The sequence below is a fragment of the Tauraco erythrolophus genome, chromosome 23 (assembly GCF_009769465.1).
Source record: "Tauraco erythrolophus isolate bTauEry1 chromosome 23, bTauEry1.pri, whole genome shotgun sequence".
NCBI lineage: Eukaryota > Metazoa > Chordata > Aves > Musophagiformes > Musophagidae > Tauraco > Tauraco erythrolophus.
The window spans coordinates 3,563,400-3,702,485 of NC_141487.1; the positions used below are offsets into that span (position 1 = coordinate 3,563,400).

At 47.3% G+C, this 139,086-nt stretch overlaps 8 protein-coding genes across 15 annotated transcripts; 3 read left to right on the forward strand and 5 right to left on the reverse strand.

Annotated features, from left to right (window-relative positions):
• Nucleotides 1-1,929: 1,929 nt before the first annotated feature.
• Nucleotides 1,930-18,816, reverse strand: CLCN6 (Cl-/H+ antiporter 6). Of its 2 annotated transcripts, XM_086625485.1 has the most exons (23): nt 18,727-18,816; nt 18,009-18,068; nt 16,871-16,936; nt 16,261-16,326; nt 15,503-15,569; nt 14,983-15,089; nt 14,617-14,743; nt 13,943-14,010; nt 13,776-13,834; nt 12,991-13,123; nt 11,960-12,073; nt 11,521-11,687; nt 10,458-10,584; nt 9,956-10,082; nt 9,464-9,617; nt 9,205-9,364; nt 8,953-9,059; nt 8,151-8,337; nt 7,365-7,522; nt 6,363-6,519; nt 6,037-6,144; nt 5,314-5,439; nt 1,930-4,013 (listed from the first exon to the last, which is right to left on the reverse strand). In XM_086625485.1, the coding sequence occupies exons 1-23, from the start codon at nt 18,814-18,816 to the stop codon at nt 3,933-3,935; spliced, it is 2,616 nt and encodes an 871-aa protein (XP_086481611.1). In that variant the 3' UTR covers nt 1,930-3,932. The 2 variants fall into 2 exon arrangements, with proteins under 2 accessions (XP_086481611.1, XP_086481612.1); XM_086625486.1 differs by lacking the exon at nt 16,871-16,936.
• A 141-nt stretch (nt 18,817-18,957) lies between these two features.
• MTHFR (methylenetetrahydrofolate reductase) lies at nt 18,958-29,930 on the forward strand. 3 transcript variants are annotated; one of them, XM_086625487.1, is made up of 12 exons: nt 18,958-19,009; nt 21,589-21,840; nt 22,923-23,161; nt 23,468-23,578; nt 23,754-23,947; nt 24,433-24,683; nt 25,424-25,558; nt 25,866-26,046; nt 26,440-26,622; nt 28,071-28,172; nt 28,417-28,536; nt 29,073-29,930. In XM_086625487.1, the coding sequence occupies exons 2-12, from the start codon at nt 21,599-21,601 to the stop codon at nt 29,268-29,270; spliced, it is 1,956 nt and encodes a 651-aa protein (XP_086481613.1). In that variant the 5' UTR covers nt 18,958-19,009; nt 21,589-21,598; the 3' UTR covers nt 29,271-29,930. The 3 variants fall into 3 exon arrangements, with proteins under 3 accessions (XP_086481613.1, XP_086481614.1, XP_086481615.1); XM_086625489.1 differs by lacking the exon at nt 18,958-19,009 and adding an exon at nt 21,947-22,003 and having other exon boundaries at nt 21,811-21,840; XM_086625488.1 differs by lacking the exon at nt 28,071-28,172.
• Nucleotides 29,931-31,252: 1,322 nt separating this feature from the next.
• Nucleotides 31,253-45,146, reverse strand: C23H1orf167 (chromosome 23 C1orf167 homolog). 2 transcript variants are annotated; one of them, XM_086625730.1, is made up of 20 exons: nt 43,854-45,146; nt 43,285-43,328; nt 42,494-42,713; nt 42,136-42,311; nt 41,554-41,651; nt 41,014-41,200; nt 40,370-40,551; nt 39,857-40,043; nt 39,460-39,682; nt 39,085-39,266; nt 38,822-38,918; nt 38,278-38,420; nt 37,589-37,797; nt 37,345-37,489; nt 34,319-34,589; nt 33,639-33,747; nt 33,153-33,384; nt 32,908-33,043; nt 32,034-32,144; nt 31,253-31,312 (listed from the first exon to the last, which is right to left on the reverse strand). In XM_086625730.1, the coding sequence occupies exons 1-20, from the start codon at nt 45,144-45,146 to the stop codon at nt 31,253-31,255; spliced, it is 4,305 nt and encodes a 1,434-aa protein (XP_086481856.1). The 2 variants fall into 2 exon arrangements, with proteins under 2 accessions (XP_086481856.1, XP_086481857.1); XM_086625731.1 differs by having other exon boundaries at nt 38,795-38,918; nt 43,854-44,888.
• A 5,484-nt stretch (nt 45,147-50,630) lies between these two features.
• On the reverse strand, nt 50,631-60,074 carry AGTRAP (angiotensin II receptor associated protein). 3 transcript variants are annotated; one of them, XM_086625670.1, is made up of 6 exons: nt 60,048-60,074; nt 54,844-54,878; nt 54,519-54,630; nt 53,713-53,911; nt 53,448-53,486; nt 50,631-51,437 (listed from the first exon to the last, which is right to left on the reverse strand). In XM_086625670.1, the coding sequence occupies exons 1-6, from the start codon at nt 60,072-60,074 to the stop codon at nt 51,331-51,333; spliced, it is 519 nt and encodes a 172-aa protein (XP_086481796.1). In that variant the 3' UTR covers nt 50,631-51,330. The 3 variants fall into 3 exon arrangements, with proteins under 3 accessions (XP_086481796.1, XP_086481795.1, XP_086481794.1); XM_086625669.1 differs by lacking the exon at nt 53,448-53,486; XM_086625668.1 differs by lacking the exons at nt 53,448-53,486; nt 60,048-60,074 and adding an exon at nt 55,051-55,109 and having other exon boundaries at nt 54,844-54,879.
• A 6,828-nt stretch (nt 60,075-66,902) lies between these two features.
• DRAXIN (dorsal inhibitory axon guidance protein) lies at nt 66,903-72,495 on the reverse strand. The gene is made up of 6 exons (XM_009983972.1): nt 72,036-72,495; nt 70,490-70,677; nt 69,830-69,941; nt 69,384-69,473; nt 69,049-69,138; nt 66,903-67,015 (listed from the first exon to the last, which is right to left on the reverse strand). The coding sequence occupies exons 1-6, from the start codon at nt 72,493-72,495 to the stop codon at nt 66,903-66,905; spliced, it is 1,053 nt and encodes a 350-aa protein (XP_009982274.1).
• Nucleotides 72,496-80,245: 7,750 nt separating this feature from the next.
• MAD2L2 (mitotic arrest deficient 2 like 2) lies at nt 80,246-87,820 on the forward strand. 2 transcript variants are annotated; one of them, XM_009989390.2, is made up of 9 exons: nt 80,246-80,268; nt 81,714-81,765; nt 81,996-82,114; nt 82,664-82,735; nt 83,622-83,722; nt 83,846-83,940; nt 84,054-84,127; nt 85,157-85,249; nt 85,541-87,820. In XM_009989390.2, exons 2-9 carry the CDS (start codon nt 81,726-81,728, stop codon nt 85,580-85,582), a joined length of 636 nt encoding a protein of 211 aa, XP_009987692.1. In that variant the 5' UTR covers nt 80,246-80,268; nt 81,714-81,725; the 3' UTR covers nt 85,583-87,820. The 2 variants fall into 2 exon arrangements, with proteins under 2 accessions (XP_009987692.1, XP_086481606.1); XM_086625480.1 differs by lacking the exon at nt 80,246-80,268 and adding an exon at nt 81,466-81,492.
• Nucleotides 87,304-90,540, reverse strand: FBXO44 (F-box protein 44). Its single transcript, XM_009989391.2, has 5 exons — nt 90,267-90,540; nt 89,511-89,637; nt 88,677-88,772; nt 88,204-88,339; nt 87,304-87,490 (listed from the first exon to the last, which is right to left on the reverse strand). The coding sequence occupies exons 1-5, from the start codon at nt 90,523-90,525 to the stop codon at nt 87,344-87,346; spliced, it is 765 nt and encodes a 254-aa protein (XP_009987693.2). The 5' UTR covers nt 90,526-90,540; the 3' UTR covers nt 87,304-87,343.
• A 1,934-nt stretch (nt 90,541-92,474) lies between these two features.
• Nucleotides 92,475-95,236, forward strand: FBXO2 (F-box protein 2). The gene is made up of 5 exons (XM_009977332.2): nt 92,475-92,724; nt 93,842-93,968; nt 94,066-94,161; nt 94,536-94,671; nt 95,102-95,236. Exons 1-5 carry the CDS (start codon nt 92,475-92,477, stop codon nt 95,234-95,236), a joined length of 744 nt encoding a protein of 247 aa, XP_009975634.1.
• Nucleotides 95,237-139,086: the final 43,850 nt, after the last annotated feature.

The window sequence follows — 139,086 nt, forward strand, 5'->3', positions numbered from 1 at the left end:
GGAGACACACAAACATTTTACTCTCAGACATGTTATGGTTACATGAATACTTCCCAAGTGCCATAGTTCAAATAAAAATATATTCATACAAATTTAAAAAAAATACAATTTATATACATTGTGGAATTAGCTTACATCATCTTGTAACAAAAAACAGTGCAAAAAAAACAAATGGAAAGGTAAGTTGCTACCATTGGAATGGCTCACAGTAAGTTAACAATTTAAAAACACATAATTGACACTGCACAGGAAACCATGAGGCAGGGTGAATGCCCCATACTACTCCCTAACTTTTGCCATCAATACTAATCCAGGTTACTATTCCTTTAGTGTTGCTCTGAGTAAAAGGTTACAGGCACCTATGTTAGAAAGAAGTTTCTTGGTAAGTCACTAAGCAACCAGAGCCAGAGCAGAAGCAGTTAGTGTGTTGTAAGAAAGGGATTAAGTCACCAAAGTGTTAGAAGACAACTGATTCAACACAAGCCCCTTTGCATCAGTCCTTCACAGAAAGTGCTGCATCACCAAACGTCACATGAGCTTGTAATTCCCTTTCTGCAAGATACGTAACAGTGATTGCACACCGAGATTTCCCTTTAGAGCAGCTGACAGGGTCACCCCCATCCTTATTTAAAACCCCTTTACTGAAAGAGTAAAAGGGCTGAAACGTTCGAATCAGACAGATACACAGGCAGAGGAGGCAATGCTGACAGCAGGCTGAAAACAAGTGGCTTCTCAGGGGGAAGTGCAGCTGCTGCTCAGACAAAGCTTGACAAGATTTTTCAGCCTGTCTTGTCTGGATTGCCTGACTCCAGGCCTCAGTAGCGATGACAAGACATCCTGCAGCAAAATGTACTACTGCAGTTTGTGCACAGAAATAAAACAGGACGCGACCAGCTCAGGGCAAACAATCTAAGGAGCCCTATTCTGTGCAGGAAGAGAAGGAATCTTTCACACACAATCACTCAACAGGAGCAAGAGGAAAAAGATTTGTCACAGAGATACAGGGCATTCTTGACAGGTGCTCTAACAGTACAGAATTGCTAATTCCACATTAGAGAGATCTGAAATCCCATTAAACCAGGATTCCTGTGATCTGCAACTGCCCACGAGCACAAATCCTTTGAATGAAAGGTAGGTTAACAGAAGCATATTTCAGACCTACAGTCGAGCTTCAGGGAGTGCAAAAGGGTGCTGGAAGTTTCTTGGGATAGCTCAGTGCAAGACCAGAGCTCAGGGAACACAGGCATTTTAGAAATCATCTGCAGAGACTATCCACAGAGGACAAACATCCTTACTCTACCTACAGGGAAACAGCTGGCAAGTAAAGAGCGGTAGCTGATGCCAACTTATATGGTCTACAGAACTTGCCACACCTGTCCCAGCTAAGGAGTCCAGGCTGAAGGCATAAGATGGATACTGGCTGTAGGAAAACCTTTTTGCTTTACTCTTGGAAGTTTAAGATCTTGCAAGCCTCATTTGAAACTGAGCTAGGATATTTAGAAGCCAGCAAAACTATTTTAGTGGAGGAGACGAGCTGTTGCAGCAAGCTCCACAGTACGAAAGGGAAAAGAACCAACATATTCCCTGCTCTTTAGATAGGTCACTTCCCAAGCATGCCCTAGAGAGTGGACACAGTTAACAAAGCGTGCTGCGACACACACAGCTTCCTTTGCAACAACTGCCACTGCATGTTCCACAGCCCACTCCTTCCTTTGTGGAAATGGTATAAACCCATTCTTGAAAACAAAGGTCTGCCCTTGCTCTCTTAATAAGGCAGCAGGTGGGAAAGAAAGCTAAGAGAAAAAAAGGCCTTCATGTCAATGGAGAGGAATAAAAATTTCAAAAAAAAATAATCTAAGTGCGTACAAATGGCTTTGCTAAAACCAAACTTCCCAGCTGAGTCCTGCCATGCACTGTATGACAAGGACCAATTCTACCCTAAAACTTGGCCTTAGGAACCACTTGTAAGACCAAGCTTTCTCTCATCTGCTGCACAAAATTCAAGAGCTTCCTATGACTCAGCTGTCCTTATTGCAAGCACAGCCAGAGAACACATCCATCCACCAATTATCTGGACTGCAAAGACTCCATGAACACTTAGGAGTTCCAGTGACAGAGAGCCCTACATCGAGACCATGGCTGGTGCCCTGGGCCCAAACCCTCCTCCTAATCCTAACTGTACCAGGGCTCAGCAACCAGCAGTTTGCAGAGCAGTGCCCTGGAACAATCAGCTTCCACAAAGTCAGTTAAAGAGGCTGCTTTAACAGATTTAGTGTTTTGACACATGTAAGAAAAGGGCAGAATTTCTTCAGACTTAGTCAGGAAAATCTTCAGCACAGATGAGTTCCTGAATTCTGAAAATACAGTAATGCCTGAGTTCCTTCTGCTACAACTGCCATCTAGCTAGCTCCTTATGGCAGACAACAGGTTAATCGGAGTGCTCAGAGGCTGTGTAGAAGCTTTTCTGGGATACATTCCCCAGGTTACTTGGCCCAGTCTCTGGGCTGAGAGAATGCTCTGTGCTTTATCAAGCCAATCGGCTCTGCAGCCCCTGGAGGCACAACCTGCCTTCCCACTGAGGGTTATCTGTATGCAAAATTCAGGAGGGCAGGTGCCTGCTGGAACAATACAGGTGCTGGCCAGGATGGTACCTGCTAAAGCAGTGAACTGGCTGCAACTGGCTTCTAAGCGCTGATTTTACCCTTACAGCTACTCGGCTGTTGCAGTTGCAAACATTATCCCAAGCATTTTTAAAGCACAGACAGCCCCACTTATCACCCTGCAACAGATCACAGATCCTGCCTGGTAGTCACCAGCACCAAGTATCCCTCCTGTACGGCAGCAGGAAGTTACACTGGCTCCTCTCAGGACACAGAGATAATTCAGCCAGGCCCAGAGACAGAGCATTGGTTTTATTTACCTCCCGAAAGCAGCACTTCACCATGCTCTGAGGATGTGGGGTTCACTGGTCTCTGACCCTAGCTGGAAAGGTGTCCTAGGCTATCACTGTTGGATCAGGACAAGGACACAGTAACTACAAATGCCAAGAAATGCAGGAGTAGTGACAAAGTGGAGTGTCACAAAGTGCCTTAGAAGAGTCTCTCACAGGGAGATGATAGCAACAGCTAACGGAAAAGAGATCTCCCTTCTCTGAGGTGCTCTGCAAGGTATTAAATATTTATAATCCCAAACAGCAACTGCAATTAGGAACTGTTTTGAACTCCTGATTTGCTGAGCTGCTCTCAAAAGTCAGTTGCTGTCAAAAACATCACTGCAGGGATGCTTCCCCACAAAAGAAAGAGAGAAATTAGGAACAAATGAAGCCAGAGTGGAAAAACATGGGCAACTGGGAACACCTGCAAAGAGAGAGAGGTGCGTTTCCAAAGAGCTGGGTTTTTTAATACTGCTTTTGAGAAAAGCCATCTTCCAGAGCAGCTATTTGGTCAGCATCTCCTCTCAGCCTTAGCAGCGACCCCTTTCTCACACAAATAAGGCAACAGTTGCAAGAACAACGGAGGAAGAGGAAAAGAGAGACATACAGGAGGACAGGGAAAAGATGCTGCAGTTCTCTGCACAGGACACAGTGGAGCTAGATGGTTCTTTTTTCCAACCCTTAAAAACCAAAATAGCAGAACATACAGTGTCAGGACAACATCTGATGAAAGGAGATAACTGGGGCACAGGAAAAGAAAAAACCTGGATCACAAGTGGTCAAACCAAGTGCCTGAAACCAATCAACAGCTCTGGGCTCAGGCAGCTCCTCTAATTCTCTGGCTAGCAAGATGTTTTCCAGCTCCTCAGGCTTGATATGCATGTGAGAAGCCAAATGGCAAGTCTTGGGCCTTGTGGGGTCCAAGCAGAATGCGAGCGCGTGTGCAGGCTTGGAAGAGGGAGGTAGCCACACCGACAGTGGGGCAGGGTGGGCAGGGGCATCAAATGGTCTGATAGTGTTGTCTCAGTCTTGCCTGCAGAAATTCGTGGGTCAGGTTGTGCCGAGTGATTATCCCAACAATCTTAAAGAGGAAGAAAAGAGGAAAAAAGACACAAGTCAGTATCACAGATGTGCCACTAAGAGACGTGCATGGTAGAGCTGTTCTTTCCAACCCCCAAAAAAGAGGGAACCTGCAAGCAGCTCTTGACCAATACTGAGTTAGAGGGGGTTCGAGTTCAAATCTCGCCAGAACAACCCCCCTCCCTCTCCCAACTGCTGCTATCGTGTCTGTCCACTATAACAGTAGTTACCCCTGCCTAGGGAGGGAAACGCTGTCCATGTTAGACAGCATAGGGATGTAACTAAATCTTACAGAACACGAAAACTGTAATTGCAAATAACAAGGCTGAGACATTTCTCATATGCCAATGACACGACTGCAGATAGCTTGTATCAGATACACTCTAGGAAGCTCTAAAGACCGAAACAGAGAAATGGTAAAGATTAGCTCAGTGGTGCCTGCACACTGGCCCATCACTAGCTGGCAGGTCACAAAAGGGACCCTCTCCCAGCCTGCTGGGGAAACAGTCAAACACCATGATTCAGCTGATGAAACAACTCAGCGATTTTACACATTAAAAGAGCGTAGAACTAGGCTGCTCTCTAGTACTGCAAGAGCATCTTGTACTAAACACAGAATGAGTCAGTTGAATCTCTTGTTTTCAGCCAACAGGCTCTGCAAAGCAGCTATTAGGAACCCCAAGAGGCAGAAAAAGCACTGGTGTCTCCTAGGGACAGACCAGTTTAGTTTAGGCTTAGGGAAACTGTTTCTCATGACATTTATAGGAAGTTACTGACACCTACTGACTATTCCTGAGCATTGTAGCTGGCAAAGAGACGAGTACAGTGGATCGAGAACAAACCACTCAGACTCCATTTTGCTGCTCCTGTGAGCAGGAACAGAATGCAAGTTCCCTTGCAGCTGAAGAACCTCCTGCCTCAACAAACAGGAAATTCTGCTCTTGGCCTTGAATAAAGCTGTCAAGAGGAAGCCAAATTAGTGGCCTCTGATGAGCTCAAGGCCTCTCAACAGGTACAAGACAGTAAGAGCTTCCACATGCTGCCAACCTGAGACAGGACAGAGATTGCATATTCTGCCCTTTGCAGGGAAAGCAGGAAGCAGCAGGCTTGGACATAAAAGATGGTAACAAAGTCATGGTAATCAACAATGCTTCAGGGCCTTAAGAAGATCACATGCTGATCTCTTTAAGCATTTCTGTTTGATGTTAAAAGAGATCTTAATTTTCCCAAAGGTGGAAAGCATGGCAAAAAATACAGTGGCTTCCTTGCTAAGCCAAGACAAAACGGACTTAAGGACTCACCTCTCCAACTGCGTTCACAACCGGTAAATGTCTGAGTCCCATTGTCCTGAATAGGTTGAAGACTTGTGACACGTGAGTATTTGGAGAGACAGCAAAGGGCGATGGGTTCATGTATGGGGTGACATCCTGAGAAAGAAAAACAACTGTATTATTTACAAGAGGCATTTTCACTAGCTCTGGGAATCACTAACAAGCAATTCCCACAACTCCTCCAGTGCACTGATCTCTGGGCAGGGTATCGGATTGCGGGCATCTTCTATTTCTCCACAAATACTAAATTACTTCAGGAACCTGAATTTGTCACAGTTTGCTGGAACGCTGTAACCCATGATCTTAAGGGTCCAAAGCTGCAGAAAAGCTCTAAGCAGTATAAACGTGGGTCCATGAAAATAAGAATGCATATTAAAAAAGCACTTGGGCCTACAGAGCAACCTTCCTGCCACAAAGACAAGGCAGGAGTCTAATCTGGAAGGAAGTCAAACTAGACAGGCAACATCTCATTCTGACAGTAAAGCACTCGTGTGCGATGTTACCTCACAGCAGTGGATTGATCAGGATTGAATTCCACATGCAAGACAGGGCTGATTGAATGCATGAGGAGTACAGAGTGTTGGTCACTACACCCAAGGGTGGACTTAAACATGCTCTCAGCTTTTTTTAAAGGCTTGGGATAGTTCTAAACACATATCAGGAAACACTGTCACACTGCAGTACATCTCTTACCACTATCATGCGAGGGTTCAGCAAAGTGAGGTCCAGGTCATGGATATCTGGATAGCGGGGGTAATCCTCTGACATCTCTGCATGGGACAGACGAGGCTGACTTGCACTCTGCAATTAGGACAAACCCCACTGAACCCATATGTCATCATCTCAGATAGTCCACGGGTTGCAGGCAGCGCAGCAAATGATGCCTCCCACTCACTCACCCAGATCTTAAAGTGTAAAAATAGGTAAATATTTTTTGGCAGCCCATAAATACTGTTCCCAGCCTCTCAGCTGAGAGGATATGAATGTCTCTGCTACTATTCCTCGTTAAGAAGACTCACCGACTGGCTCTCAGAGTAACAAACACCTCTGACAAGGAGGGTGACCAGCTGAGAGCGCAAGATCAAGCCATGGAAGGTCAGAGGTCTGAAGCGTTCCTCCATGGTCCACTCTTCACTGGGAGACTGGTCAGGGTACAGGTTAGGGTAGGGAGTGTATCTGTGACAGATTTAACAGTACATGTTATAAGTTGTATGAATTTAATTCCCCCACCTCTGAAACAACAACAGGTATTTCAGCTTCCTGCAACCCCCTCCTGAACATTTCAGGAACTCTTGCTAGAGAAAAACAAGTCTTTTCTCCACCAAACAAAATAGCAGAGGGGCCAAAAGCCATTACTATGGCCAGAGTATGACAACAGCACCAAATGGAGACAGTCTCCTACCCCTCAATTTCAAATCATTTGCTACTAAAGCAATTTTCAGTGCCAAATTATTCAGATTCTAATAAAAGCTGAAGCATCTGGCAAAATGTCAGGGTCAGGCATCCACTCCTAACGGCCACAAACACCAGGTTAGAAACTGATTCACTAGACTGAGCTTCTGCTTGGAAGCAACTGCAATACAAGCCTGGTGACTCAGCCCAGTTACCAGAAAGGTCGTACCAGTACTATGGTACCAGGACATCAGCTGCTCTCTTGGGAGAAGTGAGCTTTGCAGAGCCCTCATGTTTTTGCATACAAGAGGGTATCGATTTCTACAGACAAGGTATTTCCCTAGGTACTCCACTCTCTCCAGGAAATGTTTCTGGATAGGTGTTTGAAGGAAATTTAAATTGCTAAAATTAATTTTGGACACCATCAAGCCACTAGCCTAGGAGCTTGGTGACGGGTGTGAGCCCCAGCACTGCCTGATGAGATCTGACAAGTCACTTCTCCCAAAATGTGGATACTAGCACTGTTTCCTCTGACATACGGAACGACCGGGACTGTATGAAGCATCACAACACATCTCAACATACGGAAACACCCTGTTTAAATACATTTGTGCCTATCAGGATCTCACCTTCTCTCTAGCATCTGTTGCAGCAGATCCTCCTTTTCTGGTGGCTCCTCTGTTGCTATGTGCTCATCACACATGTTACGCAATTCACTTGAAGGGTAGGACTTCATGGACTGACTGCGCTTGCGCTGCTCTCCGGCTCGAGTGAGGATGCTAGATTTCTGGATACAACAAACAAACAATTTTCACATACCCACTAAGCAGGTCAACAGTTATCCAAGAGTGACTATGAACTATTTGATCAAAGCATTATGTCACCAGATCAGGTGTTCCTTAGGAAGTGCTGCTGCACTACTTATAACAATAGCCAACAGGACCATACTCTCCTCGGACTGTGAACCTGGAGTTTAGGAACTCAGGCATTCTTTTTTTAGAGCACAACTATGCCACAAGTACATTCATTATTCATTCTGACCTTAAATTTTAAGTTTCCCACGAGACTAAAGCATCTGCCCATCCAAAGGAGAGAAGCATTTAGGCATCCACTACTGGTCTCAATGGTGGGTTCAGTAATTCAGTGCTTAATCCAAACTTTCTCCATGTCTATCCTAAACAGGTTACTTAGTCCTCTTAGCTTTTGCCTCTAGGAACGCAGCCCACTCTTCTGCCTTTACTGTGACCCGGAGAACGGAATGAAATTGAGTCCTTGAAAATTTTTTATTGCAGTAGGTGCTTATCTCTGACCTGAATTCTTGTACTGACCAAAGCCTAGATAAGAAACCGAAAGAGCCTTCCACCTGCAAAACAAAGCTCTTTACCCTTCGACTTACCAAACAAGCAACTGCTTACCTTGAATTTGATGTTGTTACTTATCAGCTGATTTCCCTTCATGAACTCCCTCTCGTTGCCTCGGTTCTCAGTCACTACAGGGAAGGCGTGATGGACAGTTGTGCGCAGTATGCTAACAAGGGACTGGATCCTGGTGTGTGGGTACACGTATGTCAAGTTGGGTTCCATGATGTCACTGGCTCGTAGCCTGAGGAAACAGAAATCCAAGATTGCTGCATGCATCACCTCACTGACAGAAGGCTGGTGATGGACAAACAAGGAAACAAACCAGCCCTAAAATGAGATCCTGAAGGAGTCTGCTACAGTTTAGTCCTGCCAGCTCCTTGTACCTGTGTGCTCACCTTCACTGCATTATTAAGCCATGCCGGCACAACTGATTTTATTTTTTAACATAACATTGCATCAGTTATGCACTACAGGCAAGGAAAAATGTTTCAACTTGCAAAACAGAATGTGTTTAAACACTAGTGTGAAAAGAAAACAGGTAGCAAGATGAAATTCTGCAAGAAGTCCAGTGGAACATTTTCACAGAGTTCTTACTCTGTGAAGCTCACAAATCTGTTCCTCAGACCTCCACCTGTCCACTCCTCCTCATAAAGGGCTCCAGCACCTCTTTCCTGCTGCAGGCCTGACACATAACTCCCAATTCCTCCCAGAGCAGTCCTTCTCACAGCTGCTCCTCTCACAGTAGCCAGGTTCATTGGAGATGAAGCATCATCCCCCTGTATTACAGCATTTGTTTCTGAGCACAAACCCTACCACAAACCCTAACCTACAGCCTTGCCAAGACAAGCAGCCTTACTTATCCATTTCCACCTCTGTTTCCCACTCCAGAAGGGGCACTCCTCGCAAGTTCACATGGATGTCATAGATGCCTTTGTTGAAAAAGTCTCCTGTCCATTTGGCTACCTGCAGAGCAAACAGAAGGTCTACTGAGTTGTTGCTCCAAGTACAAAACTCCTTGGCTTATCATAGCCATGGAAGGAACAGAGATTCAGGGCCAGCACATGTTCAAGCACTCTGCAAGAAGCCAGAGCTAAGACCCTGCACTCACCATGAGGGTGATCATTATTGGGAGCCCATAGGTGATCTCGTTGGTGGACTCAATTAGGATGACGGTCAGGCTAATTGTCATGCGGACCACTCCTCCCAGGAATGCTGCTGCCCCAATCAGTGCAAAGGTTCCAGAGTAGATGTGATCCAGGCCAATGTAGCTAGGACAAAACACAGAGCCTGGAGATTAGAACAACCTGACTGAGGGTTCAGCACACATCTGCTTGCACACCTTGCACACACACGCACACTCAATGCACCTTTTGAGGAGGTTGGCGACCAGGCGTCCGAAGGCAGCCCCACAAAGCAGTGATGGCACAAAAAGACCACTGGGCACAGAGATCCCGTATGTCCAGCAGGAGAGTAAGAAATAGAGAAGGAAGAACAAGGACAGTGTGACTGGGCTGAAAGTACCTGCAACACAAGAACAATCATGACTAAAGGGGCACAGGTCTGTCAGACATAGACAATCTTGCACCATTCACCCCTCAGCTCACAGCAGGCTCATCTCACAACAGCTACTTAGCCTCTCACTCCAATGCACACAAAGACAATGAATAAGTGAAAAGGAGAGGAAAAGCAGGCCTTTCTTGCCATGTAGGAGGCTTTCACCTGTTATACTAGCAGTCCCCCAGAGCCACGAAGGCCTGAAGATGCTTTTAGCCTTATGGGTCTTATGACAAGGCTGTTTCAAGCAAGATGAAGCTCTGAAGGCTAAGCATGGGATGGGGCACCATCTCCTTGCTACTCACCATCCTGGTGGAAGAGCTGCAAGATAGCTGATTCCTGAGGGTTGAAGAAGAGTGTGGCCATGTCATTGTAGGTTTCGTTCGGGCAGAAAAAAGTTTTGATGCTTGAATTCACATCCTCTGACATATCCTAACACAGGACACAAAAGACATGAACAGTTAAAATCCACTCTCTGTCCTACATTAGCCTTTGTGCAGGATGGGAGTAACCCTTCTGTATAGGGCTGTCAGCCCACACTTTGGGAAGTTCAGACCAAACACCAATAGCAGAGATGAGGCCTGCAACATCAATGGGCCCCCTGAGTCACAGCCTAAGCTGCTCCGCCAAAGTATGAAAGCACAAAGGGCAGCTTTCATTATTACCCTAAGCTCCTGCAACTGTCCACAGGCTTTCACTGAAGTTCTGTTACATACTCATGCTGTCAAAAGCTCATTATGTGCCTGTGCTTCTCTGCAGGAGGAACAATACGATGGGGACATACAATCTTCACATAAGATCCCTCACCTGCAGGCTCAGAGTGCCATTGCCACTGTGACTGCTGGAAGACATCTGCCGGCATTCCCCCAGAACCATGGAGGCTACAAAGACCACGACCGTGGTAGTCAACGACACCAACAGGCTCTCCAAGACTCTGCAAGAACACAACAGAAACCATATAATGAAGCCACACTCAGCCCTGTAAATCAGTCGCAGCACTGCACATGACTTTGATAAAGTTGCAAGAACAAGCAGTTCCAACAGCTTAATATCAGAAGCAGGGGACTCTGCAAGCCAAGCTGAATTATGACCTGGTTGCCAGAGACTGCATTAACTCTCCTTTTTAATTGCCTGCCCCAAAAAGGAGCTATTTCTGCCCAGAGAACACATAGCAGCGACCTATAAAAAGCCACAGGGAAAGGTCCAGTGATGAGGCTGTTCACATGTTTCATAGATTCTTACAGGGTAAAAGTCTAGACAGGACTGCACAGGTTGATAACATAGTCTCTCATATCTATTTTCTAACTGCTGAAATAAGAGTGTGAGTTTTTTAAAACCTGGGCTTCTTATTTAGGAATTGTCTAGAGCAAACAAACAGCTATTTTCCAGAATTACATGACAATTTCCTCTCTAAATAGCACAGATATTAGCTCAGTCGTGGATTTAACTAATCAAGATGATGATGATGATGATAATAATAATAATAACAACAACAATAATAATAAAGAGTAGGATCAGCTATTCTTTCCACGTCTGTTTGGACAAGACAAAAAAATACTGCATGGAGACAAAGCTCTGATTTGTTCTGTTATAGCCTTTATTATACAGAGCTCCCTTCATAGCCCTTGTAAGGGGGGCTGTAGTTCTCTCTGTACCACCAGAGGAATTACAAAAATGCAGAGGGACTGTAACATCTGGTTTCTGGTGATCACTTTTAGGTTCTATGGAGGTTTCATTTTGTGATTTCCAAAAGAATAGGTCTCAGATTTTCTGCAATCTCACTCACTGGGTCTCCTACATTGATGCTTTTTCTTTAGGACACCGAACCCAGATCAGAGATCCCTGCATGAACTCAAGAAAGCACAAATACCTGACCAACTTTGGCTTGGGATGCACGTTCCGCATGCGGTACTTCGCAAGTCTCTTGTTGAGGCAGTTGAAGGTGGCTCCGAGAAGGCCTCCGACAATCCCCATTAGAATGAAGAAGCCCAAGTCCACAGCTGTCCAGAGGTGGCATTTCTTATCAGACTCAGAGCACTACATGCAGAAAAGTACAAAAGTAAGCATTACAGTAGTTGCTGTCATTTCCTACCAACGCTTCTGTCTCTACAGCAGGAGACTTTCAGCAGCTGTGACCAAAGGGGAACAATTCTGTCTTAGGCTGTCAATGTATTGCAGCTAAACAGCAACTGCCCTTCACTGAAATACAAGCATGTATCAGGAAAAAAAAAAAAACAAACAACACAGAAAGAAACACTGAACTGACAAGAGACTGGAGCCAGGGGAAAAATAGCAGCACTAAATCTTACCTTAAACTCCCCAAAGTTCAGCAGCCCAGGGAGCTGGAAAGATCCCCAACTTCCAAACTGAATGCCAGAGCGGAAAAAATTCAAGGTGAAGGTGGCAGCCATGGAACAGAAAAGCTTAGGAAGTGAAAAAAGAAAGGAAGAATTAAACACTCCCAAAATTAAGATTGGCACAGACAGCTCTTCCTTGAGACTTATGCCTGAGGAAAGGAACCTCAGAGCCTTCTCAAGCTTTAGGAAAATAGTCCTACTGAGGTTTAAGACCCATTCCCTGCTGCAAGAGAGATCAGGGCTAGAACAGACTACTGGAATCACCTGACCTGGTTTCCCACACAAGAAGTCAGGAATTTTATCTAGTAATTCTTGCAGCAAAAGCTCTTCCTTTTTTTTTTTTTTCCCAAAGATGCTAATTTGCAGTTGTAAATCAAGTACAAGACATTAACACAGCTTGTTTAGAGCTGGAACTGAGGACATCATTGGCTCTGAGAGCTGCTATCTTGGCAAATTCCCTGGCCTCTTTTATCCCCACTTAGAAAGAGCAGACTAATTGAATCCCATCAACAGGACACTTGGCATAAGAAATGCAAAAACCATCATGAAATCCAATACATTTTTAAAATACCGTTAACTTCAAGAAAGTAGGTACTACAGGCAGAGAAACTGGCAACCTGATGGCACAGGGGATTGCTGCAACACAGCTCCTCAAGGAAGAGAAAAGCAGAAAGAAATCCAGCACCTGCCTACTCTGTCTGCTCCCAAAGGCTCAGGATGCAAAGAGCCCAGGCACAAAAGCCCTTTCTCTCCGGTGCACTAAATCTGCGGCCTACAGAGTTGTTCCATAGTTCCAGATGGCACCAGACTCATATCTGCTCTTGATCTGTAGTAATTCTGGAGCACTGGTAGAGCAGACGATCTCTCTTCTGCCAGGAGAGCTCAGAAGGAGACAGGATAATCCGAATGCCCTCACGGACAAGTGCTCGCAAAGATACAGCTCAAGGAAGAGACACATAGAAAGAGCCAGAGTCATTACTCACCACTTTCCAAGTAAGTCCCTGGTTCCAGAAGGAGGAACCTTCTTCCAAGCTGAAAAGAGTGCCTCCAATTGGGGCCCCAAAAGCAGCTGCAACCCCTGCAGCAGCTCCAGCAGATACAAAATCCCTTTTATCCCTGAAAAGGAAAAGAATCTCAGTTTAGCAAAGCAGAGCTCTGGAAATGCTTAGGTTCTGTGAAGTCAGAGACCATTCTCATTTACAGATATACCCCAGGGACACAGGAGTGACAGCTGGGAGAAGTGCTGGCCATGGCAGGCAATACATTTATTCAGTAAATTGTTGCAGCATCATGCTCTTTCTCTAGAGCAGCAATACAGAGAAAAACTCTGGCACTATACAACTACCCAGTATATGAGGAACTATCCCACACCATGAGGCTCCAGCATCTCCTGAGAGAATCAGAGAGGGAAGGGCAAGATTTTGTTCACATTCAGGTGGACCAGTCTTCTCTGTAGTATATCTTGGTCATAAGGGGTGAGTAACTCAGCTTGTTTCCAACAATGAAGCCATTTAACCATTCAGATTAAAGGTTTTAAATGGGTAGAGATTTGCTTAGTGGTACAAGAGAACATCAATGAACATGGAGACCAGAGGGAGAAGCATGGAAGAGTCAAGTCCTGGTGGGGTCTTGCTGCAGAATGAAACTGCAGGACACTAGAGAGAAACTGGAAAAACAAGTGACTGATTTATCCCAGCCCGCCACCCTTCTCCCTAGGAAGTCTGCTCACTCATCCTCCTCCCCTGCCTCCACATCCTGGGTACAGTACCTGTCACTGCGGAAATAGGGAAAGTTAAACTGGATCTTCCTCAGAGAGATGCTCTGGAACTATAAACAGAGTAAAGATTTAGAAACACAGGAGACGAAAACTTACTCCTCACAGTACTCTTTCAAAGCAGTGGTGTGACCAGGCCAACGACCCAGGCCAGCACTAACCTGTGGCAAACCTGCACCCACGACAGCACCACTGTGAATCATTGGACCCTCCTTCCCGACAAAAAGACCTGGAAAAACAGGACCGATGAGGCAACACACTTCCCCCACACTCTCCCTTGCTGACGATGCCAGCAGAGATCAGCTCTCCACTCCCCTGCCATGACACAGTTCCTTGTGCCAAGCCTGCAGCTGTTCCCTCTCCCCTCAAGGTGAAGAAGGTGCTAACCCCTGCCCCCTCAACACCCACAATGTTTGTGAAGACTTTCACAGACTTGGCACTCCAAGTGGGTGAAACCATTCAAAGACAGCTGTTACAAGGACTCAGAACTCTCCAAGTCACTCTGCCCTGCTGCCTAGAACACAGTCTGCTTCAAGCTGCTCTAGACAACGTGTTCTGGAGAATTCTCACGTCTCCCTCTTGGACTGAGCCACAAAGAGCCACTTTTGACCAGCCCACTCAGAAAAGTATCTGTTCCCCCAACAGTCCTGATTCTTCTATCTATCTACTCTACATATGCATTCAGGGTTCATGACTCTGCTCCAGCCCATCAACATCGTTTTACTTGCAAGGCAGGAGAGGCCTTTTGTGCCCTATGTGCAGCAGGGACAGCATTTTTTTCCCCCTTCAGTGATTCCTTACCCCAATAAGACCAAGACACCACAGCCCTTCTTACCTCCTGCCACACTGAAGAGCACTCCCATAGCTTTGCACACCACTGTCCGGAGACGCACGACCCCTGGAACCTTTACCCCGTTGAGGTAGCACTTGATTTCAGGAATTCCTGATCCAGCTGCTACAGGCTGCAGAAAAGAAACAATGACACTGTGCTGCATTGATTTCATGGCTGACCAATGACATCTCATCAGAGAGTACAGCAAGGGACCAAGAGACCCTGCTTAGCTAAATCAATTTGCACTGAGAAGCTAGTTGGATATTTTGGGGCAGAAAGTGCTTCTGTCAAGAAAGATACTTCATACCCAGAACCTATGTGAGAGGAAAGGGAGGCTGTGTAAGGAGCAGCAGCGGACCTAAGTCTTACTTGGATCAGGACCAGAAGACTGGCAAGAAAAACAAAGGTCAGGTTGAACCCCAGCAGCTCCAGCAAGGACAAGGCAAGACAGCCTTTCTCAGTGCATTCTTCCACCGCTGCAGGGATGGTCAAGGAAAACAACAACGTTCCCCCCACCAACACACAATCATTTAGTTCTGTCTGAGGGTCCAACAGGCATCAGGAGCTAAGCCTCCACTTCCTAATCCAGCCAGGGCAGCTGACACAAGCCATCAGGAAGCCAGGTTTCCTATTCAGAGCTCAGGACAGCTACAAGGAAGAGAAACCTCTCCCTCTTTCTGAGATTAGCCTTTGCCTACGTACACAATACTGGAACCACTTCTTGGTTTCAAGGGCTGAGTTACATAGGCAAGTTGAAAATGTGATTAATCATCAACAATATGACTGATGGCAGAAGTCTGAGAGTCAGCTTATTCTCAGCAAAATATGGCAACAGAAGGGAAAAGGTCACTTCGGCCTAACAGGAACCCACACACTAGGTAAAAGATACAGCTTTGTACCACCCGGAACTTGAGCTGGGTAAAGAGTCGAACAAAGAAATCCACAAAGAGGCCCACCTATGAAAAAGAAGACAGATCTGCCATCAGAAATTACTACATACAAGTAACAAAGACCACCCTCTGGTAAGTTCTACCAAAAGTATGCATGCATGGGAGGACTGACAATGAAGAAGGCAAAAGAAGCGTTGCTCAGAGTAACTTCAGAAGCTCTGATTTGCTGCCTACCCTTGTTCTCACTGGGACAGATCCATCCTAGAATTACTCCTGAAGAGATGCATGATCTGGCAGCATTTTCAACTCTCACAACATACTTCATGGTACAGAAGAAAGCTAGTGTTTAACTCAGACATACAGTCAGCAAAGCTAATTTTCAAACACTCTATGAAGCACATGCACATGCAGTGAAGCTAGTAAAGCCAAACATAAAATACAGTTCAATTGTAAATTGGCGTCCTGTTTTATTAAGTGTTCACTTTGGACAAGTTTTCCTGTATACAGAATTGAAGGATTTGCCAGAGTACTTTGCAAAGAAAGCACAGTAAGATCTGAAAGAAAAAAAAAAAAACGCTTCCTGGAAAATAATCTAGCAACGACATGCTATAATTCCCAAAAGATGACTTCAGCTACTAAGCCCTCCACTTCACGAAGGAGAATGTTTCCTCCTCTTTCCTCCTCGGCCATTGACTTCTAAATTATTCCTGCTTAGTCTCCTGAATTTTCCTCATTCCCCAAACAGCATGACCCTTACCAGTCCTGTGCAGATTCCAATAGCAAAAACCATCACCCACTTCACTGCTTCATATCTCTGGGCTTTCTGTTTAGGAAAAGGATTAAAAAAGAAAAAAAAGTCAAGTCAAAGCAACATAGAAATGGCGTTAAGAAAACAGCTGGTTTGGGCTGCATAGTTCAATTACAGCTAGAGTGATAAATCAACAGAAGATAGTGACAACAGCAAACTAAAATAGGGAACTGAAAGTGCTGAACACTTTGCTCACTTTAAATCTGAGGATCAGAACAGATGCTGGGAGCTATAACCTCCACGCACATTTTTATTTTTTTCATAAAGAAACCAAGAGAGCACATAGAATTTCTTTCGTAAGAAGAAAAAAACCTCATGCAACTTCCCACGGCGGAGCGTATTTAGAATCACAGAACGCTTTGGCTTGGAAGGGACCTTTAAAGATCATCTAGTCCAACCGTCCTGCCATGGGCAGCAACATCTTTCAATAATCAGGTTGCTCAAAGCCCTATTCAACCTGACCGTTAATGCTTCCAGTGATGGGGCATCCACAACTTCTCTGAGCAATTGCCACAGTTTTAGCTCTGAAGATAATGAAAAAGAAAGAACAAGGTCATACCTTGTTGTCCATGCTCTCCAAAACTTCCAAGTATGGGTCATTGATACAGCGATCATAATCCAAGCTCTGAAAGAATGTCAAAAGGTCAATTTAAGAGAACCAGCTGCAACAGATTGTGCAAAAAACTACAGATAAATGACCTTGTTAAAGATTACAGAAGTCATTACTACCCCCACAGTAGGTTTTGCAAACAACAGTAGGAGAAAAAACTCCTGGAAACAACTTCACTTAAATATTTCCAGCAGAGCCAGACCCTGAGAATCAGGAAGTGAAAGAAGAGACCAATTTCACTGCCCAAGCTGAGTGAGAAAGGGAACCAAACAGAAACATCACTGATTAATACACCTTTAAATCACAGAAGTCGCATTGTACAGATTTAGACTTTACTTCTTTAAGTGTCTCCAGTCTGACAATGCAGAGCATAACGTTAAATCTCTATATTTAATTTCTCACTACAACAACAACACTAGATAGGAATTCCTCTTCAGATGAACAGCATCAATTCTTGAGCTCATCCCAGCAGGGAGTTAAAAGCAATACAGAGTTGGCCAGTCATATTCGGAAAGTACCACTAGCTTCTATCTACATCAACATCACCTTTTCAAGCCAAGCAGTAACAGGCTGAGCTGGCGACACCCATGCTGACAGCGACTCCCCTAACAGCTCAGGGCTGCCATACAGACATGCAAAAAGCAAAAATCTCCTGTAAGAAACAGGATCCGATAGATGGGCAGATCTGCTGTGAGCCAGCATGGCATGCTGTGAGACAGCAGCAAGGCAACAGTGACCAAGTAGCTACAGATGCTTTCTACAGTCATGAGGATACGAGACCTCTAGAGCCTGTAAATCTCACAATAAAAAGTGGAACAAAGCAGTAGACTCTGAAAATGAATTTTATCAACAAGACTTAAGCAGTGGATGCTCAAGTTCTACTCACAGGGATTTAACCCAAAAACATATAACGATGAGCAGTGGTTCTTTACAAGCACAGTAACTCCAGGTGTTTCTGCTGGTGCCAACGCAATCTAACTAGCGACACATTTTGAATACCTGCCCCATTACAAACTCCAACAGACCGAAACCTAGCTGCGGTTATTTTCACATTAATTTCACAAGCTGCTATCAGTTAATTTCCCACCTCGTAGTCTTTGCGTGGAAGGATCTCATCCTCCTCTTCATGAGTTTCTCCTAGGATTGTCTGCAAAACAAACAAATGTGGGAAAGGAAACTCATCAGGGGAATGACTGCATGTATAGGTGCTCATGAACAGGGGTAGCAAAGCCAAAATTAGAGAAGGCCTGTGCCACTACTGCTTATGACGTCAGAGCATGGATTACCAGACTACTACTTACGTTGGGGTAACTGTAGGGGCTCTTACCTTGAAGCGTGCCCCTCAGCAACAACACACCAGAACACACACTCCTGCGTGGCAGCTCCCCACAGCACAGTACTAAAACCACAGCCCAGCTTCCTCCACAGCAACGGGGGAGCCCAGGACAAGAAACTCGCACAAACAGCGCTCCCCTGTGCCGGGCAGCTGCAGAGAGCCGCCGCCAGAGCCGCCGCTCCCTAACGGCTGCGAGGGTGCCGCACCCGGGGGAGCGGGGGATGCCAGGCCCAGGGTATCCCAGCTGGGGGGCTGAGGGATCGGGCACGACACGAGGCGAAAGAGCGGGAACGGGCCGAGGCACCGGTCGCAGCGCCATGGCAACACTCAACGCCCCCAACACCGCCCGCCCTCAGGCGCTCCCCGGAGCCGGCGAGGCCGGGCCTCGGCGCGGCCCCATCGGGGCGCCGCCGGCGGGGACGGGGAGGCGGCCGGGCAGGGCCGCGGGCGCGCAGGACAGCGGCCGTACCAGCTCCTCGGGGGTGCGGCTCTCCCGCTCGCCGCAGCAGCGCGGGCAGCAGCAGCAGCAGCAGCACCGCGCGGCCCCGCACGCCGCCATCTTCCCGCTGCGCCGCCGCCGCCCCTTCGCGGCCCCGCCCACCGCGCCGCGCGCGTGACCCCGCCGCGGTCACCGCCTGGCCCCGCCCCCGCCCCGCGACGTCAGAGGCGGGTCACGTGGCGCCCCGCGCGTCCCCTTAAAGCGCCGCGGGATGAGGCCGCGCGCGATGCGCAGCGCCCGGTGCCGCTGACAGGTGAGCGGCGCCCCGGAACGGGGCACGGGGGGCCCCATCCCTGACCCGATCCCTGTCCCCATCCCTGTCCCCGGCGCGACCCGACCCGATCTGCCCGGCCGCTGCTTCGGGTCGAGCTGCGCTCCCGGCGGGTTCAGCTGAGGTGAAGGAACGATCGGGCTGCAACTTGATCCCTGCCCGGCCCTGAGCCCGACAGCGGGGTCCCCCGGCCGCTTCTGGCAGCCCTTCTTCCCCGGCAGCCCGCGGGGGTGCCGGGCTCCCCCCGCCGATTCCTCCCCCGGCAGCCCGCGGGGGTGCCGGGCTCCTTTCCGGCCCTTCCCCCGCGGCCGTGCCTCGGCCCCATCAGCCATCCCGCTCCGAGGCGGTAGGTCCAGCCGCGGGCCCGTTGTCTGCCCCGCCGGGCTGCCAGCCCGGTGCCGTGGCCCGGGGCACCAAGGCCCTGGCAGATGTGCGTGTGAAGTGCACATCTGTGCAGCCGAGTTTAGTCTGGCTGGTAAAACTAAGCTTGAGAGCACGCAGGGTTCCTCTGCGCTGTGTGGGGGTGTCAGCTCAGGGCTGGAAGCAGTAAAAATACCCTCCAGCGAAGCAAATGGGCACCACCAGCATCGCATAAACCCACCGGGCACATCCGTGCTGATCAGCATCAACGTGCGAGGCTGCACATGGTAGCTCTGAGCTCTGCAGTGTGGTAGAGACAGAGAAGCAGGAGTGCCGACCCAATGGAGCTGACAGGTGTTTAAGATTGTCTTTTGCAACTGTTTTTTGTTCTTTAGAAAATCTTTTTTCACTTTGCAATAACTGTAAGCTTCTGCCAGCAGATCTGTGATGTGACTGATAGTAAGGAAACTGCTCCAAATGCTGCTTGTGTACAAAACTTAAGTGGGGCCTTTCTCCTGTCTTTGTGGTTCTAGACTGCCAGTAAGATGAGGACCTTTCCTCAACAGCAAGTCTTATCCTATAGAGACATTAATATGTGAACCTTTCCCTTGTGATGGGTGTTACATGATTTAAGTGGGAGAACAGAGGTCCTTCGATTTGCCTACGGTGCTGTGGCATGCTTGCTAGAAGTGAGGTATTGCAAGTTGACCGCATGTAATTCTGCGCTGCTAGCTTGATCACCAACGTGTGCTTTGGGATAACTCTTCCAGATCAGTGCCACGTGGATGGCAGGCAAAGTCCTTTGAGAGAGCTTGGTTAGGGCTGTTACTGTGCACCCAGTTGCTGTTGCTTCACTTGTCGTAGGTCTTCGCTGCTGATTTTTACCATGGCCCGTTATGTTGGTACACAAGAGGTTTAAGAATCCCAGTTCCTCTTGGCATATCTTCTCTTATCTCCTGCCAGCTGGAGAGGTCTCCAGGTGGTAAAAGTAGACTTTCTCCCAAAGGGTTTTGCTTGATTGGCAACTCAGTGTAAACAGTAGAAAATGAGTTCAAAGTCTTCTTGGATGACCTAAAGCCACAGAGCTTACGATAAGGAAAAAGCGCACGACCATTTCCTCCAAAACAGGCTCCAATGTTATGTAATGCTCAGACAACTTACTGCTTCCCAGTGACCGTTTTAAGTTTTGGCAGGTGTATAAACAAACAACACAGATCCTAATTTTGTGGCAGCTCTTCTCTAATTACCTGTAATCACTACTTAATTTTAAAGGCATAGGGTGAGACACTTTTGGGAGCTAAGTGGAGTTGGGCATCCTAGACCCACTTGTACCACTGACTTCCAGTGCTGTCTTCCTTTGTGTGAAGCCAAACAAGCACAGCTGATATGTTACATGGCAGGGAGAAGGGGATGGTCTCTGCTGACCTTGTTTCCAAGCAGCCACAATTGGGGAGGAAAGGAACATGAACAGGGTACCTGGTAAAGGAAAGAGCTGAGTGTCTGCAGTGGTCTTGGCGCAGGGGACCGTTGTCTCTGGAGATGGTGTCTTGTGGAAGAAGGCTAACTTAGAAATGCAGCTGTCTGATGCCAGCAAAACAAAGGATGGTATTTGAAGGGATGGCCTGATCAGAGCGGATTCTTCACTTTTTTTTTTCTGACATAGGAATAGTTTGTGCATTCTTGTGTACCTGCCCTGTTAGCACTTGCTCTCCTACCTACACTGTAAAGAAGCACTGCCTTTTGGGAACAAACAGAATGGAAACTCTGAAGATGGATGCAGTCCAAAAAAAACTCTGGCATGTCCAGCCCAAGGCCACAAGATCAAAGAGGCCCTTACCTGAGCCACATGGATATCATGACTTGCCAAGTTGTAGTCAGGGCAAAAAGGATATTGACCTGACTCTCTTGAGAGACAAATTTGACCCAGCAGGCACAGAAGGGCTCCATCAAAGTGGCATGAAGCCATCTGCTGTGTTATTTCTCTCAGCACTATCTAAATGTGCTTTTTGTTGTGTTTTCACCAGATCCCTTGCTACAGCTTATAGTGAGGGTTGGCAAAAGGGACTCCTTGATGATGGTTAATGTTGAGTCTTGGCATAGGCTTCCTTTTCATCACGTGCTGCCCACCCCAGCAGCAACTGCTGCTTGCTGAGATCTGTGTCCTGTCTTGTACCCACTGTGCTCCTTCTATTCTCCTCCAGAGAGCTCACCATGGTCAATGAGACCCAGCATACCTGCAGTGCCAGTTCCAGCTCCAAGTCTGATGGTGGGAGCAGTAGCGGGAGCGAGAGCTCCAAGGACAGCTCACGGTGCTCCACCCCTGTCCTCGATGCCGACCGTCATGAGCGACTGCGGGAGAAGATGCGCCGACGACAGGACTCTGGAGAGAAGTGGTTCTCCTTGGAGTTCTTCCCTCCACGCACAGCCAATGCTGCTGTCAATCTCATCTCCAGGTGAGGGCTGCAGGGTGGAAAAGGGGAGAGATGAAGAGTCTTTGGTGGAGGGCTGGGAAATAGCTGATGAGGCAGGCTCTGCCCCATGCTCTGTCTCCCCTTCCAGGTGACGAAGCAGGTAATGGGGCTGTGCTTTCCTGCTGAGGAGGGTAATGGACACCAGGTAACTTGTCTTCCTTGGAGGCCCTGAAGAGTTAAGTGTCATGGTGGGGTTACTGAGGGGGCCAGACTGTTTCCCCTCTCCCATGCTCTGTGAAGATGGGGCAACCCCACTGTCATGCTCTGGGGCTGAAGCAGAGTGCTGGGAGACAATAAAGCAGAAAAATACCTACTAAAAGCAGAAAATATTCCTCGATGGGCAGTGTGCCAAAGTCTCTGGAACAGAGACTCCCACTCACTTTCAGAATCATCCAACCACTATAATTTGTGGCCCTGTATTACTAAGGACCACAGTTTTAGCCTCTGAGATAGGTGTCTTCATCTCCCTGCTAAATTAAAGGTGATGGCCCTTAGCAGAGCTAAAGGTTATCCTAGAGCCCAGTGGGGAGCCCCAGGAGCCACCGTGTACTCACCTGGAGGAGAAGAGGGAGTTTCGTAACTCTTTTTGTAACTGCTGTATGCCAGTGCAAGGTTTACTTTAAACAGAAGGGCCTGTTCCAACCCAGAGCAGGAGAGAGACAGAGATCTAGTCCATCTTTTCATGTTTGTGGCCTCCACAAAAGGGAGCAGGGGATTGCAGCATAGCCTCCCATCTCAAAAGGAATGGGACTTGCATTGCTATCAGAAGATGTATCAGTCTAATAGAGCATGCTGGGAGGAAGTTTATTGTGCAGAGAACGCTTAAGTTGCCTCTTCTTCAGAGAGAGTGTAAGCTCCTCCTCATGCAGCCTTAAAAGATTACTTTCCTTATTTCCATTGGCCACTTGCTAAACTCCTAGTTCAACACTTTTCTTGGTCTCTCCTGCTGCTGTCATCCAAGCTCTGCCTGTTTCTGGCATTCCAGCAGTAAGCAAGATATCCCAGGCATAGAGAGGGGAATTGGCTACCTGGTTGGCTAACAGAACTCTCAAATCCATCCACAGGTTTGACCGCATGGGAGCAGGTGGTCCACTCTTCATTGATGTGACATGGCACCCCGCAGGGGACCCAGGATCTGACAAGGAAACCTCTTCCATGATTATTGCCAACACTGCAGTCAACTACTGTGGCCTGGAGACCGTCTTGCACATGACATGCTGCAATCAGACCAAGGATGACATCACAGGCCATCTGCAGAAGGCCAAGCGGCTCGGGTTGAAGAACATCATGGCATTGCGTGGAGGTGAATCTTTTTGTCCTATGATGCGTAGGGCTGAGGTTGTATTGCTATTGTGTTCAATTCCAGGGTAGAAATGGAGAAATAAGATTTAGAGGCTCCTTCTGCTGGGAAAATTGAGACTGCATTTCACCTGGTTCCTTTGTTAGCAGTCCCTCCAGCTCAAGGGTAGACAAAAGTAGTCGATGGGTAAAGCTGCAGATTTGGAGGTTTCATCTTGTCTTCCTTGTGATAGCAGGAGGTTTTTACAGCACTAGCAGATCTGAATCCAGCAAACAATTGTAGAGAGCTGTGGATTTGTTCTCTTTTCAGATCCTGTTGGTGAGGAATGGGAGGAAGAAGTAGATGGCTTCAACTATGCAGCTGACCTGGTTAAGCACATTCGCAATGAATTCGATGATTATTTTGACATCTGTGTGGCAGGTAAATGTCTTTCATTGCAGTGTGGGGTAAGGTCTGAAATAGGGAAGTCAGCTCAGCAGTCCCTTTCTGGACCTGGGCTGAAAGTGACAGTACAGTCATATCAGCTACTTTCTAATTTCTGTTGTGTTGTCCTGACCACCAGGGATTCACTTTCCCCCCCTCCTTCTCCTCAAAGGCTACCCTACAGGTCACCCTGAAGCAGAGAGCTATGAGGCAGACCTGAGGCACCTGAAGGAGAAAGTCTTTGCTGGGGCAGACTTCATCATTACACAGCTTTTCTTCCGATCAGAAGCCTTTCTCAAGTTCATGAAGGACTGTCAAGCCATTGGCATCACCTGCCCCATTATTCCTGGCATCTTCCCCATACAGGTGAAATCCAGTAATTCTGGTTCGGGGAGGGAATAAGGATCCAGGATGTTAGGTGTTTGTGGGTCAGGGCTTGAGAGAGGTCTGTAAATATCCTCCACAAAAATTCTGGGGAGTGAGAGTGCTAAACATGATAAATCCATAGGTGGTTTGCCAAATTAAACTCTTAGGCGTGTAATAATAAGCTTAAAAGGTTTTCTGTGGCCATATGGCAAAAAGGGCTATAAAGGACAATGGTTTACGAGTCCTAAGGTGTTAGTCATCACTGTCAGCATGCTGGGCTCAGGCAACAAGTAGAGAAATGGGAAGAAGCTACCTAAAGTGACATGACCAGGACTGCGTTACCATGCAAGGGATGGGTGCTAGGAGTAGAATCCAGGAGCCCCAGTTCTGAATCTCCTGCCACAAAATTGAGATCAAGTACCTGTGTTACTGGGATGTCAGAAAAGGGCCTTGGAAAAATGAAAATCCCCTGCATCCTCATCCAGGGTTACCACTCCCTACGCCAGCTGGTGAAGCTCTCCAAGCTGGAAGTACCTCAAGAAATCAAAGACGTGATTGAACCCATCAAGGACAATGACGCAGCTATCCGGAACTATGGGGTGGAGCTGGCAGTGTCCATGTGCCGGGAGCTGTTGGATAGTGGAATGGTGCATGGGCTCCATTTTTACACCCTCAATCGGGAAGTAGCTACTACCGAAGTCCTTAAGCGCCTGGGCATGTGGAAGGAGGACCCCAGGTGAGCAGAACATGCTGGCTTCTGTTAGTTCCTCTCTCATACACCCATCTCATCTCAAGCAATGGATGGGTTGGCACTTCTCCTCTGCTGCTTTTTTTTCTTTTTTAGCACCTTTCCTTTTAGAAGTTCACCCCTCCTGCAGGTCTCTAACAAAAGCTGGGAGGAATGATGGGGACAGCTGAAGGAGGAATTTGTTTTAGTCAAGTGGCTTTAAAGTAGCCTGTTCTGGAACTTTAAACACCTAAACTCTTAGAGCTGCCACTTGGGAGAAATTAGGTTTTTGAGGTCTGTCACAAACCCTCTTACAGGCTAGGTGCTATGTAAGCTCCCACTGGGGGGTTCTAGGGTTCTCTGCAGCTGATAAAGGGACTGTGGACCTCTCTCTGAGTCCACAAGCTTCAGCATAGACAAGAGGAAGCAAAGGAAAAGGGAAAGCTGTTTTTTTTCTCCTTGTTAAAAATAGCTTCACACAGTACTTTCTCCTTACCTTATCCAATTTCAGGTGTCAGGCCTGTACTTAACCATTTAATAGACACCTACTGAGCATCTTGAGGGAACTCAGTGGGAAAAGATTTTGTTATAGCAAGAAGAGTTTTCTGTCCTACTTCTTGACAAATAGAACTCTTCTCAGTCTCTGTTACTTGCTCTCACCAGAGGCAGAGGTCTCCAGGGGAAGAGTTTCCAGCCTCTAGTGGAAAGTCAGCAGAGGAACTGTGTTAACATCTGCTCCTCCCATGCAGGCGGCCTCTGCCCTGGGCAGTCAGCGCTCACCCCAAGAGAAGAGTTGAAGATGTTCGGCCAATCTTCTGGGCCTCTAGGCCAAAGAGTTACATCTATCGAACCCAAGAATGGGATGATTTCCCCAATGGTCGATGGTAAGCTGTCACCCTGCAATGGCAGTGAGGTAGAGGTGTGCTGTGAAAGCCTGCTCCACAGCTGGTCTCTGTCATTACTGGGTGTCCTGGGCATGCTTTGGGCTTGACAGAACAGGTGGCTTCTTAACAAAGTGGTCCCCAGTGGCTTGGATTTGAATGAGGTGAGGAGAATGGCACCAAGATGTTGAGGCTTTTGGTCTCTAGGTGGATTTTGATACTTGTCTTCCTGGGTGGCTGTCTTCCTGCATCACCAGATCAGCTCATCTTCCTCAGTGGCATGTTAATCCTGTGTCTGCTCCCTTTACAGGGGTAACTCCTCCTCTCCAGCCTTTGGGGAACTGAAGGACTATTACCTCTTCTACCTGAAGAGCAAGTCTCCCCGGGAGGAGCTCCTGAAGATGTGGGGAGAAGAGCTGACTGGTGAGGAAAGCGTCTTTGAGGTGTTCACGTGTTACATCACTGGAGAACCCAACAAGAATGGGCATAAGGTGAGTGATGGCTCAGGAAGGGATGGTCAGTGTGGTACAGACAACAGCACGTATTTCTTCTTGCTTCTGGTACCACGTTGTTCTTCTAAACAGGAATTGGCACTTCCCTATCCAAAAGGACTTGCTGAGATAGTAGATGAAGGGACTCCAACAGTCAGAGCTAGGGCTCAACATAAAAGGAAAGCTGCTACAGTATGACAGGACCAGTACCAATAGACTTCAGCAGTGGTTCTTAGAGTTGAGGATATCCTGCCCCTTGAACCAAACCTGGGAATTCTCTCCTGAAGCGGGTGTGTTTGAGACCATTAGGGCACTTCCGAGTTCCTTCAACATCCATATGGTAACCAAAGGGTTGTTACATCCATTGTGAGCCATCCTTTCTCCTCATGGCAGGTTACATGTATGCCTTGGAATGATGACCCTCTTGCTACTGAAACCAACCTTCTGAAGGAGCAGCTGGAGAAGGTTAACAGACGAGGAATCCTGACCATCAACTCCCAGCCAAACATCAATGGCAAACCATCCACAGACCCCATTGTAGGCTGGGGGCCCAGTGGGGGTTATGTCTTCCAAAAGGTACTGCACTACTCTGGGCTAGGCAGCAAAGAGTTATGACCCAGTTTGGTCTCTGTTAAGTAAGGAGGTCCTAGGCTTTCACCCAGGTAATCCTTCTGCCCGCTGCTTATCTTAATGCCTTCTTGCTGAGATGACCCAAAGCTCCTTTAGTATCTTAAGAGACAGACTATGTCATCTCTATGGCTTACTTCATAGCTGTTTTCCCCACCTCAGAACATCTGTTGAACATCTATAGAGTTTCTTGTTTTTACTCTCAGCAAGTAATTATTGGTAACTTTTTTCTGGAGCAGGGCTATGAAGGTTTAGATATAAACACATGCCTGCCCACTGCATCTGATCCCATTCAGTGATGCAGGAAGCACCCAGTTTTTTCATAAAAGGGGAATCAGTGAGGTAGTATCTCTACCACCCAGCTTCTCATGGTAATAACTAGGCATTGAAAAAGTCTCCTATCTGTCCTCTTCTAAGGCAGTTCTCCACCAATTGTCCCCACCTCACAGCGCTACTGCTGTGCTGTTCAGACAGCTGCCAGGCTCTTCTGGCCTGTGAGCAGTCTTATCTGCCATGCCTGCCTCCTACTGTCATGCATTTTCAGGCCCTAGAGCCTTGCCACTAATGGCTGCGATAGGAATCTCAAGGTAAATGCCAGGCAAGTGCCTCAGAGTAGGAAACAAAGCAGCCTTGTTCAAAAGGGATCCAAACCGCTAAAGCCATGAAACCAGCAGATGGCAAATGCAGTTATGTTTTCAAAGGAAAAAATTCCCCCGAGGTGAGGGGAAATCCATCATCTTGCACAATAGCCAGGAAATGGGGGGGGAGGGGAAGCAGTTGTTGGGAGCAGCCAAGCACAGAGCAGCAGTAGATGGAGCAAGTACAGAATTAGGTTGCATAAACACAGGGAGAATTGTGAACAAAAGATGAGGACAGGCAATGGTAGGGTGCTTGGGAGAGCCCAGCTGAGACCCCGACTTCTGCTCCCACCAGACTGGGCTGCCTTGGCAGGACGCTGCTGTTCACAGGGTGCCATGTAGAACAGAGGTCAAGCTCAGGATTCTTCCAAGCACTCTACTCTGGCACAGACTGCTTCCCAGGCACGGCAGTTGTGGTTACGCTCTCCGCAGCTTATTCCAGCCTGTCTGCTTATGTGGGTGCAAAACAGGAAGGTTGTAGCTTTCCTGAGCTGGCTGCTCCTGGGCTCTTACCTCTGCTCTCCCTAATTTGTTTTGGTTTATTGCCTGCACCCCCAGCTCGCTTACTAATTTGCTCTGCCCTTTGCTCAAGCCTTCTCTGTAGCACGTGTTTCTGGGAACAGGCATAAAAGTCTTAAGCTGCCTGGTTTCCAAGCAGCCCAAACTCTACAACTGTTCTCTTGCTTGCCTGTATATGTCCCAGTCTTGCCACGAGTTAAGGCTCCTATTCTCTTTCCCCTTTCCCTTCCCTCCCTGTAGGCATACCTAGAGTTCTTCACCTCCAGTGAGATCGTCACGGCACTGCTCAAAGTGCTGAAGAAGTATGAGTTGCGAGTGAACTACCACATTGTCAATGTCAAGGTAGGCTGTTGTTTACAGGATACTTTCCTTTTGCCACCTTGAGAGAGAGGCAAATACCAAAGATTCAGATATCACTATGAATGAAGAGGGACATGAAGGCTGATGAAGGGAAAGTGAAGCAAGTCAGCTGTGATGTGCAGCAGCTGTCTGATCTCTTAACGAGGAGAGGGTAAACATACTTGTTCCAACTCACTCAATCCCTCCTCCAGCAGTTGCTTCAGAAAGGCTTTCCTTCCTTTGGCAGGGCCAGAATATCACCAATGCTCCAGATCTGCAACCCAATGCTGTCACCTGGGGCATCTTCCCAGGCAGAGAGATCATCCAGCCCACTGTAGTGGATCCTGTAAGCTTCCTCTTCTGGAAGGTGAGTCCTCCCTCCTGCTGGATACTTTGCCGCAAGGCCCTGGAAGTTCAGAGTGTCCGGTTTGTTTTTAGCCTGTGATGCTTTTTTTGCAATTAAGTACTGTTGTGATATTTAGTTTGAAGAGGTCCAGACATTGCTCCTCCTGCTGTCTCAGTGTAAAGAGAGCTTAGACCAGCAAGATCTCTTCACGCACACCAAGTGCCCAGTAACAGGAGGCTTGGGAGCTACAGCTGTCACCGTACTGGGCCCCAGAGCTGTGGGCAGCAGCTCTCCCTCCTCTCCTACACACACAGAGGCAGTATTGAGCCATTTCACTGCAAACGTGTCTCCTTTCAGCTCCCAACAGTTGTGTTCAAGGCACTTCCCTCTGACTGGAAAGCACGAGGCTTCTTGCTCAGCTTTTGCAATTTTTACTAAAAAACAGGCCAGGCCACAGGCTGCCTAGGCATGTGTGTGACACTGGTTGTCCTAAATAAGGTAGTGTGAAAATGCAGTGCATTACACCACCACGAGTTTATTTATTTTTTCCTTGGCAGGATGAGGCCTTTGCACTGTGGATCGAGCAATGGGCCAAGCTCTATGAAGAGGAGTCACCCTCTCGCATGATCATCCAGTACATCCATGACAACTACTACTTGGTCAACCTGGTGGACAATGACTTCCCACTGGAAAACTGCCTCTGGCAGGTTGTGGATGATACTTTTGAGCTGTTGAACTCTCCGACTCAGCAGTGAAAATTCCTCTTCTAATCTCTTACTTCCTCCTTCCGTCCACTGACTGCAGGGAGAGAAAAAGCAGCTCCTGTGCTGATGGTGGACCACACACTCCTAAACCCAGTGACCAGGCTAGCTCTTTGATCTCCTCACACTACATGCTCTTCTATCCACAACACAAAAGCTCCCTGACCTCACTGAACAAGAGCCAGGACTACCTGAACCTCTGAGCTGAGGCTCTAGCCTGAGCCTGAAGGCCAGCTCAGCAGGATGAAGAGGTGCTAATCATGGCTATGTTGATTACAGTCATAGGAGAACTCTTGTGCATCAATGTGATGAAGCTCAGTGGGATTCTGGTAACTTTCTTATGCCAGAAATGCTGCCTTGGGGCCAGAAACACTCCTGTCAGCAGTGCCTATGCAAGCAGACTATTTCAGCAGTTACCAACCCTGAAAAGAAGCTCAAGTTGCTTTTATATTGCACTCCTAAGATGTACTTCTTCATAACTGATTATATTTGGGCTCTTTTGCATTCACTCCAGAAGGAGGTTCAAATTTTCTCCCTAAGTTTTCTCCTTTTATTATATTTCCTGTTTTCTTTTTAATAGGAATACATGCATTTCACTTCTGGATGAGAAGACACTTCACTTCTGCATTTCAAACTTTCTTAAATTAAGTACAATAAAAATATGCAAATACAACTGTCTCTTGTACTAGACCATATTCTTTTAAGTAGTAAAGACTCCTGTTGTTTGCAAACTAATCAGCCTGGCACAGGAAAAGTTTTAAGAAAACCAGTTGTTTATGGGGCAGTTCTGCCTCCACTTTCAACACAGGCCCTAAGCAGAGCTCTGTGGTAGAGCAAAGAAAGCTTAAACCCTGTAATTTACCAAAAGCAACCAGCTACTGTTCTGGAAGGTCACAGGAGTTGGGGTGGTCCTCTTCCAGTGCCAGATAGGTACCTTTACTGACCTAATGACTTAACAGCCTTAGGCCCCACAGCATTGAAATATGGGGTTGGAGGAGCTATGGAGGCTTCTTTGTGTACTTAACAACCCTGCAAAGCCACCACAGGCCTGGAAAACAAGACCTTGAGGCAGTTCCCAGTGGGATTTCAAGATCCCTGCCATGCTGCAAGCATCTCTTTCAAACAAGCAAGGAAGAAAAGCCTTTTCCTGATCCTTCAGACTCTCTCATTACAGCTGTCTGAGACTGGGCTCATATATCCAGGGTAATTACAGGGCATCAATCACAGAAGCAAGTAATGGGAAGGTTGGGGGTCAGACACGCCTGTCTTGCCTCTGCAAAGCTTTTGGTGCTCAGCTGTTCCCAGCAGGTTTCTTCGTCCCTAGCCCATTCAGCACAGAAAGGAACCAGCAGGAAGCAGTCAAGAGGGTGGCCACCCACTGAAAGACTTAATGAAGAGCTGATGGACCTAGACAGGGGGAGGAGGTGGAAGCCTTGTGGGAATCCCCCCCAGGGGAAAAGCCAAATCTAAAAATAAAGAGCTGTGTTCACACCTACAGAGGACAGTCCATACTTCGAAATCAACAAGATAGTGTGTCTGTGCAGGCAGGCTCCTGCTCATCTCCTTAAGACTGATGTATTTGCTTACTCCCCTGCGTGACACTAAACTCCTGACCAGGAAAAAGCACTGAGTAAAGGGAGAGCCTATAAGGTGGTTTTCTGACCTTTAATCATCACTCCAGCAAAATCAGGGTCCAGAGGAGAAAGGAATGTAACCTCTCAACAAAAGGGAATAACTTCTCTACTTGTGCCTCTAGGGAGGTAGAATATCAGTCCATTAAAGAGGACCTTTCACTAGGTACCATCTCTTCCTCTTTGTCCTTTGCCTGTCCTGCTTCTGATCTGCAGCACTGCTTTTATCACGTGAGCAGAGCATTCACTTTCTTGATTGTGCAGGACCAGCTCTTTGTTGTGACAGCCAGCTGTATCCTCCACGTGTCCCGATCTGAGCAGCAGCTGCAGGCAGGCCCCCACCATTCAGCAGCGTCCTTTGTCCTTGAGCTGGAATGCTGTTAGCTGTCGCCACCTTCCAAAGGCCTTAAATAGTAAAGTGGACAAATCAAATACTCAGGTTACCCTTGAGGGATTGCAGCCGCTCTCACCGTACCTGTAAACAAAGCTTTTCCTCTAGCAATGGCTATGCCAACTGCCTCACCACTCACTCGGAGCCCTTCCCTGTCTCCCCTATGTTCCTGTAGCCAATAAGTGAAGTGCAGAGTACAAATCCATGTGAGGAAAGGAAGACCAATGCCCCTTCTGCCCTCTAATTTCAGTACTTGCTCTCATCTCGTTAAAGGAGAACCTAATCCTGCATGGATCTTTGGGAGGCAGGCAGAGGAGCAAAGTGGCTATTTGAGCTCTAAGGCTTTGCACGCTCACTCAAATTTACAGCGATTTGCCCACCCCGGGTGCCAGTCAGCACGGTCCTCCTGCACCGATGCGGAGCCTGTTCCTTCCTCGAGTGGGCTCTTGAGAGACAGGCGATTACTGGATTAACATCTGTGGTAACAGTGAGGAAGGGGGCACACATCAGGGAAACTGCTGGCACAAAGCTTTGAAAAACACCCAAAGATGAACCTATATAAAGCTGGAAGCTATTTCCCTTTGTTATGGGCAAGTCCCGTGCCTTGATGTATGTAACTTCTCCCTAGGCAAGTGCTTTGTGCAGGGAGAGAGATACGGGGAACAGCAATTGTCCCTGTGGGGTGCATTTTGGTCCACTGAGGTCCACAGAATTAAAATATTCCTAAATGCTTACCTGAAATAGTAGGCTCCTGGCTTCCTCATCCAAAATATTCTGCACCACATGACTTTGCAAATGTCGTCGTCTCCAGACCCTCCAGGCCTTTTCCATCAGCCGCTGCTGGTCCTGCCAGGGAAAGCAGCAGTACACAGATTAGTTGGGCTCTGGCAGGTAAACTGCCTCACTTCCCTCCAGTCCCATCTGGCTTCCAGTTGCTTTCCCAGGTCCCTCTCGAATGACTTTGGTAACAAACAAAGCTGACTAACGAAGCTGCTGCTGAACTACTGTTTCCTGGAAATATTGTGGCTAATTAAGTCACAGTACCTTGAGGAAAGGACAGTGCCCCAGTGCTCCAGCACAGCTCCTCAGTGACTATGGATGTGCTTGCTATTACATGTGTCATCTTGCCCCACGGGCAGGTCAGAGCACATCTCACGCAGCTAATGCCCAGGAAGCCAGATAGAACATGGGTCTGTTCCATAGATGGCTAGGGCCTGAGCAGAAGGCGAAGCCAAATGACAGCCCTTGGTAGGCTGTGGACACCAGAGCAAGGTGTCAGGAACACCCATGAGGACACAGATTACAATACATGCTGTGAACTTTTTACACAAGCTACAGATAACCTATACAAATCACCCTGTCTCAGCTTCCCACCTGTAAGATTGGGCAAAGCACACTAAATATGTGGATAATCCAGTCTGCCATGCTGGCATTTCAAAGAGAAAGATGGAAAATGTAGCCACAGCAGCAAGCCAGGATTTCTGGTGCACACTGATACTTGTTAAATCCCTAGGTCTCATCTCCCAGGATGTATGTGAGGCTGCCCACAGAGAAGGCTTGCCCAGTAACACTGATCACTACCACCCTGTTGGCAGTACCAGACACTCACCAACACCTGAGCCAGTATCACCACTCTGCTGGCTTCTTTCCACTGATGCCATGCCCTTGCCAGACAGCACAGCCTCCTGTCACGTTTGCACCGGCAAAGTATTGCCGTGTGATGCCACCACCTCAGATACTTCCTCCTATAGGCAAGAGGGAAAAATATGCTTTATTGGCCCAACAGCCCTGTAAGGGAGTCCTTCCCTGATGGCAGCAACAAGAGGAAGCCCAGAGCCCTCCAACTCCACTTACCCAAGCCACTTCTCATCCCACTCCTCCAAGTCCACCTCTGCGTTGTTCTTCTGAATTCTTGCATGTGCAGGAGAGGGTTCTACCACACCAGGTCTCTCGACCAGGTGAGAGAGCAGCAGCCTTTCAGCCCTCTTTTGGTTTCTGTAGATCATGAGCCAGTGGTGAAAAGCACTGGGAAAAAGCCCAAGAAGGGCAGCTGGTGCTGAATCCTTTTCTCTGTCTCTTCTGCTTTCTAGGAAAGAAAAGAGGAAACACACAGGAGCTAACCTCAGAGCTAAAGGGGGAGAGTTCAGAGCTGCCATGAGCCCTTAGTTCTTTGACTCCTGAACACAGAAGCAACCCACAGTCAGAGTTCGACTGCCATGAGCACCTACTCCACAGAGCCATCCCAGCCATCTGGCTGGCAAACGCTACTGCCCTTCCCTCCTCACTCACTCTCCCCACATGGCCCCAGGAAAAGAAGAGAGAAGAGGGCATCTTTCTTACTCATGGACCAAGACAGAGACATCTTCCTGCTCTTCCTAGCACCTATCAGGGTACTGCACTGCCGTGAGCACTGGGAAAAGGCAGCTGCTTTTGTCCAGTAGTTGCAGGCCTGCAAACAGAAACAGCACAGCTGCAGCCGAGGCTAAACGCAACGCGCACAGGCAGCACACACACAAACTGCCCTTAAAAACACATTTCTGTTCGTATCCCTGCAGGCAGTTTAATGCACTACACCCCAGGCTGGAAACTGCACAGATGAGATCCCAGCAGGACTGACTCAGCCCTTCCAAATCAATCGACCTCTTTGTGGTCTGCTAGCTGTGAGCCTTTTGAAAAAAGCTGCAACTCTGACAGCTTGCTCCGCTCTGCAGGGACAGTGATTATCCCATCTCATCTTTGAGCAGAGAGGAAGGAGTGCTCTTGTCTCTCTGGTCAAAATGTCCCCATTCCTTACTGCTGTGCTCCAGATGGTTGCTGCAGTCAGTGGCAGATTATGGTGACGACGTCGCATGCACAGTCTGTAAGGAATTTCAAGGCAAGGACTAAGCAGTCACCATGAGTCAAACCATTTTTTTTATACAAGCCTTGTCGCTGTATCGCAGTGCCTAGTGACTCAACTGAGGTCTTCATGACAGGCAGTTAAGAATAACTGTCTCATAGGGACCTTCATCTTTTCTCACCTGTTTTACAGTAGCCACAGATCCTAGGCGCAGGGCTTGCCGTCCTCTCGAGGCCAATCGCCAGCGGTGATGGGCTTTACCCTGAGAGGGTCCCTGCGCCTTATTATGGCTTCTCTCCCCTGGCACTCGCTGTTCAGCTCGCAAGAATTTCATCCTCCACTCCGTAAAGCTCACAACCAGGAGACGGTGCTCTCTGACCCTTTTAAAATAAGAGAGGGCTTCGTGCTGCCTCAGTCTATGAGCAGTGACCTGAGCCCAGGTCACCAGGCACCTGAAAAAAAATACAAGCACAGAAAAAGGGCAGATGCTTTTTCCATGTCAGCACCAGTCACATTTCCATGTCAGCACCGAACAGGCTAGAGACCAAATTCCACCTTCTCCCCCCACCCTGCAGTGTCACACGTAAGTGGTCAAAGCAAGCAAAAGAGCACTCAACAAGAAAAAAGGCTGTTCCTATTATTCCTTCTGCAATCAACATTTATGTATCTTTCCCTGTGTTACTTATTTTTCCAGCACCTTGTCCTTGGGAGGTGTAAGTTCAGACTCCTCGCTACGGTTTCTTTCTATGAAAAACTTGCCCTCATTTTTCTTCAGATTCCCAGCACTGTTACCTCTCAACTCCTTAAAGCCCAGGACTATGTCTGCTTCCTTCTGGCCATTTTAGCATTTCCTCCTTGTCAAAGGCCTCTGCAAACTGAATGCAGTGTTACACTATGTTTTTCCTTTGCAAAGGAAAGACAAATGCTCTTCCTGTACAAAACAAATGCTTTTCCTAGTGGATCCCTCATAAAAAAAAGAAAGGAATTTAATTAGTCAGCCTTTGATCTTTCTCTGTGCCAGCAACTGACCTTCAGAATGATGCCTGAGGAAGGCTATTCCTTATGGGATGAGAATAAAACTACTAAAATCTCTTTCAGCGTGGAACCTAGCAGACTCCTTAAGTATGATTGCTGCAGAACCAAGCTGGATTTAAGACAGCACCTTGTCGTCAAACTTCAGATGATTTTAACTGTTTCCTTGGCTGTCACAAACTAAGGGCCTGAGTATATGTGATGTACAACTAGAATAATACAGCATCTTTATGGAGACAGCTTTATCCCCAAAAAATCAATGTTTTCAAGAGTCACTATTAACAGCACTGTAAATTTGCACCCACAATAATCTCTCTGTATCTTGCAGGCTGATGCACAGGGGGCCAGGCTTCCTCTGCCACCCCAGAAGCCAATCTGTTTTTAACTCCTGACTTGTCCTTTTGGTTCCTTGTTCCACTTGGACTTTCATTATGCAAATCACTCCACTGCACCATAGGCCAGAGGTGTAAATATCCTCTGCCTAGCAGGCTTCTCTGAAGATCAAGAGAATCTATTGCAGGTTATCCTAGCATGAAAAATGCCCCCCTCAGAAGAGACAGGGCTCAGCCTGTACCATACCTGGGTGAGAAATTAGAAGTGCTCTCTCATCAAAGGAGAACTCCGAAGGAAGATTAATGGTGAAGACACACTCTACAGGAAGGAGCAACATTAAGGACTTCTCTCAAACACACTTCCCACTAGGGTGCCACCACACAGATTGATTTGCAGAAGAAAACACAATTGGGTAGGGTGAGTGCAGAGCCTAAGCATCACAGCCACTAAGGTCTTACTGGGTTTTTAGTTGCTTTTTCCTCTGCAGATCTTTGCCTCCTCTCAGCCTGAATGTGCAATTCAAAAGGAAATCTGCTAGGGCCAAACCTGCACTTCTTGGGCCTTAAATGAATCCTTGGCATAAATAATCTTAATCATTTTTATCCTCCTGAGTTCTCTCAAAGAGAACCACCTGAACAATTCCAGGTTCACTGCAGCTGGACACTTTGCTGTGGTTCAGGCAGGCAGTGGCCTCACACAACATCAACGACAAACAAAAGAGATTTCCATGAGAAAGCGACTGAACAACAGCTAAGAGAGAAAAGAAGTTGTTAATGATTGGCAGGAGACACCTTGCTCTTCAGATTAAATTCTTGTATTTTCAGGATCTGCACCATACGTAAGACTCCAAAACATACTACAGCTTCACCTATATTGTAACTAACACTGAGATGAACTGAATATCATAGTTCTCCCTCCACAGGCTTTACTGAATATTGCTCTTCTGCAGGAATATATTGAACTCAAGTTTTCACATTAGTTTAAATTAAAATCAACACACTGTGTCCAAAACATAAAAGATGAAAGTTTGTAAACATCAGATCTCAGTAAGACCTATGGCCAGTATTCTTTTTGGCAAATACTGAATAATTCTAGTGAAAAAGAGGCTTTCACCTTTTAAAACTACATAAATTTGTTTGCAACTCTCTTGCTTAATTTACAAATACCACACTGCATAACTAAGACTGAACAGAAGTTCTGGAAAGAAAAAAAAGTTTTGAATGAGAAGAACAAGGTGGGGAGTGTGAGGCTATGGGTAACAGACCCCTTAATGTAGGAGCAGCTCCAGGGAAGCATTCCTACAGAAGATCCATTTACACACAAGTCAGCTGTACTTTCAAACCCAAACTCTGGTCTGAATACACTGGATTCTCTGCCACATAGAATCATAGAATCATAGAATGGTTAGGGCTGGAAGGGACCTTCAAAGGTCATCTAGTCCAACCCCCCTGCAAGGAACAGGGATATCTCCAACTAGATCAGGTTGCTCAGGGCCTCATCCAACCGGGCCTTGAACGTCTCCAGGGATGGAGCATCCACCACCTCTCTGGGCAACCTGTTCCAGTGTTCTACAACTCTCATGGTAAAAAATTTTTTCCTAATATCCAACCTGAATCTACCTCCCTCTATTTTAAAACCATTACCCCTTGTCCTATCACAACTGGCCCTCCTGAATAGCCTCTCCCCATCTTTCCTGTAGGCCCCCTTGAGGTATTGGAAGACCGCTATAAGGTCACCCCGGAGCCTCCTCTTCTCCAGGCTGAACAGCCCCAACTTCATAATAAATAAATTGCTCTTCACTCAAAGCTTCCCTTGGAAACGCTTTGAGGGCAGGAAACAAACCTGTGCAGGAGAAGACGTTCCCAGAATAAAGCAGCATATTTCTGTTTCCTTGTTTGGCAATACCATGTCTGCAAGACCAACCTCTTCTTCTCCTGGCAGCTGTGCTGAGCCCATCGCTGCTGCAGCTCTCTGACAGCACGCTTCCCTGTGAGAGAACACAAGAGCTTGCTGAGCCAAATGATTTTTTTTTTTTACACAAACACACACACACACACACACACTGCAGTAGGATGGTGTAACTCACTTTGCCAGCAGGAATGCCAACGCCACAGAGCCTCAGCAGTCATCTGGTGAACGTGACACCTAAATCTCTGGTCAGCTTTTGCTTTCTGGGACAGTCTCCTTTTCCACAGGCTGAAAGCCACCTGGCAGCAGTTAACTTGATGTTTTAGAGTTGCTGCTGCTTTTTGGTTCTCATATTCCACAACCCAGTGGTGCCAGCTGAGAAAGGCTCTGAGAAACACAAAGGTCATTGGACCAACAGTAGGAACAACTCACACAGACTGAAACTTTAACAATACACATACACATGGGGGAGTTTAGGAAGCACACCCCATTAAATATCAGGGGAAATGATGAACAAGGCAAGTTGTTATGAGTAAGGTCTTCTGTTCTGGCTGCGCTAAGCCTGTTGTTCTCTTTAACTTCTGACTGAGTAGAGAGCAAGGCCAGTTCAATGAATAAGAAGTTATCAGGACTTACTATCAGCAGTGCTGGGCTTGCTCTAATTCGTGAGGCATCTCATCAAACCAGAAATTATTGTGTTCAGATATAATTTTGAAGCAGGAAAAAAAAGACAAACCAAAATAATGGGCTGCAAAACTCCCACTGAAGACGGAAAAAGATAGCTAAAGAAATATTTTTTTAAAAAAAGCAAGTGTAGAGCTTCAAAACAGACAGCTTTAGCAAACTTCTGGAAAGCACAGCATGTACCGAGAAAGCTGAACGAGCCTGCAGTACTGCTGGGCCTTTACAAGTTGCTGAGTCCGAGCTGACCAGACAATGAAGCACCTCTGCAGGCAGCGTTTCTCCACTTGGTGCCAGAAACTCTTCACCTCCTTGTCAGAACTGCAGTCCTGTGATCCGGAAAAGCAAAAAAGGGCCTTGAAATGCTGCTGTAACACAGTCACTCCGTGCAGCTCAGCCCTTTCTCCTGGCCGCTGTCACTTCTAGGATTGCCTAATTCCCCGTTGCTAACCGACACACACCACGTGAACCCCCAGACATGAGTGTCTAACACATCGCTTTTAAATCCTTGACACATGGCCAATTTCCAGCTCAGCTGGCAAACAGTAGGGAATAGTTACCCTGAGAAATGCCTCAATCTCCCAAACCTTCTGTCTGAGAGAAGGACAAAGAGTGAACAGCAGTGAGACCTTCCATATGCTGACATTGAAAGCCAAAGGCTTTTTGCTAAATTGGGCTATGCAGAAAACACTTGTACGTTTACATGGATTGCACCACTTTTCAGCCTTACCTCTTCCCATGTAGAGTAACTGGTGAGAGGCTGGACATTATAGTCCAGTCTCTGTAGTGCCAAAGACTGGAATTCATCTCCCACAAACCAATTTCTTCTGCAAGACAAAAAGTGTCAGGGGAAAAGGGAAAGAAAGAAGAGGATAAAGTACCCAGAAGGATGGTGTGAGGTGACAGGAGGGACTATCCGGAAGGAAGGAATTCAGCCAGATCGAACAAGGGGCCACTACTACCAGCATCCCAAGGAACCAGTGTGTAACTCACCCAGATCCAGTACTCCGTGGAGGAAAGGAGTCCTGCAAGCACAGCTCCCCATCCACACCAGTTGGCAGCTCTGCACATTGGTGTAGTTGCAGGAAGGAGCTGTAACATGGCGCGTGCGCGACATCCTCAGCAGTCACAACAGAGGAGAAGCTCTTCTGGCTGCTGTCACTAAAACTGTATTCCTGTAGGCATGGAGGGAAGAAAATCCTGTGAGGTGAGTGTCCTTGCAAGGGAATCACTTCGTTAACAGTTCCGACTATGCCATTTACTCCTCTTTTGCTAATGACAACATCATGTCAAAGCAGAAATTTCCCCCTGAAAAATCCCAGCAATTTAATACCTCAGAGCAGTCTGGATGTATCAAGACCTCCTCACCTTTTCCAATGAGCTTTGAGAGGCCAGAGTAGCTGGAACACTGCTGTCAAAACCAGAAGATGTTGAGAGGTCCTCGGGAAACGGCATGGCAAGAGGTTCTTCATAGGCAGTCCCGTGCAAGTGCTTAGGACTTTTCTCAATTGCCTTCAGCATGAGACACTTTTGGTGCCAGAATTTCAGAGCTTTTCTGAGTCTACACTGCTCTACAGCCTGAGAGAAAGAACTGAGACAGAAGATATTGAGATGGTAAAGTGACTGAAAAGGGATACCAGAGGGGGACACTAGTACAGACATGACGGATGATAGATGGTAAAAGGGTTCTTCCAAAAGGACCAGAAAGTCAAGTGGACACTACTAAAAAGGGCAGAACTCCAGGAACTGACTCTTCTTCACTCACTTAGCTCTGTGATGCTCACACAGCCTTGCTTTCCACAGCAGATATACTCTCTGGAGCTTCACCTTTTGGTAGAAGTCATCAAGAGAGTGGCCTGTTTGCTCAGGAAACCGTCTCTCTGCAGTCCACAACCACTGATCTTCATGCCTCTTTGTCCCAGTCTTGTCAGCTACTGAGCTTATAACTGGTCCTTAACCAGTTACATAGAGTGACAAGAGAAAACATTTGTCAGAAGGCATTCCTAAGAAACTCAACCCAGCCCTCAAACTGCTTCTTCTCAGCAAGGTTTAAGACTTTCTGCTACGTTTAAGAAGCAGAGCAACAAATCTTCCTGTAGCTTCACTGACACGTCCAGAACAACTAGCCCTCTGCCCACTCTGGTTTGTTAATATCCTGTATCATCTGAGCCTCTCTGTTATCACACTAGTTTCAGCTGGTTTTCACCATACAAGGAGAGGAGGAAGGAGCCTAAGCATCTCCAAATCTTAGATTCTGCACGGGCCCCAAGCTGCTCACCATAATGCTGCCTCCATCGTAGAAGGAAGAAGTTCACCACTGCCTGCTTATCACCTTCTCTGACCTGCAGCATCTGAACCCACAGCTGGAAGTACTTCCTCAGTGATACTGTTTTGAGATGGGCCAGATTGCACCTGTAAAGTGCCTTCTGCTCAACAGTCTCCTTCCAAGCACTGAAGCATCTGAGAAGACCAAAGAAAAATAAAACCACATGGAAACCTACATGAAGAGTGCACAAGCTTGTGTTTCCTCCTGAGACTGGGTTTAGTTCAGGAAAGACAGACAGAAGCTGTCACCTTTTGAGCTTTTATTAGTTTATTTCTTTAAAAAGCTACTGTCCTGCTTACAGCACAGCAGCACAGTGGGTGCTCTTGGGTTTGGTCATTCAGGACATCAAAGGTCAGGACCAAAAGGCTTTGGCTTTGCACTTTTGGCAGTGCACAGGAGGCAAGTCATCACATCTCTGGCCACAATAATTCCTTTTCATGTTTCTGTCCCTACTTTCATCTTTATTAACATCTAAAACAAAAGAATAGATGGCTTTAAGATGGAACAACACATCGCTGTCTGGGTTGGTTCTGTCATTCCTTGGACTTTCACAGTTAACAGACTTTTCACATGAAAAATAGACCTCACCGACTTACCGGAAGACCAAGTTTCTCTGGATCTGAGTTGTCAGTGCTAAAATCTGTTCCATTTCCAAGCATCGGGAACGCCACAACCAGAAAACATTTCGTAGCTGCTTCTTTTCCAGCAGAGCACGGGCTTCCACAAGCCTGGCTTCCTCTTTGCTCAGCAGCTCCTTCTGCAGGCGCCACAGTCTGAAAGCTGCTACGTTGCAGGGCAGGAAGAGATTGACAAGAAAAAAAAATAACTTAGAAGAACTTCAAACAACTTAGTGTCACACAGCAAACAACCCCTGGCTGAACTCCAGCTGCCTGAGGAAGGACACTTAAAGGAGACAGCTCACATTGCTGGAGCAACAGCATCTGCTGCAGCTGAATTAACACAAGGAATAAGGCAAAAGGTGTATGACACGGTGAGTGGGCCGCCCTCCACCATCACAGATATTGGCCCAGCTATTTGCAGGATCAGATCAAAGCAACAGCTAGAAACAAACTAAGAAACGTGGTGAAACAGTGAGTACCTCCAAGCTGTCCCAAGGCTATGGAACGTGTGCTTACCAGCTAGCCGTCTCATATCTCTGATTGCTTGAGCTTTCCAACAGAACTCGTCTCCTCTCTGCTTACGATGAAGCTGTGTCCACAGTTCTCCCTCCACCCTGAAAGAGTCACAAGCACGCTTTAACATCCATTTGTCCAAAGAGGCACTCACAGAACAGAATCCAGAGCCTTCCTTCTCCCTAGGTAGCTCTGTTTTTGTCTGGACTTATTTTTCTGCCTTCAGAATCAGAAGGCACAACAAAAGGATTTTATTTTGACACCTCTACTGTCCTGCTAGAGACTGTAGTATTGCCTCACTCAATCTCATTTACACCTGTATCACATATGCAGGTGATAGCTGAACTCAAGAAATAGTACAGGAATATTTGTCAGACACTCAAATCAGACTGAAAACACTAAAGCAGAGAAGCTCTGAAATAAGATTGTTTAGTTCTTGAAACCAAGTTACTAATTCTTGCAGTGCTTATCTGCAGCAATACATCCAAGGACCCGGAAACAAGTTTCCCATTATTTGAGAAAAATTTCTCCCTTTGTAAGCCTCCACTTGTCCAAGATAACAGAAGGAGAATGTTCTCAGCTTACCTACAAGCCTGCTCAGCTTCCTTCGAGTATCCTTCTGTAAGCTTATGCTGAGCTGAGGTTGTCATAGCTGCTAATCTTCCTACTCCAAAAAACCCCACTGATGAACTTCGGGTATAAGAATATGGCTCAGGCTGCGGAGCTTGCTTCTTGCTCCATTTTGCCACAGCTTTCTTCCACTGAAGGAGAAACCACATGATTAGAACAAACTACAGGCAGAGTATCAGTATCAGGGTCCACATCACTGAATTTCAGACAGGGTACCCCTTCCTCCTCCCTATCCAAATAGAATTTCCACCTTCTCTGACTGCACAATAGAAAACTCATGCCATTACTTCTACTGTCCGCAGCTCATCCTCACCCTGCGGAAGCTGACAGCTAGCAGAGCTGAGGCATGTCTCTGCTGGGCTACCTCCAGCTGCATCCTCCTCTGGTGCACAGCCCACTGCCAAGCACCAAGGCCCTTCCGAAGCAGTTGCTGTCTGTAAAGCTGCCTGGCTGCAGTCCTTTTCCAAAGGATCTGTCCCCTCCATGCTTGGAAACACCTAGTCAGCACTCGTCTGTCACACAAGTGCTGGAAACTTAAAGAGAGAAAAAACAAGTGAGCTCCAGTTAACAGAAAGAAAAGTTAAACACAGCCAGGAGGTGGCAATCAGAGTTCAGCCATCCAGCTGAAATGAGGCATTTCAAATCACTCACTCTAGAGAGTGAAAAATCTGCAGCCTCACACCAAACTAAGGTATCAGTTGCTAAATTGGTGGCAAACTCACACACATCTTATCCACAGGTCTCATATTTGAATCCCATTTCATGGATAAGCCCAGTTTTTGATTTTTGCCAACTATGCAGTGAGCATGCTGGAATCTGCTGCGCTGAAAAGTAGTGTATGTGGTACCAATGCTTTTTCATTGCTAGCAACAACCAAGGTTGAATTTAGAAGCTAGAATTTAAAAGATACAGAAATCCTTTTTAGAGCATGCTCCATTCTAGATGGCAACCTTTTGAAAAGAAATGGATGCAGCCACTGAGCCAATCATGTCGGTTAAGTCCTAAAACCAGACATTCCAAGGATGTGGCTCCTTAGCCACTTTCTAGCAGTTTTCCTCCCCTGTTAACTACCCGCACACTCACACATAAACATGATCTTTTTACCTTTGCTCACTTGCCTTCAATGACCAGAAGCTGTTCTCTGAGACCTGCAAACAGACAAAAGACAGTACCTCACTCACACTACTCTGTTGAAGAATTTGCCTGTGCCCAGCATGGCAACTCATTCTGCATGGAGACCAGAAGAGTGCTGCCTCAAGGCAGTGTATCATCTCAGATGCCTTTGACATTGCCCCCACCATTGCTCTGTCTTACATACTTCAGATATGGAAAAGCACAACAAAACTGAAATCTCAGGGTCCTGCAACTATGCAGAGAGTAAAAACCAGTTTAATGCTTTCCCTCTGCGTGTAGATCCAGAGAGTATACAATCCCAAGAACAACCAAGTTAATAAGCTGGTCTTTAGGAAGAAGCATACAAGACAGAAAGATGCCTATGTTGGGATGGAGCAGGACCATAAGAGAAGAGAACACGGCCATTTGGTGTCAGAAAAAAATACGGGACAAGCATTCCCATCACGGTTGGACCTCAACTCTGCACCTCTAGCAAGAAGTGGAAACAAGCACAAGTACTATCTGTGAACAGGGATGCCACACAGTGAGCACACTCTCACCTCTCTGGACAGAGTTTCCTGCGTCTGGCTTCCTTCTTCACAGCAGCATGGCTCTTTGGCACTCCTCTCCACAGAAGGTTCTTCAGACTGGTTGAGAGTGGTGTCAACGTCCCGTTTCCTCCAGCTGCTTTGGTGGGAGTATTTGTTTCTCCTTCCTTCTCTGCTCACATTCATACAATCTATGTCAGAATATTCATCAAAGCCTTCTTCAACCTGAATACTGAAAGGGCTGGACTGGCTGTTGCTCACCACAGCCACTCTTCTGGCTGCTCGTGATCTAGAGTCACCTGCCTCTTCTGACTTTTTGCTAGACTTAACACGAGGTTTGGAGTTGTTGACTTCTACAGACTTAATACTAAGCTGCTGGACTGCTCTAAACTCTTTATCTCCAGGAGGAGAAGTGACTCTCACACACACTTCCCTTGAAGTGCCATACATGGCTACACCAACATTCATCTGAACCCCCTCCAAATCTGCCTCTAGAGACACCTGCAGACGCTCTGGATACAGACTGGCTGGAAGGTCTTTCTTCCGAGATACAGCACATGGGGATGCTCCATCAGATGTCTCTTCTCCTTTAAGAACCTTTTCAGAGGAATGACTTTTTGTATGGACATAAAGACTACCAGTTTCCAGAGCTGGCTTTGTTTGGGACTGGCATCTGAAACAAGGGGAGCAATTGTAGGAGGAATCTGTATCCACTAGCCTGACAGAGCCCACCCCAGAAGAGAGGGTTTCTGGCTGGATATCACCTGAAATTTTGGTTCTCCGCGAGTTCAAGTCAGTGTATCCATATCTGTGAGAGACAGAGAGAAGTTCTGCATGACTGAAGTCTCTTGTCACTGCACCGAGGCTCCAGTCTTTAGCAAATGGAACACCCCATTTCAATCTTGCCTGAGCAGCACTGGTCTTTACTCCAGCTAGCTGTTCTCCTGTGCCCAGGATACTAGGAGCTGAATCATAAGGAGCAAAGCATAAATTGCCACTGACCGGAGAAGACTTGGGCTCCAGAGGGAGGGAGCCCCATATCCCCATCAAAGCAGTTTCTTGCTTAAGCCTCTGGATTGAACAGTACAAGCTAGCAGAAATCTGTGAGGATTGCAAGAGAGACTGAAGGGACTCCAAACTAGATGGATCGAGATCCTCCAAGGTCAAGGCTGAACTACAACAAGCATTCACACTTGCACTTGAGCTCCTTGAAGAGGGACACACCGCTAATTCGTGCCTAAGGTGGGAATCTACAGTACAAGATGAAAAACGTGCGTTGACCAGTGAAGGGTTCACAGGATCCATACAAGAAGCAGCAGGAGGCTGATGCTGTTGTTTTTCCACTGGATAGTCACTATTCTCGTTCCTACTTTCTAAACAGCGATGGCGAGCAGTGTGTATGGAGCAGCTACCAGTCACCTGTGCTTTCTGATGGCGGTGTGGAGGAAAGTCAATACTCTGACTCCTCCCTTCTAAACTACAAGCCTCAAGGCGTGAGTATTTCTAAGGGAGATTCACAGCAGGGAGCACTGACAAAGCAAGATGGGCTACCACACACTTAGAGCTGTGCTGCTGCAGCCTAGAGCAGAGATTATTCTGCTGCAGGAAGCAGGAACTGGAGAACTGACTGGTGTTGTCCTGGAAAGGCTGAGAAGGGCTGGAGAGATTAGTCTGTCTCAGACTGGGATCTCTCTTCCCAGCTGACAGAGGTGAGGTACACAGCCGGCCTCGTGCTGCTGGCTGGCTGGGAGTTGCAGCGATGAGAAATGTCTACGTGACTTCTAGTGCCCAAATACAGATCGACATTCACGTTCTTCTGAATGTTTCTTTTCTCTGAAGAAAAATAAGAAGAAATATAAACAAAGGAGCATGTGTATTTCTCATCATATCTTTCCCAGTTTGCTAAAGGGTTTGAGTACTTTCCTTACAAATTTCTTTCTCCAATCCACCAGCCTCAGTCCTGAAAGTATTACGGACGCTACTCTCTACCCATTTCTCAGCAGACAATCATGTCTGGGAGAGCAGGAATGACTGAAGGCGACAGACTCAGTTCTCAACAGAAAACCTGGAAAACAAGGACTTCCAGCATTATGCATGCACCTGCAGCCTCAAAAATAACTTGTTGCTAGCAAGGCTGAATTATCCTCCTGCCAAGACAAGGTAGTCTGTAGCTGCTTTTCCAGAATGCTTTACATCTAACCAGATCTACGTGACACCAAACAAGAACAGGTCTAAAAGAAAATATTTTCACAGAAGTCAGAACAACATGGCTCCAGCTAGAGTACAGCACTTACCTCTCTTCATTGATTGGAAATCCAGCTCACATCTCCTCCACACTTGTATTTTCTCCAGGACTGGTAGAAAAAGTAGTGTCTTGACTTAAGGTACTGTTTAACTGCTTAACAAATAAAAATTTGTTCACGTCGTGCTACAGCCCTGCGAAGGTTCAAGGCTCTGCAGGCCAATTTCTTCTTGTCCACACTAAAGGATGGAACCATCTTTACACATCCAAAGAATCTACATTGTCTCCTAATTTGGAAGAGTTACAGCACAGATGGGAGACCTAATTTGCAGTCTAGTCATTAGGTCAGATGGCTTTACATATAACACTCATGCTGAGCACAGATCCATCAGTTACTGCTAACAGGGAAGTGCAATGTGAGGGGACTGTACTTTCATTCCCTCAAATTTTAAAAGCAAGTTGTCAATCACTCTGTCCTTCTACCCACCTCCCTTTTAAAAAATGAAAATGGTATTGTGAAAAGACACACACCCCTATATCATCTTAAAAAAACTCTAGTCAATCTGAAAAGAGCCAGCATGGCCAATGAAATCAATGCCCATTGTCTTTTTCAAACACACTCGAACACCAGAGAGCCTCTTGTTAAACTGCACAGTTTCCAAACTATGTTTACCTCTAAGAAAGCATCTGAGCTTCAGTCATCCCTGTTTGCAAACACTCCACTTGTCCTTCTCACATGCAAACTTCTTCAGTAATCACCACAAACTGGGGAGTAAACTCAATTACTCAACAGGAGATAGTCACGCAGTGTTGCAATTATCCTTGGGAACTGCTGTTACTGCCTTTCATACACCACCAACGGAAAGATCCCGCTATTTTTTCCAGACAAGTAGAACTTGGCAGCTACAGAGTAAACAGACAAAGCATGGCTGCCTTCTTTAGGGTGCCTATCCCTGCATGAAGTGTAACCATAAAATGCAGCGGACTGGTGTTCCATAGAAGCACTCCTTGCATTCCAGGAATACCCAGCCAACTAGCAATGTATCACAAAAGGGTGTTATAAAGGATTTGAATTGTGAAGGACATAAAACCATCACGTTTAGCACTACTGTTTTGCTCCATGAACATCTGGAACTCAGCACTGGACTACTTTTATGGTCAAGAACCTAGACATAATCTATTTTCTTGACAATTCATGCGATTTTTTTAGTTCTCCATTTCAATTCTTTCTGCCAGGTACCAGGTTCTCAGCACATTGCCATGGTTATTTTAGGTGGTGTTCTTCACCTCACTCATTCCTAATTTCAGTCTCATTGCGATCAGGAAGAGACAGCGCCCTTAAAAATCGCGTTTGTATGCCTTCCCAAAATTGCCCTTCAGGACTTTGATGTAACCACTTTTAAGCAGTAGTTAATCTTACTCAAAAGGCAACAAGGTTTTACAAAGTGCTTTTTGAAAACTTCTTTTAAGGCCAAAACAGATACTCAAGGCAAGCCACAGATTTTGCAAACTGCAAAGCCCATGACCAATGGATTTCGTATGAGCTTTGATGTTAAAACATTTAATGCACGCTTACTATATACACTTTGCAGCAACACATGAATGCATTAAAACCTGAAACAAATCCAATTAAGTGAACAAAAATTAAGCTCATCACTGTACTTCTCTCACTATAAGCAAAAGGAAGGGAATAGCACAGTTCACGAAAAGTATGTCAAGCATTATGATGACAACGACAGACCCGTAATAAACACATAAGCACCCAACAATGCTAATTTTCCCATCCCTGCAGACCAAGGCTGATCCATTTCACGTTGCAAGATGGGACCAGCGATCGGCCCAAGATCGCACTTCACATGCCTTAGAAACAAGGCTTTTCCCTTCTTACAGACCGAACCACCGCTGCCATAGCGTGAGCCTCTCGTCACTTTGAAATCAACAGGCACACGCGAGTGCTCTTCCATAACCAGCGAGAGGGCAGCTACTGCTCCGGCAGCTGAAAACAGCTGCACAGCAGCGCCCGTCGCGTGCTGCCAGCCAGGAGCCCGCCGGCGTCCCAGGACGTGGTGGTGGGAGTGGGAGACCCACCACGCACTGCACCAGTCCCAGGCGGTCTCCGCTGGCACAGCCGTGGCACACGCCCCAGGCCCCGGCTCGGCATCCCCAACGGCTCCCGGCGCTCTCCGCGGCGGCGGACGCACCTCTCCTCGTAGGCACTCACCCACTCCGACAGCCGCCTCCAGACACGCCGCTGGCCTCGCCGGAACCGCGGGCACGGGACAGACGCCTCCGAGCGCCGGGGCGAACCCGCAGCTTCGTCCCTCCGTAATGCCCAAACCTCGGCAGCGAGCGCGTCCCGCTGGGCCGCTGTAAGCGGCTTATCCCCGCGATTAGCACCGCCGCCTGCCAGCGGGGCTGCAGATGGCCGCGGCAAAGCCGCTCTCGCCCCCAGCTAATTAAAGCTCCGTCCCAAAGGCGGCCCAGACGCGGCGGCTCGCCCGGGGGAGGCGAAGGGGCACGTTTGCTCCTCGTCGCCATGAACCCACCACGTCCCAGCTCCTGTGCCGGCAGCTCTGGGCGGCACCACCAGGCCCCATGGCCACCCTCAGCAGAGCGCGGGCGAAGGCAGCCCGTGCTGGCGGCAGTGCCGAGGCGCGAAGCCCGCCCGCCCCGTCCATCGGCCGCGTGCGCCGCCTGAGAGACGCCGCCGCTGAGGGAGGTACCTGCAGTGGGCGAGTTGTGGTTAGTCCTGCAGAGCTGCCGCCAAAACGCACCCCGGCACGTCGGCACCCAAGGATTTAAAAACACAAAAACAAAGCAAAAAAACCAACCTGAGTGGGGTATCACAGCTGTGGCACATCTGGCTGAGGAGAGTCCGCTGAAACGGGCTGCCGTGATCAGCAACAGGCTCCATGATCAGCAAGGCTGTGCTCCAGCACAACGGGCTCCGTGGTCAGCAAGGCTGTGCTCCAGCACAACGGGCTCCATGATTGGCAAGGCTGTGCTCCAGCACAACGGGCTCCATGATTGGCAAGGCTGTGCTCCAGCACAACGGGCTCTGGGATCCGCAAGGCTGTGCTCCAGCACAACGGGCTCCATGGCTCTCCACACACCCTTCTAAACCAGGTATTGATCCAAGAACATGTTGGTGCTCACTGTAAGCACTGCCGAAACACACACCCTCCTCCTCCTCCTCCTCAGAAGCCAGGAGAGGGGCCTCATTTTTATCATCACCTCTCTGATTTACTGCCCAAAATAGGTATCTTTGAGGCACAGTAAGCCTAATTCCTGCCTTCCTCTGCTCCCCTGAGCTTCCAGGTGTGCTGAATTCTCCACCGAAAAGCGCTCCGCAGGTCAGACAGATGGGTGTCAATAGATTGTGGTGTCTTTCACAATGGAGAATGGCTGGGAAGGCCTCGCCAGATTTAAACTCTACATTTGTGCAAATATACAAAAGGCACTGCATTTAAAATAACTGGTTTCAGTCCGTGCTTCACAGGTCTAGGGAAGAAAAAAACCCGAGTGTTTAAATGCGTTATTCAGGGATCCATGCTGTAGCTGTACAGCTCTCAAGAGCTGAAAAAAAAAAAATTAACTGAACATAAAGGCCTGCTCTGCAACTTCATAAGCCTCAGAAATTTCTGCTTCCCCATCTGATCACAAAAGCAGACTGATTCCTATTCCTATGCTCTGTTGCATGGCAGCCTGCAAAATGAATCCCTAACACTCATCTCAGGAGAGTAAACCAGACTACTGCACTTTTATGGCATTTACCATGTGCATGGTCCAAGCATCAATGATGATGGTCCAGGTATGGCAGCAGGTCACTGTAATGCTTGTGCAGCATAGTTGAGGAAGCATCTGCCTATGTTTAAAGTGATCAAACTTGGGAGAAAACTGCTTGGTTTTTAAAATACAAATGGCATGGTTCCCAAGGTTAGAGCACAGTTAACTCTTGGTCACTGAAGAATCAATGCAGCAGCAGGTCTTGTCAAGAGAAATGCAATTGTAGAATAACAGATGTAAACTTTGAAAATTAACCTGCTTTAAAAAAACATAAATCTTCCTAGCGCTAGTATTTCCATTCTGCCAAAGCTGACATACTGTTTTTGTTCTGAAAAAGAACCCTGTTGAACAATATTTATTATTTTTTTTAGGATTTTACCTGAAAGCCACAGCAGGGCAGATTTACTGTGCATAAGATAAGAGTTTATAGTTTGTCACACCTCACAGAGCTCACCACTGCAGTGTAAATAAACCCATCTATTCCTTTCCACAATCCTCATTTTACTAGCCCACCTTCCCACCCACACATTTACAAGCAGTACCCTCTACTCATCTGAGTAAAGCTTAGACTAAAAGCCATCAGAGCCCTGTAGACCTTCACCTATAATGACTCTTCCAGACTGCCTGGCTGCAGTCCCAAATTCTGAGGAATACCTACATTTTCAAATGAGACATAGGTGACCAGCGTAACTTTTTCTAACACAGAAAAACTGTGTTTGTTTTATAGTTTTCTTAGAAAAAGGAAACATTTCAAGTTCTGTTAAGATAGGCAGCTGAAGGCAAAAGGACATTTCAAGGCACAGAGTATCTTATAACCTACATTCACCAGCCATTTTAAGGATCTTGAAGAACATTCAACTTGTATAAAAGCATCAGTGAATAAAACCCAAGATTGGGAGCACAAGCAGCTGCCTGGCCCAGTAAGAGCATTTTGTACCAACTCCAGCTTTATGCAAACCACCACAGCTAACAGTTATGGTCATAAATCTTAGTTAACCACCACCATCAAAACCAGCCCTCAGGAACTCCCAGATGTTTCCTGGAAACGTATCTGCATAAAAGCAGGCTAAAACATATTGTTTAAGGGCAGTCCATAAGCCATAAAGTCTTAAAGATTGCTTGTCCCCGAACATTTTGAGTGGTTCCCTCACTTATCATAGAAAGGATGCACAATACAAGACTTGGAAGACTGTAGAAGGTGCATCCACTCACACACACAGAAGTGGGATTTAGGAGGAGGAAGGAAAGGAGAGTACTGGGATTACAAAGAGTCACAGTGCTTAACATGACATCTCCGAGATCTTCTGGACTTACTGCAGGAACCCATCTGCATAACCTCCAGGGAGGCAAAAAACCTCTCCTGTTTGCTCAGTAGCAGGTCTTGCTCCATCAGAAAAGACGAGGGAAGAACGGAAGGCTAGACTGGGCGAGGGAAGTGTCTGTTCTTTTTTGCAGAGGGCCTCAGTATGGCTGCTGGGCTGTCTTGTTTGAGTCAGGCCACTGTGAAGGGGCATCCTGCTGATCAATTGGCTCATAGGTGCTGCGATCCCGGCCTGCACGGGCGACACCTGAATGGAGAGGGAAGAGAACAAGCTTAGGTAAAAACCAAAAGCACAAAAACTAACACAGTTATAAGAAACCAACAGCTCAGGAGCACACGACATTAGCTGCTCTCCAGCTCCCCAGCACCTGTGTTCTGTGATCCTCACAGGAGGTAAGGAAACTCAACCTTCCAACACAGGCAAAATAACCCAGATGCATTTGAACATGCCTCTTCATTCCCTAAGAACAGCTGTCTTAGTAGACACAGGGCTGTGTGGAAAGCAAGACCTGCAATACTACACAGCAGCACAACAGGCTCCTCTAATAGCATATTTCAGCAAGATCAAGTTTACGAGATCTAGTGGGAAAACGAACAGACAAAACCAGAAGCAGCAGGAACCATGGCTAGCTGACAGCATAGATTTAAGAACGTGGTTCATCCATGAACCACTCTTCCCAGCAACGCAGCTATGCCTCAAGTGTGCCACACCAATGGCACTCAATTTGAATCCAGCAGTGCTCCCAATTGCACTATGAACAATTTGCCTGTGGGACAAGACTGGTACAAAAACATGTTACTGTCCAGTGGATGAGCAGGGAAAGAAGAGAGACAAATAGAGAACATGAATAGACAGCTCTTTATATAGAGGCCAGGCATCTGCCATGGCTAGAAAGCAATCTGAATCAAAGGTGGGCACTAAACCATACAAGAGGCTTGTTCTAAGCAGCAAAGATGCTGCTAAGCAACAAAAAACGATTTTGTATGGAAAGAAAATGAGACAGAGAAGACCAGGAAAAATGAAACACTGTTAGGTTTGAAAGGAACATGCCAGATAGCAGGAAAATGAGAGAGGAAATTGGTCAACCACATTCAACACAAAAGAACACCACGCAGTTTGTGTTTGTGAGAAAGACAGTTCAGGAGAGGACATGAAACTACAAAGTATCTGAATTCCAATCTGTGCCTGAGAGGAGACTCTCAGACAGCAGCATGCCTGTATTGGGATAGTGTGGTTGAAAAGGAGTGCTCCCAAATTCCAAACAAAGGGATGAACTCCTCAACGATACCTACACTTCCCATGGGATACGAATGTCAAATCCCAGTTACAGGCACAGTGAGGAGCTAATAAAAGCTGGCACAAACATGACCCACAGTACGGCACTGCAGTTGACTCACAGGCCTTCTGACCCGGTTAAGACAGATCTGTCTGGCATTTTCACAAGTAGCTGATGGAGAAGGCATCCACGTTCCCATAGCAGAGAGATGCAAATAGCACATATCGCCCCAAGCCATGGTTTCTTTCCGTGGCCTCTCCTCCTCTGCAGGCATCCACCTCTTTTCATAGGAAGCGTCATCTTCTTTACTAGCATCAAAGCAGCACAAGTGACAGCTTTCAAACTCTGTAAAGCAGTTATACCATCTTTTGTCCTGCACAGCCTTCTTAGAAAGGCAAAAAGAAAACTGTGCCAGGCTGCTGGTTTTGCCAGGGTGAGCTCCCACACAGCAAACAATTCCTAGCAGCTGCCCTGGCATGATCTAGCACCAGGCATGCTTGGCAAAGTTGACTGAGACCCAGAACATAGAATCACAGAATGGTTTGGGTTGGAAGGGACCTCAAAGATCATCTAGTTCCAATCCCCTGTCCAGCCGCAGCCCCTTCTCTCCGGCAAGGCTGCCACACTACCATTAACCAGTACACCCAGGAGAAAAATGAGTGCCTCCAGGCAAAGTCACACAAGGTAAACATCAGTCCCGTTTTCCAGATGAGGAAATGGAAGACCAAAGCAATCAAGGTAGCTAGAACATGGGAGGCCCAGAGGAAGCATGGAGTTAGAAATCCAGCTTCTTTCCCTCTCATGCATAATCCAGCTAGAGGGGATGCTGCCTCTACTTTCTCCCAGAAGGAGAAGAAAGGGTTGGCAAAGAGAGAGGGACACCCAAATGCTTCCAACAAGCACACATAAATGCAGGAGGAGAACAAGAGGAAAAGCCACTCAGTTATACTGACTAAGAGAGACAGCAGTGGTATCAATACCATTGTGGGCAAAATGTCTGTCAGATGAGGACTCTAGGTCTGCAAGGGAAGAGAGGAAGAATAGAGATTTAAGGCATCAGACACACCAGAACCACAAAATGAGACAACAGACATAAGAAAAAGAGAGAGAGCACTCCCCCTCCCTGGAACAGGGAACAGAATCCAGCTGCACAGAGCTCAGGATGAAGGGTCCAAAGTGCAAGCAGCCTCCCTAACACCCGAGGAGGTGGCCCACACCGACATGGAGGCAGAGGAAGCATCCTACCTATGTTAAAGGTGTACTCTCCTCCACGCTCTCGATACATTCGATACACCAAATAGCAGGACACGGGTTTGAGGAGGAGGCTGAAGATGGCCATGCCCATACTGAAACGCTTCACATCAGTGAGATGGTTGTTTGGAGGGTAGAAGACAGAGATGTGAATGATGTCTGTGAGGACTGTGAGCAGCAGGCCAGTCAGGAACTGGAAACAAAGAGAGAATGGGACATGAACTGAATAGGAGATTAATCACTAGGAGTAACAGTCAGTTACAGTGTCTATTTTCTGCAAGATCTGTGTTCACACAACCATGTCTTCACCCCAGCATCACATATTGCTAATCCTTGACACTGCCCCAGGTAGAGAGAGATTCCTGAATGAATGATCTTGTATTTCGTGCGTTTTCTTCACATCTCTCAGACATCTTCTTATGATATGCCTCAGGACTGTTTATTTTTGCTTGCCAATCTCTTTAATGTTCAGAGAAGGGTTTTATAAAGCCCCTCCAACTCGAGCATATTAAATGCTTTGAGTCCTCCCCTGGCATAACAAGTCACAACAGCAGGTAAAAAAAGAAAGAATCAAGTGTGCCTCACTTCTGAGAAGCAAAATGGATAGTGAAGATAGTAAAAAAGTGACAGTGAAGGCTTCTCACCATAGTTTACAGTGCTTATAGAGTTATATATTCTCTTAAAAAACCCAAACAGGGAATTTGACTTGTTCACTGCTGTATTGGGAACAGCTGAAAATCTTTGCTGACTCAAAGCAGCTGTCTGCCCTCCACCCTCTCCCTGAATACCCTCACACTCACCATCATGATGGCATCAAGGGAATCTCGCTGCACAATGGCCCAGATCCCCACTGCAAGGACAGTGAAATTTCCCCAGGCATAGGAGGCTGGAAACGTGTAATTCATGCAGCCCCTGCCAAACAAGACAAAAAACCCACCCACATTCACAATAAGCCTGCAACAGTTTGTTTGCATTCATCCCTGTTCCCATACAAACATCTCACTCTTGGATTTAGGATCTTCTTGCACACAGGCACAAACAGGGAGTGCTGATTCCCTGATAACATCCCATTCCTACTTTGAAGGAATAACCTCTTCTCACCCAGGCCAGGCACCAATCACTCACCACATTGTGAGCAGCCAGTGTACCAGAATGATGGCCTATGAAAAAAAAAAAAACAGAGAGGAAGATTGGTCAGTAAGCTGGGAGAACTGTGGGAGGATCAACATGATATGACACCTTCTTGTTTCCGAGGGATGAGTGGAAGAGTGCCCTGGATCCACGAGCCAGTGCAGAAAGCTGGTGTAGCAACTGGGACAGTGAAGACACAACCATTTTTCTCTGCTTCTCTTGCTGAGAATTTCCTGTGGTGCTACACTGTAGTCATTCATTATTGTTGTCATCTCTGTCCACAGTTGATTCAGGGCTCACTTAGTCCTTTCTAAATGGGTTATTGATTTTGGAACTCCAGAGGAGTTTGTACAGAACGCTGGGCAATCTGATTCACACTATGCTAGCACGGTTTATACATGACCAATCTGGCATCCCATCACCAAGAAGCCCAGGGATGACAGTCATGCTTGCAGCTCCCAGCAATTTCACTCCAGTCCTCAGTAAATCCTCTGTTTACCTCCTTCCAGTCTGTTCAGAGCTGTGGTTCAACCTCACTGCAGTATTAACAGACCTGAAGGCATCTTTTGGAAAGCTGAGAACCCAAACCTGCCGTATGACACAGCTCCTTTCGCTCTCGGCAAAGCCACCAGGGCCCAAATGCCAGCAGTGCCCTAAGCAGCAGTAAGATAATGCTGTCACAGGTTCTGTACTTTGCAAATGTCCTTAATGATCCTGCTCCTTGTGCTCAAGGGGACAGATCCAAGAAGAAAGCATCCTACTGTAACAAGGGACACAAGGATTCTCTTCACCAGCACTTGACATTTCTGTAACCAAGGAGACATACTCGACATGTTCATTAAGGCAGCAAACAGGAACAATATACCGCTTCAGCCTTTTTCTGTACCTATATCCAGGTGCTCCCTCACTTTTGAGCCTGCTGGCCAATCTCAACAAATGGATATCACTCTTATTCACTCTCTAAACATTTGTGAAAATAAGATTATGGAAGACAGACTCTATTAGCAGCCTCGTAAAAGAAAGGCTGAAGCCTGGACATATCAGAGGATCCAGGGGAAAGAGGCACTCTTCCATTTTTTCTAGCTGTGAGAAAGGCTCCAATTGGCATTTAAACTGACCTCGGTATAAAAAAAAACGCCCCTCCCCCCCCCCCCCCCCCCCCAAACCCCTCTGAAGCACACCCCCTCCACATACACCTGCCAAAAAAAAAAAATTAAAAAAATTGGGAAATGACTAAGCAGTAAAAGGCTAAATTACTCAGTTGACACAGGAAAGCTGTATGCAGATAGGAGCGAGAAGACACTAAAAAAAATATAAAAAAATCTACTGACATCCTGCTATGTTCATTGACTTAAAATGACTATCCATGTTTTAACTTAACACAAAACTAGTTGCTTGAGAAGAGAGTTAATATCCAACAAAGCTGTGAGTGAAGTGTGGCCAGGAAACCAGCAGGAGCGATGCATCTGCTGCGGCTCGTACCGCTCAGCCAAGCCACCACGATGGAGATGTCTTATGACAGAGCTCTTGCCTCACTGCAGTGCCCTAGCACATCTGAGAGCACTCACCCTGAGTAGCCTGGATGTCGTAATAACTTCAAACACTGCTCAAACAGATTTTTATTAATGAATTTTTTTAATTGTTTATGAAAGACTACAAAATGCTTTAGCACACCCCCCCCCACTTTCCCTTCTCCCAAATTGTACCATGGAGACCAGGCAGAAGCTGCTAATCAGTAAAATACAAGATGTTCTTGGATAAGAATGTAGACATGCAAATAGCATTTACTCAAGAGACTATCACAACATCAGGGAAATTCTTAATTAGGTAGTATTTAATTGCATGTTACATACCCGCAAGACCCCTCAAGGCTCACCAGTTAACATAATTAGGCAAGGTGGCTTTTTTTTAAAAAAAGCTGTCTAGATCAATATTGCAGTTATTAAATTATGAAGCAAGCTTAGCCATCAGCATAAAGTCAGGTAAACTAGTGATGACAGTATGAGGGACTGCTGAAATAAAAACAAGGCATTCCCTTCCTAGTTATTAGTCCAATTTACCTGACAGTTCTTCAGGGCACTATGGAATTAGCTGGTGGTCTCGGTATGCTTTAACATAGCAAATGTAGTGTTAATGAAAACCATTCTTTAAAGCTACAGTCACTATGTGAGATTAGATAATTTTCAGGCAGTCTCTTGATGAGACAGCAGAAGAATTCAAATTTTTTCCATCTGTTCGAGGGCTTAAGTCTGTATTTAAGGAAGGCATACATTTCTTCTTTTGAGAAAATAACTGTTGTAGTTCTGAGAGCAGAAAATAAGAAGGGTGGGACCTTTGTCCCCATCCCTCTGGGCAGAAGGATGACCATCTGATTAAAAGCATCTCACTGGAAACTGGGGAGAGCTAAGGGGAATTCCTAGCTCCTCTGCAAATCTCAGCACGCGATGGGACTAATTGCCAAGCATAAAAAGGGCCTGAGTCTGCCTCAGTGTTGTTAGATGGGAAAATCTTTGGAACAGGAACTCACTCCTTTAAACATGCTTCAGCACAGAACCTAGCACAAGGTTGAATTTTGACTAAGTTAAAAATTGGTTCCAAATTACAATTATTTTCTTGTAGTATCTAACTTTTTAAATTTTACTTTACTTTTTTTTTGAGAGTGAGCTCATCTACTCTGAGTGACATATTCACCTGAGGATATACTAACCAAAATATAGATCTGAGTGGCCACCTGCGAGTGAGCCACCCGTGAGGATGCTCCTCATTATTATAACAGAGGGATAATAATGAGAATGGTTAGGCAGTGGAACAGGCTATCCAGCAGGGTTGTTATGGCTCTATCCTTAGAGATTTTCAAAAGTCAGCTGAATTTTGAGTTGAGCTATTTGATCTAACTTTGAAGGCAGCTTTGCTTTGAGCAAGAGGCTGGACTAGATAACACAGAGAGGTGTCTTTTTATCTAACTTATTCTATGATTCTGTGACCTAGCATTTAAAAATGCCCAAGCACAAAATGTATGTTTCCAGGCACATGGATTGTAGGGCATTGTCTGGGCTTGATCAAACTCAAACTTTGTATTTCGAGAGGCTCTGCATAGTTTTTGGAATAATCCTAGGTGTCAAGCATTCACTGCAAAAATATGGCTGTGCTACTGCCCACAGGCTTTGCTGAGCATTACTATTAGAGATGAAGCTAGCAGATGCTGTTTCATGAACATGTTCCTTATCCACTCCAGGGCAAAACCTCCTACATTAATTTTATAGCTCTGCAAGTGGCTTAAAGAGAGACCTCAAAGCTAAGACACTGCTACGTTCTGGCACAAACACAACTCAGTCATGCAGTTTTCTTGGAGCCACTTCTATCACGAGGCTCATCTTTTTGAATCTCACTGTAGGCAGATCATGCCAATGAATAGCAGTAGCGTGTGTTATTTCCATTCCCTTTCTGCATAAGAATCTTTCCCACCTTTGTGATATGTTTCAGGGAAGCAGGCCCTAACTCAGGAACAGTACAAAGATACAGGTACCATTATTAACTCCCTACTCCCCAGCTTTTCAGCCCCAGAGCATCACCAAGAGACTTGACAACAAGGAATTTCTTAATGCTGAAAACAGTTTGCCCAGGACAAGCTCACTCTTACCTAGGAAGAGATTTGGGAACAGGCTGTCTGAAATCAGAGAAGAAAGGCAACATTTTATTTGTGTTGTCATGGTGACTCATTCATTCAAGAAGTCTGTGTTTTTCAGCTCTCTTATCTCCACCTCCCATGGTAGAACATGTATCTCATGTTGGCAAACTTTTAATTAAATGTCCTGATTTTTCACTGTCATTTTAGCATGGGAAAAAAAGTCAAACCAAGTTAAAAAACAAAGCAGCAGGCAAGATCTTTTAATATTCCTAGTGCCCTGGGAATCGCACAATAGTCCAAACTTGTCTTAGCAAAGTATCAACTATTTTCCAGAGCATAATACAATCCACATGCCAGGCCTTTGAAAAATCTATTTGCTTACTTGCCTCTAACAAGGGAAGTTGCTTTTCTTGGTGAACTAAGAGGGGGAAGCATCATTATATGAATGCCAAGCTTTTATTTAGTACACTCACATGAAAGCCTGCCCATACAGAGCTGAATTCATAACCGTGGCTGAGATAATACTATCCTCCCACCCTACCTGTAGGCAGCCTGCTCCAAGGCCACTGCTCACAGCTTTATGAATAGCAGGAAAAAAAAGGATGTGATCAGTGATGCTTTCATTGTCTGGGCAAAGTTTTAACCAAAGAAAGCACCTGAAACTTGCTGTACCAAATAAGATATACAAAGTAGTGAAGCTGGAAAAAAGCACACACATGCACCTGGAAATCTCAGGGCTCTGAAAATACAAAAGACAAAAATAAAAATATAGGGAAATTTCATCTGTCTGGTATCAGGAAAGGCTTCAAACTCAAACACTTAAAAGCAAAAAAGTGATTTTAGCATTCTACAGCTTCTCCGCAAGGATGTACTTCCCCAAGTGAAAAGCATAACAAAACTGTGATAAGTCTCTTATTTCCCATTTCTCTGGTGACCAGATGTCCACTGAAATTTTCAAATTGCCCCTAATTGAAGCCAGCCCGGCTCCCCCCCCAACAGAGAGGCAATTTCAATTATCTACCAGAGGATAACCTCAAAGTATGCGGGATCATCTTTCTAAGATATTTTGCCTGACAAGCAAAAAACTTTGCCTCCTCGGGATCTTGTGCAGTGTTTATCCTGGATTAGCTCTGGTCAGCTGAGCTGGAAACCTCCATGGACACAAGGTAATAACCAGCTGTTGTCCCAGCCCAGTCCTGGGCCACTTTAGCAACTTGCCCTGAAGGAGAAGAGAACCTGGGAGTCACTGCTTGCCGGTCTCCATGACCGAGAGCTTGTGCAACGTTTGGAAAAGCTTCAGAAACACCAGTCTTTCCTTCCCCACATCTCCCGATGTGCCCGGCCCTGGACCAGGCACACAGCGTGGGAGAGAAGGGGGCGGGCCGGGCAAAGCGCCCGCTGCCCGGGACTCCGTCCCGCTGCCCCCCCGAGGCAGAGCTGCCCCTCCGGCAGAAACCCCTCGCAGCCGCCCCGCCGCGGGCAGCCGGCTCTCCCCGAGCCCGCGGAGACCGAGCGAGCGCCCGGAGAGGCCCTTCCCCACCGAGGAGCGGCTCGGCCCCGCGGCCCCTACCTTGAGGTTGACGGCGGGCAGCTCCATGGCAGCGCCCCGGGACTCCCGGCGGCGGGGCCGCCTCCCGTGGGGCTGGGTTGGGCCCCGGGGCCGCCCAGGGGAGGGCGGCGGGGCGGGAGGAGTCGGGACACCGCCCCGCCGGTGGGTGCTGGCGGCACCCCGAGCCGTGCCCGCTGCTGCGCGGTGGTTCCGCAGCGCGGTGGCGTGGACCGGGTGGCTCGTGGTCAGTTCTTGTCGGACGGTCCCACTCCAGGCGAGGAAATAGCTCCCAGATGTGACTGCACAGCACCTGTTTCCAAACCAGGAAGCCAGCACTGGGATAAAAGTGTGCCTGGGTGAGGTTGTTGGCTCCAAACACGCAGCCCAACAGTTCTTCCTGCTACTTACGCACGGAATGCCGCTGCGGGAAGGTTTGACCCTGTCTTGGACTGAAGTCCAAGTCCGGGAAGGCTAATGCATGTGTAGGACTTGGCAGCTTTCTGGAGGAAGGGAAGGCTTTTGTGCACACATCAGTACTGTGGCAAAAAGGTGAGGCGTGACAAAGAGACTCGGGATAAACACCAATAAAAAAGCAATTGCAAGGTGCGAGCTGTGCTCAGCTGTATCACACAATAACCAAGTTAAGTTCGGGTCAGTGGTTGTGGTTGAGCACTGGAGTCTCACCGTGTAGCAAGAAAGGCTGGCCAATACTTAGTTTCCTTTAGCCCTAGATTTTTCCCTAGAACTGGATGACTGCACTCTTTGCCTAAAAGCTTGGTACAAATCACAACTTCTTCATCTCTCATTCTGAAAGAAAGCTCCTCCCATTTTAGAGCTAGGGAAGTTGCTAAGGGATAAACCCAACCCCACTATAACTTACCATTTCCTGTCCAGTTCCTAATAGCAGTCTTCTCCCCAAATGCATCAACAGAACCAAGAATCGGGATGACCCCTCTCACACCCTCCCTCCCTTGCCCAATGTATGCTTTACCTGTCTGCAGTGTAAGACTACAAGGTTTTACTGGGTCAGTTGCTTTCTTGCCATCATCTATTCTTACAGAAAAGATGGGGCCTCTAGGGAATGAACAAGGAGTCAGAAGTTCATTGCAGAAGCTGAATGTGGAAATGCATGAGTCATCCTTCAATCTCATTTCCAGTTCAGGCAGTGCAGTGCAAGGTTATGCATCAGAATTGTGCAGTGAACCTACACTCAGATATTCTCAAACAAGCCACAAATGTAGCCCTGTCTAGCCTGACCTTCACTGCCCCCTGAGCGCTACTGACTGCTAATATGCAGCATGCTTGAAGGTCTCCCAAGGCAAAGCATTAAATGCCAAAATGAAACAACCTAGAAAATGCTAACCAGAGAATGCAACAGAACCAAAGACTGGTTGCACAGCTCAGAACAGCAATGAAAACATAAGGCTGTGAAAGCCCCTCCAGGAATCTCTGAATGTGCCACTTTACCAGATGAAAGATTGAAATATAACTCATTTATTGCTACATGCCACATCAGCTGTGACTTAATTTCCATTTCTACGTCTTGCAGGGAAGCTCTGCCTCTACTCACAGAAGTAGTGCCATCAAATGGGATCAATGCTAGTGGTCCAGTAGCGTCAAGGACTGGATTTTACCCTAAATGACAAAAAGATGTGACATCTGCGGTGGGAGGGAAGCTAAAGAATGGCCATATTGCTGGCTCAGCACTTGGATGCAAAGTGCAGTAGGGATGCCCTTCCGCCAGGATAGGTATCTACCAAGGAGAACTGTTTGTTAAAAAGACAAATTCCACTGTCCCAGTTCAAGTATAAGCACTGCTTAGATGCAGCAGTATGTAGGCGTCTTTGCTCCTTTCAGCATTCTCACTCAGTCCAAGTGAGACAGAGTCTCATTATCATTTATGCAGCATGAGCCATAATTTGGATCGATGTGACTGCTGTTTAATGCAAAGCATTCATTTCCCCTTGTACAATAAAAGCGCTTTACTTCATTTTGTTCATCAGTGTATCATGCAATTAATTCAGCCCTGCTTATTATATCCTGGGCTTGCATGTCGTGGACTCCAGGGACTTAGAAATGTCTTAATGATCTCATGGATATGAAAACAATGAGAGCTATGATAGACATTATGCATTTGCACGTCTCTCACACCCATCTGATCTGGGGGGTTGGTTGTTTTTTATCTCTCCTTTGCTTTGCTTGTACCTTGTAAATTGCCTGTCTGTGTAACCTGCTGTCTCTGTTCCCTTCCCCAGGCTTGATAACGCAAAGCAACGTAAACATGGTGAGAAAGATAAGCAGCAAGTTAAAGACGACCTGCAGGGAGAAGCCAATGACCCAGGAGACTAGAAACAGGATATGGAGATTTTCCTGACTAGAAGACTGGTCCAGGTGAGTTCAGCTCACTGCAACTAATACCCAGTAATTAGCTGCTTTATGTCAAATGTATTGGTGGTATGTCTTATGCAGACTGAGTAAAAACCTAACAACACAGCTGGCTCCCTTCCTGACAGCACAAAAGTGAGGCTGATAAGGCAGAAATGCTTTCCTTGGTGTTTTCAGGATGCTGTACCCTTGGTGGGTAAAGCAATAGCAATTCTGTGGGGAAGGAGAAGAGCAAATACGATTGCTCCTGCTGTCCTTGTCTGGCCAAATGGTGATGGAGACAGGCACACCCCTCGTAGTTCTGCCCTTCGCGTCCCTCACTTGGGGTCTAGTCTAAAGGCAACTAAGACTGTGGCTGACACTGGTGTTTTCGAGTTGTGCCCCTGGCTGAGGAGCTGAGAGCAATGAAGGCATCGGCTCGGCACAGATGCATCTGTTATCAGTAGAGTCTTTCTGAATAATCTGTGAGGAAGGGCATACAGAAGTTGTCCTGGCTCTACAAACTCTCTTTTAAATCCCAATGGGAAATCAGCAAGCCGAAAGAAACATTATTTGGATTGGAGGGGAAACGGAGGGCAGTTTGTCATGCTGGTGAGGAGCTTCCTCCTGCAACTTTGCTGCAAAACAGTCTATGGCAAGATGATTTGGGGAGTGGAGAGGCTTACACCAATGTGTTATCTTGACAAGCATACTTGAAAGTCCTTTCTAATCTCAGCAAGGAAGAGCTGCTCCTCTGCTTTTCTAAAATCTAACTAGAGCTTTGAGATACAATTGAGGGACTACTCTTAAAGATTCGCTGGCACTCTAGAAAAATGAAGTGACATACCAGAAATGTGTTTATGGGATACATACGATCACTCAGAACATACCAAGAAACCAACAGCCCTCATTTTTCCTGATTAAAAAATGTGAAAGCAATGCTTTTTCCAGGCTTTATGTAGCAGAGAGTGACTGGCGTGGACTCAAACAATTTCGTATAGCATGGGTTTGAAATTGAAGCACTTTCACACACTGTGGATTGACAACAGGATAATTACAGGGGGGGTGTTTGAGAGGCTTTCAATAAAACACCCCCAAGCTAAAATGAATGCAGACTATTACAGACCTGAGACAGGATGATTCCCAAGTGTTTTAATTTGTGCTTCCACTTCTTGTCTCCCTTGCAGTCATAATTTTGGCAACTACCAGCAATATCCCTGAGATTCAACAGCATTTGCAGAGCAGGCAGCTGCTGAGATGATTATGTCAAATCAGCACGCTGTCCTCTCTTTTCCATGTCTAATGATTCTCACCCTTGGAGAAGTGGTTTAAAATGATGCACATCCCTCGCACTCATTGTGAGGCTGCTAACAGCAGTAGCTGTAGAGCAGGAGTTTGGGTGGGACTCTGTCACTCACCTTTCTTGCATGTGTGCCCTGCAATTAACTTTAAAAATTATCCCACGGAGCCCTGCTATGGCTGGTTTGGGCCTGATCCAAAGTCCTTTCAAGACAATAGAAAAATCTTGCAAGAGCTCTGGTTTAAGCTCTCTGGGGCAGTAGAGAAGCTGAGCTTGTGTGAATTCTGAGCTTGTGTGAATTTGAGTTTCTCAATCAATCAGTTGAGAAGAACACGTAAATCAAGGCTTGCTTGACATTTATCTCCCTCTCTCTTGCTCAGACCTAATGCCCCCAAAGGCAGAACTGCCACTGACTGCACTGTGACTGGGAGATACTGGGAAGGAAGGGGAAAGCTGCTAAACGTAACGCAGTGATACTACTGCTCTGCAGCTGCTGTCATGCTCTTGAAACGGCACAGAGCGGCACTAAAAAGCTTTGCTACACTCAGAAGTGGGTTGGACTTGTACAAATGTTGCCCTGGGGTTTTATACCACAGGCTGGTCTTACATTCCACACCTTGGCATTTTATTTACTCAACAGCTTTCCTTTGCACTGCAATTGCGAAGTCAGGAGTTGATCTGGCTGATGCATAAATTGGGTTATCTGATTCTTTTCACACTGCTGCGGCTGTGCAGCATGTGCCTGTGCCGCTGCTCACCCTCTCTGCTTCACCTCTGTAGCATCACAGTTTAATTCAGAAAGGATGAGTCTCAGTCATGGGCTCTCTTTCTGAAAATGCGATCAATCAATCCAATAATCTTGTGACTTGATTTGTAATAATTAACTCAATTTTCACTGACCTTAGACGTTTAACTAATCCCACCAATTAAGAACCATCTGTTCTTTATATTCAGAGTTAACTGCAGACTGAAAGCTGAAAAACCAAGAGCTGAAGAAACAAGTCTCCTTTTGGAGTCTAAAGCTCTGGCTTAAAATTGAGACTTGCTGTTTAAGCTTGCTTGTATTTCAAATGATTTGCGACATAGTCTCGCCCAAAACACTGCCCAGGATCCTACAAAGATTCTGTATGTAGCATATGTGGCAATGAACACCTGCATCACCAAGGATAAAGACCCCTGCAAAACATCCTGCTTTCTTTCCTTTGCACTGTTCCAACCAGATCTCGGCTCCTATATTTGAAAGCAATGTGGCATCAAAACCTGCCTTTGACAATGGCTGTGCATGTGGTTCTCATCCATGCCACACAGACCAGGGTTTGAGAGCTCTGCAATTGACTGTGATCAATTAAGGCCTTTTTCCCTTTATGCTTCCACTGACAATAGCACTGGCAGCACCACCCACTATTCTGCATCTGGGCTGAGGGAGGGGCTCTAGTTCTCTGGGTTAACAAATTGCATCCTTGCTGTGGTGGCACAGAGCTGGAGCCAAACCACCTTTCTTTACTCCTGCTTTTTTGGCTAAGACTGTAATGCCGTAAGCAAAAATCTACATAGCTACATCCAACCGAGTGGTAGGTTTTGCCTAAATGCTCCTTCACAAATTCCTCCTTTAGTGTACTTCCTAGCAGTGCAGGTGTATGTGGGTCAGAACTAATATTGCATTCATAGCATATCTCTGTAGTCATGACTGGGCATGCATCACACTAGAGGTGTAAACTATTATGCCAGCAGCATTTAAGTGAATACCCAATGCAGAGTAACACCACAACAGAAACAGGAGTGCAAAACGGACGTTTGCCTACCTAAATGGAACACAAGGGGAACAGGATAAAGAAGATTCTGACAACCACACCAGGATTAATATTTCTGTTCCTGCAAAAAGTGGTCTGCATCTCCAGGTTCTTGAATATAAAAGGCTTCAGAGCTGTCTCCCAACAGAAGGCAGGGTATTGGGGTGTTAGCAGCAAAGAACATCTTTACAACTAACACTACTCCTGTTTAACACAGGTAGCTTCTGTTGCTCCAATATATCACTGAAGTCAGTAATTAAGTAGTAATATAAAGAAGTTTTAAACATCTGACTGGCTACTCCAGGCAGAAACTGACTGTTAGCTGCAGTTTGAGCGAGAATACAGGGAAGCTTGGATTCCCAACTGGGGGAGAGAAATTGTTCTACTAATTAGCACAACTGCTCTGTGTGATTATCTGAAGTCATTAGTGCTACCTGCTGGCAAGCTCCCTTGTAGACCTTTCTGGCTCCTGCCACATCTTTAGGTGCAGTCAAAGAAGCAGAAGAGTTGCACAAAGGATATCTATCATGTCTTTATTTACATATCATGGAAACACACATGCAACATGTCACAGGATTTACTACAACGGAACAGCCTGTCCCTATCTCCTGTTACCAAAAACTTTATTTTTGGCTCACTAGGAAAACTATCACTTCCCTAGAAAGCTCCTAAAAATAATCATTAAAAATAGCAGACTTGGCAGGATAACTAAATGAGTGAGAGCTGCAGGTTGGGATGTCTTGCCACATCCTTGCAGAAACCAGGTGGGTCTCTGGAAGCAAGAAAGGAAAGAAGGAAGGAGTGGGACTGGATGGTCCTAAAGACAGGTAGGAAATGGTAGTGTGTAACAGCTAGGTAGTATCTGTTTGTAGCAGTGAACAAGGGAGAGAGCACGAGCTGTCAGAGGGTCCCCTCTCACCTAGGCAGCCAGCTTCCTGCTGATCCTTTTTCCATCTTTGATTCCACCTAGAGGCTACAAGCTTCCTACCCTCTAAGAATCTCTGATCCTTAAGGAGGATCTACCTTTCTTCTTAAGCAATAGTTAAGGGGTAAAGTTTAAGCTCATATCCTCTTTTACTTCAAGGATCTTTCATATCTTGCCTCTGTTGAGAGGAGGAGATGAAACTGCAGAGCCTTTTCCTGCCAGGACTGTCAGAACGGTAGTCATGATCATCTCTTACTAACTGGGAGAGGGGACCCAGCTCAATGGCAGGAATGTGCTGAGGGAAGGGAGGGGGAACGCAGTCCTGGTATCCAAAAGGCTGAAGCCACTCTCTGTAGTTAACACGAGTCTTGCTGGAACCTGGCATGTTCAGAGCCTGCAGCTTCAGTCATTTGCTTGACTTTTTCCTCTAATTCCCATTGCTAAGTATAAACAGTTTGACCCCAGCTCCTGACCATCTGGGCAGGAGTCCCACCCTCCTAAACATTAATGAATGATCCCTGCTCTCCGTTGGCTGATTCGGGCTCCACGCAGCGCCCTTTCCTCCGGGTCACTCTTCGGTTCCGGTGGAATTTGGCATAACAGCGTAGCCCTATGGAAAAGACATGCATAAGTGAGCAGGAGGGACCAGGGCTCACTCCGGCAGTAACATCAAACAATTAGCTCTTGGCCTCAGTTCATGACAGAGCCTGCTGCAGTGGGGACGGTCCCAGGACTGGGAAGCCTGGGCTGTGTCAAATGAGGTGGCAGAGAAATGCCTCACATGGCCAGGGCATATTGCTTTCTGGGTCCTGCTATTCTGTTTGGCTCACTGTTCTGGTTTGGGATTCATTGGCTCAGGCAGAAGGTCTCACTGGCTTCTTGAAATACCAATGAATTATCCCGATTGTTTCCAGTGATTTTATGGAAGCCCTGCTTGGCTTCCCCCTATTACTTCCCATTACTGTCTAAGTGATCTCTCCATTGGGAAATTACTACAGCCTTAATGTGCAGCAGCGATGGCTAGGGAGCTCCCCTCGCTATTTATTTCCCTGAAGCTTCAGGAGAGGAGGGAAGAGACTTTGAAGCGTTGTTACTGGAAGGTCTGATGCAAAGCTCGCTGCAGATCTCCTTCAGTTTCTCTGTTTTGGATGCTCAAAGTGCAGGGTCTGAAGGAAGCTATCTGATGTAGCGTTGATGAATACTACGGCGTGGAAAAAAAGGCATTTTATTTGTAAAAAACACAAGTACATATTCTCCCATGGCAGTGGAAGGCAATGGGAGCTTCTGGCCAGGGTAACTTACTGGTTCTGGCACTGATAGATTTATCTTCTGGTGTGTGTTGTCTGACTTTGTTACACCAGAATGTGTAGCTAGTTGGGCCAGACAGGGTAGACCCTATGTGTAAATAATTCTCACAAAAGCCCTGACTTTCAGCAGCCCAGGATCTGGTCAGTGGGGTTGGCAGGAGCTGATCTGATCATTCCAGAAACTGCAACTCTTTTTACTCCCAGAGCAGGCAGCAGATAGCAACAATGCCAACACCGCCAGAGTGAGGGAGGCTGAGGATTTATAGCTTTTATAATGAGACAGCCTATAAACTGTCCTGGAGTATTTGTACACGGGAGACCCAGCCCGATGTCACAGGTCACTGAGCAGCCTCTTGGAGTGCATGTCCCTGGGCTATGTTGAGACCGGCTACCTTGAAGCTGGGTTTCTGCCCCTCATTACCAATCCCCTCAGGACAGTCTGGCCTCACAGAAGGAGAGCACACAAGATCAGAGCTCTGCTCTTATCTAAGCGGCTTCTCTGTCTTATCTGGACCCTGCATCTCTGGGGATCTTTTTAATGCTACAGAGGATGCACATTTGGCATCAACTTATAACTAGCTTTAGTATAAAGCAGGGCTGGGGGCAGCCCTCGTTAGGCTTGCAGAAACACCTTTCTAGGCTAATCTATCAGAACATTGTCTCTGATGAGGACCTTCAAATGTTACACAACACACCCAAGGTGAAGACTACCATTTAACATTGGAACTCTGGGAAAGCAGTCTGTTTAACTGGCTAAAAAGTAGGTGAATGACCTAGTCAAAGTCACTAGGTACCTAACATGGCTCACAAAATCTGGCAACTAGAGTTTTGTTCAGATAGACAAAACCCAGGGCCTGGAGCTGATCTTGAATGCATTCAGACTAGAAGAGTGACTTTCAACATCTTCATAACACCACCGTGTATTTGTATTAAGGGCTGCTGTGGATTCTTCAGAAATAGTTGTAAGAAACCATGTCCTACCCACACCTACTAAATTGCTACAAGTTTGATTGAAATTAACTCAGGAAAGTCATATTAAGCATAAGGTCATGTATAACGTAGTCTGTTTTGATAACCTATGATACTTGAAAGCAGCATTGAAGTGTTTGTTAATATATTGTGGCTGCTTCTGTTAGGTTTGTAGATATCAAGATTTTTGTTTTCAAGATGGAAAAGAAGATATCATAGATCAGTCAACGGTCACATTGTGAGTCAGTGGCAGGGAAAGGCTAAGAGCAGCAGAGCTGGGCTCCTATTTTCACAGATAAACCATGATTCCAAGTCAGCACAGCCAACAATGAAGTCAGGGGGAAGAAGAGCAAAGAGCTGAACTCACCTTCAGTGCACATACAGTCATCATAACATTTGTTGTTAAGGCCTCGATTGTGTGGTTTGCAGAGGTGTTCACGCAAGTCGCAGCAAGAGCCTGCAACACAGGAAGAAGGGTCAGCACAGCTCATTTATCCCCTTCCCTTGTAGGGCTACTGATGCCCATGACAACTCCATGGTGCAGACATCATCTGTTCCCACAACACGCCTAAAGAGCCTCTGCCCTTCCCTCTGCATACCGCTTTCTACCAGTATTAAAAATCAGGATACGTTATCAGAACGTGGGCTGGATTTCAAACAATCTCATGTTTGGAGAAATGACTCGACCAAGCTGATCCTGACCTGGGAGGCAGTCAAGGTGATGATCACATGGCTCTCCTTCAGCCGTCACAGTTTCGTTTCCACTGTTGGGGCTCTTGCTGCGGCGTTTCTCTATGGAAGAAAAACAGCTGCTGATAGAAAATGTCATGCTAATGTTTTTATTTTGGAGACTGTATTGTTCCAGGGTAAAAAGAGCCTCAAACTTCAAGAGTTTGAACTCTAAACCTTCATAGTCTACTCTCCTCCCTGTTTCTCAACCCTCTATCTATCATTTTTCCTCTGCCCTCAAACTATGTATCCAAAATGAGAAACATTCTGAAACTGAGCACAAAACACAATCGGCGTTATGCTTTTTCTCTCTTTCCCCACCACTATGATTTCACATCCTTCAGCACATCTGTGAACACTATCCACAGGACAAGCCTTACAGAATGACTTTTGGGAAAGAGGACAGGGAGGTTTAGCACCTTTCTTTTTGGCAGATGGCCACATTTCTGGTTTGAGATCCTCATAATCTGTCCAGTCAAAGAGTGCCATATCTAGGGTGGGCATCACATCCCCATCTTGCCTGAGGCGAACCTGCAAACCATAAGAAACCAAAGAGACAACGGATTACACTTCTGTAGTGATGCTGAAGTCTGTGCAAATTTTCCTGAAACTTTTAGACCTTATAAAGGTTTTATGATTCCCTCCCCATCCCTGTCTTGTCCACTGGGGGTTCTTGGCATCTCATTTTCTAAAGAGAAGAGCTTTCCCTTATTGCAGCTGAAGCTAAGAAGGAAGTTTTCACTGCTTGTATGTGAGGACAAAAGGTGAGCAAGGAGCATTAGGACATGCTGCCCCTCCAGCAAGTGCTCCTACTGCCTCTCTGGTCTGTGAAGCTGAATGAAGGTGGCTAGCTAAGGGAGAGGTAGGGCAGAGAAGAGAAGCAACTAAAGGAACTCTTTATGAAGAAGAGGTGTTTAAATGTCTCCAAGACACAGAGCTGCTTTTGAGGAAGGGCTTTGGTGTTAAGCAAGCACTTACCTCTAACTGAAAAAAAGAAAAAAAAAAAAAGGAAACTGGACCTTATCTGCAGATTTCAGTCTGCATCAGAGGTACAGTGCAGTTACCAGCTGTCTCTTTACCTGTGACCGTGGTGATGTGGCTGGAAGAGCAGGAGGCTCTTCTGTGGAAACAGCTAGTTCCAGTGCAGTGATGAGAAGCATGGTGGGAGTCAGACTTGTAGCTTCCTCTGCCTGCAGGTTTTGAAACTGTTCTTCAAAGCTTTCAGGTTTCTTGTACAGGGAGCTTGGCCCAGCATCGGGAGTCTTCCCTGCAGAGGCCAACAGGTACAGTAGCATTAGCTTTCTCATCCCTTTTCTCTCTGTGTGCCATAGATTTGAGTCAAAGGAATTCAGATCTCATCCAGCCACTGGCCAGTGTTCTACCACTGTGAGCTGCTGTTTAAACCAGTGTAAAACAGAGTAATGTGCTATTAAATTAAAGTGATAGGTCAGGTCCAGAGTATATGCATCTTGATTTTGACACACTTAAGTCATGCATAATCACACCTTCTTGAAGATACGTCTGTCTCTTGCTTAAGAGGCAAAGGATTTCTTCTTCTGGTCTCAAGAATACAAAATGTACCTGTTTAACCATTTTTAAACCAATCGATTCAGCTGCTGCAAATACCTACGAACACATTCTTATTTAATTTTAGTAGTGGGTTATTTCAATTTAGCTCAAGTCAGGACCTACCTAACATGAAACAAGAATATCTTCACAACCTGATCCCTGCTTTTCCTAAGTATGAATTTAAATATAGACCTTAAGTTAAACCAAAGAAACAAGGCTTGTTTCGTAGTCTGTGAATATTGCTTCAAACTAGCTTTGTTGCATACTCTTCTATATTGCTTAACATGAGTTTAGTCAGTCCCCAGAGAAAACAACAGAGCTCTTCTTACTGATGCAGGGAGGAGTAAGAGCTGAAACTCAGGGATGCTAACGCACAGCTTGTCAAATAGTGTAGATTGACACAAATTGCCTGGCTTTAACAGAACTAAACATTTACCACACTGGGCATACCATACCACAGAGACACACCCCCCCAACTTGACCTGCAAAGGAAAGCAGTCCCAGTCAAAAACAAGCAACATTTTAAAGTAATTTGTGCAATTTCAAATATGCAAAATTTATATTTTTTGTAGTTCAGCATAAATATAGAAGAATACAAGCTCTGATGAGAAGAAATTAATCTTCAAGCACAGCAGGGGTTTTGTATTATTTCTAGTTCTGGTCAGTGGAGGTCTGTTTCAAAGTCAGTGGAGAGATAGAGCATGGCTTGGACATGTTTGTTCATAAATTGAACCATTTGCTGAAAAAGCAAAAAAAAACCAAAGCAGGCCACCCTAAAACAACCCCTCAAGTCCCAGAAATTTTCAGAGCTCCTCCTGTAAGGCAAACCAGGTCATTTTCACAAAACGGCAGCCAGCAGTAAAAACCTCTGGTTCTGGAGTTCCCCTTTTTTCTTGTGCCTCTTTTGTTTGGCAGATTTCTCCCCAGAGCAGGCACACATCCCACACCCTCCACACACCCATGTGGCTCAACCACAGCTGCATCTTCTTGCCCTCACACAAGTGACACTCATTTCAAGTGACCCAACAGCCTCAGCTTCCCTTGGAGCTCAAATACCTCTGTGGTGTTTCAGCCTGTCCCTGCGGCTGTGTCGCCGATGCTCTCGGTTCTGCTTCTTTCCTCTCTCAGACCCAGGGGACTGGTTCTCCCTCTCAGGATATGGGAACTCAAAACCCAGGAACACATCCTTATTCTGTTTTAGGGCTGCTGGCTGTCCCTCTGCCACCAGCTCTTCCACAGCTGGAGCTCCGCTACCCATTCTGAGGGCCTCTTCCCCAGCCGGCCGCCCTCTAGAAGTCATGGCATGGACCCTCTCCTTCTTGGCCAAGCCATGCTTGTGGTGGTGCCCACTTCTGGGCTGCTGCAGCCACATCTCTTGGTTTTGAAGATGGTTGTTGTTCTCTGGGGCATTTTTGAGCTTTGTGTCAGGGTCCAGGGAGACTGCAAGATTGATGTCAGAAAGAACCAGCACACACAGGAAAAGGAAAGGAGAGAAGAAGGTGGAAGAAGTTGCCATAATCCTGGGTGCTCTGCCTCACCTGCAATTAAAAAGGAAAAAAAAAAAGAAAGAAAAAAAAAGTAACCAACTTCTGGGAACTGCAAAGGCAAGCAAGATTCAGACCTAGGACACTTAGATGAAAACAGTTATGGTGTCCAGAGCTAGAAGGGAGGTTTTTTTCTCCTTGGTTACCTCCTCCTCTCTCAGCCCTGGTTACAGCAGCTGAGACACACGTGCAGGGCCTGCAGGGCTATACAGTCCTAGTTTCATGTGCAAATGAGGGCCATCAATCAGTAGGACATTTCCCTTTGATTCCAGACTGGCCCCCCTACCCTCCCATTCACAGCCCACCATCTGAGCGGCTGGGGAGGCCGCAGCTCCTGCACAGCACCAGCTGCCTGGCTAGGGCTGTGTGCTGCCAGGTTGGCATCCTGGGCCTGGCTGGCACTGGCCTCTCCTCACAGCTGGTTTCCTTGCAATGAAGATGTCAAGATGAACAGAACTGGAGGCAGATGGTGGCCTCGCAGGACCAGCAACAGCCCTGAGCAGCTCAAGACAGAGAGACACGTGCATGCACACACACACTGCTTCAGGGTGGCTGAAACTGGTCAAGGGAAGAAAAAATATTGGAAATTTTGGGCTGATACCTCACAGTGTAGCAGAAAAACAAATCTGCTGTCAGCAGAGCAGGGGATGCTGGGCTAAACATCAAGGGGCAAGGAGGCAGACTGAGTTTTCTCTAGTTTGTCCCACTTTCCCTCCTTGACCCTGCACAGGCTGTCACTGGGAGAGTAATTTAAGTCCAAAGAACACTGAGACTGAGTCCCTCAGCACAATGGCTGCAGACTATTCTCATTCATTCTGCTTTACTGGAATATTTTTGAAAGTCTTCCTTCAATCCTGTGTTTGTGTTATGAGACACGGCTTTGGGACATCGCACAAGTCAGAGATTTCTCTAATTAAGTAATTCTTCCCTGTCCTTTCCCACAAAAAGGGATTTTCAGCATTTCCAGTGCAGCCTTTCACTTTGGGGTAGCTTTCTCAGACTGTCCCTCTCAATCTGGGCAGCATGAAGGCACGCTCAAAGCCAGAGTTCCCTGTCTGAAAACTGTCAGAAAACCAGGCCCATGCTTACATTTGAGAAATACTATCACAAAGTTACAGCCACAGCTCTTCACTCTACCTCCTCCTCATCTTTCCTGCACCCCAGCCCCCCACTGCACCTGATTTTCATCTGTCTGTTCACCACGTGAACCACTCTGCTGCACAATTAGAATGGCTTGTACTTCCTCCTCCAGGTGCTTTGCTGCTTGACCAGACATTGTCACCTCTGAAGGGCAGAAGGCAACATCTTTTGAGGCCAATCTCAGTGCCTTTTTGTGGAGCTGACAGGAGACACCCTAAGAATGGCCTTGGTCCTTCCTTTCCTATTTTCTTTATAATCTATGAGACAGATGTGAAATGCTTTCAGTCAGTAAAACCTCTGCCATCATAGCAACCTCAGCCTCATGGAGCATCTGGGGAGTTTAGAGGGAAATTATAGAATCATAGAATGGCATAGGCTGGAAGGGACCTTAGAGATAATCTAATCCAACCTCCCTGTCATGGGCAGGGACGCCTCTCAGCTAGATCAGGCTACTCCTCTTAACAGAAAAGCCTGCTCACTCATTCACCAGCTGATTCTGCCTTTCCAAGATTCATCTCTGATATTGCTCAGAGCCTGGGAGCAAATTTTCAATTCAGACCTCCCCTGGAAAGAGGTAGGAAGCATGGGGGCCTTCTCTTTAATGCAGTGCCTGAAAAGCAGGTCTTTCTACTGGCCACGAAGGGCAACAAACTGCTACTTGAGGACTGATTTAGGAGGTGCTGGGTAGCTCATTTCCTGAAAGCATAACACTATGAGATGGTATTTTATTGGCAGCTGAGACAAAGGAAAACCAGACCAACGACTAAATCTGTTAAGAAAGCACTTTTAGTCCTGCAAAGCACACAAGTCCTGCCTCAAAACGAATGGAACAAATAGCAACCAAGCAAAACCCAAGCTCTGCATCAACAGTCTTTGTTTTTTCCTAGGATTTTCTCTTTAAGAACCAGAGCAAACGAGCTGGATCAAGGCATCGCTCAGAACAACTCAAAAAGCTAGAAACAACATCTTACCTTTCATCTGTAGGCAAAATACCAAGAGGAGAGAACAGGTGCGAAGAGAATGCCTGGCAGGTGTCTCCAATCTCACTCGCACAGACATGGGCCCTTAGATGGTGAACCTGACAGACACATTAGCTGCAGATTCTGGTTTTCAGCAGGAGCTAGAAAGCAGCTAAATGCTGCAGGGCAGTTAAACAGAAGGTCTGCTTCAAAGTGTAGAGGGCATTTATTTAAGCTGTCTTGTTGGCATGACACAGGATGAAAGTGCAGCTCAAGCCCGTGGATTGCCTCATCTCTGCACTGGCTGAGAGGGCAGGCTAACATGTTGTGTTATTGTGTCACTGGGAACTTTGCATTAATAATGCAGATAAATACCTGTACCGTGCTGTTGTCGGGAAATCTGAGCTGTTTGCCAAACCAAAACACTGCATGGACAAGTTTGGTACCTTGGGTTAACGCTACACTGCTGTGCTAGAGGCACAGAAGTCCCAGCCTTCTCTTAACCACTTGTTTCCATGCCCTGATCTATCTTGAACTTCAGAAACCTCTTCCTACCTCCTTCGTTTTTCTTACCCTACAGAAGCCATAACACGCTTCCAAAAGGCAGCTAGATAACACAATGGCATCCCTAGTTGTCCTCAGTTCACAAGTTCCTCAATGTCTGAGCACCAAAGTAAACTCCACCCTCACCTCTGTCAGGACCACAGCCCACAAAAGAAGGCTGTGCTAGCCCTGGGCTTGTTGATGTAGGTGACAGCAATGTTCTCACACTGCTGATGCACTTTTTCTGCAAAGGGTGAAATTCTGCCCTGAGACATATGCCAAGCAGAAAGAAGTCTGGCCTTTTAAGGAGGTGCCTTTCCTAAATTTCCCTAAACCAAATACACGCTACAAGTCCAGAATTCATCCTCTTGTTAGGGTTTGTATATTAATAATGGAAATAGCTGAAGTACTTGCCAAGTTAAGCTGCTTCTGTAGTTTTTCTCAACACCAGACCTACATCCTCCTTACTCCACCCCATGCCTTGCACTTCCTTTATATAACTTCAGGATTACAAGCCACCTGCCCCTCGAGGTAGCAAACTGGCCTACTAACAAGAAAACGTGTAAAGCAAAAATAAGGCTTCAGAGCTACCCAGGGTGCAGGGGGTGATAAGTGAGTCGCAGTGCTGTCTCTCAGCCACTATTTCTGATCCATTTTGGGTTAGCAGTGGATGGTCACAATGCTGTAAGGGAAATTTGGGGTTTTTTTTGCATCTTAGCTAACTTTCCCTGTAGGCAGTCTCTTTCCCTGAGCTCACTGACACAATTGTGCTCACTCTGCTCTCTGCTTGTAACGCTGGAAAGCAGCCATGGACTGAGTAGGTACACAGAAACTCAGGCATGTTTTCACCCTATAAATACAGTTATGTCACCTTGTCTCTGAAATAGGCTCTGAAACTGCCCCAGCTGCATTTGTTTTGTATTTGACAAAGCAGAAACATCAGATCATCGATGTTTATTCACATACCTGACTTAAAATATGATACCTGACAGCCCTAGCTTTAACTTTTCATATATGTTCTTCATGTCACAGCCAAGAAGAACACAACTTTTGAACCAAGAAAAGACAATATCAAGATCCTTTTTCACCTCAGACCGCAAATGATGCAGTTTGTTTGCTCAAGGGTTGAACCAAGCTAGACCCAAGCATGTACTCTGGGCCAGATTTCTCTTTGGCTGTGATAAGCTCAGACTTTGGCAGGAGTGCATAAAGATTTCCTGGACGCCAGACAATCCCAAGCTGCAGCAATAGACAAAGTGTATGTGCATCTACATGGGTGTTGTGTGTATGTGCCTGTGTGGCAGGGATGACAGACAATAAAACCAGCTTCGTGTGCCAGGCTCCCTGTAAATAAGAAGCCATAGGGTGATGGATGGGCTTGGGAAGGCCTGGAGCAGAATGGACGGGGTAGGCTCTATGGTAGCTGACATGCAGAGAGCTGGCTGCAGCCAAGAGGATGGCATTGTGCAGATAAATGAGATTTCACTTCCCTGCTGGGTCTCTTTCCATCTGTTTTTCTGTTTCTGGCGGCAAATGCTGGGAAGCTTCATATACAATCTGCCAAGAGACCTTCCCATTTTCAAGGAATCTCTCCCAGCTTTCTAGGGTCCCCAAAAGCAGACAGGTAATCTTATATGCACGCTTCTCTTTTCCTCCCTGGGGCAAAAGCAATAGCACTTTTCTTCTCTCCAACATTTTGCCTTTCATATTTATTTGACTCCACAGTTTCCTTGTCTCTCATGACTCTGTTTGGTGTGAGAGATTTCCCCTCTGCAAATATTTAGGCTAGGCTGCTTGAGTCCCACCACCACTATTTGAGACATCTGCTTTCCTTTGCCTGTGTTGTTTTCTCTCACTTTCTGCCATCACCAAACAGCACTCCACTCTAGAAATGGTCAAATTCACTAATACACTAATTGCACTAGTGGCACAAGAGACAGGACATAGAGATTGCAGATGGTTGAGTAGTAGCTGCCCCTGTGCCTCCACAAAGCATCTCCCTGGGGCAACTCATATCCAGTGACCACCTGAAATGTGACTCTCTCAACTAGTTGAAGGGCTGGAACTGGGACTCTGTTTTTGCTGACCCACTGGCCCAGGCAATCTCTTCCCCTCACCGGTCAGCTCTGGCTGACAGGCTGCGCTCTGTCCTCCTAACCATTGAGGACAGAAGTGGCCTGTTCACACAGCGTGACACAGGAAATACCCTCTCCTACAGCCCAGACTTATGAGTAAGGTGGCAGTTTTGTACTTGTCACTAAGTCACTGTTAAGCTCCAGCACCCTGGCTCTGATGAACACGGGACACCTTGCAAATCCTTCAAGTCTCTACACACCTCGCACCTGCAGCTGTGCCACCCTTTCTCCTGTGTCTACCCTGACCTGCACAGAGACATTCACTGCTCTCAGTGTCAGCGCACGAGCAGAGAGGGTGCAGCACTGACATCCTCCAGGGACAGAGGAGCCCAGCAAGTCACTGTATTGAAGTGGAAGAGGCACACATGAATGAATATGCAGTACCCTCTGCTCTGCTTCCCTCTGGGACTTCACAGAGTGGCTGACACAGCCGTCATAGGCGACCTGCTATCAAACAGAGTCTACTCTACCCAATAATGAGATTAAAATAGCAATGAGCCTGAGATTAGCATCCAAGATATAGTCGCTTGCTGTCAGCGCAGCAGAGAAGACTCTCCAATTTAATGCACAATGCCTAGTGACAAACGAGACACAATCAATAGCAAAGGTCGTTGCTCACCCGCCTGGAAAGCACCCGCCAGTGTGACAGGGAAAAATCGGGGCAGATTTGGCCCAATCTTAACTGGGGGGACAAGTGGATGTGTCCCGACTGGCAGAACAGTTAGGTTATGCTTTCAATGGTTTTCCTTGCATGTCATTCTCACTTTGACCCAAAATATGTAGGATCAATGCCACCTTCTGCAAGGGAGAGGAGATGGGAATACAAACCCATTTCCGTTAAACCCTCTGGTTGACGGAAGACTTCAGGTGTGAATTGGATAAATGGCACTTAAATCCTACATGATGAATTACAGGTTGTAATAAGCCATTAACTGATGCCAAATTGATTTAATTCAGAAATGAGATCTTACTTTTATCAACAGAGGAAGAGCGGAGAATAACCCATGGGTACTCAGGGGCTCAGCACGCGCGTGCATGGCAGCACACGGCTCTGCAAACACAATGACTCGAAGGGAAAAGCTTTCTTCACCCCTTGGCCACTTTCCATAGCAGCTCTGGCTTAGAGCCGGGACGTACCCCTGGGGTGTGCGAGGGGCTCAGCAGCTACCTGCGAGAGGACTGATGCCTCCAGGGAAGGGGAGAGCAATCTCGGGGGGAGCTTACAGTAGCCCCTGAAGTAGCAGGGACTTACAGTAGGGTGGGGGGCGCAAGCCCCAAAGCCCACACTGCACACCTCTGCAAGGTGCACGGCGCTGCGCATCGCGCTGAGGGCGAGCCGGGTGGCAGAACCGCGGCGGGAGCGGGAGAGCCCGGAGCCGGCTCCCCGGCACGGGTGACAATAGGCTGGCTGAAGGCACCGCGCACCGGCGCTGTCCGAGCTCCGCGCTCGGTTCCGACCGCTGAGCGATGCCGCGCACCGGGGCACCGCGCACCGGGGCACCGCGCACCGGGGCACCGCGCACCGGGGCACCGCGCACCGGGGCACCGCGCACCGGGGCACCGCGCACCGAGCGCGTCCCGGCGGCGGCAGCCTAGAGGCGGCAGTACTGGGGTCCCCGTCACCCCCAGCCTTTGTCTCCTCTGGAAAGTGGCAAAGTGCCCCCTACTCCTCCCCGAACCCTCCGAAAGGCAAATCAGCTCGGCGGAGCATGCGGCCCCGGGCCGGGGGCAAGGTGAGCGCGGTGCGGGCAGCGCTGCCTACCTGTCCGCAGCTCCTCGGTCTGCGCTGAGCCCGGCAGGCAGGGCAGGGCAGCTGTGCATGCAGCGGGAGGGGAGGCAGGTCTGCCGGGGGGGCAGGGGGGTGTTCAAACCCGTCAGAAGGAGGAGGAGGAGGAGGAGACAGGGGGAAGGCAGTAGGGGAATGTGGAGAGGAACTGGGGACGCCGGGAATCCCGGGGGACTGGGGTGCATGGTGCGGGGGTAGGTGGGGCTGGGAGGGGCGGAGGGGCTCGGGGTGTGCTGTGTGCAGGGGGTGCAGATGGTGCTGTAGGGGGGTGCTGGGGGATGCAAGGGGCGCATGATGCGGGGGTGCCCGGTGCGGAGGAGGAGTGGCGGCAGGAGCAGTCACTGCCCCGCGCAGACAAAGGACGGAGACAAAGGCGGGGCGGCCCGGCCCGGCCCGGCCCGAGTGGGGGGGGCGGCCGGGCTCCTGCTCACCTGCACGGCGGGGCGGGCCGGGTACGGCGTCCCCGCTCCCCGGCAGGGGCTCCCCCGCGTTACGGTAACGCAGTGGGAAACCGCGCCGGGGGACCAGCGTCCCCCGCTCCCTGCACCGAGCACCCAGCCCCGCTGCAACGGAGGCAGCTGCGGCGCGGCGGGTGCCGGCCGGGAGCCCGCGGGGGCAGCGGGGACCGACACCCCCCCCCGCTCCGCGCTCGCTCCTCCCGCCGCCGGGAGGCGCTCGGGCCGCCCGGCGCCGTGACGTCACACGCCTGCGCCGCCGCCCGGCCACCCGCGCTGGGCGCCGCGCGTGTGCGGCGGCGTCGGTTCGGCACGGAGCTGGGCGGGGGCGGCGGTGAGGGGCACCGGGGGGCCCCGCGGGCCGGGCCGAGGCGGTAAGGGGCACCGAGGGGCCTCCGCCGCGTGTGCCGGGGCGGCGGTGAGGGGCACCGGGGTCCCCCGGGCGGGCGGGAGCCGGGGGAACGGAGGGCTGTGCCCAGGGGCCTCTCCGAGGTCGGGAAGGGGGAAGGGAGCCCGTGTAAGGACAGGGGCACTTCGAAGGCGAGGGGCTACAAATTATACGATATTGCTGCTGCTTTTGCTTACCTTGTTTTCCGAAATTTCCTCAGTAAGGGATCGCGAGCTTCCAAAAAGCACCGTGCAGGAAGCGCGGGCTTGCTTCTTCCTGGTGCCTGCTGCTCCGTGCTGCTCCCAGCCATCCCTTGGTGCTGTCCCTCATGCTGGGAAAGTGGGATGACTTTTTCTGGAAACTGACCTCATCCATACAGGAGAGCAAGTTCAAAGGAAGAGGTGAAAGGCTGGTAACTGCAGCGCTGCCCCAGCCGTCACTCTGAAACCTGAAGCTGAGGGAGTATTAAGTGTGTGGTTCCTGGGTCTAACCTTGGGACCGTGTTTAATGGTGGGTCTCCTGGGATGCTGTTGCCTCCCCGGGGCCTCAGTTTGAAAAAAAGGGACGAGGATGTGAACCTAAATCTCTAAAACGACGCATTCTTTATGCTACTCTGATACAGAGATTTTGTACAAATTTGAGAGTCACTGCAGCTTAAGTATCTTAATTCTATCAAATATCTTAATTCTGTTTATTGCAGCAGATCACTATATTCCAGGGATTGTTTGTATACAATGGTAAGATTCTAATTTAAAAAGGGAGAGGAGAGTAGCTTCCTATTTTGTGAAGGGTGAAGTAATTCTTTGTTGGTCTGTAAAACCTGGGTTGTTGGCAGCTGAAGCAGCTTGAAGATCAGTGGCTAAAGAACTGATTGGAATGTCTGTGGCTTATCAGTGATAAGACACCTGTGTTGCTGATGGAGCCCTAGTGCTCCTGGAGGCCGTTAAAGGCATCCGCAGTTTATGAACAATGGTGCTGCTATGCGTGGTTAGAGTTTGCATGTGTCAAACGTATGGATAAAATAATGAAATAAATTAAAATTTGTAATAGAAAATTATGTACACTGTAGCTTAAAATGTGTAAGGCACGTACTCCTCTATATAAGGAAAGCTGTTGGAAAGTTGAGCCCCAGTGTCCGCTGTTTGATTGTTGGCACATGGTAGTCAGTTTGGCTACCTAGTGTGCTGCCCTTTGTAATTGTCACAATTCAGGAGCCAGTTTCAGGCTCCCAAGGGACTGGTCACAGCACCAGGCCTGTCAAAGGTCAAGGTGCAGCTGGGTGATGCTCTTAGTCATACGGTTTAGTTTTAGGTAGTCCTCTGCTACTAAAATGTGATTGTCTAAACTTTCCTGTGTCTTAGGAATCATAATTCTCCAATCCTAGCAAAATGCATCAAAAAGGGAGGGAGACAGTGAGGAACTGTAAACTGGACAGATTTTCACTTTTTTAAAAAAAAATAAAACCTAATTAAAATAAGCAGGAATTAAATTATGAGTAATCCATCAACCTGAGGTGTGAGCCAGAACACAGAAGTGATGCTGTCTTTGTTTTTTGCGCTCCTGGTGATTTCTGATGATGTATTGTTGGTTATGGAAGGTGCTTAAACCTTCCAGTAGCCCTGCAGATTTGTTGTGGCAGTGTTGATATGCTTGTGACTAAGCACAGAGGACAGTTTTTTGGGTCTGAGCTCAGTGGCACTAGGGAAGTGAATGGCTCCATAAGTTGCTATATTACTATAATATAGGAACCAGAAGATAAACATTCTTTTCGTGATTACTTCCAGGTTCTGGGAAAGATGACCACTCTCACACGGCAGGACCTTAACTTTGGGCAAGGTAATGTGTTGTGCTAAGTTGCAAGCTGGTATGCTTGCAAGGCTTCTTGTTGGCACATGAGCTTGTGAGATTGCTGTGTCCCTAAACTTCCTGCAGCTAAGGGGAAGCAGGTAAAATTTATGCAGGGAGAAATACCTTAAAAAAACCCACAACATTCCTACGAGTATATGGTACTTCTCTGCATGCTTCCCCTGCTCTCTACTTCAACATCCTTTACTTTTGTTTTCTAGTTGTTGCAGATGTTCTTTCAGAATTTCTGGAAGTGGCTGTTCACCTTATCTTGTATGTCAGAGAAGTTTACCCTATTGGGATCTTTCAGAAGAGGAAAAAATACAATGTACCTGTCCAGGTAGGAGATTTTCCTGGAAGCTGACAGCCATGTGGACAAGCAAAATACCAGGGATCGGTCAACATTCACCAGAACAAACTAAATCACATCCAGAGTTTTTTTTAATGTGCAAACTCATTTTTGAAGAGAACTTAGTTCCTGTCAAAAGGGAAAACAGCCCTGTAGCTGAGGATACAGCAGTACTCATGGAACAAGCAGGTCATGGACAACAGTAGTAGAAGGCTTCCCCAGCTATACGCAGTAAGGTAACATGAAAGTGTTCTTCCTAGGAAGCAGAGATGGTTGGAATATACTATTCCCAATATGCTATTGTGGGTATATATCCTCAATGTACTACACCTGTGCAGGTACAGTGATCTGCCTCAGCTAATTAACCCTTCTATGAAAGAATTACTGGTTTGAATTGGCAACTTAGTGGTGAAAAATGCTATTTGAAGCATGACTTAAGTGCCTTGTAACACACGGGTGCTTCTGTTTAAATCTTGCCATTTAGCATTGTCCTAGTTCACATCAGAACACGGCTCTGACTGTTCACTGTGTTTGCCACAGATGTCCTGCCACCCAGAGCTGAATCAGTACATCCAGGACACACTGCACTGTGTAAAGCCGCTGCTTGAGAAGGTAAGATTTTATGAGGGATCTGGGCAAAAGTACTTTCTCTCAAAACCACTTGCAGTAAGAGAACATAAATACTGTCTTCACTGCAAAATTTATTTACAGATTTACCACATACAATATACTAGCTGATAAAGTTACTAATGAAAATAAAAATCACATCTATAGCCTTTTCTTGCAGTGAAGGGCCTGCCTTGCTGCGGATCCTTGGCATTTAGTTGCATCTAATACATGCGCATGAGGATATACATCTATATATTTTCAGTTGCATCATCTTTCATGTTAATGTTTAAGTATCTATCTGGCAGAATAGTTTGAATGCTTTGCTGTAAGCCAGCAGCAAAGGTAGATTTGAACTCTAGGTTTTGTAAAAGAAAGGTATGACCATATGAAATGTTTCAGGATGGAGAATGCTGGCAGATTTTGCATTCTCTGCTCTTTACTGCACACTTAGAGAATGGAAATAGATCAGTTTTACATGGCAGTAGTACAAAGCTGCTATGTTTGGCCAACAGTCTAAGCATATCTCAACTTCCTTATCGCTGTCTGTTCCTGAGTGATGCAATGAGATGGCTGGATGTTTCCTCCTTTGTTCCAAAACAGTATCTAGAGAAACGTTTTGGATTACTTGTACTTGAAGTACTTAGTGCACTTCATCTCTTTAGGCCTTAGCAGTAAGCTACCAGTTTAACATCTAGCAAGAAAGGGCTTTACAAAAGCATTTTTTCTGATGGGTAAGAATAATCTGACAGTGCTCAAGCTTTGGATAGCTGCTAGTGCTGTGAGCCACAACGTGTAAGCATACTCCCACTTTATCAGAAGCATGTGAAATGCACTGGAGGCAGAAGACAGCTTTTTTAAGGAAGGGATTTTTCCATCTTTGTTCTTGCAGAATGATGTGGAGAAAGTTGTAGTTGTAATCTTGGATAAAGAGCACCACCCTGTGGAGAGATTCGTCTTTGAGATCACCCAGCCACCGCTGCTTTCCATTAGGTAAAGTGTCCATTACCACCTGCCCATGGCGTCCAGCACCTGGCTCTGCAGAGGTGTTCTGGAAGCAGTTCCAGGTCCCAGTACTTTGCTGCATGCCACTAACAACTGCTGTCTCCTCAACAGTTCAGAGTCTCTGCTGTCCCACGTGGAGCAGTTACTGCGTGCCTTCATCTTGAAGATCAGTGTGTGCGATGCTGTGCTTGACAACAATCCCCCAGGTAAACGTGTCCACGCAGCCTAATCGCATGGCACTGCTTGACTGGAGACAACAGGCAGTGTCTGATCCTCTGTTAGTTGTCCCCTGATCTGGAGCCTACTGTTTCTCTTGCAGGTTGCACCTTCACAGTTCTGGTTCACACACGGGAGGCTGCCACACGGAACATGGAAAAGATCCAGGTGATAAAGGTGAGTGATGTCTTTGGTGACCTAATTATGTGTGAGCAAGCTGCAAAGACTGGAAATCACAGGATTTTGGCGTCTCTAAGGTTAAGGCCGCTGGGTATTTTGAACGTGTACATTAGCTTCACATGATGCACTTCACAACGTTGCTTTGAATGTGTTGAAGTGGTTTACACTGGTGAGGTGACTAAGCGCATTCACCACACACCAGCCATAACTGCGGACAATAGCTGCTTCAATGCCTGAATTAGATGGTAACAATACTTACTGCATAGTGCCTGCTCAGTCACTTTGGAGTACTCTGATGTATAGAATAGGTACTTGAATTTAATCAACAACAACAACAGCCCTCATCCCACATCCATTACATGTGGATGGCTGATTCTTTATAAATAGCAAGGAAGACTAAGATTCAGGTAACTAGTGGGTTTTGGGTGCACAAATACTTTCCTGCAAGATAAAATATATGTGCAGATCACTTTTTAAAGCAAGATTTTTTTTTTTTTTAAGAATCCTTGCTTAAGTTCAAGGAAGCTTTTTTTCCCTGAGCCAAGTTACTTTGGGTGTCCTAAGGCACAATAAAGCTAGTGAAGTATAAAATTGTTTCAAAATGGAAGTCTGCTCTGTACTGCTTAGTTATGGAAACTGGTAGTGTAATAGGCCAACCTTTAAACTTACAAGGCAGGACAGAAATCTCTGCTCTGAGCATTTTGGATTTGCAATTAAATGCTCATGTAATGAACAGAACATGCTAGTGCACGACAGCTAAGACTATAAAGAAGTGAGATGTCACCTTTGGAGTAAGTAAAATGGGTTAACATTATAGATTTGCTTCTGTAACTGAATGCTGAGTCTCGGGGCCAAGTGTGCAAGTGTTAAGTTTTGCTGTTACGAAAGGTTTGAGTTACCTGTTTCTTCCCTCAGCCACTAGATTGCTCATTCACTTAATGCTGACGTAGTGCTGAGAAAGGGAGCTCTCCTTACAGAGTCTGCCAGCCTCTCTGCAAATAAAGCACCTTGTGTTCCTGCCCCTAGGATTTCCCATGGATTCTCGCCGATGAACAAGATGTGCACATGCATGATCCTCGTCTTATTCCCCTGAAAACTATGACATCTGATATCTTAAAGGTGAGCAGAGCATTCTGGCCCAAGATGGGGCTGAAACTGCATGTAATTCTATGCTTTGCCTGCTGTCAGCTCTGCAGTTTTCTGTAGGGTAGCAATTTTAATACTGCTGAGCAGTAGCTTAGTCTCACAGATGCCTGTGCCAGTAATCAAAACAGGGCAAGACAACTCATAATAAAATAGGAAACCTGGTTACAGGGGAAGGTACAAACTTCCTATTTAGCCTGTTGCAGACTCATTTCCATTCACCCAGCTGCATAGCACACAGAACTGATGCTTGTTTCTGTTCTGCAGATGCAGCTATACGTAGAAGAGCGAGCCCACAAAGGCACCTGATTCAAATGTTCCTTGCCTTCAAGCCTCATCTGATCTTCCAGTGGAATAAGATATCTCACAAACCGTACCTGATAACTGTCTCTTCAGCTGGCCTTCTGGGTGAATGTAGAGCAGCTGCTGCCTCTTTATTTCAAGTGCTCTTACCATTGTATATAGAACTGACTTGGAATGTGGAGCCAGAGCCTGTTCCCATGTACACTCATGTGTGAGAGTGAGTATAGGTTTTGTTACAGTGAATCCCTGGGGGCAGGATATAGGCAACTGCAGTAATGCAGCCAGTGGTTTGTACAAATCCGGTTCTCACCTTCATAGGGCATCTTCATTGCACACTGGTAGTGATACACAGCTGTCTGTTTTACGCTCCACTAGAGCAATGGACTCATACTAAGGGTGAGTGAGGCCTTATGTAGTGTCTGTCCACTGTGACTGTCCCAAATAGTCTTCAATAAATATTAAATTTTACCCCAGTTGAACTAGGCTGAGTTCTGTCCAAACCAGCCTCCCCCCTTAAATGAGGAAGTATTTTTATTTTGTACAGAGCTTTGTCTTTTATGTGGAGCTTCCACCACTTTTTCATACATATTTCTGAAACATCTATCAGTTCCTATGGGAGCCTATACAACCTTGGCCTCTCCCCTTTCAGTGGGAGTGCTTTCAGCCACAAGTGGCATTAGCAAGGTGGAATTTGTCTGTCCAGCAAGGATGCTTGCCAAATACCCTACTCCTAACAGAGAACAGACAAGGGAAACACTGTTAATCCTACATCTATCAAGGAGATGGAAGGCGGCCTTAGTACTGACTCCATGTATACAGGAGTAAAAGAAATGGTTCATAGCCTTTTTGCTGAGCTTGTTGGTCAGACAATTTGGTAAGACAGCCAGTACAGTACCTCCCTCCTTCCTCCTAGTAACAAGTGCAAGAATACTGTAGATCCAGGTTGTGCACTACTTTTAACATTTTATGTAGAGTTAGACTGGTACAAACCAAGCACTTTGGTAGTACAAAGGTAGTACGGAAAAAGCCCAGCACAATCAAAAGGCACTTAAGTTGTAAGGAATCCCTTAAGATGGCTCCCTTATCTCCCGTTTCTCTAGCTGTTTATTCAAACAATGATGGGCTGTATTTGGACAGGGAAGGTATGTACCATTTTGATCATATACATTTACAGAAATGGTAAGGAATTAAGTACGAGTGAACAGCATTTGTGAAAAGGGTTGACAGTTTCCTTATGCTATGAATTACTTACGCTATGAAGACTCTGATATGAAAGATACATGTTTTTATACATAATTAAACTGAAACAGGAAAATACCATACAAAACAAGTCTCTCTGTAGCAGAGCCCTTGAGGACAGCATTGATAATCTAAAATGACACATTTTAGCCTTATCTTTCATAAGTTCCATTAACAAACAAGAAATAGTTTCTAATTAAGACTTAGCATTTGGCTGTAGCACAAGGACATATTAACTAGAAAAAAATAGATGTCATATTTAATTGTCCTAGTCTTCCCCCTCTGGAAGGGCTCTAGTCATTGCAGTAAGATCCATGGTACAGGAGGACAAAAGATGAAGACAGAAGTCCTTCCAAAGGGCTGGGCCTGCAGAAGTTCTTGTGAACAAGAAGAACTAGCTGCTTGTATTTGAGACCAACTGTGCAAAGACAAAGCCAGGACACTCACCCAGAGAGTACAGACAAATAAGTGCACCTGAGACCACCTGGTTACAGTCCTGAGGTAAAAGCAAACACTTATATTGTGCCTTCATAACAATGTCAGGGGTCCAATGGTGATGCTGCTGTTTGTCACTCGGATCCCATACCATCCTGCCCAGAACTGCGTGTCTTGGCCTCCATGCTTAAACCAGATGTAACGAACTCCAGGTGGGTAATTCTGGAAAGTGTGAGAAATCTGGAGACAAAGAAGAAAATTCCTCTTAATTTGCCTAAATAAACCAGCACTGATCTAGAAGCTCGGACAGCTACAGTATGCAAGTCTTGGTCTCAGGAAAAACTCATTCTAGGATACCTTTTATTGTAAGTGTATCATACCGCTTTTTGAGGGATGGAAAAAAGCCTCTCTTATTCAACCTTCTGCCCTGAAATCCTCTCCAAGTCCAATATATCATTGAACTTGATTCCTAGGTATGTTTGTCATGTAAGGAACAATGTAATGGGGAATCTACAGCAAATCAAACCAGTTAAACACGTTTAGCATAAGAGAAGTAACATCTTCAGTACTTCAGATGGCATCCATACAGTAGTTCTGAAGCAAAGCTTTTTGATCCAATAAAACCAAGAACTGTGCTCTGTAACTTAGTTATTTGCATAAAAACTTAAGTGAAAACCACAAACAATTAAAGGCACTGAGCTAAACATAACACAGAAGCCCAGGAGATACTCTTCAGAAAACCCTGGGCACTCACAAACCAAACCTAGCTCTTTCATGGCATTGCTGCTCGTTCAGCATTGTGAACAGCAAGGACTTACCTTTTGTCTTAAGTAGGGAAGGCTGAAGAGAAGAGAAAGTGGGTTCACTTGGGACTTTTGGCCAGATTCAAGACTGAAAAGATTGAAGTGTCACAATACTGATGTGAAGCCTCTGCTCACAGGGCTGCTGCTTACCTCTCTCCACATTGCATCATTCCACTGCTCTATAACCACTGGCTCGGGTTGGAACTCCTCAAGGACAATGTAGTCTTCAGAAAGCAGCTTCACTGAAAGTTCATAGCGACACCCACAGTCAAATCTGGCAGCGTACCTAGGAGAGGCAGGGAGTAATCAAAGAGCAAGGTTGTATAAACAGCATTCAGTTTTCTTTAGTGTTCAAAAATAGTCTAGGAGGGGATCCCCATCTGCAGAGGAAAAGCAATGTCATTCCCATAGCTATGAAGAAGTTGTAAAACTTCAGCTATCCTCTTCTTCACAGGATTGACACCTCCTTACAGCCCATTCAAACTTAGATTTACCTTATGCTTTACTCAAGAGCTACAACTCCCAAAGGATAAAACCCTAGTTGTATAGCACAAAAAGCTTCAGAGGCCTAGAGGATCACTAGGCCAACACCAGAAATTCTAGTTTTTAGTGCGTACGCTTACCAGTCCTTGACTACAATTTCAGGCCGCTTCTCATCCATCAACTGATTCCAGTATCCTTCTTTCTGCAGGGTAATGAGTTGAGACTTGAAGCATGGCCTGCAACAGCAATAGAAATAGTCACAACTTTGCAAACACACCTCTTCCCTCTCAATGTCTGTACTCTGCCTGAAAGCTTTACTCTTACCAAAAGCCCACCCAGACCTTGAAGACTCACAAGGCTGACATGGCTAAGGCCTCTCTTTTTCTGTAGCCAGAACTAGACAAGGAAGTGAACTGATTAGCTTCACTCCCAGATAAAGGAATAGTTACCTACAAGATGGATTAGGAGGGGTCCCTGCACTTGTATAGCATATATTGGTAACAGAAAACTACTGCTTAATGCATGTAAGAGCAGCTAATCCTCCTCTTGACAGCTTTTATTGCAAGCTGTTAGCACAACAAACAGACCTACTGCTCTTGGAGGTTACAAACCTTTGACCTTGTCACATAAGTGCACCTGATTATCTTGCCAAAAATAACCTTTTTCTAAGTAAAACCTTTTTTTTTCCACCACCTTTGGTAGAAGAGAAGCAGAGAACCCACGCGGATTATCATGACTACAAAAAAAGTTACAGGAAATTCCAGAGACATTTAGCACATGCTGCGATTAATTCTCTCAGCAGTACACCTGTCTCTTTAGACTAACTAGTGTAAAAGCTGAATTAAGCTCCTTCCTTGTCCTACACATGGGTTAAGATTCAGTGACCTCCTCAAGCCTTCTAACAGTAGTGCCTTTGCAGACAGACAGGAGGAAGCAGGTCTCCCAGCTCCAGATAACTGCAATCCAGTTCTTACCCATATGAAGTGACAAAGTATTTGTGTACTGAGGGGTCTGGCATCCCTTTTCCATGAGGTCCAGGCAGATCTTCAATCTTCCATTTATCTCCATCATTATTATCAAGTTTCCAGTGCTGGAAGTTCTCTAAAGACACAGATATCAAAGGTCAGCGTTAGGACCTTGCTTTGGTTTCCAGCAGTATCTCTGCTTTTGTTAAAGAACCAGCTACAGAAGAGTGGTTTGATGAGTTTTCAGATTCACTGTATTTTTTCTACAGCTGAAAGTGATCCCTGTCTTTACTTGCCATTACTTTTAATCTGGCTGTCAGCAGCTAAGACAACAGCTAGCAGCTTTCTGACCACATCACAAACTCATAATCAGTAATAAAGTACAATTACAGTAGTCACATTAATCAAGTCTTTGATCACAAAAATTCTCCAGCAGCCCGAATGTTTCATCGTGATACCCAATGGTTTCATGGCCTTATTGTACCTGTGCAAATTAACCAGTTAACCATCACTGTCTGCAGTGCTGGGGCCATATGACTACTGTCTCCAGAGATTTTTCTGGTTGAAACCAGAGACACGTATTTACCAATACTTTACCAACCCAGGGTAGTTTTATTGCAGATGTTTACGTGGATCTGACCCAGCAGAGTTCCATCAGTCACTGGGCAGTCCCACACCACCAGCAGCACTTGAGTAATTCAGGACACTGACTCATTCTGACTCTTAGGAAACTCTGAGCTCTCTGCCATAAATAATTAAACGAACCTTCCGCACAGGGGTTTTTGATTAAGTTTCTCTTCAAGCTGCAGAGCATATAGAAGACCTTCCAGTCAGAGACGCTTCTGTCCAAACTCTGAAGATAAAACCCCTCGCGTTGGCACTTGCGCTTCCATAGGGTGGTGAGATCCACCACGTCCCGCCACTGCGTGCAGACCAGCCTGCAGGCGCAGACCAGATCCCGGGCCGGCAGCAGCGACAGCAGCTCCACCAGGACGTCTTCGGGGAGGTCGCCAATGGCCGTCATCGCGGGCCGACGGCGACAGGCTGGAGGAGCGCGCGCCGGAAAATCCCCGGGCACCCGCGGCGCGGAGCTTCGGCAAAGAGACAGTTTTACCGGTTACCAACAGAGCCGCACGGCGAACCGCCCACCCCGCGCTGCCGGGCCGCGGGCACGGCCCCGCCGAGCCCCCCCCCCCGCCCCCGGCCCGGCCCCGGCCCCACCTGCGCTCCGGACGCGGATGTGCGGCAGCGGCGGCCCTTCCGCAGCGGGCGGAGCGCGGGAGGAGGCGGCGCCGTGCGGGGCCGCGGCCTCCCCGCCCCGCCGACGCCGCCCTTTATCAGCGGAGCCCGGCGCGGCCCCGGCGCAGCCCGCCCGCCGCGGAACCAGCAGCGCCGAAGGTAGGAGCGCCCGGCCCCCCCGGAGGGGTGCGGGGGCACCCCGGGCCGCGGGGCACGGCGCGGTAACCCTGCGGCTGTCTGCTGGGCAGCACGGGAGGGGCGGCACCGGGGAAAGAGGGTGATGGTGGGGGCAGGTGGGGGAGCGGAGCGCGCCCCAGGCACGGCCAGGGATGGAAGCCAAGCCGGGAGGTCTGCGGGTGATGGACCAGCCTTAGGATGGTGCGGGTCGGAGTGGGAAAGGACCCTCACCCCTTCCCTGAGGGCGTGGGAAATCCTTGCTAAGCAAGGAGAGCGGTAATGCTCCGTCACCAGGCAGAGAGTGGCCGAGGCATGTGAAATTCCTGCAGGAGATGAAACCAGAGTGATGTCTCTTTTTTTTTTTTTAAAAAAAAAAAAATCACATTTTAGCTTTCAGGACTGTGGTTGAGGATTGTAAGCGGGGGTAAGGAAGGGAAATCCCCAATACTATCCCTATAAAAAGCCAGGGAATTCTAAACGACAGTTTCCTCTTGCTCTCTGCAGTGCAGACAGGGACACACAATAGCTCTGCATCTGCAACACCTAGATTTAGGATGTTATAGTAATGACTCCCTATTTCTTCCCTCCCTTGCCAGATTGGGCACTGCCATATTTCATCAAGTAGCATGTCAGGATATTTCACCTGCTTTGTTCCTACTGCTCTTCTAGGCTTAATGACTCACTCCTAAGGAGTTTGGCTGCATCTGTGCAGCTGACTGCAGTCTCAGCAGCTTCCCAGCATCAGGACTCAGCAGAGATAAAAGCAGTGTCACAGTGCATCCCACTGATGACACAGGGGCTCTGAATCTGCACACTCATCTTTCCTTATTCCTGCAGCCCCTGGCCCTGGCACTCAGGGCAGCAGAGAGCAGAAGCTCTTGAAGTTAAAGAACACACTTCTGACTTAATTGCTTGGCCACAGAAAAAGGAATCTTAAACAATATCAGCTGAGTTATTTTTCAGCTATGCTCAGACACACGCTTTATAACAGGCTCATGAATAAGGAGATGAAGTGTTAGCCCCTTGAGGGAAAGCCTCTCAGATACAGAAGGAAACACCGCAAATGTGGCTGGCAAGATGCTTGCCACTGGTATTTACGTACTGCTCTGCAGCATTTGTTATCAGTGATGTTCTCAAAGGCAAACACTCGGATGCCTCCCTCTGCAGAGGAAGTCATTACTAAGCAGCTGATTTCTGCAGCAGCAGAGGTTTCTGGAAGGACCGATTCCAGTCTGGGAAACTACCAAACTGTCCACAATTGTCAACTACTTGCATTTTGTGTATGGATATAACTAAGGGCTTCACTTAGAACATAAAATATTAACCTGCTCACATGCTTCAGGGTATTAACTTCACGGGGGTCAGGAGGCCTCAAGGTTAGGAAGCAATCTATGCCTCCAAAATTATGCTTTCAGATAAAATACTTCTCTTACCTTTTTTCTGATACATCAGTGTTTGACATCACCGAGGGTGGGGGACCCCAGATCTGAAGGACCACTCTGTCACCACTCCTTTCCCCCTTCTTTCTCAGAAAGCTCCATCAAGCCTGGCCCAAGGATGGAGTCTCTCCCTGAAGCAGTCCTGATCAGAATCCTGGCTTCCATACCTGCGGTGGATTTGATCCTGGCGTGCCGCCTGGTCTGCTGCCAGTGGAAGAACCTGGTGGACGGAGCTGCACTTTGGATCCTGAAGTGTCAGCAAGAAGGCCTCACTGGAGCAGAGTCAGAGGAGAATGCAGAGAACTGGCAAAACTTCTACTTCCTGAGTAAGAAAAGGAAGAACCTCATCAAGAACCCATGTGGTGAAGGTGAGAGACAAGCATAACAAGCCCCAAGATTTCAGAGATGACCAGTTACCAGGAATTGGGCATTTCCAGTCTTTGGAAAAATCTTAGTTGCAATCAAGTTGCAGCATTTTCTTCTTTCCCAAGAGTCAAATCGCTTAATGCATGCAGTCAAATCATTTAACGGGCATGAAGGCCTTTGATAATCAGCCTTTGTAAAGGGCTCTGCTTAACATCAACTTTATATAAGCCCTTGCAGGGATCCAAATGACATTTGAGAGAGAAAAATGTCTTTTGCAGAACCCTCTGTCCGGTGCAGTAATGGTAGTGGCATCTGTGTTTCCAAATTGCCACTTGCCAAACCGTGACAGGGAACAATCAAGCCTTTCCCCACTCAGCAGCTAGTCTGCCCTTAGCTCACCAGGCACTTCAGGCTTCCTTCCTCGAAGCAGCTCAGGCAAATCTTGTTTATCCTCTCCTTACTACAGCCCATGCTACAGAGCTGCACACATACCCCATTTGCCATTATTCTGATCATCCATGAGCTTTGCTTGCCACATCTACAAGATGCTTAGCAAGAAGCAAGTAACCAAGCCTCATAACCCAAGCAGCAACAAATACATTTCACACATCATAGAGCAAGGCAATATCAACACAGCTTCTCCATTTTGTTTACAGATTGTTTTTCTGTAAGACTTTCCAACATCTAGGCTCCCTCTGGCCAAGTGCAGAAAAGCCCGATGTTTAGAGACATACTGCTTCTAGAAATACCACTTAGCAATTTTGCCAATTTAGAAATAAAGCAATCGGCATCTCTCCCCAGGCTATTCCTACGATAAGTGCTGACACACGGTTCAGAATAGCTCAATAACTTCACTGGAGTACTTTCTTAAATAAACCCACGTGTACATATAGCCATTTTGGTGGGGAGTGTTAAAGTTTGTTAATACTAAGTTCAGCCAGACTAAAGGTTTCTGCCTGACCTCTACTTAATGAACATCTCCGTAGCCTACATACAAGGTTAGCACTGCATCTACCAGCATACCTTTCACAAGCCAGAGAGGTTCCAGTGGGAGATAGTCAGGTTCCCCAGGCCCACAGAAACTAAGACTCATCTGAGTCTCTTTTCTGCCATTTGCAGAAGACTTGCAGCACTGGGGAGAGGTAGAGAATGGAGGTGATGGCTGGAAAATTGAAGAGCTCCCTGGGGACTTTGGAAAAGAATTCCCTAGTGAAGAAGTCCATAAATACTTTGTTACATCTTATGAGTAAGGCTGCTTTCTTCTCTTATTCAGGGAAGGGGACACTTTCAGTTCTCCCAGTCCCAGAAGAGACCATGATACCAATTAATGTCTTGCATTTCAGGTGGTGTCGAAAAGCTCAGGTCATTGACCTTAGAGCTGAGGGCTACTGGGAAGAGCTGATGGATACAACCCAGCCTAAAGTTGTCATAAAAGACTGGTAAGCAGCCAGGGTGCCTCAGAAGGCAGAAGGAGAAAAAGGGCAAAGAGGGCATATACCTGCACTGGCCTTCAAAACCTCAGCTGCCTGCTCCCCTAGAGGTGGGACAGGGCTGGGTCTTGGCTTACAAAGCCACCAGCAGCTCCCACAAGCTTCTAGGTGTTGGTGCATATGGCCTCTACAGACCAGGTTCCTGTTGTGAATGAGGACAGGTGGTGGATTGGGGTAGGAACCATCACAGACTTCCACCTCAAACCAAGGCCCCAGTAACTCAATGAGACTGGTGGAGCCTGCATTCAGCAAGATGCAGTTGCATGCTGTAGCTCTTTGCTGAGTTCACACAGGTGAGGCTAACAGCTTGGATCTCCTTGCAGGTATGCAGGACGCAGTGATGCCGGCTGCCTCTATGAGCTCTGTGTGAAGCTGCTCTCAGAGAACGAGGATGTTCTGGCTGAGTACAAAAGTGAGACTATTGCCATCCCACAGGACAATGATGCCAGCTGGACTGAGGTGAGTTACAGCTGTGGGCTCAGCAGGTGACACCTAACTTGCATGAAATTGGGAATGTTTTCAAGCAGAGAGAAGCAGGAGAGTTCTGGAGGAGGATGTGGCTCTGTCATATGTTCTGTGGAGCCACAACCCTGTGATTGAACAAAGGGATTATACCAGAAGGCTACCTTACTCAAAACTGGGGAACTTGCTGAGCCACCACTGCAGATGTAAAATGGAGGAGATGCCCAACTGCGAGAGGTTCAATGGCCTCTAAACAACAATGGGATCAAAGCTCCTTCCAGTAGCTCCCACTGTAAATGTCCTGATTGTTACCAAACCTGGTAGGTACGACTCGGGCAGGTGGGGTTGAAGGCTCTGTGCACTAAAGAAGGGTAGGTTCATGGTGGTTTGACGCTTACCAACAACCACTTTGTCTTTCATCCCAAAGATCTCCCACACCTTTTCCAACTATGGGCCTGGGGTCCGCTTTGTCCGCTTTGAACACGGTGGCCAGGACACACTATTCTGGAAGGGATGGTACGGTGTACGTGTTACCAACAGCAGCGTGACAGTGGAGCCATAGCCGTACTGAACTGGGGCCTGCATGCTGGAGCTGACTTCCCTCAGGGTATCCCATGGCCTTTGGATGGTTCCTGCATGGTGCTGCTTCCAGGCTGTAGAACACAGCCTTTCTATGTACGAATGCACGTGCAAGATGCCAGGGGCCACCATCCATCTTTCCTCAAGAGGACTATGCAAAGAACACAAATAGATTTGTGAATGCACTGCATTAGATTCAGTCTCACCGCTTGCACTGATGTTCTCCTTCAGATGTGACATCACCTCAAAATCCTGTAAGCCTTACTTCTCTCCTAAGCCACTAACCTCTGGCACCCAGCCCAAGCTAGACACCCCTCCTGCCTGCTTCCCAGATTTGGGCACCCCTTAACTTTAAGCAGTACTTTGGGCACATTTTTTGGAAGTAAAAGGGATAAGAAAAGCATAGACCTTGTGTCTGAGAACATACCAGGGAAACTCAGAGCCCTGTCATCTCTGTCACCAACTGCTTCCATGACCCCATGGTGAGAACCTTGCTCTCTCCCATTTATAAACAACAGATGTCATTGCTTGCCTCACAGGAGCTCTAGCTTGGCTGCCAAGTGCTATTAGTTTAATATTTAGTCATGATAATGCAAAGCAATAGAGATTGGGTCCTTTTCTCTTACGCTGTTCCCAGCATCTATTTATCAAGGAAAGTGGTGGGAACTGAAACCTCTCTGGTGTCCAAACCTGGAGCTTCATTTATCTCCCTCAGACAGACAGCAATGGCAAGTAATTGCTGGGAGAGAGACAAGGGCTTAGAGAAATGGGTTAGATCAAACTGGGGAGGGGGTCCAGAAACAAATGCAAACAAACTCATCTACCCCTTCCTGGCCTCTGCATGCCTCACGCAACAAGCACCCTGATCATCCAGTATGACTCTTTGCAGGCAAGGAGGTATTCTTCATGCAGAGAGCTGCTGTTAGCCCCACTTGATCTCAGTTCTTCCTGCCTACCAACAGTGGCTGCACAAAGTACACATCTGCCTCCACTCCATATGCTCACTGTTGAGACAGCACATCCTACATACTCCCACTAGTGCCTCTTGATACCACTCAGGGCTGCGAGCCACCATCCGGAACAAAGACACCTCAGCTTCCCTGAGCCAAGCCTGTCCCTGCTAGTCAGTCCTCTCGGAGGAGCATCCCGGTAGAGCTGGTGTTGCCTAGAGAGATAGGCACTTACATGTTTGTGTCCATCTGTCTGTCTTCCCTTCCTGGGCTGCCAGCACATACATACTTGAATGCCACTTTGCATCAAAGTGCACCCTTACAAGTGCAGTGTACTATTACCTGTAGCCAAAGCAGAGAGCTTCCAAGCCGGTCACTTTGTGCACGCTCTGCTTCATCGGGCTTTCTACACCTGGATGCCCAGGGCACACTGGCCTTCCCAGCCACAGCTGTGCTGAGCCAGAGTCCAGGTAAACATAATAAAATGACACAGGTGTGTGTGAATCTTCCCTTGTGTGCTGCGTGTTTGTGTCCTGTGCTTAAGCATGCTTTTTCTGTTCAGTTATGTGGAGCGGTGTCAACCAGTCCTATTCCAACGCCAGGAGTTGTATCTTGTATCCATGAGTCTCCAGAAAGAGGTACATGCTCTGTTCCCCAGCCCAGCAGCCTGAACCTGTTGGAAGTACTTGATGGGCAGCGGGTTTGCAGAGCAGCAGTGGGCAGAGGGCACTTAAAACATAGTGAGATTTCACACAAGGCACAGAGGAGGTCCAGGAAGGCTCCTATGCAGCCCAGCCCTGACAGATGCTTTCCAGGTCACCTGTAACTGTAGCTCTACTGTCAGCTCAGCCTTAGTTCTGGCCCAAGAGAGACCGGAACCAGTTCAGAATTTAACTCTTCCCCCTCCTGTACCCCTGCACACACTGTCACACGATGCCACTTTATTCACCACAGCCTTTAACGCGGCTGACATAGTTGCTAGTTAATACTGAACTTGCTGCCAACTCTGCCTCACAGAAGACATGAAGCCTCCATCTGTTCCTAAGGAATCAGTACAGCAGGGGATCAATATTCCACATCTTGATGCGACTGATAAACGGAACCCTTCCTAAGCCATCATCTCACAGCCAGAATAAACCCAGGATTAAGCCTTCAGATATTGTGTCCCTTGTAACTGCAGGGTAGGGCCATGGTCCCCACTTCAGGCTTATCTAGGCTGAACTACTAAATGCACACAGCCTCCCACAGGTGCCTGGGGTCTGTCCCCCTGCACCCCTTCCCCTCACGCCAGCAGGTCTGATGTTCACATGGGTTGTCAGGGACATCCTGCAAAGCTGTCCTGACCTTCCCACTTACCTCCAAGAAGTGCTTTCCAAGACACTCAACACCTTGCAGCTTCACTGCAGAGAACAGCTACCTCTGCTCCACAGAGCTTCTCGCAAAAGCTGCTGCTGACCTCGGGGGAGTGATTACTCCTTGTATTCAGCCATGTCAGTGCCAGAGTCCCAAAACAAGTGAGTGCCTGGGTACCCGGGGGCTTGCTCACGTTGTAAGTATTTTGTTCCAAGTGCTTTTTGAATTTCGATCAAATACCAGAAGTCTGAACACACTGAAATCTGCACCATACACATACATCCAATTCCAAGATTATGTCAACACATCTGTCTGAAATGAACAGAGCGCAGGAGGTTAATGGATACTCGCACGTTACAGACTTCATGGAAATTGGGACGATGCAATTTCATAGGATTACAGAAAGGCAGTGCAACTGTGACAAAAGGGTTTAGATGTATTAGAAACCTTCAGTGGCCGGGAGCTTTATCACACACAGATTCTATGGGGGTTCCTTCTGCTTTCTATTGTGCCAACCCCAGCAAGCAGCTGTGTGATACCCCACAGCAGCTTTTGGAAACACTGATGACCAATGCAGATGTGTGCTGTAGAGACAGAAAGAGGTCTGTCCCCAGGTAATTTATAACAGATAATACTCTGAGTCCAGATGATGAGAATTAGAAATCCAAGCATTAAAACACAAAAATGGAGTGTTGCTGGAGCATTCATGCTGGAGGAAAAAAAAAAACGAAAAGCACACAAAAGAATCTCCTCCCATTCCTGAACATGGCAACAGGAGCTGTGGAAAGGACTCCCATTTCCTTTGCACATCAAACCCACAGTGCACCACAGCCATCTCTGGCGCAGGCCACTGCTGAGCTTAGTAGTGAGCTACGCCGAACAAAAAATGGAAGTGTCCTCCAAAACATTTCATGTTGGAACAAAACAGCAGGATGATGGAGAACTGGAGAGATAGTTTAAGATGTGAACTACTCACTTTTCGTCAAGACACCAGCATGAACCAGCTCCACAGTCCTGTTCTGCTGTCAGCAGCTGGCAGCTGATGTCCTGGGTAGCCAACTGCATCTTGGCAGTTGCAGTTGTATGAGATCCCACCGTAATTTTCTTTTTTACAAACCCTACCACAGCCAGTCCTGGCTATAAACACCATTATGCTTAAAAGGTTGGGGTTTTTGGTTGGTTTGTTTGTTTGTTTTCCATAATAGTTTCTACAGCAAGTCTCTTGCAGAGGAACAGAACAGAGCAAGATAGGGCCCTGGCAAGGAAGCACTAACATGCATCTCTTGTCAAGTCTAATTGAATTTTCCTATATGAAGCACCTATTATTACCCACCCTGGGGGGTTTGTGGACAGATGGAGGAGTTTGCTCCCTCACCAGGCATTTGAGAACAGGGATGGGAGGGATGAGGGAGAAAAAGAAGAAATGATATATCTGACAATTCCCTGTTGCTTGCAGCCCAGCTGTTCTAGCCAGCTGTAAAAGGGAGGATTGTTTGGGAGACTGATTCTCCCTAAATCAAACAGCTTGTAGAGGCTGGGAATGACACTTCCTGAAGGCCAGGATGGCAGGGCATCAGCCACACCTGCAGCAGAGGCTTCCAGCCTAAAGCTGCAGCTGAGATGAGTATGGTCACAACTGGATGGGAAAGCCAGTGACTTATCCTTGCATTTTGGCCCACAAGCCTGTCAGGAGTAGAAAACCTCTGAAGAACTGGAAAACACTGGGCTAGTGAAGAAAACACCCACGGAACACACCTCCCTTTGTAGTTCAGACACATCCATTCCCACACCATACAGTTATCACCTCCAGGAAAAACAGGTTCCATGGATAAGCAGCATTGGCCCTGAGCTAACCCGGTTCCTGCTTTGCCTTCGATCCAGCTAGTTCCTCCTGATGTCCTTGGGGCAGTGACCGCCCTGTCCTTCTCAACCTCCTTAGCTATTAGGAGAAAAAGGATCTAATGATGCTTTCCTACTGGAGAAGCACTTTGAAGTTACAGAGAGAACAGCTATAGTGAGTTCAACCGGGAAGTCTCATGGAAGCTGAAAAATGTAACTTTTGCTTGAGACAGCTGCACGAGAGCTGAGCTCCTTACACTGCAGCCTGCACGTAAAGCAAAGGTACCCAGGCAAACCCGAACAGGATAGGCCAGGCACACGGTGAAGGCTGACGTGTGAGGAAGAGATGTCACGGGAACAGAAAAGCCAGATACAGCCAAGCAAGCACACAAGCACCCTTCTGGGCTGTGTGAGGGGCTGAGGGGCTACCTCCCTCATTTTCCGAGGAAGGTATTTTGTCTCATGCAAAGAAAGATGGCAGCGGAGGTGCCCGACTGATCGCGCTGTCTCTTCCCGGCAGCTCTGGGCTCCAGCCAGCTGGCAGCACCCAAAGGATAGTGCTCTGCACGCTGCCCTGTTCGCAGCCCACGCAGGGGCAGCGGCAAAAGCCCCCCACGACGACCGGCCGGGTCTGTCCCCAAGAACGGGCGCCCTCGCCCCCTGCGCGGCCGGGCCGGGCGCTGCGGGCGGCGGTGACGGCAGAGGGCACTCGGGCTGCAGGCAGCGAGCCCCGACAGCCCCGCCGGCCTCGGCTGCGGCTCCGGGAGCCGGGAGAGACGCGTTACAGTCCCAAGGGTACCTGTGGGTCTGTCACAGCACCTTTTTTCTTCTGGCTGCAGCTTAGGCTCCAGTTAGCCTTCTCTCTGCGTCTGGCCCTGTTTAAATGCCTGCCAGCACGGTTTGCAGAGCAGCTTCTGCTTGTCCCGAGATCCCTATATCTCTGCCAGCTGGGACACCCCATGCATTCTGAAAGTACAGTCTCTCTTGAGCAAGAGACACTCATGGCACACCCGTCTTGGTTGCAGCCAGGCTTTTAAACTGTAATGCACTAATCAGGGAGCAGTGAAAGCTTTGTAGAACACAGACCAAGGCCTGCCTTTCAAATTTGATTGGAAGCAGCACAACTCACCGAACACTATCCTAGGGCATTGATTTTTTAAGAGCATCACTCATATCAGTAACATTCCTTTCCTTTCTGAGTATCTTCTTACCTTAATCCAGCCCACGAGAATCAGAAGAATCACACCCAGAGCAGTCGGGCTGTCTGCATCCCCATCTACACTGTGCCCAGGCACACGCAGCCACTCTGCTGCCCTCCTTGCATGTCAAGTTCACAGCCCTCCGCAGCAAGGCGGGAGTCCCAGCTATATTACACATGCCCTTGGCTAACCTCCCTTGCAGGCACTCAGAGCAACTCATCTGGAGCTGCTCTATCCGTGCAGACCCATTAACCACAGCACAATCAGCGCTGCCAGAAAGGCAGAGAAGCCACAATAAAGTCATAAGAGTGTTCACTGGACTGATGGATCATGGGGGAACACATCTAACTGCAGCAGGAACAGGAGCTCAGCGCTAACCAGGGAGGGGAGCAAGCTTCAACAGTGAGATGCCTCCCTCTGAGCATGTTGTAGAGGTAGGTACCACGTTCAGAAGAACCAGGGGAAAGGGAACATGCTGTAAACTGCTCTGTGAGCCAGCTGCCTGATGGGGAGTGGGTAGAAGGGGAGCCTGGTTAAGGGGATGGGTTGTATAAGCACTCGCAGGTAAGTGCATTGAAATGCATAGGGGTAGATTAACAAACAGATAAACACCCATAGATAATGTCCACAACCATGCAGAGCATTTCAGAAACCACCAATTTGGCCCTCCTGCACTGCTGGGACCAGGATGTCCTCAGTCACTGACCACCACAAGGAACTGGCACAGCCTCTGACCTGGCATCAAATGAGCCTATCACTGGCTGGTACTGCCATGGAACCCACAACATTTCCTTTTGGGTCCCCATAGCTCTTTTCCACACGTGTGCCCAGGGCTGCTATTGCATAAGGAGCTGGGAGGTGAGAGCTAAGAGCACCATGACCCACTGCCCTGCGGAAAGAGGCTAATTTTCCTGAGCACAAAGCTTCTTCTCTGAGGAAGGGCAGGAGATGGGTGTAGAGGAAGGATGATATCAGATCTCTGCTACTTGCAATCCTTCCAAAAGGGCCTGAAGTCAAGCAGGGCCATTTCCACCTCACCACACACCTCCTCTCGTTAATATTGACACATGAAGCATTGCAAAATGAAGCAGATAAAATCCTCATCCAGATATGAGTAATGACTTTGCATTTTTTTGTAAATTAAACCTAATCTTGTGTTGACTGTGCTATACAAGGAGAAATAATGAAAGAGATTAAGATGAGATCTTGCTCACTCTTGCTGAACAAAAGCCAATTAATTGCCAGCAGGATTATTGTGAAGTCTTTCTCGTCTTAGACAAATACAATCAGATAGAGTCTAGGTGCCCTGCTTATTGGAGCGATAACTCTGCCTGGACAGATGAATATAGTGCAAAGACTCAGTTAACCACATGGAGACTCCTGCCTTCCTGTTTTCCCCAGTCTCTCGCCAGTTCGCACAGAGATGCTTTAAAACCAACACACACCTCCCTCAACCACACAACCCAGGCCTGCCTACTCTAAATCCCCTTCTCCTGCCTGTGGCAGACCCCTCCCCACCTGCACATCACTCCTGACAGATTCATCTAGGTTTTTTCCAAGCTTCCTGGCTGTGGAGGCTTTACCCCCTGCAAGTCCTTTCTTACAGTCCTTCACCATGCTGAGATGTTTCCTCTCTATTATCCAAGCTAAATCTCTGCTGCAGTCTCTCTGCCACTTGCCTGGTCCACAGCAGAGCCACCTTCGACCTATCTGTCTGCCGTGATGACAAGTAAGAAGATCATTCCCACCTCTTCTCATCTGTCCTGTGCCTGATATAAATTTGGGAAAAAGCAGGGATTGTAGGAAAGGGATCCAACGTCATTGCTCTCCCAGGAAAACGAGGGAAGGCTTGGCACAAGGAACGACTATGGGATTTGATAAAAGACTTCAGCACTGCAAGGCACATCACTTGGGAGGAATTCATGCACTGCTGGGTACATTCACCACCATATGGGAGCCCTAAGCCACCACTAGCCTGTGGGCCACAAGAAAAGATGCGACAGATGTTACAGCACTGGAGGGTGGTGGTACATCACAAAAACAGTTGGCATGGAGAAGCAAATCCTAGTTCTAGCTGGGAAGCTTCAGGGTAGGAACAGAAACCAGCACCAAACCAGCACCAGCTATGTTGAACTCGCTGCTCCACTCCAACAGCAGAGTGAAGCTAAAAGCTACCCCCTACCCCACCAGTTCACAACCACCCCCGCTTTTCTGACAGTGGCGAGAGCTTCCCACATCCCACCAGCGAAGGAGTCCGTAACAGCGAGAAATAAAAGGCATTGAGTGAATTTGTGGACAACTTACTTGGAGAAAATACTTCTTACTTTCACACCAGGTTAAAAAAAATAAAAAGTAAAATTAAATCCTGTCAAAGCCTGCAGCACTAGCATTGACAGACAAAAATGACTTAACAGACAAATATGGGCAGGGAAAGCGATTTTATTTGCCTGCATTGCCAGGGGAATTAAATCTTGTTTTTTTCCCCGTCACCACCAAGTGGAATAATCCAATATATTAAAGCTAATGTGCTTCTTGTATTTATTGCTGTGTATTTGACCTAACAGAGTTTTATTCCTACATTAAGAATAAAACCATTCCGGAAGGCAAGCTGCAAAGCTCTAGATCAATTACTACCTTCTCCAACAGCTGAAAAGTGAGTTATTTCTTGTAAAAGAAAAAAAACTCTAGAAAATAATAATAAAAATAAAAAAAAACCTCCTTTCCCCTTGTGCAATGAGTTCAGCACTGCAGATCTGGTGGAGTTAGGTAATATTGAGTTCTGTTTCTAAGCAACATTTTAAAAAAATAAAATCAGGCAGCAGCCCCAGTCGCCCTTTTCAGATGCTTGTTGTCCCCCGTCCTGCACAGCTCAAACTCAGCCACTCACCACCAGTGGAAACTGGGGCTCGGGAGAGCAGAGAGCACAGCTCCAGCCCGCGCTTCCCACTGTGACCTTGGGGACTGTGTCAAGTCCAAGTGCACCCAGCGGTGACACGATGTGTAACAACCTGTACGAGGCAAACAAAACCACGGGCACAAAGCCGAGAGACGCAGCACTCCGGTGTGAGGGCTAGGGAGACATGGACAGAGGCAGGGGGACAACTCCCTGATCCAAATCCACTGAAACAAATATGAAAACACTCCTTCTCATACCCAGGCATGGGGCAAGCCCACGGTCATGCCAGGCACTGGATGCCACCCTGTCTGGGAGGGGGTTCAGACTGGGACGTACAAGCTAATCCTTCTTTCTTACTTTGCTTGGGGCGAAGTTCTGAGGATCTCCTGAGGCAACACCAGCTCCTGAATGACACCAGTGGGGGCTGTTCGCTGGAATATCTGAGCTGAAACCCTCAAATCAGCCTTTCACAGAGAGTAAGGAACACTAATACTTGCCAATGCCACTATTTTTCATGGCATGGGCTGCATCAACCTCAGGCAGGAGGTGCTGAAAACATATCACGGTACATTTGAAGCAGCAGAGGACTTGACTTTTCTAGAAATTTTGATGGTAACAGTGATTATGAGGAAAATCAGATAAAACAAAGGAAATTACACTGATTTGTTGCCATGGAGTGTTTCAGTTCAAAGAAATGAGAAGGAGCTGTACTTAGGGTTTGACGCACTCCTTACAGAAAAGGAGATGCTGCTGATGGACCATTATGAAGGTCAGTGAGGTCAGCACTTCTGTTCTGGACAGGACAGAGTTTGAGATTCAGTATGGATGGAAAGAGGTGGGGAAAGGCGCTTTATTACTGGCAGGCAAGCCTAAAAGGCAAGATATCTTAAAAAAACCCAAACAAACCAACCACACCAAAAAGCATGGGATGCATTAACTCCTGATCTGTATCTAGAGAGTGCTTGCTCCAGGAACAAGGGCTATGACACACCTATGTGCTTCTGAACTATCAGTAGATTTTACTCCCTTCCATGAGCTATTATCCCTATTTTAGCACAGGGATGGCAGATACAAGCCTGCCTTAGTTAGGAGTCACACATGAAGCCTGTGAGTACAGCCAAGAATTCCGAGCCCACAGTCTTGTTTTCTGAGCCACGCTGCCTCCCCAGCCAAGCCTCATTCACGGCTTTGTACAGCCTCCAACACAGCACGTGGCCATGCGGAATAAGAGTTTGGGCACAATCAGCATACACTAAGAAAAAGCATTTGAATTGTTATGATTTCAGTAAGACAAAGCCGTGCCTCTAAGTGCACAAGGCTATCTTAGGTTTTTATTCTCCCTTTTGATATCACGATATGGACAGAGCTTAAAGCAATTTGAATAGAAGCAACTCTGAATTCCTGTACATACGTAAGGTAGCTACGTTTAACTGCAGCCTTCAGCTCAAGAGCAACCAGTAAATCGGAACAAACTCATCTTTTTAACACCTTTTCCTGCCTTTTTTTGGTTTGTTTTTTAAAGCCTTTAATAACTTTTGTACATGCAGTCCTAACTTTCACTTGCCTGGGAATTTTAAAATTATTGATCAGGACAAGAGTTCTCCCTTCATGCATACTCCATGTAATCTTTTCATTTACTGTGCTTTTTGCCTGCATGCAAAACGAATAACGTTTCATCTCATTTCCAAGCCCTATCGGTGACAAGGTCTGTCTCCCTAACAACACCCAGTTGGTGTCAGATGGGAATCCGCACAAGCTCTCCCTCCCTGAGCACATCGCTGCCGCACATCTGTGTGGCAGAAAGTAGCTGAAAGGGTTAATGTCCATCAGGTAGAGAAACAGCCAGGACATACCCTGGGGTCCATGGACAGTGTGGACCATGGTGGTCCATGGACCACGCTGTCTCTTATCAGAGTGGCTCAGTGCTGCAGAGTGACACCTGCCTTGCAGGACACTGGCAGCCTGTCCTGCTGAGCCCCTGAGTGTCAGTGCCAGCCAGGGAACACCATGGGCCAAGAACTGCCAGGCTTCAGCAGCATGCTCTGGGCCTCCTCCCTTACGGGTTATGCTCATCAGCAATGCTACAACCTTCCTCTACGCATACATGAGGAACAGCTGCAAGCAGAGACCTTTGAACTGCCTGAATAATTGAATCATGCCCATTTCCCTATTGCCCCACGCTGCAGTCTGGGCAGACAGCTACCCTGCGTTTCCAGAGAGAGTTAGAGCTAGCTGAAAAGCAGATATGCTGCTGTTTTCCTAATGACTTGCACGCTACGACCCAGAAACCCCAGCCAAGCTTTTCCACGCTGCTTTCAAACCCTTCCTTCACAGTTGTTCCTTCATAAGTCTAATGATCTTGGATAGGAGAGGGTGGGAATAGCCAAGGTGGGAGCAATTCCTGTCCGGATGAGCAGCTACCTTCCTTTGGACTGCAATTAACTAAGTTCCATGTCTCAATTCACTTTGCTCCTCCAGTCTTTCAAAAGTCTTCAGCAGGCGTTCCTGGGAACTAGAGTCCTGCCGAGTTGTGCACCTTACAAAGAGGCAGGCAGCCCTTGCACAGCAAGCACAAACAGAAGCAGACAGAGCACAACCCAGGGGATGTAACGTGCAACAGCCAGAGCACGCCAACAGAGACCCATAGGAAGAGCCAGAGTGTCTTCTCTCTGTCCAGAGTGTCCCAGAGAGGGCTTTGCTCCCGCTCCAGCCGACTGCCCTGCTTGCAAGAGCAACGACACAGGGTCTGTCTCACAGCCACATCTGCACTCACGCCTGCTGTGCAATCTGCCCCCTCTGATCCGTTCTCCCCCCAACATCAGCCATCGCTCCCCTCTCTGGGTCTTTCCTTCAGCTCTGCTCATCACCCCTCCCAGCCTGGCAGGCTCCCACACAAAGCTTGTCTTCATCAATACGCACCACAACCTTGACCAAAAAAAAAAAAAAAATCCAAGGGTGTTACTCCAAATCCTTGGTACTTTGAGGATTGGTAACCTCAAGAGAGACCTAGTCCCAGGCCAAACAACTAGACTCCTTTCCAGCATGGTCACCAGGGCTTTTGTGCATCCCACTGCAGTCTTTTCATCCAATGCTCACAGCCTGGGAAGGAACCCAGTGATAGACATCAAGGACAGCTTCGATATGAGACTAGACACCATCAGTCAATCACACCATAAGTCAATTGACACAGAGTCCACAGAGGCATTCATTTGTCGCCTGGAAATCTTTTAACCACAGCTCTGAAGACTGTTTAATGTTTCTTTACACTGTCTTTCTTAAGAATTAATTCTAGCAGCTTCATTATAAAGAATAAATAACAAAGGCACATGACAAAGGACTCCTTCAATGTCCAGGGGGACAAACTTTTCCTGCTCCTAAAGAGAACCCAGGGAAAAAAAAAAAAAGTAATGTTTCTGAAGAGATCTGTAAATAATGAACAGGAAATCCTTTCCCCAGCACTAAGTCAGTAGAGTTCCATGAATAATTCACAGCTAAGGGGAAAAAAAAAATGAATAGAAAAGCCTTCCTGCCTCCTGGGCCCTCCCCTCCAGGACTAGCACAGCTGAGCTTGAAGGTTTCTCTCTCACGAGTATAAAAAAGACTCCAGAGCATTCCTGAACACCTCTGTGCTGCTGGATTCCATATGTTGCTCGGCATAGTCTCCCTGCATGGCTCTTGAACATGCCACTTCCTTTTCAAGGTCTCAGATGCCCACTTATAGACCTTGAGACGACTCTACCACCTGATCCTATCCAGACCAAGGACTGAGGGAAATAAATCCATCCAAAGGGATGGTCATGGAGCACAGTGAGGGGACCAGGGCAGATGACATCTTCTGCTTCTGACATCTTCTCCCACTGCGTGCCAGGCATCTCCTCTCTCCAGCTCAGCTAGCTAGGTCTTTTTAGCGAGAACTCCCACCCTATCAGATAGTCCTGAAAGCTCCATTTAGCTAAGCTGCATCACTCTGTGGTTTATTCTTAACAAATAACAACATGCTGTCCTCTGTAGTCTCTTTCATTCCCATAGCTCAGAACACTTTAAGCTTCCCACCAAGTATAAATGAGGTAATTAAATGACTTCTCCTTTGAGGTAAGAGAATAGTATTAAGAGATCCCCTCAGACCCCGCTGAAATGCATCCACCTCTAGATGGTATCAGGAGCTGGGAGGATAACATAAAACAGTCATGCAGACACATTTTTGCTTCCTAGGTCTCCTCTTAAGTTTTGACCCAGTCAGAATTTTCTCAAGTTATGCTGTTTGAAATTAAGTTTCCACCATAAATACCGTGAACTATTTTTGTAATGTGATTGCAGGAATCAGAACTCCTTGCTAATTGACAACAGATAAGAGGAGACTTTCCAAGTCTTGGGGATGAGTATTATAAGTATTAGCTGACAACACAGCTGGTATTCTCTCCTGGCAACTCTTAGAACAGTCTGGCTTCAGATTCTTCGCTTCATCCTATGTGACTATAGGTTGGCTCATCCCCTCCAAAGTTAAAAATCAAGGCAGTGCTCTGGACATAGAAAAATTTACCACTATTGAAGTTGTTCACATGCTTTTTCTACACCAAGCTAGTTGCATAGGAACGTAAAGCACAGCTCTAGCTTTAGAGCTTGCTTCTGTTCCTCCTGGCACCCTTGTCCACTTGCACTGCCTCTTGGCACACACCAGTAGGCTGTAAGTGACCAACAGCCTCTGGGACACAGTGCCTCCCCTCATCACTGCTCTTTGCTTTCTCCTGGAACCACCGCAGGGAAATCTGGCTCACTCTTCGCCACAGGATGAGGGCACTGAGGCGCAGGGCAGGCAGCAGCAATAGGGATCTTCTGGAGCCCAGCTGTTGGGGTCAGCCCAGCCCCTGTGCCAGGGAAAGCATCAGCCTTTCAACACAAGTGATCAACTGTGCAAAGCAGCTTCTGTGGGGAAGGGGGAAATGAATTCCTCCCTGATCCCCCTCCTGAGCTCAGCTTATCCCTGAAGCATGAGATTCAATTACCCTTATCATTATTGTAGCTTGCCTCGCTAGAAACGTTATTAGCGGTGATGAAATTATCCAGCCCTGTTTTACACTGGAGAGAAAGGCAGGAGGCTCCGCACGACAGCTGCGAGGAAGCAGGCGCTCTCCTCGGCAGAAGGGGAACAGCTCTTCTCCAAGTGCTGTAGCAGCCTCCCCAAAGGAAGGCCCAGGACCACAGCCTTAACATATGCAACACACTTCTGTCGCAGAAGTCACCAGCTGAGGGCCATAAGCACGCACAACGGTTGAGTTGTCCTGAACCATGCCCTCACACAAGCTGTGACTTCCAGGTCTTTGTAGCAACGCAGAGTTGGCTATCGACATCGTGATTCCCAATCCTATCCCCTTTTTGAGCTCTGGCCCAAGCAGGACTTCTCCAAATTGTACTACTTGAAATGAGTTTCCTTCACCAGTATCACAAGTGATCCTGGAAACAGCCTCAGCATCACTCAGAAGAAGCAAGCGAACTCTGAACAGTGCAAGGGAGAGTTCATGGGTGTAAGTGGATTTGGGGTGTCCTGGTAAAATGGGAGTGTGCACATGTACAAAGGTAGAAAGGACAGCTGTGGGGCTGCAGGGGAATGCAGCTGTGCAGGGACAGGTCTGTAAGGCTGCTGTGCTGTGGGACAGCACGTTGCGCCTGGGCAGAAGCAAGACAGCAATGAGACACAGGAGGAACAACACTGCAGGAGTGCAGCACGGATATACAGTGGGATAACAGGGCTCCTGCCAGAGAAAGTGTCAGTGCACAGGCACAGCTATCCACTCCAGAGCTGGAGTGCAGCAGGCACAAGGGTGGCAGCACCATGCTGTATACACCAAGGTGTATGGGATTGATTATGTCAGCCAGGCACGTTTTCTAAGGTTATGCGTAAAGTATTGCCATCGGAACGACGGTACGGAGCAGAGGAGCGGAAGCAGGCAAGCACGTGGGCACCTGATCAGCCACAGAGTAGATGGGATGCTCCAGTCCAGGTGTTGCTGCGTTTAGAAACATGGTGTTGTGACTGTGTGTGCACACATGTAGGCACACAAAGTGGCACGTGAGAAGAGTAGCATGTGGGGCATCCTGTGCACAAATCTGTGCTGGGGAGTGGAACATCTCATCTCCTTATTCTCTGGCTTCTCTTTGCACACTCAGCATTCCCTGAAGAGGATTCCCCTTCTCCAGCAAGCTCCAAGCCCTCCTCAGCTCCTTCTCCCTTTGGAGCAAATTTTAAACTCATCACTGTTTTAAAGAAAGCACTTAAAGAACAGAGCAGAACTGATAGCTAAATTAAACCTGCTGAGAGTGCCTGTTTAATTGAAAATGCCATCTGTAATTTAAATGTCAGAGCTGGGATGGTTATTAAAACCCTCCTTGATTACTGCGCCTCATTTCACAGTTTCAAAACAGACCAGAAAAAGCTACAAACGGGCGATGTAACACAGCACCACCAAGCAATTAATCAGCCTCCCTGCCACACACCAGCGGGGGCCAGGCCAGCTCAAGTCCTGCTCCACAGCCATTGCTCCTTCTCTCCTGTCCCCCCGTGGCAGGGCTGGCTCTCCCCTCTGCCCAGTGCCAAGCCGCTGGGAGAGCAGCAGATCCTCCTTTCTCTTGGAAGCTGCACAGCAGAGCTACCCGTAGCTTTCCTGCTTCTGTGCACCGTGCTCCCTGCCCTGTACCCCACTCTTATCAAGGCAAAGGGGAGAGGAGGTGGCTGGTGGAGCAGGAGGAAAAGGGACAAGCTCATGCCTGTATCAAAGTCGGAGAAAAGAGTGCCTTATCCCGATCCCAGCTAGGTTGCTACCAGCTCTGATGCAGAGGAGGGAAGAAAACACATCAGCAGCTGCTGAAGTAGCAGCACCAAAGGCAGGTTTGCATCACACAAGCACCATCCATGATTCTAGGACCACAGTTAACCATGGGGCCTCAGTAAGTGACAGCAGGAGCCAGAGGGGCGTGCAGGCCACCATAAGCACATCCTGCAAGTCATCTCCTGCCTGCTCCCCTCTCCTGGGGCAGGACAGCAGCCAGCACCCCACATTGCTCACTTCCAGAGAGGAGACTTGTAGCAGCAGAGCTGGCTGCACAGACACCCAGACAAACCTGTCACCACCATGGCCACTGGTCAGGCTAGGGGTGTCCCAGTAGCACATCTGCATGCCTTGCAGACCTCCCTTTTCTGTATGGGTACTTCGTGCAGTGGAGAGGCTTGTTAAATTAGTCAGTACTGCAGTGGGGGCACTGGGAGCACAGCTAATTAGTCATTAATGGTCATTGTGTGAGTTGGAGGAGACTTTAATGAGTACCTGGCCACAGCACTACTGCCAGCTGCCTCTTTCCATCTCCTCCTACTTGCTCACTTTCCCATTAGGTTTAGTCTAGGGCAGTGGAGGGGGATGAAATCCATCACTCCTCTAACAGCAGGAGCAGAAAGAGAAGAGGGAGCAGGCAGACCAGTGCTGAGTGTGCCATACCTCAGGCTCTGGATTTCCTGACGCAGCCTGCTGCATCCTGCTGCGGTCAACAGTGCAGAAAAGCAGCTGATGAAGTTTTGCATACAACTCCCCCCACCTCAAACCTTGACCTCCCTAGTTGTTTTTAATTTTACTCCTTAGCATCACAATGCAAAGAACATAAAAATAAATAATTGGGAAGTTAGAAAACGTATCAAGAGACAAGCTAGGACAAAGGGTAATTAATACTGCCCCTCAGCTAACTCTATGAAGTCCACTGTAATTAGATGGTAAAGCACTCTGCTTTACCAAAAAAGTGAGTGAAAACAGATTCATATTACAGAAAGCTTAGTCCACATTAAAAAAAAGCAGTAATTAAAGCCATAATAAGCTCTAACAATTAATGAAACTTTCCAACAACATCTTCAGGCTGTAACATTAGAAATGGCAATTTTTGAAGACAAACATAACAGGATGCTATAAAAGGAGAAAAAGATCCCTGGGGAAGGCTCTGCAGGCAGTCAGCGCCAGGAGCTGACCTCGTCCATCAACGACCTGCCAGTCACCAGTGACAGTCAAACATCTCCGCGGTCTCCCAGGGAGCACGAGGCGGGACGGCGGTAGGACCCTCCAGGAGCTCGGCACACCAGTCTCACCAAAACAGACCCAGAACCCTTAGAAAGGCCATACCCAAACAGCCTGAATAGCCTCCACCCTGGCAGAGCCCCAACTTTAGCATCCCAAACAGTGTCTCACAACTGCCTACAGGCAAGAAATCGGGTTTAGAAAGGCACTTAAAGTAATTTCTCTGCGTTAGAGTTCAGTGGGGGAGTCCAAGAGCCTTGTAAGAGAACTGTAGCTCCATCAACCTGGCTTGAAATAGAGCCCCTACAGACAGGTATGTTGTTTAGGAGAAAAAGGGCTGTCAGGAAGAAAGGAGGTACCTCCCTGCATGCTGATCTCTGTTCTACACAGCAGTTCCATGCTCAGATACTTGGCTTTTTTTTTTGTTATCAAACTTGGGGTCTGTGGCTGGTGGCAACTGGTAATGCGCAGCAGGCACTTAGTTGCTCGTGGATTTAATGAGAGTAGGGTTCACACCAGCTCAGTCTGGACTAGAAGCACGCAGAGGTTTTCCAGGGTACACGGTTGTGGTTTAACCCAGCTGGCAACTGAACACCGCGCAGCCGCTCGCTCACCCTCCCTCACCCCCTGAGAAACTGGGAAGAGAATTAAAGAGAAAAAGGGAAGGAGACTTGTGGATTGAGATCAGAGCAATTTAATAATAATAAAATATATAATAATAATATATACAAACAAGTGATGCACAATGTAATTGCTCACCACCTGGTGACCAACACCTGTCCTGTCCTGGCAAGTGATCTCGAAACAGGTAAGTCTTGACATCACAAACCCAGATGAGTGAGAGGCCCGAAAAGAAAGCAAGAGAAGGACAGAATGCCGAGAGATGGAGAAGACAGGGAGCCCCCAAAACTTCCCAGTCAACCCTCCTCTATATACTGGGCATGACGTCACATGATACGGAATATTCCATTGGCCAATTTGGCCGTTAATCCTAACTCTGAGTGCAGATCATACGGGCAGTTGTGGGCGCTTTGTCCCGGCCACGCTCCCTTCCAGCCTGTTGTTCCTGCACACTGGCAAAAACATGGGAAGCTGTGAAGTCCTTGATGTCTCAGCACCAACTATAAACATCAGTGCGTTATCAATATTCTTCTCACAACAAATCCCATACCAAATCCAACACACAGAGCTATTCTAGCTACTAAAAAGAAAAACTAACTCGGCTGAAACGAGGACATACACACAACCTTTCAGCTTTAGTATCTCTGGGTTTGTTGCACATCACGTAAAAGCAGAGAGGTAACTCAGCAGCACAGAGGCTACCACACATGCAGGATTCGCCTGCAAGTACTCGAGCTGGGGCTACAACTTTCCTCCTGCTAGTTTGACCAGGAGCAACTGCTGTCTTGTGGCACACTGCAATTAATGAATCTGCAGGAAAAGGGCCATGGGAGAAAAATGCTTTGCCCCTTTTCTATACGTTTCTTGACTCATTGCTTTACAAAATATGCTCCCTTTGTTCTGGGTAAAAAAGTCTTCCCTTCACATAGACTCCAGAGGGCTGCAGCCATAAAATCCCAGATTTCTTTCTGCATCAGCTATTCCATGCAACATTAAATTAGGACAGTTATTAACACTCCAGAATAATTGTCTCTTCTTTTCTAAGAAGTAGTGGCATGAAATGAAAGTAGAATAGATTCTATTAATTAGGGTCAGGATAGGAGTCTGCAAGTTTTCCTAACTTGGCTTAGACATGAGAAAGGCTTATTTCAGCTGTAATACTGAGTATTCCCCTCCCCTGGCACCCCATAATCTGTAGGACGTGTATTCTTCCACCTAACAGCAGGAGGATTTGAGAGGCAAGTTTGACTTTGAGTGTGACTGAGTGCCCTGGCATCAGTCCAACGAAGCACTTACAGCCCTGATTAACTGTCATCGCAGGTGTGTCCCAGAGACATACCCTAGTGTTATTTGAAGATTCACTACTAATATTTGGGAGTAGAAAAATGATAAACTAAATACCCAAACCAGTAATAAACGCTGGGTTCTGCAGTCACAGAAATTGCAGCACAAGGAAAACCAGAACTGGTTGTTCAAGGCTACCCATGAGTCAAAGCCAACAACAGGGACACAAATCAGGCTCCTCCCAAGAGCCTACCAGACCCAATGCCTCCCCTAGGAGAGAGGCAACTCATTCATGGTCATCATCTTTCATGGCAGAGCCCAGAAGTGCTCACACAGAAGAAAGGTCTGGCTGATGAGGAGAACAGTCACAAACTCCAGCCCTCACTGCAAGCCCCCCCTACAGCAGCTGCCTATCCTTCAGAGTCTGAGCCCTCTTGAGTACCAACTTCTCCAAATGCAGAAACACAGCAGAACCACTGGGACAGCAGCACACATCAGGCACCAGGTTTTTGGGGACTACAGGGAGGTCTACAGTGCTGATGGGAATGCATTTATCAGAGTCCGCTAAGACAGAGTAATTCCACAGCCAATATGCCCTGTCCAGCTCAAGGACCTGGATTTCCACCAGAGAAACTGAGGCACAGAAAAGTAGCAGTCCCCACAGTCACGCAGGATGTGACTTGCAGAGCTCAGATTAGTGGATCCCGAGTCCTTTTTACAAGTCCTCTTTCAGCCCACCCAGCCACAGCTGCCAACAGGCACAAGATGACATCCCTCCTCCTGTCCTGCCACCATCAGGTGGCCATCCAGAGGGACACCTCTGCAGGTCAGCAGGCTGCCATGAATGCACCTTGCTTCACCCGCAACACATCGAGTGCCCTCTTGGACACTGAAGACTCTGGCTTCCTTTCCCACAGCTTGGCTTTGGGGTCGTGTGTCCCCTCCCTGCTCTCCCCCCAGTCAGAGCACTGGGACAACTTCGACCAGCCCAGCATCTTCAGAAAAATCTTTATTCCATGTTTCACAGGAAAACTAGGAATCCAAAACTCGAAGTCTTACCAGAGCAGAAAAGAGACTAGATAGCAAGAAATTTCAGTCTCGGGCATCTCAAACACCATTTCTTGTATTAATAACAGTTTTCTGGGTTTGTATTTGGAAGACACACTATTGGAAGATGCACTCTTCAGAGCCTGATCTCAGCAGCACAGACAACTTTTTCTTTAAGTTCTTCCAGGTTACTACTCTTAACACAAACCAAGCTGCAGAGACAAGAGAAAGACCATTTCTGCCTGAAGAGCTCCAGTACGCTTTTGATAAAGAAACAACATCCATTAAATGATCTGTGCATTGTATATATAGTTAAATCACTTCTATTATCACTTTTGAGAGAAGCCAAGCTACTCAAGCAACATTTCTCTAATAATCCTAAAAAATACCCTAAGGATTTTTCCATTATGCACCTGAGCATGTATTTACATGACAGATTCATTACAGCTCATGGAGTGAAGGATGGTGCATTTTTAAGAACACTTATAAATATGTATTCACCTGATAGACAGGAGGAACTAATCTAGGTTTGAAAAGGTCCATAATTATGAATTTACAAGCTCTTCCCTAATTTTCCCTAAGGGATGGGAGTAGGGATGGAAGAAAAGATGATGAGCATCTGGAGCTACAGGGGGATTGTACACAACATTAGAGATGCTTCTGAGCACAGCAGCTCAGTAGAAACACCAGGTTTTTCAGACAGTGTGGAAAGAGCATCATTAGTCCAGGATTCAGGCCAATACTTCAGGAATAGAGGCGGTCCACGTGCATACAACAGATACAAATAAAACCTCCCAGTTTCCAAGACTGTTCTCTCCCTCTCTCTCCCCAGCATCTCTGAGCAGTGCCACCTTGTCTGAGAAAAGACCCTAACAAAACCACAGCCCAGCTCTCCTGTTAAGCAAGCCACCTAATTAGCAGAGCATTTCTATACTTCTGGGTCTTCTCCCCCTAGTTTCTTGTAATTAGAGATTCTGCTGCTGGCAGAGGAGAGCAGACTGACGGCCCTGAGAGCAAGGACAAAAGCCATAGTTACACACAGAAGCATTGCAAGTTTCTCCCATCCTGCCTCTTTTCAAAGGGGATTTTGGCCCACTAGTCTCAGCTCTGTGGCTCCAAGGGGACTTGCTCAGTTATGCTCCTGCTTCCTTCCAAGTACCCCTCCCACGTTTCACAAGCAGCTCACCAAAGGCAGACCAAGCAGATCAGTGCCAGGAGAAAGCTCCAGCGTTGACAGCACAACCAGCAAAAGGGACTTCTTGCTCCTTCAGATCAGAAGCTGGTCTGGCCATTCCTCTTTTTCCTTCTTGGAGCATATCCATCTACCTTTCTCTCCTGCGAGACAGTAGTCAGGAGGTAGGGAAACACCCTGGATATCTAGCAATCCTACCTCTTGGCATGGTCCATGCTCCCTGCAGCAATATCATTGGCCTGCACAGGAGAGCTGGACCCTCAGGATCAAGCATTCTTAAATTTCTGTAGAAATTATGTTACCCTTTCTTCAGATTTGTGCACCTCAGTCAAAGCCAGATTTTCTTCCCTTCCAAATTTCCCCAAGATACTGAAGTTTCTAATTAACCAGAAAGGCTTTTTATTCCTTACAACTCTCCAGTTATGAATAACGATACTAGCTCATAAATGAAAATTGTCTTTCTATTTAAATTCTGTAATTTGGGGTGGGTAAATGGGGAAAAAAGCAAGCATGAAGCAGTGGCCCTTGGGTCATTTGCAACTTATTAATTTCAAGCAGACCTCTTACCTAGCTTATTAACACTGAGTATACCACAGTGGAATTTAATGGCTAGGATATTAATCACCTTGCAGGCTTTCATATATAGAAAATGGTTTTTTTTTCACGTTACACAGCAGTAGTAGCAAGGAGATTGTTCACCAGTCTCAGCTCTGGGTTGCGCTGGTCCTAGCAACAGTCAGATGGGGATGCTCTGAGCCCTCAGCCTAGCACTGTGCCTGACCAGGATGTGCTGGGTCAGTGGATTTATTCTGAAGGGCTGGGTTCTGGTATCTTTTCCCAAACTGGAAGAAAGCCACAGCTCCACACTTCACAACTGAAGCTGGCATGGATGTAAACTACGCTTGTCATGTCTATGGCAGTACCTTCTGCCCCTGCTGAGAGTTCCTCTGGAATCGCTCTGCAGCAGAATACTGCAGATGCACAGGCTGTTTCGGTACAGAAACAGGACAGAACTAAACAGCTGCCTCCCCCCTGCCCCAGCAGACGAGCAGTCCACGGGAGCAAACCCTCAGGAGACACAGTCACTGCTGCATCTTCCACCCACACCAGCTCCAGCAGGTCCTGGAGCTCCCACGTGCTTGCATGGGTGAGCATTAGCAGCCTCAGGGACAGCCGCTGAGTGGTTTTAAATGCCAACGTACTTTGGATATTACCTACTCCCAATTTTAACATAATTCACATGATACATAAATGGCCCTTTCACCCATGCCCAGAGGAGCCACCTGTCTCTGTCCCACGTGCATTGACTCACTAAGCTCAAATCACATGGCTGGCTATGCAGAACGCAGGTCAGTCAATTGACGGTAAATGGAAGCAAATAAAACGCAACAGCACTTTACAGTCACTGCTCAGTGCTCTGCAGTAATGTGGCTTGTCTTGGTATTTTCTCTTGAGGAAGGATTCCATCTGCTTTGGGATTCAACACAAGAAGAACAGTAATTTGCAAGTCTGTTAAAGCAACCTGATCCCTTGCAAATCTCACTGCTGCTGAGTGACCACTTTCGTAGCTGCGCTCGTTATAAAAGTTAGTCACCCTCCTACACAGTCATTAAAGAACTGATAAACAAAAGCAGAATTCCCCAAGAGATCTCACTGGAGAAAACTGGACTAAATAATTTATATATACAGCCAAAGCAATGGAAAAGTACAGTTTCACTGCTAAGCCAGCAACTATTATAACAAGTGGAGGTGTTCACAGTTGCCCCTCTTCACCCATCAAAAGCCATGGCTATTTGCTTGGCAACGCAAGGCATATTTTTCAGATGGCATAAGCATCTGTTGAAGGATGGAGAGACAGACACCATCCCAAACGCTTTATGCGACACACAACCTGGGGCTACCAGCAAAGGAAAGGCACACAAGGTGGAGACTGCAAGACAAATTATTCCAAAGAAAGGAGGATGACCTCAAACACCACACAGCAACATTTGTTCACTCAAGGCTGAAGCAGAACCGTCACAGCACAAAGAGGTGGCTGAAGACACATGGACAAAGGAGAAATGGGGAAAAAACACAAACCCAAAACTCAGAGGTAGCTATAGCTTTGTGCTGGCACGAACCGTATGCTAGAAGTGTAACGGTGAGTGCAGATCTCCTCCCAGGGCTGCACCTCACTCTTTGGCAGGGAATAAAACACGGAGGTGAGGAGAGGAGACAAAGCAGCATCATGGCCAAAGACTGCATTTAGGAGTAGAGACAACAGTAAGAAAAACTGTGAGGAGTCAGCACAAGAAACGGCCTCTGGAGTAGTAAAATGAATGTGGAGAGGACAATTACAGGTTAAAATTATGTTTTCCTCCTTTCTTTCTTAAGTTTTCAAACCCTGCTAATTTCTTCCTCCCTCCTTTAAAATAAAAAACATTCTTTCATATGCCCAGTTCTTCAAAGAAGTTAAAGGATCTGGCACTTTCTCTCCCCTTTGTACCTTCTACAGATGCATCTGCTGAATATGGAGGAGCACTCCTTTTATATTCCCAGCTCAAAAGGATCAAAACAAGGATCTGGGGACCAGTGTCTGAATTGTTACTAGGGCAGGAACCCAAAAGCATTGATGCTAATCTGATCCTGCCTCTGTTCTCTCTCAGATACTCCCCAGCCCCTTCAGCCCTGTGCATCTGTCCATGTATCTCCACTACTTCATTCGAGATGGGGGAATCATGACCAAGGTGGCTGATATTTCTCCTCCTCTGCTGTTATTCCCCAAGTGAAAGTGTCATTTCAGCCAAGCTAAAGTCTCAGAGATGGGGGAGAATTTTATTTTTTAGAACCACCCTTATATTTGCTAGAGAAAAAAGGGAACTTAGATAAAAATCAAAGTTGTTCCAGTGAAAAGAGCACGTTTAATTGTTACAGCTCCAAAGAAATCACAGTTTCTCGTCCCACCTCGGGCTAGTGTCTCTGCCTACACCCAGGCCTCTGAAAACTCCTTTTCCCCAGCTTTGCTGAAGCGTGTCCCTCCTGCACCATGGGTCACGCCAGCCTTTGTCTGACCAGCTATGTTTGTGTTCAGGGAGGTGGGGACAGGTCTGGGGACCAAGGGAAAGCCACATGAGACAGCACATCACACAGCACTGCCTTCATCCTCCTCCCCGCAGTCGGCTGGGAATTGAGGTGACGATTATCTTGGTTTAATGAGGGGTCATTAATTCCTCCAGGCAGAGGTTTCCCAAGCAATGACAGCCCAAGGGTCAAAGTACTTTTTGCACTGGAAACGATCAAAGCAAGACCATGTGGCTGAGTCTTCCCCAGTTTTAATGGCTGCTCACAGGGCATTTCAGGAGTCTCTTGTTTTGTGACAGCTGGAATTACAGGCAGATCTACTAAAAGGACCTTTTTATGGTACAGATAGATGCTCTAATCTGTTTTAATGGCTTTTCCAGCAAAGACTTTGACACATTCTCATTACAGTAATGCTTTAATGCAGAAAGCATTCATACGATTAGGATAAAGTCTTCAAGATCTCCTCTTTATAGAGGTGTGGTTTTTTTTATTTCAACACTGTTTTTCAACTCGCACAGCAGGACCAGCTTTAAAAAGCTGCTTTGTACAGACCAAATTGGACCAATTCCATCCTTCAGCAAGAAAACCTACATCCTAGTTACTAGGTCAGCACCGCAGCTGGTGTAAACACACATCGCCCTCCTCCACAATCCAGGCCAAGTCAGGAAAGAGTGTTTTGCAGCCAAGCAGTGCCAGCTCAGGATATTATCCAGCTTCCATAGGCAGCAAAACATACAGTGCTTTTACCCAGGAATGAGCAGAGCCCCTTGCTCCTTCGCACACCAAGACCTCTGTCCCCTCCAGCTGTGACCAGAGGACAGCGTAATGACCACCTCATCATATGCCAGTTACATGCCCAGACACCCATTTCTTCCAGCTCCACCAGTTACCTACAGGCACCCTTTGCTTCTTGCTGGGCACGGCTGTGACAACAGCACCTTTGGGTGCTAGCAAAAAAGGAAAAGCCTATATAGCCAGTGAGGAGGTTGTTCCCAGTCTCAAGGAATTGGTTTAAAGGGAGAATGTAGCATAGAGCAAAGACGAGAATTTTTCTGAGCTAAATCAGTTAACTGCAAGGTCTTTGCTCTCCTGTCAGTGCCAAGGGGTATGAATGGATCAGAAACACAAATTTCAAACCTGGGAAATTTCAGCTTGCTGCTGACAGGAGATAGGTACTGGCCATCCCCACTGACCACAGAGCATGCTTGGAAAATGACCTCTGCAGGTGGACTGGTTTCCTTCAACACTGTCACATGAGCCTAAGCACGAGTGGCTTGTGCGAGTTGGCCATGGGAGGCCACCTAGAGAGCCCTGGCTACAGCAGGTCTGATGGCACTAGTCTGCTCCCTCAGGGCATGCCCTGCTCAGGCACAAGGGGCAGATTTTTGTGTTTGCAGCACACCCAGCTCTGCAGAGCCTCCATCCAGCACACGTGAGGTGGGGGGAAGACAAACTAGATGTCATCTCTGGTTTTCTCAAGCCTAAGCCCTCAGCATCAGAGCAGGCAGCTGGCTCTGCTGGTACACCAGAGCCCACCACGGGCAACCCAAGTGGGCTCTGTGCCTCGTGGTGCAGGACTGAACAGTCAGACTGAGCGAGCTGCCAGTGCCAGCCCAGCCCACGTCACACCACCTCTGAGCCTTGCCCCCAGGAGGGAGCCAACAACTGCATCGTTTCTTTTGTGGAAATCCTGCAGCTGAGCGCCGCTCCTCACCGCTAGACACAGAGCAAAGGTCTTGACATGGAACAGCCCCACACTGCAAGAGATATAATTACATTTCTGGCTCTATTACTCTCTTCCTTCACCTATAAAACAGATCCAGTGAAGAGAAGCAAGCAGCTCCCCGTATAGAGAGGCTTGGAAGATGCTTTCATCTCACTGTCATATCAAGCTAAAAATAACCCAAAGGAATAAGGTATCTTAAACTCTGAGATTCCAAAGTTTCTCCAAAAAACCCCAAACTCTATACCCCAACCCCCAGCTTGTCACAGCGCAAAGGAGGAGGATGGGAAGTGTTTGTACTGTCCTGCAGCCTGGCCCACTGGAACACTCCCAGCTCAGACCTCATGCCACTGGCTACCTCCCCTCCCCCCCCCCCCAGCTGACACACAAATCAGTCCAAGCCCCAGCCTCAAGGGCTCTGAGTTAGCTTAATTAATAACCTCCTTCACTAAAACAGCAAAAAGAAGATTTTTTTTCCTGAATTCTCAGCTGGTTTCTATGTTGCATCCTAGCATCATCTGGCTGCCCCAGCCAAGCGAAACTCCCAGTGTCAGCAGCAGAGCTGAAACACAGCCAGTCCCCCAGGAAGGAGTCCCAGACGACCTGCACAGGTGACTCGGGAGCACTTCCCACTCCTTGTAGGAGCAGAAAGACAAGAGGGTGCTCAGCAAGCATGGCTTATCCAGCAGAGCAGGCAGCGATCCCACTTCAGACAACAGAGGCTCATTACAGGATGTAAACAGGCTGTCTCAGAGGGCAGATTTATTCTTAATGGGAAAAGCAAGGAAAACCCTTGCCTCCTCACTTCACACTGATGATGGTGTGAATGAATTTTATATTGGCTTGAAATAATATTTCAACAGGAGATGGCTGCCAGCAGAGGGGGTCATGGGTTTTCTATTTGCCCTGCAGAGAATAAAGGGCTCTTGTGAAAGGCAGAGAGCTGGCAGCAACCCCCTGTCAGCAACTTCTGCTCCAGGCCCAGGAGAAGGCAGCATCTCAGCTCCACCGGAGCAAGGGAGACCTCTGTTCCCACAGCTGCCAAGGGAACGGTGCACCATGACGGTATGGAGAACAGGGTCTGGACAGAGCCTCACACCAGCAGCCCCAAGCCAGGGGAACGTGCCACTCTGATGGCAGCCAGTGACACCTCGCTACCCAGATGACGTAACGAGGGCAGCCCATGTCTTTGCAGGGAGAAGCTCAGTGCCTTATGTCCACTTCGCTCTGATGCAAGATGGAGAAGTGTGGTTTCCTGGTCATCCCTGTACTCTGGACCCATTTACTTATCTTCCCACCCTTCACAAGTCCCCATTGTGCTCACAGGCTGCACCCTCCGCCATCTGCAAGCGCTGACCTTTCCTCAGAAGGGCTCTGCACCCCACCTTAGGTGCACAGCAGCATTGCTATCACTCACGGGAGACTGGGGGTCACAGAGACCCATCTATGCCCCAGCCTGCCCCCAGCCCAGCAGAGCATCCTGATCTGCAGGGTCTGTGCAGCTTCCTGGCAGAAAGCAGTTGTTCATGAGCTGCTGACAAACATTATTAAGTTTGCAATGTGACAGTGGGACGCGAGTACGGAGCCAGCAGCACATCTGCTGAGGCAGCAGCACTATCCTGGCCTGGAGTCTTGCTCTTCCCTTCCCCATCGCTGCTCAGCTCCCTGGTCCTGCAGCCACAAACACCAGCATCTGTGCAGGGATGTCCCCCCAAACATTAGCTGATCAGAGGGCACCGCAGAACAAGCCAAACAGGGTTCCCCAGGTTAATGGGAAATCTGTCACTTGAAATGTCACCAGTGATGTTGCAATGATTAAATCCCAGTCTGAAGTCCCCAGCCCATTTCTTATTGACTAAATCAAGTGCCTCATATTGACAGCGCTTCTGTAAAACGTGCCAAGGCACAGAGAAATCAATTCTTTATTAGACTAGCCCAGCCGCAGAGCTGAAGTTGAAAGGTTTCCTGATAAAAAAAACAGCAATCCGATGTTTTTCCAGCTATAATTCAACCCTCCCTTTCACATCTTACCCCCACCCTCAAAGGTCTGAGGAGTGTGATTGACAGGCACCCAGAGGGGACACATTGGGCTCAGCCCCGTCCCCACTCCTCGCCACTCAGCGCCTGCCAGGGCTCTGTTCTCCCCATCCTTGCTCCAGCCAGCACCCACTGGGGCAAAGAGGCAAAACCTCTTCCCAAGGAACAGCACCCTGGGGAGGCTGCACAGCCTCCATCAAGGGAGTCAAGACCTCAGCGGGGAGAAGGGGCCAGGAGGGGATGAGGCCACCGCAGCACCATGAAACAGGCGTACCAGACCCCAGACTTACTTGGCCATGGGGTAACTGGGCAGTGCTAGAAAGCACCCTATTGATACAGAGGGAAAGAACTGAGAGAAAACGAGCCAGCTCTACAGCTTGACAGCCTAAACTGACCAAATATCCATTGTCCTTAGACACCTCATTTTTTTAGTACTCAGCTGCAGGTAACCAACGGAGCAGTTATCGGCTGCTCTAAGGCCCTGCATCTTCTACCAGAGCTCACAGGTGTCCAAAGCCTTTACTATTGCCCTCTCTATGTCACTACCCATCTCCTCTAGAAGTGGGATCATCCAAAATTAAATGAGCATTTTTGGAGTGTGGGGCTGGACTAACTAGCCAGGCATTTCTCATGCTAAACAGGACAGCAAAACCAAACCCATGGAGGGGAAGGGACAACAACAGTTCTGAGACAAACTGCAAAAAATATGGAGGGAAACAGCTATCCAGTTGTGCAAAATACCCAACTGTAGTCCTGCCTCCGCCTTTTTTTTTTTTAAAAAAAAACAAACTAGTGTTATCCAACATACTGTGATAGCAAAATCAATTCCTTTGCACGAAATTACCTCTATTTAAATAGATTTATTTTATGCCAATTGCCAGAGAAATGCATCTTCTATTGGCAGTAAAGGAAGGCTCTTTGCTCCTTTTAAAAGGAAAGGAAGCTTTTCACAATGTGTTACCAGCAGGGAAGATGTTGAGGGGCTCTATTTTCTACTTAGTGCTCTCAGTAATACGCCTGCTTATGCAGCTTCAAAAGGAGCCGGAGTTTTTACAGTTAAGAGGTGCAAGGAGCTTTGCAACATCAAACAGCCACCCCAACCAGCACATAGCCTCCTGAAACGAGCAAAGCTTGCTCTTTGCTTTCCTGACCTGTCTGGGAACACTGAGTTTTGGGGAAAATGAGCCTAAAGCAAGTGTTCGCCTGCAGCGCTGCCAGAGATTGAGACCTGCATTCCCTGGCTATCAGAGGGACCCCAGCTGCTACACCTGTGTCAGGCATGGTCACACTCACCTTATGGAGGCAGAATAAGGAGCTTAAGCCTCTAAATTTATCCAGCTGCCCTGGCAGCAGTCCCCTCACCCCCTTCACTGATCTCCTAGTCACAGGAGGATGCAAGAGATGCTGCTTGGCAGGGACACTGCCATACAACCTCCCAAGACAGTCTGAGGGATTGTTATTGGATCTCTGTACCATTAACTGCTTGTTAATGGGTGGAAGGAGCATTTGCAGGAATAACCTCTATTCGTCATCCCGTGCTCAGCTGAAGGCAGGGCCAGGAGTGCTTGGCAGGGCTCCAGAGCCTTTGCTCTGGCAAGATCTAACCAGGCAGGACTTAACTCCTCCACTGAACACCTACTGATGGTTTGAGACCCCTCTCCATCGCACCCCAGAGCCAAGGTGCAGGGAGGTGCATGGGAGAGCCTGCTCAGCCCATCGCGCTTCTCATCACGGCCACCCTGCTCCAGGACAGGTGCTGATCAAGAGATTCAGCAATCCTCCCTGGCATGAGGAGGGCAGCAGAGAGGGAAGCAGAGGAGACATTGACCTTGAAAGGAGAGGATGAGGCTAAAATTTAACTGGGCTCCTCCCTAGAGCCTGCCAGGAGCATGGAAGAGATGCATGTTCCATTTCCTCTAGCAGGATGCATACTACTGTTTTTTCCCCAATTATTTCCAATTAAACACTGACTTAGAGGAATCAGAGAGCATAATTAAGAAAAATGCTAGGACACAAATTCAGTTAGGGCCAAGTCAAGAGTACTTAAGTATCCAGAAATAAACATACCCGACATCCGGTTGGAAAATTACGTTTCCCGAGCACCTTGCTGATCTGCAGGGCAGGTGAGACCATGGAAGAACCCCAGCTGGACCAGACTGGCTGTAGAGCCACCTGCCCCTCACATACTAGCACCCTATCACATCTATTAGCCACCACCCTGGATATTAATAAGTCAGACGAGACAGACTGAGCAGTGGAGATGTGCAGGCAAGGGAGCACCGTCTGACTATGGTCACTCTCAGAGCTACTAACAGCACCCAGGACTTCTTAACAGGGGCTACATGAGTACTAGCCTGGCCAGAACAAGCTTACTTCACTGCAATGGTGAGGCAGATCCAAGAAAGTATTTCCCAGTCCTGTGAAACAGTGACTTTCAAAAACGCGCTTGATCGCCTACACTGAGAAGGGTGGGAAAATAACTGTGTCGAGGAACAGCATCTCAGAAAAAAGCCAAACAGGTCTACCCCATCCAACTCTCACCTGCCAGGGAAGTTCACTGGAGACAGCAGGCAATAACTCAGCCCAGAGAGCAGCAATCTCATACTGCTGATCTCAGGCTAGGCAAAGCAGAAAATCAATGAGGTGCTTTGGATTTGTGTCAGAGTCAGGGAAAGCGTCAAAGACAAAGCCGGTAGATTTTTTCCTGTTTGTTCTCATTGAGCTGAGAGCATGCTCAGCTTATATTCCTCCAAGAAACAAGCCTGAAGATTGAAATCCCCTTTCATATCCTCCAAATTCCTCCTCTTGCTCTTTCTAGTGCCTGCCAGTGTCTTTGGCCTTTTGTGAGTTTCCTTAACAAGTCTTCTCTCCAGCGTAGAAGAGCTGCTCTTCAACTGGATAATAAAGGGGCAACGTGCAGGGCCCACGGGTCTCAGCAGCTCACAGGGCAGCTGAGAAATAGCGCAGAGCTCTCAATTGGCAGATAAAGAACTAATCTGGACAGAAAATTGGTTTTCCATAACACCATGCATTCTGCAAAAGGAAGAAAAAAGCAGCTGGATGGGGCTCAGATGGCACACAGCGATCTCGGTAGCCGGGTAAACATAAAAGCACAACAAACTGTTTGCGAGGAGCTGGTCTGCCAGCCCAGCCACCCAGACCTACAGCAGAGGGTGAGACCTGACCCAGGTGAGGAGGCACCAGAGCCTGAGATCTTGCTAGCTGGAGCAGAGCATTGGTCTGTCTTCTCCAGCACCAACACAGGACAAAAACAAGAGCAAGGGGGGAAAAAAGGACAGTCCCTCACTGAGGACCACTTCATCCTAACCTCATTAAAAGAGAAGGCTGATTTGTACCCTAAGCAATGTATTCTTCCCAACATTTCTGTTTTACAGCCTTCGCTCTCAGGACTCCAACCACACATCCACCCCCCTGCCCACGCGCCGTGAGGGACACTACGCACCTCTGAACCACCGCGATGTATTTCGGTAGCAAGTTGCACAGGGTAATTTGTCCTTTGACATTGACCCAAGAAGCAGGGGAGTGAGAGGAGAGAAAAAGTATTTCCTCCTTGTCACAGTTGAATCAGCAACAGCAGCTGTGGGATTACACAGCCTGGTTCCCTTCCCTCCCCAAATACTGGGTCAGGTCCCTCGGTCCTGCAAGCAAACAGTTGAACCGTGGGCCTGACGATTAACATGCAAGAGAGAGGAGAGAACCAGGGCTCATTTTCAACTTGTCAGGGCCCACAAAATAAATTACAGAATAAAATCCCAGAATGACAGAATAACGAGCAATTCATTTGAAATGTAAAATAAATAGGTAAATCTCTAGTGAGCTGGCAGAATAAATGGGATTCAGCTGACATTTGGTGATTAAATTAAACAGTAATGACCTCATGAATAACGGGCTACAGGATTGAATTTGGAAGGCAATATTTTCTTAAGTGGGGGGCAGAGGGACAACATACCCAGTAAGAGGCAAGCTACACTTTTTACATTATTTTCAGTCCTCTGCACAAACTCCCCACTTCTGAAGAGCTGCACAGCCCCGAGGACACGGATCTCCTCTGCAGAGGCTAACCAAAGCCCCACTGCCCCCAAGAGCCTTAGACAACGTCTTCAAGCAACAGGATCCCCAGCCCCGAACAGCTGGTACTTCTGGCACAGAGTGACCAAGGGGTGACCGAAGGCGATTCCTCCTCCAAGCAGGCAGCTGCAGCATCAGTTCAGGGCACGAGCAGGAGCACAGGTCCTACTGCTCCCTTTGGGGTAGGGAAAAAGAAGTTAAAACCAACAAATAAATCATCATTGGGGCATGCAGCAGAGGATCCTTCCTAGCAAGGCCACCTCCTGTGCTCAGAAGCACCCACCTTCACCTGTACTGTGCCCCCGCCACCTGGGCACATGTCCTTCTCTCCCATTTTAATCCACACCAAACACAAAGCCAGGTTTTCTAGTTTTCCCTCCCTCCCCTGCCCACAGCTGCTGGTATTATGTTGGTATTATTAAAGGATTATGTTATCAGGGCTTCTAGGGTAATGACAGCTGCTGTTTCTTGACCTGCAGTTCTGAGCTTGTTCTTTTACTTATCAGCTACAGACAGAGCTGTCACTGACCCCTGCTGTTATTACGAGCTAAATCCACTGGTGTCCCAAGATGATTTCCCCAATCTGCTGCTGGCCAGCCTCTTTAAAAAGCAGGATCCCTGAGGATACGGGGCAAATCTCTCCTTTCCCAGCCAAAACCTTGGCAGCCTGGGGAAGCAGTTGATTCAGGGAGTTCATTTGTTTGCTTTAACTTAGTCATTGACCAAGGAAGATGTGAAAAGTGAAATTGCATCTTGGCTCAAGTCCAGATAATCCTGTTTTGTATCAAATAGAACAAAAACAAACAAAGCCTTTGTTTCAAAACATACTTAGTGTTTCAGAAAAACACAAATACTGAAACTTACAGTATTTATCTTCCTGCCTCACTTCACCATCCAGTCACCAACTTTGACTCAAAGCTTCCTTTCACAGCTCTGCTTGAAAAAAGGGTTTCTCCTACCTCCTCAGGCTTAGTAGCAGCAACCCCTGGCACTACGCAAGGACAGTAAGCAGCACTTAGCCACAGCAGAGCCACCGTCCCCTTCCTGTGCAACCCCACTGTTCACACCACCAGAGAGGTGAAGAACTCCAAAGGCAGCAGGGAACCCCGAACCCATGGCCATTGAGAAAGGAGGGATAAAACTTGGATACACAATATCAAGGGACAGAGGCCATTCTGAGATGGGAAAGGAGAATAATTAACTCAAGACAACATCCAGTGTGGCAAGCATTGCCACAGCAATATTTCACTTAAAATCTGTAGCACAAAACATAGATGATTCTGGATTTTTTAGGAAAAAAAAATTTTTTAGGAAATTTTTTTTAGGAAAAAATTTTTTACTATGAGAGTGGTAGAACACTGGAACAGGTTGCCCAGAGAGGTGGTGGATGCTCCATCCCTGGAGACGTTCAAGGCCAGGTTGGACAAGGCCCTGAGCAACCTGATCTAGTTGGAGATATCCCTGTTCCTTGCAGGGGGGTTGGACTAGATGACCTTTAAAGGTCCCTTCCAGCCCTAACCATTCTATGATTCTATGATTCTATGATTAAGAACTGTTCCCTTTGCTAATGTAGAACAAACTTGCCAGGCTAATAACTTCCCCCCTCCCTTCAAATCAAAGCTAAGCAGAAGTGCTGCCACAGGCCAACAGATCGAGAGCTGGGAAAGAAATTAAGATCTACAGAGATAAAACCTAATAATTCTATTAAGATCAAGTTAAGACAATTAAACACTGGTGAGACATCAAAAAGCTAAGTAGCCTAGAGAAGTTGATTTTATAAATGAACCAATTCATTTAAATCTATGCCCTCATAAATCATATTTCATTCCTGCTACACATCTCAAGCCCCAAACCTCTCTTGCCAAGAGTCATGCAGTCCCCCGGGAGCGGTGCTCCTCCCAATTACTCTTCACCTTGTATCAGCAAGGGGCAAGCTGCAGGTACGTGGCTAGAGAAGTCTGTAAAGGCACAGATAATTCAGCATTTCTGATTCTCCTTCAGAATCAGAAAGAATTTAAGTGTCAAAATACTTTGCTGGCCTGTATTACCATTCTCCATGCATCTCTCCTCTTGACCTTAGTCTCTCTGTGCCTCAAAGCTCCTATGTATAAACTGGAGAATTAAATTACTCCACAGGGATAAGATGAAAAAGGCAGGTAATTAAGGCTTGTAAAGGCTCTGAGACTTTGACATGGAAGATGCTATGCAAAGGCAAAGGACTGTCAGGAGAAACGCTGAGTTTGATTAGAGCAAGAATCAATCCCGGGGGCACGGATGCCCCATTTGCCCTAAATACCAGCAGGGTTCTATCCAGCCCTGGATAACAATCATTTAGGTGGAGTTTACATATGTGTAAAAAAGGAAACCGGGCCTTGTGTTGCATGGCTGGTGCATTTAACACTGCTCAGCGACATCCCTCCAGGTGTACACCAGGCAGGAAGCACTCGTGAGGCCGACTGAGCCCAGGTTGTTTTCAACTTTTCTGTCCAGGCAATCCATCTCATCCCACAGGGCCACAAGCACAGCCCTGCCCTGGCCACCCGCTCAGGGTGCATGGTTGAAGAGCCTCAAATGGCATTCCCTAGCCCACAGCCTCTGGTCCTGCCAGGAACCAGAGATCAGCTCTTCCAGCTCAGACCCAGACCACCACCACCGACGTCGGCACTAGGGTATGCAGCTGCAAGCCCTCTTTGTGCTGCAACCCAAATGCCTTCAGAATAACCAAAGGCAGCTCTGTTAGCCTTCAACACCCTGTGAAGCAAAGGGCATTCCTCTCCCCTATCACACTAGGGCCAGAGCCATCTCCAGCAGAAAAGAAAGTAACTTTCATGAGCAGCACCAGTCATAAAGAAGCTGAAGAGGATTTAGCTACACAGCTCTGTACAAAGCAAAATCCCTGCAACATGTCGTAAAGCCCAAAACAGCCACGCAGCTGATCCCCACGCATCTCCCACTCGCTCTGCGTAATGCTACAACTGTTGCCTTGCAGGTTTCTCAGTAAAGCTATTCCAAGCTAAACCCCAGCCACAGTGCACTAGGAAATAAAATAATAAAAAAGAAAATCATATGGCTAAATCCCTGTACATCATCTCCTGATGCTTCTGCTGGGAGACCAGCAAGTTTCTGCTGACCCAGCTTGTTCTAACTCACAACAGCTTGGGAGAATAGGACAAGTAACACAAACGAGCAATGTGACATAACTCACCCTCTCCTAACATCTCTCTCTCTCCCTCCACTTTCCTCCCACTGCTCTTTCTTCAGCCTCCTCTCCACCTGACTAGCCGCATCCTCCTTCTCTCCTGTCTTTCCAGGTCTGCAGGTTTATCTGCATAGCCTCAGAGATTAAGAGCCCTGACAAAGAACATCACTCATCATGATGAGAAAAATAAAACCTTTATTTGGCCAGCAGAATGAAACAGATGAAAAGCAAAGCCATTAGGAAATACTTGGGCTCAGCTCTATACCTTTCTGGGAGGCAATTCCAGGGGAGAGTTGGGGGTTTCCCTGTGCATCCTTCCCAGAGCCCCTGCCATCTTCTACCTGGGCACAGAGCCTACAAGCCGCAGCCGAGGGGTAGATAGTTAAAGATGCCCTGGGATTTCCAGCATGTGCTGGGTGCACTGGGATTGCAGATCCCAGCAGAGTGGCAGAGCTTTTAAGACAGCCATGGCCTTGGCAGACACCCAACAGCAGAGTCCCACACATTCCCAAAGGTTAAGAGCAGGCAATGCTTTCAGAAGCCTTTCCGCCAAAACGTCAGCAAATTCTGCATCGCTAGCAGCCTCAACAACAGATAATAACCCTAATAAAATAAAGAGGATAATACACCTGCACCAACGTCTAGTAAAAAAAGGGAAATTTAATTGGAAACGTCTGCAATTTAAATGTCAAAGGAGAAATCGTTGCTGTGCTTTCTGCTGTTCGCAGCCCTAAACCAGCAGGTTCGGAGGCTGAAGGGGGGCGACAAGGAAACGTCAAGGAGGCACCTGGTGTTCCAGCTCCCTGCACTTGCTGATTTGTGCCCCGTGGAGTGGGCAGACACTGCCCCAGCAACCCTGCTTGAGTCTGTGTTCCCAGACACTCAGCCGAAAGCTTTTTCCACAGGGTCACCGGAGTGCTGCCAAGGACGAAACCAGGCTGGGGGCTCCCAGCACACGGTTTGCAGCAGCCCAGCTCCCGTGCCTGTCTATGCCTCGCTCCCACCACGCTGCAGGGCACATCGCACCTTTGTTCTAAACGCACAGGTTCACCCCCAGCACCACTTCTCTGCAGACAGATTCTCGGAACAGGCAAAACAGCCACACGTTTCAAATCGCGTGCCGTGCTGCAATGCCCACAGGAACTTTCAAAAACCATACAAAAACCAAAGGGTTGGGAGACTCCAGGAAGGATGCAGGTTCTGCAGCAACTCACGCAGCGGCTGCTTTGCCAGCCAGCTCCAGCCAAGCCCCTTTCCCCAGGGACTGGTGTTCCGTGCTCACCAGCAAAGTTCAGGGCTGGGGCAGCTCCACTAGCACAACCACGCTCTGCTCCTTCGTGAAGGTAGATCAAAACATTAAGGTCTCCTTGAAGAAATGTCACATCCTGAGTGGTTTTTATTTACTTGCCTGCGAGCTATCGGTTGTTTAGACAGACATCCTGCTTCATTTGTTTACAGCTGTACAACCAGAGGCATATTCCTTTCATATTGATGACTTCAGTGAAATCTCTTACTTCTTGAACTTTCTCTATTGTGTAGAGAAAATGACACTTGCTACATGAATGCACAGAATGAATTCAGTTTGGTGATCGCACAGAAGCACGTTTCCCCTTCCTTCCCCTGCACCACCGCAACGCTCCCACGCATCAACAGCCAAATTAGGGCCTTTTGCTCCTGCAGACAAACTTCACAAAGGGTTTATACTCAAAAAGCACCTGAACCACGTGCACGTATTTGAAAGCAATATGGCATGGAGAACACCACCAGTGGAAATGTTGGCACAACTACCGAGGTCACAGCACTTCATTTGTTTTTAAAATGACTTGACTTGCATTCATGCTCGTTGTTGAGGGCAACAGGACTGCACTGCGTGCTAGAAGTGGGTAACTTCTCAAATGCCCTGCTGAATGATCACATGTATTTCAACTCAGAAACGAGCTGAAATTGCACCACTTTGGAACAGTTCCCACTCAATCTACTGGGAGATAAATGTTTTGATTAAACTGAAGGTTTGGGTGATTATTTTCAGAGTGGAAGGGATTTATTTTTTAGATTCAGTTCTAGAAAACCTGAGTTTCAAAAACATAAAAAGATTATTTGACTTCCAATTGAAGCAAAATCACTTAAAATACAAGTCTCAGTGTTTCCTGTGAAATTCTCTTTCCCACTTTTGACCTACTTGAGTTTGAACACCTTGCTGGCTTTGCTCACATTCACCCACGCGCTGCCTGCAAAGCCTTGTGCTCTACTTGAAAACTTTTGCCAGGAAAGCTAACTAGGTTACAGCTGAGATATTTCAGCTGCAGAGGTACAGCAGTGGGAGTCCAAGGGGTCAGTACAGCAGCAAGAGGGACCACACACAAATATAGCTGAGCCCACTCACAGTAACACTCAAGGGCAGGATGGATGAAGATTTTTCTCCCCTTCAAGTCATTCTGATCGATTGCCAAGAGCCTGCACTACCAGGGGAACCTGGCTGCCAACTGGCCTCTCCATACATTGAATTTTCACAATAACACGCACGCCCTAGCCTGGCAACTGCAGCAGATCACTGATTGAAGCCTTTGCTTCCTTCACTCCATAACAGAGCAACCCTTGATGCAGCAGCAGAGACAAGGTGCTCCATCCAGCTCAGCTCATCAGACAGGAGGTCAGGCCCCAGGTCCTCCAGCAGCAGAACTATTGTCCCCATCAGAGAGAGCCACTCCTGTGCCCTGCTACTGTTCTCACCCCTTTTTGCATCTGTTCCTCTTGAAGCAGGATCAGACTCCAGCAGTGGTGGTGTGACAGCTCTACATCTCCCAGCTCCCACCCGCCCTCTCCACACACTGAAGGGGAAAAATAAAATAAAATAAAAAAAAAAAAATCACAGAACTTCCTTGTCCTTACCTGCTTCACCTTAGCACTACAAGGAAAGGCCAAACGCATTTTGATTATACAGAGCATTTGCAAAGCTCAAAGTGTTGTTATTACCTATAATTAAAGTGTCCCATTCAGCCAACAAGGACATTCTCTTACGCACTTCTAACCAGTGTAAGTGTGGTTTTAGAGGCGTCTCTTACTGTACTAGACAAGGACCTTTAAAAGCTGTTATTTGCTGAATTCTCAATTAGCACATCATTCCCTTCCAAAGCCTTGCTGGAGCCTCCTGGAGCAAAGCAAAGCCGAGTCCAAACAGTATATCAAGAGCTACCACGAACAACCTTCCCAGCTATTACAATGCAGTTTTACATTCTGCACATTCAGCAGAATCTGTGTTTGCTGTGAAGGTTACAGTTATTAAAATACATGTACATTGTCTGTGTAGAGCCCTGAAAGCTACAGCCTTGACAATCTGCATGCAGTCAGATTCTTATCTCTGCTACACCAGCACCATGCTGGAGCCACCCTAAATTTTAGTGGAAAGCTTCCCAGGTTTGCCCTCACATAACGAAGAGCAACCCCTGGTCGTGAAAGGAGATGGAACAGATCCAGATATTTTATTTATAAAGCCCCTCACTCTCTGCCTCTCTGCAAATCACAAACCCTGCCAAGTCACTGCACACTGAAACCAGAATTAAAATACAATAAAGTAGCTTAAGAAAGTGCTGAAACCTCATCCTCATAACATTTCCACAGATGAAGACAATTGAGTACAGAGGATCCAGTGAGGAATAAAGAGAGAAAAGCTCAGAAGGATAGCACTCAGGGAAGCAAAGCAGCCTTTTAAAGGGCTGCATTTGCACGCAGAGGGCAGTACCCCAGGAGACAGGAGCAGCCTCTGAAGGTGGGACTGTCACCCTGAGAAGCAGCAGGTTTTGGCTGACCTACAAGTGCTGGGGGGGCATAAGGGAGGGGAGCTTAAGCCCAGCTAGGGTCATTCCAGCAGTGGAAGCCTGGGCACTCCCCAGGCACACACAGGAGTTGCTTCACCACTGACTTCCCTGGGTGCAGGATGAGGACGCTCAGGTCAGGGCTCTGGGCCAAAACTCCAGAGCAGCTCATTCCTGGCTCTCCCATCAATCCTCAGGACAGGCTCAAGATAGATGAAGGGCAGAAACCTTCTCACGGCATCTCCTTATGGTGACAAACACCACGTAACCATCTCAGCAAATTAACAAAGCAGAGGCTGCCCAGCATCTCGCTGCTTCTGCACAATGAGGTGTATGCTTCTGTCCCCAGCCAGTCACATCCACTTGGAGTGTAATCCTTCAAACCAACTGCATCCTTCCCCTTCACAAGGGCAGCGGGCGGCACAGGGGAGCCCTGATCTCAGCCAGGCCAGAGGGGTTTCCAGAGCCAGTAATAACACTGCAGTCACAGAGCGTATTGCTCTAGCAGCAGATGAAACCCCTCATTAAAAAAAACCCACCTCTTGCAGATTCCACTTGCCCAGAATCACACCAGGGGAACACAAGTGCCCTTGAAAAGTCTGTGATCCACTTTGCACTTACATCGCTCTGGAAGGCTATTCCTCACCCAAGATAAATAGCCTTCTGCTCAGCAGGGCATCAGAGTGTTTACAGATTATTTTTTTTTTTTCCTAAAGAACATCTACTCCATAAAACAACAATTAGCTGCACTCTGAATTTATGAGTGTAATTTGCAATGCTGTTAAAGCACGGGCAGCCGTGGCTTTCACGCAACAGTAATTGTTTGCATTGCTGTGAAGGAGCCAGAACAAGGCACGCTGCTGGCTCTTTGGGGGGTTGCTGGAAAAAGGAGAGACTGTTGTCCTTCATAGGAGAAAACTTCCACCACCTCCACAGGAGCACGGGACACGCACTGGTACCATTATCACCTGCAATGAGGCAGTGACCACCTCAAACCCATTTGATTTGACTTCCAACACACGTGGTGGGAAGGATTTTGTTGTGGGTTTTGGTTACCACATTAGTCAATTTGGGTTACATCAGCAAGAACCTGATGAGGCAACAAGGACCAAGCAAAGGCGGAAGCTAAACATTTCAGAGAAGCAGTAGTAATTAAGAGACTTGACATCATTTAGAAATGAAGGAAAAACATCAGGAGTGGTGACCCCCCAATCAAGCCACTTGCTTAAGTAAAAGTCATCAGTCTGACAAGAAATTACTAGCTTCGAAACTTAGATGTCTCCAGGGGAAGCACAGGTATTAAATGAGCCTTGATGGAGTTAATGGTGTTTTCACATAGCCAAGGTTCCTAATGAAAGCGAACACATTTACATACCCAGCCACTCAGCACCAGCCTGTGCCAACTAACCAGCAGTCTCCTACGAGAGGTAAAAAGGGCAGAAGCACCAAGTTCCTGTTCCATTTTTTCCTCTCCCCCCCAGGTCCCCCAGCCATCGCAGCGGCGAGCCGCTCGCGTGTGACACAGCCCAGTGCAGGCGACCACACGCTGCTCAGGGCCAGCTCCGGGGTACCCGCAGGTTGGCTCGAGCGCGGGCAGATGAAAGAGGCAGTTCTAACATCAGCTGGAGAGCTTGTGAAGCCAAGAGGCTGTTTTCAAAAGGAAGGGAAAAAAGGCTAATTCGTAGCTGCAAGGTATTTACCTTAACGTTAAATGACAATTGCTTGCAAAACAATATTGCAGAACTCTCTGGAGGCGTTAATCAGAGGTTGTATCTCCCACTCTCGCCGAGCGTGCGGAGTGACAGATACGTACGGATAGCACCGCGGGGCAGGGGCTTTCATTACAGGCTGCCAGCAGCAAAACCAAACTCCCACTTGGGTTCCTAAATCAGGAGCCTCCGTGCCTCTGTGGGTCTAGACCCAAAGCCTTCCCAGGGTTCACTGAAGATGATGACCAAGGCTCCAACCACCAGGAATCAGAGAGTTCTGTTATCAGACAAAGCCCTCCTGAAGCCGAGCGCTCCCAGCTCTGTCCCTGGCTCCCCACAACCGTGGTTTGCCATGCCAGAACACAGTCCTGCAGCTGCTGGAAGGAAACAGCACTGCCTGCCAGATCGCTGCCGTGACCGAGGGAGGCTTTCTGACGCAAAGAGTAAACAAGTCACCTCCCCAGCCTCTCCATCTGCGGGCAGAAACGATCAGTCCGACTCCACTACAGCTGCCCAGGGTAATGGAAGGGTTTTTTTTTGGGTTTGGGGTTGGGTTTTTTTGTTTGTTTGTTGTTTCGTGGGTTTCCCCCTCCCTCCCCCTGCCCCCTTCAAAGTCCCAAGACACAAGAAGGCATGGGGAACAGCAGTATATGGGAGCTGAAGCCCTCTTCCCCAGCCCCCCCCAGCCCTCCTGCCAGGCTGCATCCGCAGAAACAGATGGTCCCTTACGGTCACAGCTCCTCCAGACTCCCAGTGCAGAGCCAAAGACAGGAAGGCAGAAATAAATAGCACGCGATTTAATGGGGGCAAAAAGAATTTCATACAGAAGAGGCCAAGCCCTGTCCAGCCAGAGGAAACACTGACAAGTCATGGAGCACTGCTACAGCCAGCACTAACGTGCCCTTCTGCAAGGAGGCTTGGGGCTCCATCATTGCTTCTTGCTTATAGGAGACTTCTCCAGCAGCAGCACTAAGCCTGTGCTGAGAGTCCTGCACCCCTCCTGCCCCATGCAAGGCACACAGCACTGTGCTGGCAGCATCAGGAAGATCACGTTTGCTGTGATGCCAAAGAGCTTACCCTGAGGTCTTTCCAGCCTTCTTCTATCTTGCCACCCTCCCATCCCTGCCCTGTTTTTGGTCTCTATCTCAGGCTGCTGCTCAGCTCCACCATCACCATCAGCCCACTTCCCACCTCTCATAACATCTTCTGACCCCAAACTCCTCTCAAGATGTGCTGCCATATCTGCTTTCCTGCAAAATATATACAAAATACAGTGTATTCTACCAAGATGAGGCTTTAAATGTTTATTCTCTTCATTGTAAGCATCTTAGGGCATCATTTTTAAGAGGTAGAAACATGTCTACAGATTTATGTGCGTCTTTAAGGTCTAATTTACATAAAAAACAAATGCAGAGTGTTTCTTAGCCCTAGGGCACAGTAGATACAAGGAGAACATCTAATGAATTAAAAAATGTTTGGATAAAACTTATATAAACTCTTACATATGCTAATAAGATGAAAGGCTACAATTACGAGCTGAATTGTGTACTGACACAAGTAGCTCTACGCAATAAACGACAATTTCAGTGTCTTTGAATCCAAAATAACATATTGTGAGAAAACACTTTCCCTTAAATCTATTTCTATAGGTTCTTTCCAACACCTCTGGAGAGCAAGCGATGCTAAGGGATGCAATAACAACTTCTCAGTTGGTATAAATTTAATCTTTATAGGGTTCACCCTCTATTTAAGGGCACCTTTCCGCTTCCTAAAGAGCACTGATAGAAGGTAATTATAAACCTTATCTCGCATGATTTGGATCATCAGCTGGCATTCATAGGAAAGGTGCATCCAAATGAGGTGTGTATATGCATGGAGGGCGACATTCTCACCAAGTTCCAACATACTGATCTTTTCATCCAACATAAATTTTTAATGCAGGAGGAATTTAATTTTGCAATACAAAGCTTGGAAGCAATAGAGCTTGTGTAAACAGCCAGCCACAGGGAGACTGCACTCTGCAAACATGTACTGCCAACAAAATCCATTTCCACAGCCGTTTAATTCATGAGTTACTGTCCATCATGCTCAAAACACCATTCTCCACGGCACTCAGCCTCCCCATCCGTGGCGCCCAATAACACTGCCCAGGGCACTGCTCGGGGTGTTGCCAATTTAGACCGTCCTCTGCACAGCGCGGTCCTGCCGCGATAGCCCGGCGCTGCGACACACAGCCCTGTAACGCAGGGCTTGCGGAAAGCAGCACGGCATCGACGGCAGGGAAGCCCCTTCCCTCTGGCAGGCATCCCTCCCTGCCACAGGGACTCCGCTGCAGGTTAGGGACCATAACTCCTCATCTCCCAGAGGAGGAATTCATTAGCATTTCTTATGTCTCTTGCATTACGGTGATGAGACACAAAAAGCCCAGATCATCAATTTATTAATGCCAGCGCAAGCCTACAGAAACGCCAACCAAGCCAGCGGAGATACTCCAGATTTGCTCCAACGTGACACCAGTTTGGATCTCCTGGCAACTAACAGTTGACTAAGCTGAGATATCAATCGCTGACCTCAGAGCTCCAACCTTAGCTCCCTGTGCTAACATACATGAGCAAGTCAGGTCGTTCCCTAAAGTATTTACAACCTTTGCATGCAGGACAAAATGACAGAAAAAGAAAAAAGGGGTGAAAGAAGGTCACACAAAGATGGAAGCTGACACCAGAGTGGTGAGAAGGCTAGAGACTGGCTCCCAGAAGCCACGAGAGCCCACTTCAGCTCCCTCCTCAGGTTGGTGCCTGATGCCACGCATCATCACCCCACTTTTAATCAATTTTGGGACATGTTGTTCCCTTATAACTATAATCAGAACTAGGCTGAATATTTTTTCCAGTACTATGAACTGCAAGGTTATTTAACAATACCAAACCAATGGTCTACCTTAACATGCCCCCTGGAGTTAATGTGTACCAGAAGAAAGTTGTTATACAAGAAACCTGCAAAGCCTGTAGTCTTCCCCAGGGTCCTTTCCTGCCCCCTTTGCCACAGTGCTGGAGCCAGTCAGCACTTTTTTGCCGATCAATACCGCACTTGAATGTGACAACCACTCCAATTATTGCCTCAATTACAGAGGCATGACTTGGTTCCTGCGCACCTACCCCTTTATTGAAAAAACACCATGCATATGCTGCCCATTGAAATGATACCTGTGGGAAATCATTAACCCACTAATTTGAAATCAATTTAAAGTCCATTTGCCTAATGACATGAGCACCGTAAATTATCTATAAATTGTTAATTTATGAGAAAATGACATCAGAATTTTTGTTTTATTAATTGGCTTTTTCAGATGCAAGTTATTTTAAAGCTTTATAATCCATGTCTCTTGGTAAGCAAACATTAAAACCCGCTTAATAAGATGCCTTTTATGCCAAGAAAAAGAGTAAAATGAGTAAACCCACTCTTGTGAACACTTCAGTATAAGGGTTTATGCATTCATCCTAGCAATTAGAGAAGGAGAAGTCATGGGGAGAGTGAAAAAAGGTCCTCTGAGTCTCTGTTCACATTCTTGAACAAAATTGGTTCCAACTACATTTGCATTTTTCAGAGACAAAATTCATCTGAGGGCAGAAACCAACCCCAGGTCACCTCTGCCATCATCCTTGTGCCTCCTTGGCAAGGACTGAGTTAAGAATCTCACCTCTCAGCAAACATTTGAGTGACAGACTCGTTGGCCAAAGCATTAGCAGGAAATGATTGTCAAAGCCTGTGTCCA

What these genes read in the sequence shown, in the direction of transcription:
- CLCN6 (XM_086625485.1), bottom strand. Translation starts at nt 18,816, where the DNA reads ATGGCGGCGTGCGGGGCCGCGCGGTGCTGCTGCTGCTGCTGCTGCCCG. An exon ending in GTTACTCTGAGAGCCAGTCG is followed by an intron (nt 6,145 to 6,362) that starts GTGAGTCTTCTT and finishes TCCTAATTGCAG; the next exon opens with AGTGCAAGTCAGCCTCGTCT. An exon ending in TGAACCCTCGCATGATAGTG is followed by an intron (nt 5,440 to 6,036) that starts GTAAGAGATGTA and finishes TTTCTTTCTCAG; the next exon opens with GATGTCACCCCATACATGAA.
- MTHFR (XM_086625487.1), top strand. Translation starts at nt 21,599, where the DNA reads ATGGTCAATGAGACCCAGCATACCTGCAGTGCCAGTTCCAGCTCCAAG. An exon ending in TTTTGACATCTGTGTGGCAG is followed by an intron (nt 23,579 to 23,753) that starts GTAAATGTCTTT and finishes TTCTCCTCAAAG; the next exon opens with GCTACCCTACAGGTCACCCT. An exon ending in CTGGCATCTTCCCCATACAG is followed by an intron (nt 23,948 to 24,432) that starts GTGAAATCCAGT and finishes ATCCTCATCCAG; the next exon opens with GGTTACCACTCCCTACGCCA.
- C23H1orf167 (XM_086625730.1), bottom strand. Translation starts at nt 45,146, where the DNA reads ATGGATCCTGTGAACCCTTCACTGGTCAACGCACGTTTTTCATCTTGT. An exon ending in AGGAAACTCTGTCCAGAGAG is followed by an intron (nt 43,329 to 43,853) that starts GTGAGAGTGTGC and finishes GTCTGTTTGCAG; the next exon opens with GTCTCAGAGAACAGCTTCTG. An exon ending in GAACGTCTTCTCCTGCACAG is followed by an intron (nt 34,590 to 37,344) that starts GTTTGTTTCCTG and finishes ATTTTTTTTCAG; the next exon opens with GTGCCTGGTGACCTGGGCTC.
- AGTRAP (XM_086625670.1), bottom strand. Translation starts at nt 60,074, where the DNA reads ATGGAGCTGCCCGCCGTCAACCTCAAG. An exon ending in TGCCCGCCGTCAACCTCAAG is followed by an intron (nt 54,879 to 60,047) that starts GTAGGGGCCGCG and finishes TTTTTTTCATAG; the next exon opens with GCCATCATTCTGGTACACTG. An exon ending in CCCTTGATGCCATCATGATG is followed by an intron (nt 53,912 to 54,518) that starts GTGAGTGTGAGG and finishes CTTTGTTTCCAG; the next exon opens with TTCCTGACTGGCCTGCTGCT.
- DRAXIN (XM_009983972.1), bottom strand. Translation starts at nt 72,495, where the DNA reads ATGGCAACTTCTTCCACCTTCTTCTCTCCTTTCCTTTTCCTGTGTGTG. An exon ending in GCCATCTGCCAAAAAGAAAG is followed by an intron (nt 69,474 to 69,829) that starts GTGCTAAACCTC and finishes TTTCTTCCATAG; the next exon opens with AGAAACGCCGCAGCAAGAGC. An exon ending in TGACTGTATGTGCACTGAAG is followed by an intron (nt 67,016 to 69,048) that starts GTGAGTTCAGCT and finishes TCTTTTCCATAG; the next exon opens with GGCTACGCTGTTATGCCAAA.
- MAD2L2 (XM_086625480.1), top strand. Translation starts at nt 81,466, where the DNA reads ATGCTGTCTTTGTTTTTTGCGCTCCTG. An exon ending in CCACCGCTGCTTTCCATTAG is followed by an intron (nt 83,723 to 83,845) that starts GTAAAGTGTCCA and finishes TCTCCTCAACAG; the next exon opens with TTCAGAGTCTCTGCTGTCCC. An exon ending in GCTTGACAACAATCCCCCAG is followed by an intron (nt 83,941 to 84,053) that starts GTAAACGTGTCC and finishes TTTCTCTTGCAG; the next exon opens with GTTGCACCTTCACAGTTCTG.
- FBXO44 (XM_009989391.2), bottom strand. Translation starts at nt 90,525, where the DNA reads ATGACGGCCATTGGCGACCTCCCCGAAGACGTCCTGGTGGAGCTGCTG. An exon ending in CAAAAACCCCTGTGCGGAAG is followed by an intron (nt 89,638 to 90,266) that starts GTTCGTTTAATT and finishes CTGTGTCTTTAG; the next exon opens with AGAACTTCCAGCACTGGAAA. An exon ending in ATGATGCAATGTGGAGAGAG is followed by an intron (nt 87,491 to 88,203) that starts GTAAGCAGCAGC and finishes CTTTGTCTCCAG; the next exon opens with ATTTCTCACACTTTCCAGAA.
- FBXO2 (XM_009977332.2), top strand. Translation starts at nt 92,475, where the DNA reads ATGGAGTCTCTCCCTGAAGCAGTCCTGATCAGAATCCTGGCTTCCATA. An exon ending in TACTTTGTTACATCTTATGA is followed by an intron (nt 93,969 to 94,065) that starts GTAAGGCTGCTT and finishes CTTGCATTTCAG; the next exon opens with GTGGTGTCGAAAAGCTCAGG. An exon ending in AAAGTTGTCATAAAAGACTG is followed by an intron (nt 94,162 to 94,535) that starts GTAAGCAGCCAG and finishes ATCTCCTTGCAG; the next exon opens with GTATGCAGGACGCAGTGATG.